This window comes from Meriones unguiculatus, chromosome 7 (assembly GCF_030254825.1).
Source record: "Meriones unguiculatus strain TT.TT164.6M chromosome 7, Bangor_MerUng_6.1, whole genome shotgun sequence".
Lineage (NCBI taxonomy): Eukaryota > Metazoa > Chordata > Mammalia > Rodentia > Muridae > Meriones > Meriones unguiculatus.
Window position 1 is genome coordinate 14,032,758 of NC_083355.1, and position 121,896 is coordinate 14,154,653.

Here is a 121,896-nt window from a genome sequence, read left to right on the forward strand (position 1 = left end):
ACACCTAAGTAACATGTAACAGAGGAGCAAGGGAGCTGTGGGATAGAAGGAGGGCTCCATGTTGCAGGACCCTTGATCCCATTGCGAACCCCCAAACTGTGAGCTGTAAAGCCCTGTTTATTGCTCGGTGTGGTTGAGCCCTAGCACACACCTTCAATCCAAGAACTTTCTGTTTACTGTAAACAGGTGCTTGTGGTGTGGTTCACCCAGCCCTAGCACACACCTTTAATCCAAGAGCTCTCTGTATACCAGACCTAATAAAGTTAACCCCAGGTCAAGAGGCAGAGCTAGAAACCAGCTGACAGGGACTAAAGAGTAGAAGGGACTTGGAGTTGAGGGGTATTTAAGACAGTGTGGAAAAGAAGGGCCTTCAGCTCAAGCTCTGACTTTAGCTTAGGCTTCAGCTCCTCAACTCCCTGGCTTTTGGAGCTTTGAATTAGCACGCCTTCAGCCTTGGGGTTTTTGGCCTTTTCTTCCTGGGCTGTCAGTTGTACTGTGAGCCTTTTGGCTTTTTCCATCCCGACCTGAGCTGAGAAGTAAGGTCAGGTGGGAGCTCTCTCTACCTCTCTGAACTAGCAGGTTTTCACCCCAGATTCTGGGTCCTGAGTCCTTATTGGTAAAATAGAATGGTTGGGATTTTTATCATTGATTATAATAACAGCTCTGTAACCTGGGAAGGCTGCCCCGAGGAAGAGGTGTTCAGAGGCGACCCTAAGGAATGAGTGAAAACTTCTCATGCTGAAAACTTACCGTGAGACATTTTATATGAAACAGTTTCCTTGAAGGGAACAAGTGTATGCAAAGGTGGGACAAGGCACGGGGAAATAACTGTTGCACACATTACTCAGAATTTTTTGTTTTGTTTTGTTTTAGTGATGAAAGGGGGAGTTTTAGGGAGTCATTTTTCCATGGAAGTGTTCAAGTCATAGCTTCTTCCTTATTCATACAGACAAATGCCCGTCCTGTTTCTGTCCAGTGTCCTAAGTCAATAGCCTACTTCTGGATACTCAGCAGAGCTCTCACGGGGGGCGGGAGGAGTTATTTATTTATTTATTCATTTATTTATTTATTTATTTAATGTGCGGGGTGCTTTGCCTACATGCGTGGCTGGTGCCCACAGAGGCAAGAAGGCAGCATCAGATCCCCTGGAGCTGTAGTTCAGGCAGTTATGAGCCACCATATAGGTGCTGGGAGTTGAACCCAGTTCCTCTGGAAGAGCAGCAGGTGCTCTGGACCACTGAGCCATCTCTCTAGCTCTAGGTCAAGTGTGTGTGTGTGTGTGTGTGTGTGTGTGTGTGTGTGTGTATGTGTGTGTGTGCATTCTGTGTTTGTTTCAACTTTTTCTCCAGAAAGGTTGGAAAGCCACTGGTGCTGAGTGAACTCCAGTTATGTGACAGGTAGTGGACTGGATCCTCCATGTGAGTATTCTCACAGTAGGCTCTCTGATGACCAGAGAGGAGGGGCTAGGGAGGCATCTCAGCTGGTAAACTGCAAGCCTTGCAAGCATGAGGACCTGAGTTCAAACCCCTCAGAACCCATAAAAAAGTAAAATAAAATAAAAAGCTGGCACAGTGGTGCACGCCTGCAACCCCAGTGCCAGAGGAGTAGGGACAAGCAGAAGCTCAGACGGTAGTCTGCCTGCCTGCCTGCCTGAACTGATGTGTGGGGGGGAGGTGAGACAAAGTGGGGACCAGGCAGATGAACTAAAGTGCTTGTCTCCACATGTGAGGGCTGGAGTTCCGACTCCCCAGCACCTCCATAAATGCCAGGTAGGCATGGTGGCCCACCTGCTATTCCAGTCTTTGGAAGGCAGAGACAAAAGAGACATGGCTCAGAGGTTAAGAGCACTGGCTGTTCCTCCAAAGGACCCAGGTTCAATTCCCAGCAACCACACGGTGGCTCACAACCATCTATAGCGAGATCTGGTGCCCTCTTCTGGTGCACAAGCATATATGCAGGCAGAATGGTGTATACAAAATAAATAAATCTAATATATATTATATATAATAAATCCCAGGAGCAAACTAATCGGCTAGACTGGTCATCTTAGTGAGCACTGAGTTCAATAATTGAGGGACCCCCACCTCAGTGAATAAGGTGGGACGTGAGCTATGAAACATCAGCTTCAGCCTTCCCCCACATGCACTGATACGCCCACAATTGTACCCACACAATTCTCTCATGTGCACACACACATACACACATTTATACACAATGTGCCCATGCACATTCTCTCATGCACACACACACACAAGCACACACACATGCATGCACACACACAGAGATGACCAGAAAAATAGCAACTATTTTTTCCCTATCACACATGTAAGAAGAGCATCTTGGATACTCCACATTACTCACTCCCGATGCTTGGAGTCAGCGCATCCTCCCCCTACCCTTCGTGTACACTGCCGCTGAAGGATCTTCCTGACCCCGCCACCAGTGCGTCCTTCCTGAGTTCCTGCTGTGAGCCAGGGCCTGGTGTGGGCAGTGTCCTTGATTGCCCAGTGCAGGAAGGGGGCCCTGAGCCACATCAGCACACGCCTGTCCCAGGTGCAGTGACAAAGGAGGAACAGGAGGAGGTGGAGGAGGACCAGAAAAAGTCCCTCAGAGGAGGTGACGTTTAGGTTGAGACCCGCATGTCGGGGAGCATTTATGGGACCTAGCAACAAGAAAGCTTTGCTTGAGTCCAGGAAAAGGTGACATGATGTGCGAAGCGCCGGGAGCCTGCTTGGAAGTAAAGGGAGACGCTCCATCTAGTGGCCGGATGTGGAACTGCGAGAGAGGTCTGGGTTCCTTTAGAGTAATGCACCCAGGGCTGGGTTCCTTTAGAGTAATGCACCCAGGGCTGGAGGTGCTCTTCTCTTTGGGAAGCTTTCACAGCGCCTGTGCTGAGGGATAATCCTCAGGCAGGAGTCCCCCAAGCCTGTTCCAGCACAGTCCTGTATCCAAAGTGGGTGGTGTCTTCGGCAACCTGGGCTCACGGGTCTGAATGGACCTGAAGCGTGCTGGGTAGGAAGGAATCCATGCCTGACGCAGTGAATACAAGCCAACGACTCATGGCTAACCAGGCCGAGGAACTTGGAGGGCATCCTACCGCCGCTTCCCTGAACCAGAGTGCCTCCTAGCCGCCTGCTAACCACGGTCCCACAGGTGGACGTGGCCCTCACTCTTCAACAAAAGCTTCTTTGTGGCTCGGGGACTCTCTTGGAGCAAGGACATCTCCGGCAAGGCTGTCTTCTACGCGTGCAGGGAGGCTGCATCCATGAAGCCTCCATGACACGTCTGCCTAAAACAAGACCTGAGTAATGACACCGGGTGACGTGCCAATGTCAGCTAGGAAAGTCTCACCAAGCCCCGCCCCTAGATGAAGATCAGGCAGTTGTGGCCGGTGGGAAAGGGAAGACCAGTCTTCTCCAGAGATGAGCCCCCAAATGGCTCCCTGATACCAAGCAGTCATCCCTAAAAACATGAACCCACAGCAAGACTAAAGGGACTCAGCGGGTTGTGTTGATTTATTTAAATGCATGTAACAATAACAATCAAAAAAGAATTAAAATAAAAGAACGAAAAGAGAAAAAAAAAGAACGTGAAGTTGGGGGCTGTTGGGAGATGGGCGAATGGGCCTAAGAGAAGTTAGGAGAAGCAGTAGGAGGTGAACATGATTAAACTGCATTGTATGCAATTCTCAAAGATTTAATAAAAATATTATTATTTCTCTATTTTTTTTCCAAGACCACCCTGTCGTTTAGACTAGAGTGGTGAGTAGCCCGAAGCTACAAAAAAATGAAGAGAAAAAAAAATCCCCCACATTGCTAATAAATAAAAAACTCCAACTGTACGTACAATGTTCCCTCGGTGTTGGATGGGAATTGATGGCAGCACTCTCCTGGGTACCAGAAGCCAGATGCTCAAATCCCTCGCATCTAATGGGGTCGTATTTGCATATGACCTGTGCGTCCTCTAACATTCTTCCTTCCTCAGTCAGTTACTCACCTCTAGTGCAATGCGAATACAATGCAAACGGTGGTTGCATTGTATTACTCAGGGGTCACGGGCAAGGAGAAACGCCTGCATGTTCAGTAAGGGAGTCTGCAGTTGGGTAATAGGGACCTGTGGCTCCGGAAGGTGAGCTGTATGGCCCCGGATGCAAGTAAATGCTATGTTTGCTCCCAGCATCTAAGGATCATTTTTCAATTAACATTTCTCTATAAACAAATTGCTTAAAAACATTTCGTTCCAAAGAAAAACCTGCTAATGACATGGCTCGTCAGGTCGAGACACTTGCTGCCAGGTCTGATGATCTGAGTTCGATTCCTTGATCTGATGGGTTGGAACGTGAGAATGCCTCCTGCAAGCTGGCTCCCGGTCTCTACAGGCATGGGGTGGCCCTCCCAGCCAACACACACTGCTACTAAAATCCCTTCCTTGGGGGAGACTGTAAAGTGCCTCTCCCGCCCCCTAAGGTCTTAATGACAAACCAAGGTATGAGGTACAATTCCACCAGAGTTCAGTCTGGGGAACCAATGGGATTACTAGGCACACTTACAGTTTGTGGGCAGGAGCACGGATGGGGTGGCCACAAAGCAGCCATTCTGCAAAATCTTCCCTTAGCAAGGGGGATGGTTCCCCTGTGGCTGTGTAAATGGAGCATTTCCTTTTGTAGTCTCCCCGCTCCTGTATGCTCTAGCCCTTCCCAAGACCCTGAGGCCAAACACAGTCAGGACAGACCTGCTTACAACTCGTCTGAATATTCGAATGAGAGTCCCATGACTCTCCCAGCCCTTTGCTCTGAGGAAATGTCAGCCACCCACAAACCTCACTGTGATGATGTTTTGGTCTGATAAAGATGGAGACGGTTTGGTTCCATTTTGTTGTAGAGAAGTCCTGTACAACACACACTTAACACATGTGGAATATATTTAAAAAAAAATCTTTTGTCGTCTCTGACAATGAAGAAAATCCAGCATTGTGCATTACTAAAAGTAGTTACTAGCCACTGAGACAAATGGGTGACAAGCCAAATCACAGGATGGCTCTCTCTGGACCCCAACCTTTCTCTGTCATTGTCACAAGTGGGGATCAGCGAGTAGGGCTGTGATGTTAGAGGTGGAGGAGCAGGATGGACCAAGGCTTGCCTTAGATAAAAGGAATGAAAGACTCCGAGAAAACAACAATCTCCTCATCAAGAGATGGGATACCATGAATGTCACGCCCTCCTAAGGTCAGAGGGGCAATTACCCGGGGACCCCAAAAACAGAAGGCTATGACTGTTTGCTTGACCAGGTGTAGAATCCACAGCCATGGGAGCCATCATCCAATCCCAGCCCCCAGGCCTAGAGGTTGACTGATTCTTGAAAGAGCACATTGGGGCTGGTGAGCTTGAACAGAAACCAAGTAAGCAGAGTCCCCTGTGTCCCCTCCCCCAATCCAAGAGGGTCAACCTGCGTTAACCTGAAAGTGCCTCAGAATCCTCCCCTCGTGCAATCCTGTCTCCTCCACTGCCGGCTCTGAAATCTGAAGTCTGGCTGTTCTCTGAGTGCGCATTGCTAAGCGTGTCCTGCTGTGATTCGGTGCTCAAGGCAAAAATAAAGGAAAGATCCGTATTTAATTTTTCCAGGGTAGAATTTTCAGAAAAGTTGTCACATGCAAACATTTCATCTCCCAATCTCTTTTCCGGTCCATTGTCAGAAACAGGTGATGGTCTCCCCTCCCCGCCCCCGCCCGAAAGGGGATGTGGGAGATGTCAGAGAAGATTGCAGCCTGGCTCAGGGGGCATTTCCCAGCAGGCAGCTGTGACTCACCAATGCCAAATGTCCCTAATCTGTCACTTTCCAGGTGCCATTCTTGGCTAGGACAATGCATTTGGGTCTGCTTAGAAAAAAAAATGTGGTCAAGAAAAAAGAAGAAGAAAAGGAAGAAGGAGGAGGAGGAGAAAAAAGGGCAGACATAGCATGAGAAAATGGAGTGGGGGTGTCACAAAGAAATCCTGGTCACCTGGATGACTCACCTGAGCATGCAAATGTGGTCTGTCTGGAGCAAGAAGACTCTTTCCCACCTTCCCTGGGGCCTCCTCTCTGAGAGACACTGGAACTCAGCGTGTTGGCACCCTGGATAATGAGATTTCCACATCTCCCTCATGCCGGCTGCTTCCCTGTCTGCCAAAACTCTGCCTTGGAAACACAGACTTGGGAGGGAAGGCAGCCTTGACCCCTTGCCCTAGAGGAAGGCAGGCCAGGCCAAACCAGTTGAAAATTGCTTCCCAAACTTGGAAGGTGCCAACCTCATTTCCACGACACCCTCATTCCAGGGACTGTGCATTTGGCAGGCGCTCCCTGAGAGCCACAGGACCCCCAGGGAAGTGCTCATGGCTGCAGAGTGCTGGGGTCCATCTGTGTTCGCTCACAACAGCATCTGCAAGGTCCCCAGGCACAGTCATCTGCTCAGCTGTTCCTCAGGACTCCTGGGGATCGGTTCCAGAAGCTTCTCTGGTACGCAGATCAAGGATGACAAGTCTCTTACGTGAAGAAACCACCTCATATAATGCCAATAGATAAGCAGCTGCTGAACCACCTAGATGATAGGTACAAGCTTGTAACTTGCAGGTGATCTTTCCTCCTCCTCCCCCTCTTCCTCCTCCTCCTCCTCCTCCTCCTCCTCCTCTTTTTCCTCCACCTCTTTCTCTTCCTCCTCCTTCTCCTCCATCTCCTTCTCTTCTTCCTTTTCTTCTTCCTCCTCCACCTCTTTCTCTTCCTCCACCACCTCCCCCTCTTCCTCCTCCTCCTCTCTTTGTCTTTGTTTTCTGGAAAGGCCCAGGCTTTGCCTGTCATGCTCAGGAAGATACTGCCATGTTTGTACCTTGTTTTATTAAGATTTATTTTCGTTTTTATCATGTGTGTTTGCAGAGGTGGGGTGTGCACATCAACACTGAGGCTAACAGAAGCCAGAAGACAGTGCCGGATCCCGTGAAGAAGCTGGAGTTACGGTGACTGTGTGTCATCCGACATTGGTGACTGCTGGAAACAGAACTCAGGACCTCTGGAAGAACAGTAAATGCTCTTGATGGGTAAGCCATCTCCCCAGACCTGTGCCGTGTTTGCTGGAAGTTGGTCTGATGCATGTTACTGGCCCTCAAGATCCGGTCACTGCCTGGGTATACCTAGCCTTGCTGTGTAAACCTACCTGATTGGCTGATTAAATGGCCTACCCCTGGGCAGGGCCAAATGGGGTAGGCGTGGCTAAGGTTCTCAGGCTTTTGAAGACAGGAGAATCACGAGAGAGGAACAGATGGGAAGAAAGGAGGAAGAAGGATGCTGTGATGGGTTAGTGTGGAGGAGGAACTACGTGGTCGGGGAGGAAGGAGTTCAGAAATGCCAGGAAAAGGCCCAGATGAAGAATACAAGCAAGTATTTATAAGATTATGGATGGAAGGTAGCCCAGATGAGGATGGTTAAGGCGGACGGCATTGGATGGGGGCTGGAAGGTGAATGGTAAGCTTATTGAGACAGTGTATGTAGAAATATCTGGCCAGTCCAAGGAAATAAGGCAAGGATAAAATATAGCAGGTGTCTGTGCCTTATTATTTGTGATAGTGGGTCAAATAATATCGCCATAATAATGATAGGGCTAATAATAATATTATATAGCCCAACATTCATTTTATTTACCACAACACATGTTTTCTCTTAATAGGGGAAATCACTCTCTCTCTCTCTCTCTCTCTCCTTCTCTCTCTCTCTTTCTCTCTGTATGTGTGTGTGTGCCATGAAAGTAGAAAAGAGACCATAGAACCGTGAAAGGAAAGGATGAGTTGAAGTACTGGGAGAGAGAGGAAAAGAGAAAGTGATGAAACGGAAGGGAAATAGGGGGATTATTAGAGAGAAATAAAGTGAGCTATTGGGTAGGTGAGAATAACAAGGAGGGAGATGGATTAGTGCAAAGCACAATGGCTTATTATGTATAAAACGCTATAACAGTTGGGTGTGATGGTGCACAGCTTTAATCCCAGCACTCAGGCTGCAGAGGCAGGTAGATCGCTGAGTTGGAGGCCAGCCTGGTCTATACAGTGACGTTTAGGCCAGCCAGGACTTTTTTTTAGTGAGACCCTGGTTTTTGTTTTGTTTTTAAGGTCATAATATCCATCATTTTGTATGCTAACTTAAAATTTTTTTTTCTAACTTAAAATTTTTAACAACAATGACAGAAAGCCTTGCTATGCAGCCTAAGCTGGCTTCAAGCTCGTGATCTTCCTGCCTCGGGCTCCTGAGTGCTGGGATCGCAGGTGTGTGCCACCCTGCTTGGCTTTTTGTCAAGCATGTTTTGCCTGTGGCTTGTAGAACGTGAGAATCTAGAGAGACCAGTGCAGATGCTATTACTCTGTTTGCAAAGTTGCTTTTCCCAGAGACTCTGGACCCTGGACAGTCAATTGGTGTCCATCCCCAGTCCGCTCTGTGCACACACACACACACACACACACACACACACACACACACTTTAGCTAACAAATGTGATGGTCAACCTTACTTGTCAACTTGGTGGGATTTAGAGCCACCGTGGAAGTGCCTGTACATGCCTGCAGGGGACTGTCCAGATTGTGTTAGCTGAACTGGGAAGATGGTCCCTAAACACAGGCAGCATCATTCTGTGGGCTGGGGTCCTGGACTGAATGGAAAAGAGAAGGTGAGCAGAGCGCATCACTCTGTGTGCTCTGACTTCTGAGCATGGCTGCCACACGACCCACGACCGTCTGCCTCTTGCTTGGCCGCCATTCTGTCTTCGGTGTGCCTGTATCCCCACGAACTGTAAACCAAAGGAAACCCTTCTTTCCTGTGCTGTCGGCCAGAGTTCTCTAAAGGAACAGAACCGATAGAATGAACACGTCCGTGTTAAAAGGAGAGTTATTAGTTTGGCGCTCACAGTATGGTCCAGGTAATGGAACCAAGCTGCCCAGCCCACGAGGCTGGATGTTCCAGCAGTTCCAATGTGGTGTTAGGCCTGAAGGATTCCTGGAGAGCTTCCGGTCTTCAGCCAATGGCGGAGGCCCGAAGAAGTCGGTTATGTAACAGCAAAGGAAAGCAAGCGGCCTTTACAGAGTAGATCGATTTGATAGCGGAGGCCAGCAGGCCCAAAGCAAAGTTCTCTTCCTCCGTGTTCTATGATCCAGGCTGCCACCAGAGGGCGCCACTCACACTGAGCGTGGGTTTCCCTGCTTCAAATCATCCGATCAAGAAAGTCTCTCGCAGCACTGCCCCAACAGCGGTTTGCATTTTAGCTCCTTCCAGATCCAGCCAAGTAGACAACCAAGATGAGCCACCACATTCCGGACAGGTGTTTCGTCGCGGTGAGGGACAAATAGCGAATAGGGAGTGTCTCTTGAACTAGTTGTAGGAGCCGGAGAGATGGCTTAGCGCTTGACAGCACAGACTGCCCTTGAAGAGAATCCAGGTTTAATTCCCAGCACCCACACCCACAACTGCAGTTCCAGGGGCTCCTGACCTCTGTGCGCACACACATGTAGGCAAAGCACTCATGAACGCAGAAGTAAATCTTAAAAGATTAAAACTGAAGCTAGGCAGTGGTGATGCCCACCTTTAATCCTTGCGCTTGGGAGACGGGGCAGATGAATCTCTGCATTCAAGGCCAGCCTGGTCCACCCAGAGAGTTCCAGGACGGCCAGGGCTACCCAGAGAAACCCCGTCTTGAAAAATAGCAAAAACAAACAAGCAATGAATAAATGAAATTGAGCTGGGAGTTTTTGCTCCTAGGCTTTAGCTTAAACCACACTTGGATTTATGAGACCTAAGAAGCCTCCAAGCAGTGACCAGAGGTCAATTGTCCAACCTCCCCCCCCCAACACACACATACCTGCCCTTACTGACCACATGATCAAGGTACATGGGCCTCCTGTCCAGCAGGGGCAGAGAAATGGTGAGCGGGCCTAGACACTGGAGAATGTTGCCTTCTAAAGCACACAAGGAGCTTTCTAGTTAGAGAATTTAGGTGGATTCCAACTCTTTGTCCTTTCATTGTATCAAAATCACCGCATCTTACTTTTCATAATGACATTTAATTGCATTACAGAACATGCTGAACACGCATATGGGGCCAAAGGCTTACACACACAGGATGGGAATTTTGCACTTCTCAGATACGGCCAGATATTTTCGAGGTCAGTCTTATCACAATACCTGTTCTCCTGTGGTGACTTTCAGATCCTGACTTCTAAGAAAGGGGCTCACAACGGCATGGGAGGGAACCCCTCAGCAGAGGGAGGCCTGAGCAAGGAGGAGGGTAAAGGCTTCCTTTTTTTTTTTTTTTCCTTTCTTGTCTTCTTAAGCCTACATACAGCACCATCTAGTCCTGGGTCATCTCCCATCCAAGTGCTAACCAGGTCTGACCCTGCTTAGCTCCAGGGACCAGACGCATCAGGCCTGTGTGACCATGAGGGAAGCAAAGAGTTTATCAAGCAAGAAATGGGGATCCAGGCAGACGCTGGTCAGAAGAGAGGTCACTGGTGGTGGAGGGCCTGCAAAGTGGTCAGATCTGCTGGATTTGGTCACAGAGGAAGGAGGAGAGGTTAGGGCTTTAAAGGTGAACGGGCTGGCAGCCATCGCTTCCTCTTGCCATAGGTAGGGTGGATATATAAGATGTGGACGAAGTGAGGGACACTCTAGGCCAGAGAGGCTCTGGCTAGGGTGGACCTGTGGGTGCTCATGGGGCTGACACACACAAAAGTTTGTCCCATAGCCCAGAGGCACCTGTTTAGAGAAGTCACAGCGAGTCACACCCCGAGAGCCTCTTTTCAACAAGAAGCGAGCACAGATGCTCAGGAGCATCCTTCCAGGCCGCCCATCACAGACCGGCTGACCACGAAGGAGACAGCCCTTGGCAGGAATGCCACAGAGAGATGCTTCAGTTGGCAAAGGGCTTGACATGCAAGCATCCAGAGCTTACAGGGTAAAAGGCAGGCACGGTGGCACACACGTGTAATTCTAGCACCGGGGAGGCAGAGACAGGAGAATTTCTGAGAGCTTTGCTGGCAAGCCAGACTAACCCATTTAGCCCACTCCATGCCAATGAGCAATCTTGACTCCAAACACAAGCTACACCATTCCTAAGGAGTGACAGTTTTGTTTGTTTGTTTGTTTGTTTACACAGAGACAGGGCTTCTCTGTGTAGCCTTGGCTGTCCTGGATTTGCTTTGTAAACCAAACTGGCCTCGAACTCACAGGCATTCACCTACCACTGCCTCCAAGAGTGCTGGGATTACAGGAGTATGCCATCGCACCAGCTTGAGAAGTTACAGTCAATGTCCCGGCACCCCCCCCCCCCCACACACACACACAGAAACACACACACTGGAAGGAAGCCACTTACAGGAACTGGCTGGGGCTGGACCATCCTGGTGGCATTCAGGTCTCCAAGTCCAGCTGACCCTGAGCCTGAGATTCCAGCCACCGCCCTATACTTCCACAGTATACTCTTCAACAGCTCCAACAAAGCAAAGAAATCCCTTCGACTTACGCTCAGTTTCACGCATCTGTCACTTAGAACTCTGACTCAAATCCACTCACCTGATTGTCACACTCCCCTGAGTGTCCCCAGGTCACACACACGGGTCCACCTTCACAGGAAGGAAGTACAGTGAGTTGCAGTTGGCATACAGCAAAAGCCTGTAGGACACCATGGCCCCTGGTTGTTTTCCTATAAGCAAACGTAATGATGAGTGATAACATTGGCTCTGTGTAGGTTACAGCAGGGAAACCAGGAGAATTTGAGCAAACCATCTTGCTTCAGAGCTACTGACCTTTGAACTATGTGTAATTTGCTCCTGAATCCAGATTTTTGTGGTGAAAAGTCTTTAGGGAGAGGAAAAGCCCCAAGGATACCAACATTTTATCTCAGAAAAGAAACGACAAGCCTTAGCTTGGAAGAAGCCAACTGGCTTAATTAAACTTGATTCCCCATCATGCCTGCTGCCCTGCCATGGCATTTAAAAGAGATAATGGCAAAAATAAAGCACGTCTGGGCACAGAGCCTGGGAATGAAGAATCCTCTGCTAAGTCCCTCACTGGTCTGTGGAGAATGCCCTGGTACTGTCAGCTCTTGCCTGTGACCTTCAGTCAAAGGTGAGAGGGTGGAGAGGGATCCCAGCATCATGGAGGAACCACGTGAGTGCGTGAGTGAGGCCTCCACAGCCAGTCACTGAGCGATCAGGTGAGGCCCACAGCCAGCCACTGACAGAACTGAGTGGGGCCTCCACAGCCAGTCACTGTGAAATTGACTGAGGCAAACAAAACCAATCACTGCGGACCTGACTGAGGCTTCCACAGCCAATCACTGAGGAAACGGAAGAAGCCTCCACACTTAGGTTTCAAGAAACAATAGCTCCTTCATCAGGGCATAACAAAAAGTGTATTCAGTCATTAGAAAAGGAAATCACAACACCGTTGGTCCTCATGTCCTTTAACTATGGCATCTTAATAGAAAATGTATGCATCTCTAGTGTGAATTCTTACAAAATGGCAGCCACTATCCAAAGGGAATGAATTTTCTATTGCAACCCCTCTTCAGGAGCTGGCCTTGGCTCACTTCATGTAGACGCCTGGCACCACTGTGAGTTCGAGGCCAGCCTGGTCTATAAATCAAGTCCAGGACAGCCAAGGCTACACAGAGAAACTCGAATCTCAAAAAACAAAATACAAAACAAAACAAAAGTTTGCCGTCCTTACTCTTAAAAAGACAATGTGATTGATGGCGACTATTGTCAATTTGCCAGGATTTAGAATCACTCTGGCAAATAACCTCTGAGCTTGCATGTGAGGACATTTCCAGACTTGATCAACTGAGGTAGGAAGAGCCACCTCGACTACAGCAGCACAGTTCCATGTGCTGACTGAAAAGAAGAAGAACATCAACTGAACCCCAGCATCCGTCTCTGCTTCCTGGCTGCAGATGCAAGATGACCAGCTGTGAAGCTCCTGCTGCCCCATCCCTTCCCTGCCATGGTGGACCACAGCCCTTCAAACCGTGAGCCACAATAAACCCGGCCCCTCTTAAGTCGCCTCTGTCAGGCATGTTGTCGGAGCAACGAGAAAAGAAACTAACACAGACAGTAACGGGCTCTACTTCTGTGAGTGGCATTTGGTGGAGGACTGAAGGCCAAGGAGGAGCATCCCACACCAAGGTCAACACCAGGGTAGAACCAGGTAAGGTTATGCGAGCTAACAAGTGAGGGGCAGGAGCCAACACCTGGTGTCAGGCTTGGAAAGCTGGGGTAGAGGCTCTCCCAGAGTCTACCTTGGTTTTCAGGAGCTAGGTGAGCCCAGCCGTCGGCTAGGGGTCAGTGGGACTAAGTAATCCGCAGGAGAGCCTGTGCTTCAAACGTTTCTGCGAGGGAAGGAGAGGTAAGCTGCCACGAGCCAGGCTGTGGTATGAAAGCATGCAGACAGCAGACCCAGCCTCGTGGGCTCAGCCGTCTGAGCATCTGCGTTTGCGTTTGGGAGTCGGTACTTCCTCAGGGGCTGAGAAAGAGAGAAAATGTCTGGGACGTTCAAACACTGACCTTGCACGGAGGAAGCGTACCTCCATTGGCAGCCGCTGCTTCCCAGCATGCTATGACCTGAAGACTCACTGGAGCTAAGAAAAACACCTGTCAGTAGAAATCACTCTCTGTGGCTCCTACGTTGCCTGTTGGGTCCACAAAACTGGGATTCATCTTCAATGTGTCCGGAGATCCTAACTACCACTTGAACGCCTTTTTTATCATACAGGAAAACAATGCTTTTTGCAGTTTTAAAACCAAAGCATGGGGTCGGGGGTGTGGCTTATTTGGTAGAGCGCTTACCTAGCGTGGGCAGGGCACTTGTTTCGATCCCCGGGACTATAAAAACTGGACGTGGCGATGCACGCCCGTAACACCAGTGTTCAGGAGTGGAAGCAGGAGGGTCAGGAGACATCTGATCTGGGAACATTTGGGCTGCATGAGGAGTTCAAGGCCAGCCTGAGCTAGAGACCCTGACTCAAGAAACTTCTCCAGGCCTGTTAGTAAGGTGGGCATCTCCAGACCTGGTTGCTAGTGAAAGATAAAGGCCTGAGAAACTCAGGGGTGAGACAAAGCCAGATGGAGACAGGGAAAGGACAAGCCAGACTGTAATCCGCTCTGAGCCAGCCACATGAACAGCGAACAGTGTTTACCTAACTCTGCTTCCAGAGCTCTCAAAGCCCTGGGCTATCCGCCCACCTGACCTCCTTCTCTAGATCCCTGCCAACTGACTCTGCTCAAACACAGAGCAGGGACAAGATTCCCATGACTACCGAGGGGAGTTAGTTATGCCCTGCTTAAAATGTGTCGCCTTCTACAGCGTCACTCTGTCCTCGGAGCTGGGGCCCCTACAGACATGGGGGGTGGGGGTGGAAGGGAGCGGGTGAGAGACCATCTAGGGTAAGAACCCAAGCAAAGGGGCTCTTGGGTTAGTGAGTGCTGACACTCTTCTCCTCGCCCTAACGCCTGGCGATGTCCTTAATAAGGTATGGCTACTGCTTATAGAGTAATTATCACCTGCTAAGCAGCTCACCAACCCTAGGAAACAGACACAGCTATTAGCCCCATTTTTTTCAGGTGTAGGTCAAGGTTTAGTGACTTGCCCGAAATTTATCCTCTTCACAGGTGGTATTGCAGCCAGACCCCAAAGGCCATGAACTCTTCCCTCATCCTGCCCCACTTCACAGGCTTGGACCCCTCCTCACCAGCCTCTTCCTCTTCTCCTTACAAGAACCTCTGTGCTCACTGACCACAAGAGGACCAGGACAGGACAAGGTCATCCCGGGGTGTCTCGGCAGTGGTGCCGAGTGGGAGACTGTGTGCTGCTCACAGGGAGAGGACAGCTGCATTCTGGGTGACACACACGGGCCAGACTTTCTGCCTCAACAAACGATGCCGTAGAAGATGCAGGGTCAGGAGACAGATGCTGCTGCCAGATTCCGACCCAAGCTGCTGCAGGCCGTTTCTCCCCAGAGAAGGGGGGCTCCCGGGACTAAGTCCTTGATGTAATCAACGGGAGGCAGAAAGTAAGCCAACATCTGTGTTCTCTACTCAGAGATGAAAAGATGTTATTTTTTCTCCTTCACACACACACACACACACTTTCAGACACTCACACACACACTCAGACACACACCCCTCATACACACACTCTCTCTCACACACACACACACCCCTCTCCTGCTCAGACACTCACAGCTCTCATATACACACATACACACTCACACACACACACTTCTCATACACACACATACCCCATCTACACACACTCACATACACACACCCATCATTCTCTCTCTCTCCCTCTCTCTCCCTCTCTCTCTTTCCCTCTCTCTCCCTCTCTCTCCCTCTCTCTCTCTCTCTCTCTCTCTCTCTCTCTCTCTCACACACACACACACACACACGCACACACACACACACACACACACACACACACACACACACACACAATGCATCCACACCTTCCCCAGCCTCCTCCTCTCTAGCTGGTTTGGGAAGCTGGGCCAGGCAAGGCTGTGTTCCAAAGCAGCCAGAATCAGCAATAACATCAAAGAAAGATTCTTCTCACACGCTTGTCTCCTTATGTGTAAGCCCAGAATAATGATTTATTTCTCTCTGAAATGACTAGATCTTTGCTTTCTCCCTTTCATGGGCGAATAAGGTGAAGCCTTGAGCAGTTTGCGTGTACCGATCAGAATGAGCCCCCTGACGACCCAGCAGGCTGTTCGCCCTGGATGACACCCTCCCTTTGCTCTCACGTGAGTTTGCACCTGAAAGCCTCACAGCGCTGTGTGGTGGGAGATAATAACAGAGCTTTTGTGTGTGTGTGTGTGTGTGTGTGTGTGTGTGTGTGTGTGTGTGTGTGTGTATGTGTGTGTGTGTGTGTTTAGTAGGAGGATGGTGGGGCCATCTCTCCCTCCACACATATCCCTCTAGCCCATGCTGTGTTTGGCACCTGAACCCAAGCGAGTTGTGTGCCCCCGCTCCCCCGTGAAGAGCAAAGGGCACTCCTGGAGCATCACGGAGTGTGGATATTAGCCAGTTGAGCGGTTCTTGGGGTTGATTGTAGAAAATGCTCTGATGGCGAGTGGAGGCAGGGGCACCACAAGTTCAAAGCCGTCTTGGATTACACAGGGAGTTTGAGGCCGCCCTGTGCTGCACAAGACAAACAAGCAGAGCCCCCGACCCTGTGGCTCTGCCTGTCGGAAGCGTGGATCTCACCCACTCTCCCTTAAATCAGGGCCTTCCTTGCTTGGACCAGTGGATTGGGCCAAAAGCGACACGTGACTTCTAAACTGAAAACCTCTCTGCTTTGGAAATCCTGGGCCACACATGAAGTGACGAGACGGGTTTAGCCCTGTCGCTCTAGCTATTGGGCTCAGGCTGCTCCCTGATCCAAGCTGCTCCCTACAGCAAAAATCAATACCTGCTTTGCTTCATTTTATAACATCATTGGACTCCATTCTGAGTGCAGACCTGGAGAGAGGGTGACCCTGCACCTTGGTGGCAGCTGAGAAACAATGTCTTCTGTCCAGCACCACCCATAGGCACAGACTGACAGACAGATTATTCCTAAAACTAAAAAGGGGGCAAAGAATAAAGGGTTGATGTGGACACACACATACGTATACCTACGAACTTAACAACCACACACAGCCAAGGGAAGAGCACAGCAGGCCAACCTGGCTCCCAGAAAGAGGGGGATTTGGACAGCATCAAAGCCCGCAGATGGAGAGCCCATTCCCACAGGCTGTCCTCCCTAGCTGATGCCAGTCACAAGCATCAAACTTCAGAGCATCCGGTGAGGGCCCACGGCCTCCTCTGCAGGCTTGATTCATTTGCTGGAGAAAGTTCACAGAACTCAGAGAAATGCTCGCTCCTTATTGTAAACAGATGTCACAAAGGCACAAATGAGCTGCCAGGTGGGAGGAGGGCACAGTGCAAGGCATGTCGGAAGAGAGGGCAGAACCTCTCTGGACAGTTGACCCCCAAGTCCCTCCATGGGTTCATCTCTTGAAAAGTCCCCAACCCGGTCCCTTTGGGCTTTTATGAAAGCTTCACCCCATAGGCCTGATTGATCGCAACAGCAGCCATCACTGATGATGTAGCTTGGGGCTGGAGCTGGAATTCCCAGCCCTCTCAGTGTGCCTTGGTCTCCTGGTGACCAGCTTTGAGACTCACCCCTAGCCACTGCGAATCTCATTAATACACAAAAGACATGGACATTTCAGAGCGTCTGTGGAGGACTGAAAACCGGCTCTGGTGAACAGATAAAAACCAAGTGTGGTTTTCACACTGCCCCAAGAGATATTCGTGTAAGGGTGAAAGGATCTTCCTGTGTAACCCCTCGTTCCTCAGGCCTGTGATCTCCACTGGAAGAAGGTGGAAGGGAGTCACAAAGAGTAATGTAGAAGACAGCCGGTTAGGGGCTGGAGAGATGGCCCAGTGGTTAAGAGCACTGCCTGCTCTTCCAAAGGACCTGGGTTCAGCTCCCAGCACCCACATGGTAGCTCACAACCTTCATACCAATGCACAAAGAATAGAAGACAGCCGGAGTTTATTATAGAGGACAGGACAGCATATTCTCAGGGGGTCAGAGTGGACAGTGGCCACGCAGAACTCTTCGATGGGGTGCAGATGGACAACCGGGTGTTGATCTGCCTGTAGGTATGATACTGTTTCTTAACGTCTCTAGAATAGACAGCCTCTCCTGAGGGGCATCATTCTTTCTAGATGATTGACAAGCCCATTTGGATTAATTCGTGGTCAGGGATAACGGTATATCTTCCAGCTAGACAGTAGTGTTAAAGCTTTCTGGACAATTTCAAATATCATGTCCCCACCTAGGACTGGTGATACAACTCAGACGCTATTTTTTTTTGACCAATAATCAGAGTCCTGAAGTGTTAATTCCTATTTTTACAGCTGTTGATCATAAGTGAGGGTCCCAGCCTCAGTGACCTTCAAGCTAATATCTAACTCACTCCTGAACAAGCCCTGACCAAGAGTTTCAATCCTAATATTATTTCAGAATAGACATGTCAACCTAGCTGCTTTGCACTGAAGTAGGGTCTCCACTCTCACAGACTTTCGGGCCTTGGAGGAAGATAAGGTGGGCCCAGATAGACAGAATGCCTCAGGGCTATCTGAAGGTAGATTCGGTGGGTAAGAAAAAGAAACGCAGTCAAGACATCACTTAAGCACACAACGTCCAAAGTTCGATAGGGTCGCTGCAACGTGCAGCCCATTTCCACCAGGAAGATCCAAGCTCCCGTTCTAAAGCAGCGCATCCAAGGGAATGGTGGTGCCTGGCATGGGCTTGGATTTGATGTTGTGGATCCTGTAAAGCAGACGTGACATCAGAGGCGTCATCAGGAATAGACACACAACATCTGTTATGGTTTGAACAAAAAATGTCCCTCATAAGCACATGAATACCTGTGTTTCCCTCTTTGGTGGTGTAGTTTTGAAAGCTTATGAAACCGTTAGGAGGCAGAGCCTTGCTGGAGACAATATATCACTGGGGCCATGGTTTGAGAGTAATAGTTTCACTCCACTTACACACACACACACACACACACACACACACACAAGCTTTCTGTATTGATGAGGATGTGGTGAGACCGTTCCTGGTCCTGCCTCTAGACTCTGCCTCCAAAGCTATACGCCAAAATAAACTTTCTGTTGCCTTTAGCTGTGGTATTTTATCACAGCAAGAGAAAAGTAACTGATACAGCATTTGTATTGGCTGGTTTTGTGTCAACTTGACACAAGTTAGAGTCATCAAAGAGGAAGAAGCCTCAGTTGAAGGAATGCCTCCATGAGATCCAGCTGTAAGGAATTTTCTTAATTAGTGATCATTGGGGAGGGCCCAGCCCATGGGGGCGGTGCTGTCCCCGGACTGGTGGCTCTAGGTTAGATAAGAGAGCAAGCCAGGGAGAGCAAGCCAGTAAGCAGCACTCCCCATGGCCTGTGCATCAGCCCCTGCCTCCAGGTTCCTGCCCTGTTGGAGTTCCTGTCCTGACCTCCTTAGATGATGATCAGCAATATGAAAGTGTAAACCAAATAAACCCTTTTCTGCCCAATTTGCTTTTTGGACATGCCATTTCATTGAAGCAGTAGAAACCCTAACTATGAGAGCACTTAACCATGATTAAATGGCATCTTCTAATCCTACGGATAGACTAAAAGTGGAAGCTAGATGACAACGTCAATAAAGAATAATTTGAGTCCAGTAACAAATAAACTAGCAGCGTGGCCTACAGGTTTTATCTTGGATGTACAGAAAGGCAAAAACAAAAGACTACCTAGAAACCAACACAGACAGCAAAGGGCGGCTTCCTAATGAGAGAGGAGAAAACAAAAATTTTGTCTGCTCATCTAAATAGGTTCTTAAGGTCACCTATGCCAACCTTCTCAAGGATCTGGAGGAGATGTTCCAATGGAAAGGTCTTCTTTCCCAGCTGTGACTGGGCTGTGATGAGCCACCCGACAAATCTCAAGACCTTAGTGGCTACCAGAGTTGATGAAGTATGGGGAAGAGAGCTTGCCAAAGAGAAAACACTTGTTGGCCCTGATAACTTGATGGAATTTATTGAATCTACAGACAAGCTGCCTTAAAGATTGGACTTCATTACAATGTAGGAACATATTTGAATACAGAAAAATATATATGTTCATAAGATACTTCAGAGGAGCTTGGGCCAAGAGCTCTAATTGAGGACCTATACAAACCCAAAGGTGGATTACTGCAATATTGCTCTCTCTCTCTCTCTCTCTCTCTCTCTCTCTGTGTGTGTGTGTGTGTGTGTGTGTGTGTGTGTGTGTGTGCATGCTGTTTACCTGTGTATGCTATTGTGTACATAGGTGAGTAGACCATGGAATACATATATGGAAGCTACAGGTCTCTGTTGGGTGCCGTATTCTCTGAGACACTCTCTCACTGACCTTGACACTGACTGATTTGCTAGACTGGCTGGTCGGTGAGTCTCTGGGATCCTCTTGTTCCTGCCTCCCAGAAGGGAAATCACAAGAATACATCACTGTGACTGGCTTTCTGTGTGGGTGTTGGGGATCCAAACTCAAGTCCCCACACTTGCACAGTAAACACTCTCCAGCCCCGATGTAGAGCTTTTCAGTGGATAACTTTGGGGTCCAATTACCTTGTTCCAGGACTGAGATCTACAAGTGACATGAAAATAATATCTAATTCCCAGAGATTTGGCAAGAGAATGAGCGGCCTGGGAAATTAAAGAAAGACCATTATCACTTGCAGTGATCTCAGGAGGACAGATCAAGAAATAGTTTTAATGGCCAGCATTGAGGTAATGTTAGGTGAGTGGCAGGGATTGAAAAGTCTGTACCAGAAGAATTCACTAACTAGGGGTTAAGTGTCACTCCAGCGTTAGGCCAGAGGAAATATCGTTTATGATTAGGAAAAACATGAGAGTCCTTTAACCCGACCCACCATCACCTGCTCTATCTGACAGACTAGGAGTCCGTACTTGGGGCTTAATGGAGAGACTTACAAAGAGAAAATCGCTGCGTGTCCCATCAGAAGAGGTGGTAGTGGCCAGATTTTGTGGAGGGTAAAGTAAGTACCTCAAAAACAAATGCCTGCCCTTGAAGGTCTGCTATTGCCTCTAAAGCTGATCTAGGATGTCTAGTAGAGACATCTAGAACACATGACATGAGTATAATTGTCTTTTATTTTTCTTTTGAAGGAAAATTAAAAAGCACCTGAGTTAGGTTAGCACGGATGCAGAAGGAAGCTGAAGTTCAAAAGGAACAAGAGTCACACAGTCCTGAAAAGTAAGGGAGATTCCCTAGAACCTCCCGGGCTCAGAAGTACCTACACAGAGGGAAATTATAAGTAGGAGAGAACAAAGAATTCCATGATCCCAATCCACGAGGGAAGAGCGTGTGTCTGACCACGATGAAGATGAAGAAAAACTACTGCAGAAAACATTCACGGGGTGTGGGTGGCCAGAAAGACATGTGCCAGTCTACTGCTTGGGCAGGCTTTGTTCTGTCTCTAAAATCTCCGAAACAGACAGCTTCCCCTGAGGAACAGTTGACTGGCAGGTCTATTTGGATTAACTCAAGGGAGGAAGTAACAGTGTATCTTTGTTCCACACCAAAAAGCCTAGAGCCACACGGTTACCTGGTGAGCTTTGGGGTGAGTTTAACATGTCGTGTTTTTTCCCAGGACCAAAATACAGCTCGGGTCCCTTGCTTCTGAGCAGAAATCAAAGCCCTGAAGCTTCAGTTTCTCATCCACAACCGCAGATAATAAGTGAGGGTCCACCTGATGATCTGAGAGCCTGCCAATATCTGACTGGATACCTGACAGTACCAGGAATGGGCTAACGAGAAAGAAAAATGGAGGTTTGTTAACATGTCCATTTACACGCGCGCGCGCACACACACACACACACACACACACACACACACGCCACCCAGGAACAAGAACTTCTCAAAGGAGTGGGTGCTTGTTGTTGTTTTTGTTGTTGTTGTCACGTGTGTGAGTGGATGGCGCAATAGGGAAGTAGGTCCCTGAAACTAGAGTGACAGGTGGTTGTGAGCCTCGTGATCTGTGTGCTGGGAACTGAACTCAGTTAGGTTCTCTGTAAGAATGGTTTGCATTTTTATCCCCGGGCCATCTGTCTCTCCAGCACTTCAGAGGGGTGGTTTTGAAGTTCACATTATATGGTCTATTCAAGAAAGAGCACTTATTGTTATCATCATCATCATCATCATCATCATCCACATCATCTCCCTCCTCCAGTTCCTCCTCTTCTGTTTGGTTTTGCTTTAGACAGCGCCTCAGGTAGCCTAGGATAGCCTGAGTCTCAAATAGCCTAGGATAGCCTGAAACTTGCTAGCTAGGCCAGACGGCCTCAGAACTGTGCTCTTCCTCCTCCACCTCCTGAGTGCTGGGACCACAGGTGTATCCTACCACGTGTGGAAAAACAGCACATCTTTAGAAAATGAGGAGACAAAGGAAAACGACGTCAAGTCTGTTGGCAGAAACTCGGCGGAAGGGAGGAGACACAGAGTGACTCGAGGCTGGCGGGAACTGAAGTTCCTGGAACTAACGACATCTACTTTGCAGACTCTATCAGGCTGACGGACTGGTGGGAACTACATACTGTAATGAGTTTGATCATTTCAGCTCCAGAGGCAAAACCATCTTGGGCTGTCTTTAGCCCTCCTAAGACACTTTTGCCTGCTTCAGCGTCTGACCTAACGTCTCTCTAATCTAGCTTCCACCAACACAAAAGCTAAGAACGCTGTCAGGAGCTCCTGAAGCCTGCCATGGCCTGTCACTGTAAGAACGGCAACCTCCTCTCCCACCCGGTGTATTTGCTAGATGCCATTGGCGTGTGGCTATCTTTGCTCTGCGGCTACGAAAGTTCATCTAACTACTTCCACCACGGAATGTGTCACTGAGGTTGCCTGTGTCCGTGTTCCTGGCCTGCGGTTACTTCTATTTGGCTCAGAATAAACCACTTCTCAGTCCCCTTAGGAAAGAGCTGTTTTTCATCAACATCGGGTAGAAAGGTCTGCTAATACAACGTCTCCTGGTGTGGGGTCCAAGCTAATGAAACTCTCAAGCTGTCTGTCACAGTTCTGTGACCTCTCTGGTATAGGAGAAAGGAAGTCTGTGTAAATCTCTGTCCCACATTCAGGCAAACAGAGCAGGGGAGGAAAGGGAGAAAGGGAGACAGAGAGATCTCCGGTAACGCTTCTCCATGGCCTTCGGCTCGCTAATCCTTCATACTCTGAGGCACTGTGCCCACTCTCCCTCACCCTGTAAGTTCTAAATACAGAATTATAATTCCTTGCATAGGGTGATCAGAAACAGGATAGCACTATTTACATTGGAACATGTTTTCATTCTTTAAAATGTAGCATCAATGCACTTTGAAAACTTTAAAACTTTTTATGTGGGTGAATCTGCCTTTGTGTGTTTGTGAGTGTGAGCATGCGTGCGCTTCTGCAGTGCCTGTGGAGGCCAGAAGGGAGCACTGGCTACCCCAGAACTGGAGTTGCAGGTCCTGGGCTGCCACATGGGTGCTGGGCTCCCTGAAAGAGCAATAACCAGTCCTAACTGCTGAGCCCCCTCTCTAGCCCCCTCCAATTTTTTCCCTTAGTGAACTGTGCACGTTTTTTGTGGTATTATTTTGTGTTAGTTATATGTGCTCTATAACACTACTGTAATTAATTGAACAGTCCCCCGTGGATGGACACTTACATTGTTTTCATATTTAATTATCTCAGATAATATGATAAACATGTTTATAGAGGTATCTTGAGGTGCCGCTCTGATTCTGTTTGTGGGATAAATTATATTGTTTTGTTTTATTTTTGAGACAGTATTACACTATGTAGACCGGGTTGGTGTCAAACTCACAACACACAGAGATCTGCCTGCCTCTGCCTCCCACGTGCTAAAATCAAAGGTGTGTGCCACCATGCCCAACAAAGTAAATTCTTTTTAAAAGGAAATGCTAGATTTTTAAAAAGCTGCAATTTAGTGTGATAGGGGCATGCTGATAATGTCAATAATCAGCTATCCAAGGTAAGTGGGTCACAAGTTTTAGGCCAGTTGGGATATATAGAGACTGTATGAAATAAGCACATAGTTTCTGTTCAGTTAAGAATGTTAACCTATGTGTGTCTTTCTGCTTCCGGGTTACCGCACTCAGGATGATCTTTTCTAGATCCCACCATTTGTCAGCAAATTTCATGATTTCCTTGCTTTTAATTGCTGAGTAATATTCCATTGTGTAAATGTACCACAATTTCTGTATCCATTCCCCAACTGAGGGGCATCTGGGTTGTTTCCAGGTTCTGGATATTACAAATAAAGCTGCTACAAACATGACTGAGCAAATGTACTTGAACATATTTTGGATATATGCCTAGGAGTGGTATAGCTGGACCTTGAGGTAGCGCTATTCCTAATTGTCTGAGAAAGCACCAGATTGATTTCCAAAGTGTCTCTGACATGAACTCAGTGGCTGGCTCTTTGATCACTTCCCCCTGAGAGGGGAGCAGCCTTACCAGGCCTCAGAGGAAGACAATGCAGACAGTCCTGATGAGTCCTGATAGGCTAGGATTAGAAGGAAGGAGAGGAGGACCTCTCCTATCAGTGGAATTGGAGAAGGACATGGGAGGAGAAGAGGGGGAGAGGGTGGGATTGGGAGGGAATGAGGGAAGAGGCCACAGCTGGGATACAAAGTGAATAAACTCTAATTAATATAAAAAATTTAAATTAAAATTAAAAAAAAAGACTGTTAACCCATTAAGTGCCATGATTACTGCTGTGTTTGTGCTAGGAGCCTTGATTGCTTTATACCCCACTCAGATTGCTCAACCACTTTTCTGTGGAGGTTTTATTGGCTCAGTTTTGGTCTCCACAGATTTTGAAGAAAACACTGTCTATCACAATAGTTCCAGAAATAAATGACCCCCTGAGAAGGCTCAAAGATGTACAGACGAGAAACAGTCAAAGAAACAAAGAACATCACCCATATGTCCCTTCAGTTACTTACTTAATGAATATTTTTACCGAGCATCAAAGGGCAGGAAAGACAGCTCAGCCATAAAAGGCTAGGCTCACAACCAAAAATTACCAAGTATCAAATTGCACAGGCTCCAAAGTAGACAGGGACCAAGGATGGATCCCCGCCTGCCTTGAAGTTGAGAGTCTGGTGGAAGTCTTGAGATCCGTCTCCGACTTTTTCAAAAGTATTGAATCACTCATGGCAGCACAAGAGGCACCCTGAGAAAATGAAGACAGATGAGGTCGGTATTGTAAACAAGTTCCTATCAGAGGAAGAAATCAGACACAGAACTGGGACACGGGAGGGGAGGCAGCATTTTAGGGAGCACAGAGAAGCAGAGACAATGATAATGAGCGCAAGAGGGGTAGTGTTGGAGGGGTGTGAGCCCCCACTCCCAGGAAGGACAGGAACGGCCAGATAAACTAGGCTCTAGATGGTTCAGTGGAATGGCCTGGAGACAGCAGAGACGGGGCACACCTGCTTCCGCTTCTTGCTCTGAACAGCAGGCGCCATTCATCAACCACCTCTGGCCGAACGAAGCTGGGTCTTTCTCAACCCAGTGCTCCAGGCAGCCACGGCAGAGCGGTCAGGGTCTGCGTACATTGTGAACCCAATATCCCATTTCTGGAACAGTCATTGTCTCTCCTGAGGACAACAGATAAAAATATTCAGCCGGCACCAGGGAAGATGGATTACAGAGCGCAAAGCAAAACTGTTCTGGTGCCAAACTCTCTGAGGCCGGGTCTTGCTTGGCTTCTCCACATATCAACTGCAGGATATTAGATCTGGCACAAGCTATTTGAGCTCTCTGGTCCTCGGTGTCTAGGCCTTAAAAAAAAAAAAAATATATATATATATATATATATATATATATGCACCTGCGAGGGGGCATTTCAAATTTGAACTGAAAAAGTAGCTCACCCCTATTTATTCCAGCACTCACAACCTCTTTAATATAATATTTTGTTAACTTTTATCATTTCATACAACATGTTCTTAACGTAACAAAACTAGCTGCCACTACAGTCTAACAGGATGGAAGAAACAATAAAACAGACTTCTTGGAGCTTGGCTGATAATCTATTCTATGGTTTTAAGACTGAAATAAAGGAAAGTCTAGAAATTGTGACTATGCTTACATTCATAGTCCTCAATTTAACTTTAATCATTGCATTAGCCTTTTATGTCTTCTCGAAGGCAAAGGCTTTAGAAAAGGTACTAGAACAATATAAAAGAAAAATGAAGGGTGGAAACAGGACCTAAAACAAGAAATACAAAAACATGCAGAACGGAATAAACAACAGGAAGGTAGGGCAGAGTTTTAGAAGAGATACTGGAACAGCACAAAGAACAACTAGAACAACATAAAGAAAAAATTAAAAGTGGGAAGAGAGGCATAAAGCAAGAGATTCAAGAGATTATTGAACAAAACAAACAACAGGGAGATAGGTATGAAATGTGGGTGCAGACCTTAAGAGTTTAGAATACTAAGTAAAGAAAATACTCAGGTAGAGGCAAAAGACAAAAATAAAGAAAGCCTACCAAAGGTGGTTAGAAAACAAACGTTGGCTTATCCAGTCACTATGCAGCAGAGACCAGCAAATGATGATCATCCACTGAATTATCATGAAGCTGAATGGCGCCCTGTGAAAGTGCTAGATCTGAGGAAATTTAAGGAAAGTGTTATTAATTTTGGAATGCATTCACCATTTGTAAAACAAATGTTGACTTCCTGGTCAATCAAAAGTAGAGTAATCCCCAAGGACTGGGAGGATATGGCAAAGGCAATATTAGAACCCGGGCCATATTTACAGTGGCTATCATGGTGGAGAGAAGAGGCTAGAGAGAGAGCACACAAAAATAGAGCCAGAGGTGCTGGTGTTTCTAAGGAACAGCTGCTTGGTGATAGCCAGTATGCTGACACAGAGATACAAGCTGTAAGTAACGAAGAAACCTTAGCATTATGTTGCTTAGCAGCCTTAAATGCTTGGGACAAGGTTGAGGAATCAGGAAAAAGGCTTGAGCCATTCTCCCAGGTCATTCAAGGTCCAAGTGAAACATTTACTAACTTTTTGCAAAGATTGACTTCAGCTGTGGATAGAAGTATATCGGATCCACTAGCTAGAAAAGCACTAATAGAATCTTTAGCTTTTGAAAATGCTAATACTGAATGCAAAGAGGCAATAAGGCCATTAAGAGCAAGATCTGCTCGAATAGACGAACGGATTAGAAATACGATTGACATTAGACTTCATTCACCCAATTTGACCTTGATAGGAGAAGCTACCCCAAAAGACCTTGGGAAATGTTGTAATTGTGATGGGCGAGATTACTACAGAAGAAATTACCAGGAAAACCAAAATAATTCCAGAAGGGAGCCTATGCTTCCTAGAATATGCAGAAGATGTGGCAAGGGTCGTCACTGGCCTAGTGAATGTAGAACAGTCGCAGATAAATGGGGTAATCCTTTATCAAAAAACGCCCAAGGGGGCCTCTCACAGGCCCCAGAACAGGACAGGGATACTCCTCCACAAGAAAATTAAACACCACTGCTCTGGGAATAAACATTAAAAAATCAGCCAGCGAGATCAGAGCAAGTTCTATAGATAAATCAAAACACCAGGAAGGAAACAAAAAAACAAACACGCTGGTAAACCTCTATAGGTGATCAACAGCCAAAGTTAAAGGTGATTTTTACTAATATTGAAATCGAAGGCATGGTAGATACTAGGGCTGATGTCACAATTGTTACTTTTAAATCCTGGCCCCCAAATTGGCCACTTCAAGAGGTGGATATTCATTTCCAAGGAGTTGGAACTTTATCTAAAGTGAAACAAAGTGTTAGATGGCTTAAATGTACAGAACCAGAAGATCGAATAGGAAAACTAAGACCATCCGTGGCTGAGATAGCCATAAATTTATGGGGAAGAGATCTGTTACAACAAATGGCACCCAACGTGGGGCACGAACCCACGACCCTGAGATTAAGATTCTAATGTATACACCTTACCCTTGTTCATTCAAATACTGATTTCTCCCCCACCCCACCCCCAACTCTCTGGTTTCAATCCGGATATTGCATTGTGATACTCATTCTAAGCATCCTGTCTCAACTCTTGTGTAAACAGGACAATATAAAGCAACTAGACACAATGTTGAGCAGGGAGGAGCCAGAGGACAAGAAAGAGGGGAGGAGCCAGAAGGCAGGAGATGAGTGGGAGGAGAAGGGGCCAGAGGAGAACAGAGCTGGAGGAGAGATCTTGGAGGATGTGGAGCATGAACCAGACCTAAGATTTCACAAAAAGCAAGTATAATGTGGAAAATCTAAATGTTAGGAAACTGAGGGCTTGGAGGTTTAGGAGGGAGTAAATATTGCCCAGCATTGTGTTCTAGGTTAACTAAAAACCCAATCTCTGTATGGTGATTTGGTTATAAAGCTGATTAGGATTAACAGCAGCATTACCAGAAGATAAACCAATAATAAATATTAATTGTCTCTTACAACAGGCCATACTCATTCCCTCATTTCCTCTCAGAGCTATTTCCTCTTCCCTTCCCCACCCCCACATTTTCTTATGTATTCCCTTCCATTAGTCAGCCGTTAAATCCAAATAAGTAGTTGTTAATTACCCCCAAAATATAAGTGCCACTGTCGTGCCTTTCAGAATATCATACTATGCCAGTCATTGGGGTTCACAGGCTTTATAGCTGGGTAGGGCTATTGGTTGCTTTTCTCCCTTGGCAGCTTTCATAATTCCTTCTAATACTATGAGAGCTTGTCCTCAGGCAGGAAACTTCCAAGTCAGATCCAGATTAGTTCTTGTAAGTCCTATGTCTAACGTGTCAGCACTCAAGGTCTTGATTTCTTCATCTTTCTCCTTTGCCACAAGTCAGCCAACTTCCAAGTGGATCAAGACGAGAAAACAGATTCAACAGAGGTCGGCAGAATGTAGGAACATCACAGCTTTTCTGTGTAGACAGAGACAGAGCCTGTGACTCCAGCTGACTTCTAGAAGAAATGGCACTCACCACGTGGACCTTCTTAGAAATATTCCCAAGTCTATGTTAGCAAAGAAGGGGTGTCCCAGATGACGTTCAGAGCATGGTTCATTTAGAGAGGGCTTTCTGCACAGGAAGGCAAAGTTGCCAGTTCTAACAGTTGGACAGAATCCTTTCTTCTCGAGCCAAGCAGAAATGAACAGTGAGATATTTGGTCAGTGACCAAAGAAAACCAATGTTTCCTGGTGACAGCAGCCTTGGGGACAGAATCAAATCTACATGCTCCCAAAAGAGAAGATAGTATGAGGAAAAGCTAGGTTGAAAAGAATAGCCAAGAGAATCTTCCACATGCCTTACGAGGAGCCAATATGGCTTCTGCTGCGGAGCCTGGTGACTTGAGTTTGATCCCCAGGCCCCATATGGTGGGAAGAAAGAACTGACTTCTGCAGTTTTCTCCAGGCTTGCATAACACACTATGTACCTGTGCCTACCCCCAACACACACACACACACACACACACACACAGACACACGCACGCACACACCACAAGTAGATAGGGGAGAGGGAAGATAATAATAGCTCCTCTGCTTGGTGTCTTGTTTCATTGTCTTGTTGGGAGTTTGTTGTTTGAGACAAGACCTTACTATGCAGTCCAAGTTAACCTCAAACTTTTGATCCTACTGGCTCAGACTCACAAATGCTTGTGATTAGAGGTGTGCCCCACCACACCTGGTGATTGCCTAAAATGGGAGTTTCGGCACCGAACGTATAAAGTGAAGACCTCACTGCTCCAAGATACGGTTGTGGGGAAGGTTTTTACTGTAGACATGGGGAAGAGAACAGCCAGAGGTATCTGGATGAGTCCAGAGAAGGAAGAGAAGGTAGTAAAATAAACATGGCCAGAAGACTGGACTGGGCCACTAGAGGAGAGAGTGGGGAGAGTGAGAGAGGAAAAGAAAAGAGAGACAGAGAGAGTGCTCTAGTGCAAAGAGGACAGAGGGCCAAAGGAGAGAGAAGACCAAGAGAGATGGGCAAGAGAAAGGGAGCCAAGAGGACCAAGAGAGTTTATGGCCAAACAGCAGGGTTCTGTAGGAATGAGAAGGGGTGGGGGAAGCCCATGAGACAGAGAAGTTTAGGGTTGGAGGTAGGGTGACCAGAGCCACAGTGCTAAGTGAGCCTGAAGTGTGTACTTTAGTTTATTAATAAGCACCACAGCCATTTGTCCTGAGTTTCTTTGGGACCTAACAGTGATAACTGTTTTTTACCAGTAAAACTGGAATTTCATGTGTGGGACATGACATATGTCTGAAATTATGTTTTCAGCATTATCTGAGTTGGCTATAGATTAGGCTATAGATTTTTTTTTTTAAACTATGAGATATATACCCAATGGAGTACTATGCAGCTACAGAAAAGGAAGAGCAAAGGTCATACATATAGAGATTGAATTATCTCTGAAATGTACTGGTTTGTCTGTCTACCTGTCTGTTTTGAGACACAGTCTCACGATATAGCCCTGGCTGGCCTGGAACTTGATATGTGAAGCGGGCTGGCCTCAAACACAGAGCTCTTCCTACCTCTGAGAAGATACATACAAAGGGAACAATTCTGGCTGATCCAACAAGGACATCTAGGTGGCTATGACTAGAAGGAGGAGGGTTACCTTTCATCTGTACACAGTCAAACGTTTTACGTTTTCTATCATGGGGAGAATATATTTACCAACTCAAAAAAATTAAATATGAAGACTAAAAAGCATAATTTTGAGTATGAGCAGCTGGCTTCTAATTTGCCCAATTTCCTTAATTTTGACTTCATATTCATGGTCTCAAGGGCTTTTCTTTGCAAAAGTCCAGTTTCTAGGAAGACCCTTTATTTCCCTCTTTGTTTTGCGTCCTGTCAGCTGCCCGTTTTTCTTGACTGTGCTTCTGTGGACAAAAGGACAGGAAAGAAACACAAAATTGTTGTGTGATTTTCACCACGCTCCCATGAGTACCCCTGCTCTGCTCTCATCATCTTGTGTGGATAGAATTGCGGCTGGTTTTAGTTGGCCAAGACCAGTGAAAGGCAGTGGAAATGAGCCACATCATTCCTACAAGTTCTGGGAAGTCTCTCTGTAGCTTCCGTTTTGCACTCTCTTCCTGCCCTCAGCTGCCTTGTCAAGTCCAGGAAGATACAGAGTGAGAAAGAGGTCCTGTGGGATACAAGACCAAGGAGAAAGATTGAAAGAAAGAGACCGGGGAAGGAAAGGAAGGGAGGGAAAGGGAAAAAGAAGGAAGGGGAAGAGATGAGAGAGCAGGGCAGTCTCCAACTGCTGAAGGCAGCTTAGCTGAGGAGCAGGCATGTGAGTAAGGGCTTCCTGGACCCAGCACCACTATGTGGCACTGAGGTGAGATGTCACCCCTGAGACCCCTGCAGTTGCTGGGTTAGAAGCAAGTAAATGATTGTCACTCTAAGCTATTAAGCGTAGGAACAGCTTTATGTTGGATACAGATGAACTTGGGAGAGCAGATTAAAATTACTGCCTTGACATACAAACATTTCATCAAACATCAAGAAATCATTGTCTCAGTTTTGCTTATTGAGAAACTAAGACTAAATAAAGTATGTGTCCAGAGCCATGAAGCCGCCATATAACCATGATGGGATTTGAACATGGGGCTTTCCCATTCCAAAGTCTGCTTTCAATGGCTCTGCTGCCCAGACAAAAGCTCTGATGTCTCTATTTGTAGAGAGGCAAAGTATAGCCCTGTCTCCAGTCATGTGTGATACTCAAGCAGAAATCTTTCATGGCACTGACCCTAGCCCTGAGTGACACATGAAGGTTAGCACCAGTGCCAGAGACATTTCCTCCAAATTAGTGAGATCTCTCAAAACTACAGCTTTCCAAGTTCTTGCAAATGACCGGGATCTGCATGCTAACCACTGTTGGCTAATGGAAAAAGCCTAACATAGCTGCAAATCAATAACAGATAATTGCTGCTCAGGCTCCACTTAAAAGTCTCATCTCAGAGAGCACTGGATGACCAGGTCAGCCTACAGGCCTCAGAGGCCAGTTCAGGGCAAAAGACAGGTTCTGAAGATCAGAGTATCGGACTCATAGAAGGCACCACATTCTGCTCACGGCTCTTCCTACCACCATGGAAGCAACTCAGCTCCTACCACAAATGTGCCTTATCCAGATGACATCACCAGGACTCCCTCACTGTTTGCCCGAAGGGCTTCACTCTTCTCTAACACAGTATAACCTGAAAGTGGTGTCTCTCTACTGCCTGACATCCCCTGCCTCTCACTGGTGGAATCCAGCTCACATGACCACATGATAGCTGCAAGGGAGCCTGGAAAGTGAGCTCTGCTTCCTACCTGGATGTGTGGAAGGGGAGTCATAATGTAGGAAGCACTCTGAATGTGAACCTTACAAGCTCGTTTGGAACACCACTACTCATATACCCTTGATGGAAGAAATGTCTTTATCTATCAAGGAGGAAGTGTGCAGTGTCAGGAGAAATGCACATGGAGTAATGATCAAAGAAGGGGATACCAGCCTAGCCAACAAAGTCACTCAAATCGACCCTCAGATATCAATTGATTACACCATCACAGCCAAAATTCCCTCACATCACACATATGGGAAGAGCAGGACATTGGTTGTGTTGTTATTGTTGATATAATAAAATACCCAGATAAAAAGCAACGTAGAGAAAAAAAAAGGGGGGTTTTTTGGTTGACAGTTCCAGAGCAATAGAGTCCATCCTGGAAGGAAAGGCATGACAACTGTCAGGGTGTGCTGGATAGTTTTGTGTCAACTTGACACAAGAAATTAAGAAAATGCCATCCTAAGATCTGGCACTAGGCAAGCCTATAGGACATTTTCTTAATGAGTGGTTGATGGAGAAGGACCCAGCCACTGTGGGTGGGGCCATCCCTGGGCTGGTGGTTTTGGGTTCTGTAAGAAATCAGGTTGATCAAGCCATGAGGAGCAAGACAGTAAGCAGCACCCCTCCATGGCCTCTGCATCAGCTCCTGCCTTCAGTTTCCTGCCCTACTTGAGTGCCTGGCCTGACTTTCCTCAGTGTTAGACTGTTACCTGGAAGTGTAAGCTAATTGAAGACCTGGCTATGATTAACAGGATACCAGAACCACTAAAGTAAAACCTCTGTTTTACTGGGACAATTGGTGCTGGTCAGATGGAGCCGAGAAATTAGTGGTGACTATGAAGACACCAGTATCACTGAGGTGGAATATTCTGGGAAATGTTTCCTGAGAGTCAGCACACAGAGCACACAGAGCACACAGCACACAGAGTCAGCTGTGTTCCGTAGCCAGCCAAGGTTGTACCTCAATCTGGCAGACAAACCAGGCAGTGTAAGAGTTACCCAAGTGGTACTGGTTTTGAAGGCATGAAGGAGTTAGTTATATAGAGCAGTTGAGGCTTGCCATTATGAGAGGCCAAAAGAGACCATTGGTGAAGGTGCAGCCTCCGGAGCTGTTGAAGCAGGAAGCTGGCTGGTCAAATTGTTGCCCACACACAAGAAGCAGAGAGAAAGAGCAGGATGTAGAGAAAGATACAAAAATCTCAAAGCCCAACTTCAATGATGTCCTTCCCTCAGCAAGGGTCTACATCCTGAAGGCTCTGTAACTTTCTCAAATAGGTACTAACAGGGGATCGAGTGTTCAATGGATGAGGGACACATCTCATCCAAACCGTCACTTAACCATCAGCAGGAATCCTAGAGACCACAGAGGAGGGATTGAAACCCAGGTAGAGGCCAGGATCTTCTCTTTCAGAGCAGTGATCTTGGTCATATCATGGTGTCTATTCTTTTAGCAAATATTCCATGCACACCACGTTAGCTAAGCCGGGTGCTTCTGATGAATGGTGTCAAATATGCTGTCATACCTGCCTTCAGGAAAGTTAGACATACACTAAATAACATCTCCGTGTCACTTGGACATGTCTTCTCATCACTGTCACCCAACTCCAAGCCTTCTTCCCTAGGGATCCATCTCTCTTGGGCTTGCCCTGCTTCTACTGAGTCATCTTCCCTAGCCAACATTTATGGACCACAAGGATACTTAGTCATGAGCCAAACACGGAAGCCATAGAGATGCTCCATGGATTTATAGGTTCAGTAGTAGCTCATAAAGGGACCAAGAAAGAACTGGAGGGAGGGTTGTACTCCAGTCAAGCTAGTCCAAAAACTTCCCAGGAGGAAAAGATGGCTTCTCTCCAAGTAGCAGGAGAGAGCATCTCAAGCAGAAAGTAAAGCAGAAAAAAAAGGGTGTGGCTGTGGGAGTGGCCTTTGACTCCACCAGCCACACAAGCCTGGCGCAGACACTCTCCTGGGTGGTGAGTGTCTTTCTCTGTCCCCTAGGAACCTGAGAACCCGACTGTATTTTTGTTCATATTCCAAAGGCTTTTGTAAAGAGATTGGCACACTGTTCCCAAGAGCCAAATAATACCCAGGGATTCTAGATGTTTCTCCAATCATCCCTCTGGATTTGACCTCGGGATATCTTGCTTATTACTCACTTGAGAGATGATCTGAGCCTCACAGGAGAGGCAGTTTCCTTTCTGTGTAAAGCACGCCCCATTTCTGCATCTCCGGTTGCTCTCTGGTGAAAATAAACAAGTAAATAAATAAATTTTCGCAAAAAAAAAAAAAAAACTAATTAGCAGACAGGAAGATGCTAATGTGTTTTGTCAACTGTATCTCTCCCCATCTCTCTCCCAGATGGCCTGAAGTTGGGGAGGGGATGCAGCTGTTTGGAGCTGGCACTGTGGGAGATGGACAGCACTCCCAAGTGCTGGGGTGTGCGGACTTCTCTCTGCCCACTGGCTGACCAGTCACCTGCTGGCCAACGGAACTCCGCTTGTGTAAGGAGCAGATGTGTGTGTTGATGGGAAGGCCTCCAGGGGGCATCACCCAGGGCTGGACTCAGGAAAATCAGGGCTGGGTTTGCACAGGTGCCTCTCTCAAAAAACAAACAAACAACAACAACAAAAAAGCAGGGTTTATGGACTGGGGGTGTAGCTCAGTGGTAAAGTGCTTGCCTGGCATGCACAAAGTCCTGGGTTTTATTCCTAGTATGGTAAAGAAAAAGGAGGGATAGGGAGTGTTGGGAGGGAGAGAAAAGGTAGAAAAGAAGGAAGAAAGGAAAAAATGACCTAGAAGGTGTATTTGCTCTCCTCCTGACATCTTTTGGGGCACTTTGTGTTACGTTCCTCATCAAGGTGGCAAAATACCTTGAGGAAGAAGGGGGTTCTTTGGCTCCCAGTTCAAGGATACAGTCCATCATGGCAGCCAGAGCTTGAGGGAGCTGTTCCTATCACAGGCAGCATCCAGGAAGCAGAGAGACATGCAGGCTGTGGGTCTGCTTTCTCATCGGTGCAAGACACCAGCCCAGGAAGTGGTGCCACCTGTGTTTAGGGCAAGTCTCCCCCCACTCAGTGGACGCAATCTAGAAATCCCCTTGCCCAGAGTTGTGTCTTCTAGGAGATTCTAGATCTTGTCGAGTTGACAGCATTAGCCATCACACATGAAAAACAAACATATTAGAAAATTTACAATCTTAACCAATGTTAGGGGTACACTAGGTTGGGAGGCCTCCACCTAATTCTCAAGCCCCCTCCCCCAAGTCTGGCCAGCCTCCAGCTCTTCCTTTTCCTGCACAGAGAGCACAGTGTCAGTCAATTACTGAATTACAGTCAGGTTCAGTACAGGTGGGTTCAGCCAATTGCAGATGGAAAATATTTGGGCAAAAAAAAAAAAAGTTCCATCTGTACACAGCACACACAGACTTTTTTCTTGTTATTATTCCCCAAACAATACACTGTAACAAGTATTTACATAGTATTAGGTATTATGCATAATCTAGAAGCAATTTAAAGTGCAGGGGAGGCTGTGCGTGGGCTCCATACAAATGCAACTGTATTTTATATAATGGGTCTGAGCATCCTGGGATTCTGGTATCTGCAGCTGATGCTGGAGCATCTCACACACACACAAGGGAGAAAGGGAGAGAGAGGGTGGGGGTAGAGAGAAAGGGAGAGGGAAAGAGAGGATCCGGAATACAAATGCCCTTTTTCTCTTTAACCCCTGTCTTCGCTATGGTTTGCTGAGTTGGCCCACATTTGCCCTGTGCAGTTCTCTCTGGCGTGCCCTGATTAACCTGAAACAACATTGATGTCTCCCAGAGTTCTCCCTCGTTAGGGCAGCCTTCCTTGCCCCAGGTCTGTCCAGCTGCTGCTATGTGGTACGATGCCTGTCACCTCTGCCTGTCACTGTGTGTTTAATGCCATCTGCTCTGCTTGGTGCCCACAGAGGTAAGCCCTGTCTCAAGCATTGTTACGCACCTTATCATCTCTCCCTCCGCACCAGCAAGCGGAGAGCTGTGTGGGAGAGGCACTGAAAGGCCCTCCTGAACCTCAGCAGAGGGAAGGGAAGACTGCCAGCCACTCTGCTCAGCCTTTGACTTCGGAAGGTACCAAAGAGTCTTTGCACAGATTAACAATGGACTGGATGTCCAATGCCAGGTTCAGGCCACATGTGAGGAGAGTTCACACCTATAACTCTAACACTGGAGAGGCGGAGGCAGGAGAATCCCTGGAGCATGTGGACTGGCCAACTTGGGGAGCTTCAGTGAAAGAGCCTGCCCCTAAGGTGAAGATCAACAGAAGAAGACACCTGATATCAACCTCTGGCCTCCACACACACACACACACACATACACACACACACACACACACACACACACACACACACACACACGGATAACACCCAATCCCTCCTTGAAGAAAGCTCCCTCCTATGTGAGGCTGCAGAACTGGGATCAGGAGGAACAGCAACTCATGCAAAAGGACTACCCATTTCTTGAGCCTTGTTGGGAACAAGGATATGCAGCCCCACAGAAAACCAGCCCCACAAGAGCCTGGGCAACCATACTACTTCCAGAGAGGGCAACGAGGCATCCAGTGAGGCCTGTGCTGCTGAGTCTAGGTAACAGTGAGGCAGTGTGGCGGGGAAAGAGGAAAAAGGACCCTGTGAAAGCACAGGCTGAGGATCTGTTGGAGGGACGTCCGGCCTCCATTAGCCGGGCAGAGGTATGGTGGAGGCAGATCTTCCCAGTGGGACCAAGTGGTCAGGATGCTTTGCCACCAGGCTTTGAGGTTTCATAGTTTGTGGCTGTGTTCCCAAGAAGGTCCCCACTGGTACACCCAGGAGGACATGGCGTTTTGGCCAGGGAGGCCCTCAAGAGGAATGTCGTAGCCATTATTTGAGTCAAAGATCTCCAATAATCTTGCAAGGTCTTCTCCTGGCCTGCCCTTCTAGACTTTCTGGTCTGCACTGTGACATAGGGAGATGTGCGTGACAGGCTTAGATCCTCAAGGTCCCCGACTGCCGAGGAGGAACAGCTTCCAAGTGACAGAAGTGAAGGTATGGGATGGGCCTTATAGCGACAGAGTTGACCTGGCAGGTGCAAGGCCTTGGGTTCCGTTGCCAGCTCCTCCCATAAAATACCACAAAAGTGGAAATATTGCCCGATACATGGAGAAAGGGACAAGAGAAAAGGCAGTATGGAAGGAACAGATGACCCGTTCACCACATAGCTGGGGATGTTGTGGCTAGACTCTGTAGAGGAACCCAGGAGCCTTAGGCTCTAATCTCCTCACTTAGCTGAGCCATGAGAGGAAAGACATCCTGGGGGCCACATGGCTCTGGAACCAGAGCCTGTGGTTTCCCAGAAATCTGAGCGAGTTGCAGCTCAGACCTTCTGTTGCTGGTCAGGAGTGCAGCCCTTTGTACTGAATGGTTAGGAAGTCAGAGATGACTGACTCAGCGTCCAGCTCCTGCTTCCTCTGTCCCCACCCCACTCCCCAGCTCTGATGGACTTATGGGCCACAGGTTGTTTAGCTATAGGAAGGACTAGAGCAGCAGTCTCTAAATTATTCTCAAGCTGCCATATTGGAAGCCTGCCTACATTGTTAGGTTATCTGGGATGCAAGAGGCGGGCTCGCCTAGTTACACAGACTGGAGATATGGAGGTGGGCAGGAGCACCCCACAAAGAAGCTGCGAACAGAGCAAAGACGCCATTGCACTCCTTTCTCAGGAAACCACAGGGGGTCCACATCCCTGTGTCAACATCAGAGCCCCAGACTTTGGCCAGCATTACGTGTGGAACCTGGACTGAGTTCCACCAGGCTATGACCAGGTATGGCAGGTCCTCTAAAGGCTGAATGTGTGACATTTCCCACAAGAAGGGAGGGCATGGATCGGGGCCAAGAAATCTTCCGCCACCTGGGGTGACATGACCAGAGCCCAGAAACACTCTCAGTCTCACGTAACCCAGGTTGGCTCTGAACTCACTGTGCACCTGAGGACGGCCTTCTGATCCTCCTGCCTCCACTTCCCAAGTGCTGGAATCACAAGCATAAGCCACCTCTAGTTTATGCAGTGTTTGGGATGGAACCCAGGGCTTTAAGCTAGGCAGGCGCTCTACCAACTAAGCCACATCTCTGGTCGGGACTGGTTTCACGGCAGCAGCCGCTGTCCGTAGTGCTGAATTTCCCTCCTCTCCAGGAGTCCGTTCCACTTGGCTGTGAGCTCTTTCCTCCAGGGTCAAAGCCAACACCAACCGGTGTCCACCACTGAGTGTGTTTTAAGAGATGCTGGCAGCTGGGCAGTGGTGGCACATACCTTGAATCCCAGCACTTGAGGCAGAAACAGGCGGATCACTGAGTTTGAGGCCAGCCAGGGCTACACACAGAGAAACCTTGTCTCTAAAAACCAAAAACAAAGAGAGAAAATAAGAGAGAGAGAGAGAGAGAGAGTCTGGCTGAATAGAGAAGGTGACATAATTCTTCTGAAGCTGACACGTGCAGAGAATAACAAGATGTGTAAAGCCTTACAAGCAGGTGGTGCTCTTCTCTGTCCCTATTTGCCTATAAGGCGGGGGTCGGCCTGACCAGGACTGCAGGCATGTTCACAGACTGGAGTGACCAGGGTGGGCACCTCCAATCACCACAGAAAGGAGAACATTATCTGATTGCTAGTCAGTGAACCCAGAATAGGTACCAAAAGATTGCTTCACCTCTGACTGTGAAGAGGCTTCCTCTATGGATTGGGAGAGAGCAGGAGAATGCCACCAAAATGGAAGAAGTGTGGGCAGGGGACAAGGGGAAAACTTTGGTAGGGCTGGGGAGATGAATTTGGATCTGTAGCAGCCATATAAAAAGCTGAGCATGGTAGCACACACCTTTCTCCCCAGCTCTAAGGAGGCGAAGATGGGGGGGAGGGGCTGTGTGTCATGGCCAGCCAGCCTAGCCAGTTGGTGAATTTTAGGTTCTAGCACACACACGCGTGCACACACACACACATACACACACACACACAAGAGCGTTGAACCAGATCTACAGAATACCACCTAATGCTGATGTCTGAGCCAGTGTCTTCAGCATTGGACAATTTCCTGTATGCCTCTGAACCATGGAGCTGTTACCATGATCTGGATGGTCCTGTATTCTATTCATTACAAACATATGCTTTCTTCTGCAGGTAGCAATGACTGCAGTAGCGTAACAAACCCACAGTTCCAGAACATTCATGTCAAGGCACATTCATTAGCTTTGTTCACAAAGATTTTTATTTCTTCTCTTTAAGAGTAGTTGTGGGGGCAGAAAGCCACGGTACTGGAGGAAGCTGGTCCGGAGCAAGAGTGGGATCGAGGTGTGTCCAAATCCCAGAAATCTTGTCCTGAGATTGGCGGGAATAGGATAGCTCCCCCACCCAACCACCCCATACCTGCATGTCCCATAGTCCTGCATCCCTGCTTTTGTCTCCCCACCCCGAAGGGAGGCCGTGTATCCCAGGAGCCAGGTTAATCTTCCTCTTCCCCTTACATGGTCAGGTCGAGCAGCACCTGGAATTCCTCCTTATACAAACGAGACACTCATCCCCAGCACCTGGGCCCCAGCCAATGGCATACACTCGCCCCAAAAGCCCTTACCCACCTCCCCAAACTTTAAGTAGCCTTTCTTCACCATCGTCCCCCATCCAAGGAGCTATCTCACTGAAGCTGTCTCCCAAGAGTCTGTTCCCTTCACGCTCACAGCCACCTGAGGTCTCTTCCATTCCCACCTTGCTTCTCCTCTCAGGATTCTCTGGTCACCATCATGGGGAGATAGCACCACAACAGGTGAGGAAGCTGAGCATGAATGGCAGGCAGTGCCGTGAGGAAGTGCTAGCGTGTGCCTGTTTTGGCCAAGGCGACAGAAGGAGACATGGCCTGTGTCCTAGATGAGAAGCTTTCAGAGCCATGTGCTGCTTTCCATGTCTCCTCCCCAACAGCTGTGGTACACAGGGATCCACTCCTGTCCCCAGGAATGTCCGTGAGTGGACTGACCCTTGCCCTGGGAGTGACCCGGGTGTTTGCAGCAATAAATCATGGGATTTGGGGGATGCTTACTACAGCAACATAACTGAGCGTCCACTGACAGAGACACTGACCTACCCAACGTGAGTTCTCTGTACTCCCGTCCCTGTGTTCTTAGCAGAATACAAAATCACTGTAAGCCTATCCATCTGTCCGTTAGTCCATCCAGTGCACCCAATAAATGTCATGCTGTGACTTCACTCCCTGTGAAAAGTGGCCATACAAGCACTTACTTTGGATATTAAATGTCCACAGATTCCAGGGCAACCTAGAGACAGCCACTGGATCTGTATCCAAAATCCCCCAACCCTCCAGCATCCTGCATCTTGTAGCCATGACTCCCGTCTGGCTCAGCCTCTTCTCACCTTGCCAACCCCAGGACCCCAGAGAGACGCTGTCCTGCCTTGGTCCTCTTGCTCAGTTTCTTCCACAGCTAGACACTCACTTGACACTCCTCATCGCACATCTCTGGCTAGCTCTGCTTCCTCAGGACTTCTGGGTGACTATTCGTTCTTAAAAGAAAGTTCACTACTGCAAGGGACAGTCAATCCAGCTTGATTGTCAACCTGTTGGGATCTAGAATCCACTAAGAGACACACCTCAACAGGGTGGGCCAGGAACGGTTAACTGAGGGGAGAAGACCATCCCCCGAAGTGGGTGGGACTTTGAACACCAGCCTAGATATACAGAGGTTTGAGGAAATGACAGGGTTCCTCACATGCCTGTCTGCCTTGACTTTCTGCTGGTGATTGCCTCCTCATTGCCACTGTCAATGCCTTCCTTTGTTGACATCAGAACTCAGCTGCTTTGGGCTTCCCACATGGACTGCAGACCAGTGGCTCTCCGGGAACCCTGTAGGTCTTCAGCACCCAATCAGAACCAGCCTCCGGGATGGGCAGTTACTGGGTTCTCAGTCTCTCCAGGAAGCAGACACCCATTGTTAAACTACCCTGCCCCTACTGTGTAAGCCAATCTAATAATTTCCCTTTGCAACACATATCCACGCTACGGGCTCTGCTTCTTTAGAGAACAAGAGTACCGTCTTACTCAAAGGCAATGGACCCATGAGGGTTCTGCCTAGGGAGCTGAAACCAGAGCGTTTCCAGCAGAGTTTAATCTAGGATCTTGGTCCACAATGAGGAAGTGGCAGATCAGGGAACCTGCAAGAAACCACATGCCTCCTTCTCTGAGAGGACAGAGAAGAAAGGGTCTAGCCAGGGAAAGCTGAAGCCCGTAAAGAGACATGGGCACTGAAGACAGATCAAGGCAAGAGGCACCCAGCCTGCATCCTTTCGGTAAGAGCCTCGCACCGGCTGCATCATCCAGAACCAGCTGACACAAAAAGCCAGGGGATCTGCTTGGCAAGACTGTGGAAGAGCTAATGCCAGTTTGGAGAGCAGCTCTGGCCCAAGCTTGGCTGCCCAGGCTTCCTCCATGCAGCACCCACTTCCCATGATCCTTTTGGGCAGGGCTTTGCCTTTGTCCCAGGGCTCAGAGAGGAGCTCTCCTTTTCCCCTTAGCTCTTACATCTTAGCTGATGAGTTTCTGTCTTGCTAGCCTCCCCTAGCCAGAACAGTTAAAGGTAAAAGACTCATTTCACATAGACAATGTAGCAGTGTATGCCCACAACTCTGGAGAGGCTGTGGCAACAGGAGTCTGAGTTCAAAGCCAGCCTGGGCTACAATAGTAAAATTTCATCTCAAAAGACAAACAAAAGCCCTTACTTCCTGAGCGTCTGTATAGATAGACTTAAGCAGTTCTTTTTTTTCCCCTTGATTAAAGGAAAGAGATACAAATGTGGCCACCTCTAACTCAATTTTCTTGCCTTGAATGCCACAAAAATGACTAGGGCTACAGCAGCCATTTTGCAACCATGAGGCCAGGACTCTTAAGTTTGGTTGAGCAAAATAAAAAACAGGTTCTAGTTCTTCAATGATGCTGTTGAGATATTAAGCCCCCTCTAGAGTTTCCAGTGTGTGACATAATCAAGTGTTTTCAGAGCTTATGTCCCTGTTGGTGCTGGGGCTGAAAGTGCCCGATTCAGACAAAGCAGCACACCCTGTCTAGTTTACACAGAAGGATCTGCCTTAGTTACTTTTCTACAGCTGTCATGAAACACCATGACCAAAGGCAACTTGAGGAGGAGAGGGTTTGTTCAGCTAACACTTCCACATCACTGTTCCTCACTGAAGGAAGTCAGGACAGGAACTCCAACAGGGCAAGAACCTGGAGGCAGGAGCTGATGCAGAGGCCGTGGAGGGCTGCTGCTTACTGGCTTGCTCCTCATTGCTCGCTCAGCCTGTTTTCTTATAGAACCCAGGACCACCAGCCCAGGGATGGCCCCGCCCACAATAGGCTGACCCCTCCCCCATCAACCACTAATTAAGAAAATGTGCTACAGGCTTCCCTGCAGCCAGACCTTACGGAGGCATTTTCAAAACTGAGGTCCCCTCCTCTCAAATGACTGTAACTGGGGTCAAGTTCACAAGAAACTAGCCAACCCAGGATCTGGGGAGCAAAAATCTCTCCTCAGACCCCTCAGCGTCCATCATTCAGTCACTGAAAGCCATAGTCATCCTTTTGCTCTTCCCCTCGGCACCCCATGATCACTGCCGGCTTGACAGATCAGTTTCTTACACAATCCCCCCTCACCTCTGGCACCCCTCACCATCGCAAGCAGGGAGGATCTTGCTAAAACACAAACATCACACATTAGCTGGTGTCTCTTTCGGGCTTCAGGCTTGCCTTGGCTCCCTAGTGCTTCCAAATAAAACCTAAATTGCTTAGCTAGGCTGCCAGCCTCATGAGCTGACTCACCAACACAGCCTTTCCTCCCCTTGATCTCCACTCCATCCATGCAAGCTGCTAGTGAGATGAGGCCCCAACCCTGCCTTCCCTGGCCCTCCTCACCCACCTCTAATCTACCTGCCTCTTCCAGAGCTGGCCCTGCGCTCTGCTGCTCTCTTCCGAGCTTGCCTCTCTCCTCCCTTCCCAGAGAGCCGGTTCCTTGACAACAGCGTCAGGAGCGTTATTCATCTCGATGTCCCCAGCGCCTGCCGTGCTGCTGCGAGGACGTGATAAATGCGTGTGGAGTAAGAGAGCGAATGAGTGAGTGAATGAATGAGGCCATGCATTTGGGAACTTGGGGAGGCAGCTGCCGGAGGCGCTGGCGTTCTGTTCTTGTATCTTCGCAGAGACGAGAGCAGTGGTGACCCAAGTCTTTGAAAAGCCGCCCGGCACCCTAGCTTTCTGGAACTCTGCCCAGCCAGCTTAGGGAAGAGAGCACCCTGCCCACATGGAGCCACAGCTGAGTCGCTTCTCCTGATATACATATAGATAGGTAGATTATATGGATATGTATATATATATATATTATGTATAGACATATATGTATATTACATACAGATATAATACATACATATTATATGTATATATACATTCATATAATATGAATATATATATGAAGATATGTATAAATATGTATATTCAAGCCACTGGCCACTGGGGAACCATCTTGAAGCATGGTTGCCCTCCCCAACCATTCCATCCGTTCTGGAACAGAAAAAAGGAAGGCGGCCTTGACTTTGGATCATCTCTGAGACTTCTTTGAGGCTCCTCTTCCTGTCTGTCTTCTCAGGGTAGGTGAGGGGACAGGCTAGCTACAACTCTGAGATTGACACACCTGTCTTGGATAGGGACAGAGGAGTGACAAGATGAGAGCCTGAACATTCCCTTCGTGACACAAGGCACCGTTCATCCTGCTGGCAAAGGAATGATTGTCGTGTGAATTACACGGCCTGCCTGTTACACAGCAGCTCAGAGCCAAAGCCTCCCGGGTCGTAAAGCAAGGGGTAATAAAGAATGATGAGGTCCAGTAAAATGAAAATTGAAGACAATCAGCTCCCTTCAGAGGAGCACTGCTCACAGAACGTCCATTACTGTCACCCCCACTGTAAGAGGGAGGGTGCGGGGAGGCAGAAATCCGTCCCCTTACAAGTGGATATGTTCCCCTTTTTAAAGACCCTCATACCAGCCCCCACTGAGGAGGTATATCAGAGGCACAGTGAGCTACTCCAGAGCCTGCCCCGCTCCGGCATAGCCATCTGCCTCGGGACGGCTGGAGAGGGCTCCTTCTCTAACACAGCTGGGAAGTTCATACGAGTTTAGCCCTCATTCTCGCAGCAGCAGCTCCTGGGCTGATGTGTTCAGTTAACTAGAGGCCGGCTTCCCGAGTGTCAGTCACAGGCACAGAGCGCCACACCAATGTCAGGAAGGTGGAACCGCTCACTTGGTTCCAAGGGACACAGCCGGAAAGGGCCATGGTTGATTGCGAAAGGCCTGCAGCCAACCCTGGGGTGTGAGCTGGTTCCTCTCTAGTTTGGCTCTCACGGAAGCCTATGTCATAGAAAAGCTCCCAAAGCCACCTTCCACTCTCTCCCCTCCCTCCCAGCAGGGGCTCTGGGCCCAGCAGAACTTTCTCCTGCCCCCAGTTCCAGATTCTCCTCAGGGACCCTTGGGGTATTAAGTGAAAGCTTGTTTCAGATTTCGGGTAAGGTATGCTTCAAATAAAATGTGATTGTCATTGTCACGACCCCAGGGAATCTGGATGGACTGAGGCAGGAGGGGCAGGGCAACACCCAGAACCGGTGAGGACAGTGGGCTTGCTTGTAAGGGCTGGGCAGGAACAGAAGGTCCCTGACTGTCCCAACAGGACCTCGACCTTCCAGAGCTCAGACTCTGGTCCTCTCCTACCCTCCCACTCAGGTACGGCCTAGTGGATAGAACCCAGCACAAGAAGCCAGGCCTCACAGAACTGGCAACAGCATGGCATGGCCTGAGGTGACGTTTGGTTTCACAGCAATAACTTTCTGCAGGCTCGTGAAATTAATTAATTGCCTCTCCTCACTCAGCCCCAGCAATCCATCACGCCTTTCACAGTCCTTTTACCCATTAGAAAATAATGGCAATTACCCCTTAAATAATCAATTTTTACAGTTTACATTTAATTTACAAAATGATCGTGGGCCACGCACTCCCATCTCTGACCACAACTCTGGTTTCCATTCGCCTTCTTTTCTTGGTGTCTATCTCTTAAGGAAGATGAAAGGACACAGGATGGAAGCAGCAGAGCTAGCCTGTGGGGTTCTGGCAATTTCTCTGAAACACGTCAGGCAACATCTAGGAGAACCAGACTGACATGAGGAGCCAGAGAGGAGGTGGAGCATGGACCCTCAAGAAAAAGGGCCAAATGTGTGGCTCCCCTCATCTCTCCCCAGCAAGCTGACCCCTCTCAGCCCAGGGCCTCAGTAAATCTCAATAAACCTTTATTTTGATCCACTGACCTCCATCATCTTTGACATGCTCAACTTCTGGCTGACATCTCCAGTCAAGCTGATCAAAACATGTCACTCCCCAGCTAGAAACCCTTCAGAGTTTCAGTGGCTCGGGGTGAGATTCAGAGTTTCACCCCTTCAGTGGCTCGGGGTGAGATTCCAGCAGGTCAGCCAAGCTGAAGTCAGCCTATGATGGCCTCCAGGCTGCTCCCCAGTGAGACTACCTTTCCAGCCCAACACCTCATGGCCACACACCAAGCCTCAGGGCACACACCCCGTGTCTCTTCCCAGACACTCTTTCAGTAAGCTAACGCTTTGTGTTTAGCCGAGAAAACACAAGGCCCAGTTTCTCCCAGATTCTCACAGCAGCATCAGGGAACCCTGAGACCTGTGGTCACCAAGAACTATGTGGACATTGCTCCTCCAGCAGTCCCGAAATTCTACACAGGATACCAGCTGGGCACCCCTAGTGCAATTCAGTTCTGGCCTTAGTTAACTGAAGGCAGCTTCAGATCCTACCCGGGAGGGGTCCATCTCCAAGAATGACCCCCACTGCCCATTGTCAGTCGAAAGTCCAAGGTTGATTGGCCTAGGGTATAATTTGTGGTTTACACATCTGGAATTATGAGGGTGTCTCATAAGACTCAGAGAAACACACCTATTAGGAAGCATATCATTGACGGAGCTAGAGAGATGGATCAGGGCTTAAGAGCACTTGCGAAGGGACCACATTTGCTTTCCAGTACCCACGTGATGGCACCCAACCGCCTGTAACTGTGGTTACACAGGATCTGGTGCCCTCTTCCAGCCTCCTCCGGTACTAGGTATGCCCAGAATACACACTCATGCATGCATGCACACACGCAAAACACTCATGCGCAAGGAGTTCGCCAAAGGTATCAGAACGAGGAGCAAGCTGATCTAATCAATCAACTTGCCCCTCACTTGAGCCACCCCAATCGGCTGAGCTGCGATCTCCATCCACCTCCCCCACGGCCCCTGACCTTGCGGCATAAATGACCTGAGCTCTGGGGATGAGGATGTGAGCGTCCTTGGAGGCCCATTATTCTGCCCACCGCAGAGTACACATGCATCCTGTGAAGGTGAAGGACCGAAGTGAACCCACGGAGGTTACGAACCTTTTTGACATTGTGAAAAGCAGCCTTCAACGGGTCAGGTGCTGGGGGAGGGAAGAGACTAGCTGGAGTGGGGGTAATAGTCGTGGTGTGCCTCAGGCCCAGGTGAGTCCTCCTCCCACATGCACCTGTCGCCTGGTGGCCGCGCCTCGTGAACTCTGATTGCACAACGGAAAGCCAGCTTGGAGAGTTAACTCCCCGCTCTGATACCTTCAGTGAACTCTCCTAGCACAGGTGGGTGGCTTCCCAGAAGGGAAGCCATCTACAGATTAAAATCCGCATTGCCTACAAATGTGTTAAGGGGCAATTCCTCCTTAGCCAAGGAGCCACCGTAGGGTGAAAGCCTTTATTGAGGAAGCTGGTGTACGACTTTAAAAAGATACTGGAGGCATCGTCCAGCAGCCTTGACCCTTCCACCACATACAGGAGCTAGCCCAAAGGCAGCAGAAGAGACTAATCGCTGCCCAGGCGAGCCAGCCAAGCACCATCTTACCCTGGGAAAGGGGACATTTCCCCGCCCCGTCCTACTGTTCTGTCTGAACGGCTCCTTCTCGAATGCTTAGGACAGAGTTAGCTGACTTTCTGCCCTCCTCCTCCTCCTTCTGTTTTTCTTCTGGGGGAGAACAACGGTGGTTGCTACAGCAACCCATTTCTTCCTGGGAGTGCATTTTAACTACTTTCCTCAGATGCTCCCTCTGACAGGAGCTCTTCCCTTCTGGGAACCTGCTCAACCTGTAGGAAGTCTGGCCCCTCCCCCTCTCCAGCCTTAAGGGTGACTATACACACTTACTGAAGGGAAGAGATCAACTTTAAAAAACAAGACTTTCAGAGGAGAGAGGAAAGCAAAGTAATTACATTCCTGAGCCTGCTGCCCGTCGCAATATTGAACTTGTAAGGTTTGAGGAGCCAGGATGCTCACCACACTTGGTTTTTCTTCTTTACTCTTCTGCCTTCAGGTGGCTCAGGAAATATCTTCTTTTTTTTTTTTTTTTTAAATAAATGTTTGTTGAGCATCTCTATATGTGAGGCCCTGTGCGTTGAGCGGGGGACAAGGAGTTTGTGTTGTGCCTACCTGCTGGCAGCAGAAAGGTGGACATCACTCATGTCAGTCGTGGGCTAGGGCTGAGTCACTGTGGTATGCACAGGCCCTGGGTTCCATCCCCAGCATTATAGACAGACAGAAGTCCTTATGTTAATTCTTGGGAAAAGGAAAGGAGCCAGGGATGGTGGTGCGTGCCTTCAATACCATCGTTGGGAAGACAGAGGCAGGCAGCTCTCTGTGAGATCAAGGCCAGCCTCATCTACATACTGAGTTCTGGGTCAACCGGAGCTATAAAAGATCCTGGCTCAAAAAGAAAGGAAAAGGGCCTGAAAACAGAACTAAAAAAAAAAAAAAGAAGAAGAAGAAGAACTCTGTAGAGGTATCCAGAGCTCTACTGGCAGGACAGGAGGGTGGCTTCTTAGAGAAGAGAATCCCGAGGATGGGGCACAGCAGGTAGCCGGGGTGGTCATTGGTGCTGATGCTGAGCCCACGGAAAACTCCAACGGCATCTCATCTCTGAGATTCAGGCATACCTCCGAGCTTTCGGATGGACAAGAACACCAACGAGGCCAGCAGGAACCAGGGAGAAGATTAGCAGGAACCAGGGGGAAGAGGGTCTTCTAGTCATCCACAGGGCAGATGATACTGGCCTAGCCAGGTGAGGCTTCAGATTGGGGTACACGGAGAGCTTCTAAATGTACCCCACGTGTGAGACGGTGGGAAGCAAAGTAGGCAGGAGGCTGGCAGGGGCAATGTGAGAGGTGACCGACAGTCTTGCGGCCTGTGCGATGGGCCGATGGTAGCGTAGCACTAAGATGGGAAAACTGAAGGAGAGGCAGGTTTAGAGAGGCTCTGCCTGGCCGGAGCTGCCCTTAGATGCACCTCTACAGTCACACAAGTCTATCCCCTTCTCAATGAAGAGAGCTGGGGATTACCAGTGCTCGGATCACTAGTTAGCAGAGCTAGGGCTGTGCTACCTCAGGACCCTGCGCTGCCACAAGAAACAACCACTGCCCTAAAGCGACCACCCAGACTAACGCTCTCCACACTCCAGAGGCCAAATGCCTGAGGTCAAGGTGTTCTTAGAGAAAGTGCACCCCATACCTCGTCCCTAGCACGACGAGCTGCTGGTGGTCCTCGGTGGCTTTCAGTTCATAACGGCAGTCTCTGTCTTCCCACAGCCCCTCTGCACCTCTTACCCTCTGCTTCTCCTTTTTTATTATTTGTTTACTCTTAATTTGTGTGTGTGTACATGTGTTGTATGTGCCCACATGGATGCAGAAACCAGAGCACAACACTGATGTTTCCTTCTATCAACCTCCTTTATTTTTTGAGCCAGGGTTTCATGGAACCTGGAGCCCACTGATTCTGCTAGACTGGCTAACCAATGCAGCTCCAAGATCTTCCTGTGTCTGACCTTCTCCCCCAGGGCTAAGATTACAATCCTGCCTCAAAACAACATATACACACTTTTTTTTTTTTTTAATGCAGATGCTGGGAGTCTGAACTTGGGTGCACAGGCTTGTGTGGTGTGGTGGTGCGAATAGGAATGGCCCCAATTTCGTTTGAATGTTTGGCCCTTAGGAAGTGGCACTATTGGGAGGTGTGGCCTCGTTGGAGGAGCTGTGTCACTGTGGGTGGACTTTGATGTCCTATGCACAAGCTACGCCCAGTGTGGCACAGTCTCCTGCTGCCTGCAGATCGGGATGTACAACTCGGAGCTCCTCCTAGCACCGTGTCTGCCTGCATGCCGCCATGCTTCTCTCCATGACGATAATGGACTAAACCTCCGAAGCTGTAAGCCAGCCCCAGTTAAATGCTTCCTTTGTAAGAGCTGCCATGGACATGCTGTATCTTCACAGCAATGAAAACCTTAACTAAAGCATATGGCAAGCACTTTATCCACTGAGCCATCTCCCCAGCCGCCATTTAGTATTTCTTTTGTATGTATGTTCTGGGGGGTGTGTGTATGTGATCTTTGGTGTCATTCCTCAGGAAGCATCCCCCACCCTTTTTTGTTTTTTTTGTTTTTTTGACACAGTCTCTCACTGAGACTTGTTGGTTAAGCTAGGCTGGCCAGTTGATTAAGACACACTTCCTCCAAAAAGGCCATACCTACTCCAACAGGACCCACCTGTCTCCACCTTCCCAGGTCCACCTGCCTCCACCTTCCCAATGCTAGAATTACACATGCCCCACCGTACACTCACTCGACCAACACTCCTTTTTATAGGGTACACTTGTCTTTGGACCTCAGTCCTCCCTTGATTCAGAATGACCTCAAAATAATAAGCATGTTTCTATGTAAAGACCTTTTTTCCCCCTAAATGAGCTCACATTTGCAGATCCTGAGGTTTAGAAATGGGTTTGTGTTTTGAGGAATTCAATCCATCGGATGAGAGGGTGATTGACTGAGCCCCCAAATCCCCTAATCACAGAGGACATGGCCCAGAGCCAGGAAAATGTAAGCTCCAGGCTGGCTCATTGGTCAAGAGAAGAACCAAGGGCAATTCAGAAATTTCACCCGATCTTCTGCAGGCTGTGTCTATCACCAGCGGTTTCTTATGCCAGCTCTAATTCCACAGTGAGGGGTTCCGGGCAGAACTCATGGTGGATACACCGGAGAAGAGAGGAGCCACACTTAAAAACAGGTGAAGCATTCCAGAGTTGAACAGGGATCAAGCCCCATGGCCGGAGCTGCTTCTGTGCCTCTGCCTCCTGAGATGGAGAAGATCAGAGGTACCATCTCCCAGCCGAGGCTCACGGACCGGCCTCTGGATCCTCCACTGCTCCTGTGTGACCATCCCTACATCTCCCAGAAGCAACGATGGCTTCCGACCTTCCGGAAGAGGAAATCCCATGAGAGATGATTAGAACACATTTTCGCCAAGGTTAATGTGACCTCCAACACCGGTACTGGAGACAGACACCTCACACACACCTGACTCTAGGTGGATTCCTCTCTACTCTGCCAGCCAGAGCTGAATTTCCCCTTCCATCTTGAGAGCATCAGTCCCAGACAGGATCTGCTATGAGCTGCTGAAGATGGGGAGGGAAGCCTGACTATCCACCTTCCCCCAAGGCAAAGGTTACTGTCTACTGAGCACACAGCTGCCTTTACCAGTTACACCTAGATTTAGGATTGCAGCTTCTCTCTGCCTGAGGCAGAGGTCCACAGGGGTATTCTCCCACACATGCTGCCCCAGTTCCTGCCTCTGACCACCGACTCTGTCCCACAAAGAGTCTGACCCTAAGGTGGGTAGGGACCAGGTAAGTGACATTACAGGAAGAACAGCAGGAAAGTGTGTGAAGGGCCAAAAGGCCAGATCTCAGGTGCAGGGACACCAGCTGGGTTCCCGGGGGTGTGACCAGAACCGCAATGTCATGGGTAAGGCAAAGCCACTCACTGCAGCTGTGCCATTTCTTGGGCAACTAGAGCTCCCTCTCATTTGGGATCCTGGTACCCCAGTATTATGGTTCCCCCATCTCCCTTTACTTTAGACAAGCCTTGAGTAAGAGCTGTTCTACCCCTCCCCAGCCATCTGACATGGGGCATACTGCTGTCTTTTGCTAGCCCTAACTTGCTAGCTCTTCAGTGCCCTGGAGCCTCTCTGCTCGTGCCCCATGGGCCCCCCAAAAGCCACTTTCCTCTATGCTCTACTTAGCATGATGTCCCAAGGCAGTTGAGTTAAAGAAACAATTTTATATTATGGATAAAGAAAGAAAAACCCCTCCCCCACATGCCAGGTCAGCATCCATGCTTGCTCCTGTGGCTCCTAACACTGGGCTCTGGCAGGCCCGTCCTCTCTTTTTGGGGTCCGCAGGAATCAAGCATGGAGTCTCAGGGCTCCCACTGAGGATCGAGAAAGGCACTCTTGCTGAAATCTCTCTATATAATGATGGACACTGCAACTGGCTTCCTCCATCTGTTCGAAGCAATCGCTTTGCAATTCCCCAACACTGGGACTGAGGGATTTTGTCCTTTTTTCCTCCATTTCCTTTTTTTTTTTGCCTTTTTCCCCCCCAAATATTTATGAAGCGATTTTCCATTTATCCTGGCACGTCTTCTCTACCGTGGGTGTCAGCGGGGAGGGCTCAGACAACAAACTCCAGAAGGTATTTTCCCCAAAGCAGCAGCTGTGTCTCTTGGCAAATGCAGTGAGTGGGGCCTTTCCCGAGGACTGGCCGAGGCAGAACCGGGGGAAGTGACAGGCTGGTAGCCCCATGGCCTCAGTCTGGGTTCCCTGGCTCTGGGATGCCCTGGTGGAAGGCAATGGTGGAAGACACTGGGACAACTCAAGAGAATAATATGCCTGGAACCTGATAGCCCACGGTCCTAGTGCCAGCCAGAACTCAGGACCCTTCCGAGCACCCCCACCTACCTCTCTCAACTTTGATGTGAAAGCCCCCAACTCTTTCAGGAAAGCCATCCAGGTTGTGACTGAGTTTCCGATGGCCCACAGGTCTGGATCCCCGGGCTCTCCTATGTCCCCGCAAGGCAGGAGACAGTCAAGCATGCTCCACAGTGGGGGCAGGAGTCAGCCGCGTAGCAGGAATAAAGGGTGGCAAGGAGAGCCCAGAAAAATCTCTCAGAGCTCTCTGCCACCCGCCTGACAGCTACCCCACCACCCCAAGCTCACCCGAAGACCCAGCTAGTCAAGTTAATTCTGGGAGCCCCCAGCCTTCTAGTTCTTGTCAATTACCCCGAGACCAAGACAGACTGTGTGTGTCCATGGTAGACTCAGTTGAAAACCAAACACTTTCAATGAGAACCTGGTCACAAAGGCATCATGCCCTGATTCTCACCCAGATTTCCATTATTAATCACATGGAAATGTTCAAATATATGATGCCAGGCCCTCTCCAGGCAGACAAAATGCCAGAGAGTGGACCATGTATTTCCAAAATCTCCCAAGCCATTGTCAAAGGCATCCAGGGTTAAAAATTATTGTACTCGAGGAAGAACGTGTTCCTTAAAGACTCCTCAGCTGGAACCCTAGCATTTTTATTTCCTAGCCTTGACCTAAAATAAGCTGCTTAATTGCCCTCTGGATGCCTCAGCAGCAGCATCTAAAAAATAGGGATAGCAGCATCTTTCATGTGATGAGGAGCCTGACCCACAGGAACACTCGCTGGGTGACAGCATCTTATCTTCTGGGATGAGGGATTATTTATGATGTCCTCAAAGGAGTCTGGAGGGGCTGGCCAGTTCGCCGGAAATAGTCACACCTGGTTCCTGTGACTCAGAAGCTGTTGTTACAGGAACCTCTCCAATCCGAAAAGCCACTACGGGGCCCCACCCAGGTCTGGGCACGGACACTGTAGGAGGACACTGCATTACTGGACAGCACTATCCACTAAGCGACAACTCTGTCTTCAGAAACAGCACCAGAGTACTCCTGGAATTTCAAATGGCCTGGAGCACCTAAACCATCAGTCTAGGTAGCCAGCTCTTTCCCAGGCTGGCATGGAATCCAGCAAGAGCAGAGATGGATTGTGGTGTCGAAGAACTCTGGCTGCTGTGCGCCACGGTGGGAATGAGGCTGAGCTGCACGGCAATGATGCCAGGGGTGCCAGAGATGACCCAGCGATATTGCCTGCTAGTTGAAGAATCTCCGGAAGGCCTTGAAGCCATGGCTCATCCACACAGGAATCTCTCTCTCTCTCTCTCTCTCTCTCTCTCTCTCTCTGAGATGGGGTCTCTCAATGAACCTGAAGCCCTGTGCTTTTGCTAGACTGGCTGGCCAGCATCTCCCTGAGAGCTTCTGTCTCTGCCCCCAAGTACTCGGGTCATGGATGCTCACCACCATGCTTGCCTTTCACGTGAGTTCTGAGGATCTAGACTCTGTACAGCAATGGCTTTACTCACGGAGCCATCCATCTCCCCCACTCTATTGTTCTGTGTTTTGTTTTGTTTTGTTTTGTTCTATTTTGTTTGAGAAGATCTCACTCTGTACACTACCAGGCTGGCGTAAACACCATTATGAAGCCTACATTGGCCTCAAGCTGGCAATGATCCTCCTGCCTCAGCTCCTGAGTTTTGAGCTTATACTGGAGTATTCCACTATGCCTAGCAGGAAACACTGATTTTCATTACAAGCATCTACGTATGGTGAGCTAATGTCAGGCCACTCTCTGACTGGGTCAGGCAGACACCTAACTGCTCAGCCTTGTTCTGGAGACTTCATAGCTCACCCCCAGGTCTCACAACAGCTGTCTGCAAACAGCTGCCACCATGCCACTCATGGCTGGGAGACAAGGTCCATGAGGTGGGATGCAACTCATGTTTCTCTTCTTCTACACCATGAACTGCCACAGCCTTCTGGAGTGGGGGGAAGAATTCTAAGAACATTTTAGTGACTGAAAGCAATGACTTTAAGGATGTCCCTGTTACTCAGGATATCCCCATTCATAGGTTCCCAGGAGACAATATGGAACACAGAGAGAGAGTCATTGATGACAACCAACATTTATGGGCTGGATAAATTAATGGGCTTGTATTGAAGAGGACGCTTGGGTCTGGCAATGCCCCTGCTTTTGGTAGAGGAGGAAGCTGAGTACTTGAGCCTAATTGTTAAGAGGTATTAGCAAACAAGATAATACCTGTTCGTTTATATATTTAATTCAAAATAAGCATGGGCTCTAAGGCCAGACTGCTGAGTTTCAAAATCACACCATCCTTGGCAAGTCATTTGCTTGCTTCAGGCCCTTGTTGTCACTTGGGTAAAATGAGGTTATATTAGTTCCTACCGTTAAGAATTGGGGCTGCGGTCAGTCAATATGAGGCAAGGCCTTTAGAATAGTGGCACTGCTTACTAAATACAAGCTATCGGCATTTCTGCTTCTCCTGGCCTCTGTTCTCCACAGCCTCCCAAGGCAGGTCCCATTTTACCAGAGCAGTCTTACTTGTCCCAGGGCCACACAGTACAGATGGCAAAGCATGACTAGAATCCCGGGTTGACATGAATTGGATGACTTGCCTTTCCCACTTCCTCAAAAGGTCTCAGAGAGGAAAGCATGAGAGACGCGGAGCTTCCCAATGACCAAGTGGGCAGGGACAGCAGATGGAGGGGAGAGAGTGATTCAGAAGGACTCCCTGGAGCATAAAGCAAGCCCTCCCACTCCACAGCAAGATGGCTCTGAGAGGGCCAAGAGCATCCCACCTCCAGCCCCGCAGCAGGCAGCTGAGAGCAGTAGGAGGCAGGAGATGAAAAGGAGGGCGTGGTCCAGGAGGCTAAGGGACCAGACCCTCCCCCGGAGCCAACCTTTTCATTGGCAGCTGGCACTTGGCAGCAGAGTCTTGCGCTGGCTGCCCTCTCTCCCAGCTCCTTCACAGGGCTGTTATATTTTGGGAATTAAAGCCGTGCTCTGTAAAAGCACCAACGACTCCCGTTAGCTGAAGAATGTGCCTTCACCGGCCGCTCCCCACCTGCCGCTCATGCCCGGTGTTCAAAGGCTTCCTGTCTCTCAGTGCCTACCCGTTGTTTCTTGGAGTTGTCTCCACCTTTAAGAGTCAGCTCAGTTTCAGAGGCTAGCTGAGGACAAAGGAACCTCTGGCCTGTTTGTCCTGTTGAGTGTTTTGAAAAGAATGTTCTCAGAATAACCATCTCGCTCTCCAGCGTGCTGGGCTGGGAGCTTTCGCCAAGCTGCCTCTTCATATCATTATGCTCATCAGCGGAGCTGCTACCAGAACAGTGTCTTGCTAGGGAGCTCGCCCAGCCCAGCACAGCCCCTGATGCAATTCCCTTTGAACGCACACTGGTCCTGTGGATGTCACTCATAGTTCATTGGCTCACTATTTAACACCAACGGCAATGTGCTGCCTTCTCCTCCCATGGACAATACCCAGGAGACAGCCACAGCCAGAGGCCAGCATCGTCTGGCAGGGAAGCCACTGGAGCTCTTACAATACAGAGGCGATCTTTCTGCTCTGGCTAGCACCTAGGAAAGCTCCCCTGGGAGAGACAGGAAAGTGAGCTCCCAGGTCCCATTTCACCCCACCTTCTCTGAAGCAAGGAAACCAACAGAAGTCCTAGACTTCCACCCCCATGTGACTCTGACAGGAATTTGAACTTGATCTCCTCTAAATGTAGAGGAGTGGCCCCTTCTCCACTCCCATAAGCAGAGAAGCCTCGGCGAGCTCTGAGAAGCGAGGTGCAATGTAGTAATTATCAGAGCCCGACGACGATCTAGAAGCGGTTATGTTTAAATCCTACCTCCAGGTTTACTGTTTACCCAACATGCACTGTCTACAAAATGTAAATAAGGACCCCCCCACACACACACACTTTGGGATTGATTCCATGAGGAACTTATATGATGCCGTAAAGTGGCCCTCACCCACTAAATGCCACTGTACTTTCCCCTGCACTGCAAGGGACTGCCTCTCTGAGACTCCTGCCTTACTGTGATGGAGCTGAAAAAGAAAGCCACATAACCCAGCTCAAACGGGATCTCAGAGATAAGCAAATGAAATGGAATAAACTCGAATCCGCAAAGCCAAGTGGGAGTTTTCTGATCTGCGCTCTCCCTCGGAGGAACCTTCTGAAATGAGGAAGAATAGAAAGTCATTTTTGCGACTTTGCATAATCTGACGGAGGGGCATTCTTCTGGATGCTGAGCGGCCTCCAAGCAGATAAGCCTCCTCCACCCCCACCCCCACCCCGGTCAGGCCGTGGAACATTCTGAGACTCATCCCCAACCTCTGCCTATACAAACTCAAGATCTTTCTGTTTGGGTGCCTGAGATGCTGCCCGGGCTCCCTCGACCCCACCCCCAACCCCAGCTAAGCCTCCTGAAATCACCACAACCATCTGCTTTGAGCTCAGGAATGAGATATCACAAAATGTTGCCACATAAAGGTCATTTTTTTTTTCAGGTGGACAAAGGGAAACAAAGCTCTTCACAAAGGCTTCTAGAGATACTACCCACTGTGGTTGCTTCCCTGGGTGGGTGGGTGGGGGCTCTCCTCCTTCAGCTGCAGAGGTAGCCTGGCTTTGCTAGGCCAGCCACCGTGGCATGCATGCTCTGACATGCATGTTACGCAGCACGGTCGGCCTAGGACTGTATTGCTCTCTCTCTCCCCGCTAACTGCCTGGTGTGGCTGCCGAGCCTTACATCTGAGACTGTGAAAATTTCACTCGCGATGGCTCCGTCTTCGCAGCTTGTGTAAAGCGAAGATTGGAGGCAATTATCAGAAAGAACCAATGAGGGAGGAACCCCTGAAAATTTGGGGGAAAGATTTTTCTGGAGAGCCACTTTAACTAATGGTCTCGTGCCCCACCTTTTTGACCATACAAAGTGGGGGGAGGGGACAAAAAATATGTGGTCACTTAATACAATTTGTCCTAGGTGTCTCCCTACAACAAACACCAAGTGTCATGTCTCTCTGGAAAAAGACTGGTCCAGAATCTTCTCCCAAGCAAGAGGTGGATACATCCTTCTCTTGGATCTGGAAGCAACCCAAGAGACACTGAAAACTCTAGGGTCCCCAGGCAGCAAAACTCTGCCACTTAGAAGTCTTGAATCTTAGCTGAGCAGAAATTTCCAGACTTCAGTTGTGCTCACTCAGGCATGATGAATCGCCTGAGACAGCCTTGAGTTTGCTCCAGCTTCGCCGGCGGTCAAGTCCTTATTTGACTCCACGGTCTACACCCACATAAGCTCGGGTCCGAGTGTGGCTGCAGGTTGGATGTTCACCGACAGACAGGCAAACAGTCAAGCCCCCCATTGGGGTCCTCTCAAAATAACAAGAAAGAACAACAGTCTACAGGGGCTGAGCTAGGATCTGGACCACTGCCTTCTGGTGTGAGAGCTTAAAGCAAGTTTCTCCACTTTGACTTGACTGTCCAGGTGTCCTAAGGTATGGGAGGAGAGAGTGAGAACACACAGAATGCCCTCTATGTTCCCATAGCAAGTCCTGATCCCTGCCTCAAAGAGAGGCGGAAGAAATGGCACTTGCCACTCATCCACAAATGGCTGCCTAGTGCCTGTTTCTGAGACCATCAAAGCAAATCTGAGAGGCAGACTGGAGTAGTATCTTTCCTCCAGGTGGGCATGGCTTGTCCAGACCAGTCTGCTCACTACTCAGAATGGCAAATATCTCAAGCCCAGGTCCACTCCCAAATCTCTCCAACACTCCCCATGCTCTGCTGTGGGTCTAGTGCATAAGCTAGTCCACCTTGCATCCTAGAACTGAAGACCTCTGTCCCACCTCCTGTGAGATTTCAGAGTCACCTCACAGCTACCTAAGAAGGAATAAGGAGGCTTCTACTCCCCACCCAGCTGCTGGAAAAATCAATGAGGCCACTGCATTGGCTTCTTCCAAGGTCCCAGAAAGCTCTACGTAGAACGGGCCAGAGGACGCCTCTGTGTAACCCAGCAGCTAGCTAACTCAGATGTGGGTTCTCACGCCTTGTTTCATAGAACTCTAGGACCACAGAGGTGCTTCCAGCTGCGGGGGGTGGTGTGGGGTGTGGGCACAGGTACTCTCCGTACCTCACCTGCTCAGAGGGCTGCAGTCCCTTGGTACAAGGCAGGAGACCAGGGCAGCGATTGGGCAACCGTCGAGGATGAGCTCTGAAAGGCACCCCAAAGGAAAGATTGAAAATTGCCTCTGTCAGAGCATGGGACCTTGAGTTCATCTTGGAGGCTACTGGAGTCTGAGGGGAGCAACCTTGTCCTGAGCCAGGAGGAACTATGCCATTCCTTCCAGGCCGTTCAGACATGTATCAGGCACCTGCTGTGTACGGAATACCAGACAAGATGGCAGTAAAAAAAATGTTAAGGGGAAGAAAAAGCCATGAATGACTCTTGTCCTTTGAAACTTTGAAAGGCAGAACAGGTACCCTCTCCCCCGACCCCAGCAATTATGAGTGGGGTGACCAGCCTGGTTCTCACTATTTTGTAATTTTTATCTATCTATCTATCTATCTATCTATCTATCTATCTATCTATCTATCTATCTTCCCCTCCCCCAACAAAAGGTAATTTTTTTTCCAAGGGCAAACATTAGCACATTGCTACATACATGTTAGACAAGGAGAGCGCTCATACTCTCCAGGGAGGAAGGATGGAGCTTCCAGCCTGGGGTCATTCATTTTCTCCGAGGAGAGCTGGGAAAGTGCCAGCGGGAAGTAAAATTGCAAGGCCAGCAGCTTTCCAGATACCTCTTTCCGTTCCCAGGGGCTCAGGACAGCAGCCCACAGGACACCCCTCACCGATGCACCAGGAACCCAGGGGGAGAAACGCCTGCCCTCCCAGCGTGGCTTTCAGGCCTCCGCTTGTGTTGCGGAGGAGGGGATCTAGGTGTTGAGGAAGGAGCCTAGCGTGGCCGCGAGGGAAAGGAGTGTATCGACCCGGGGACCCTGCCGGAGCCAAAGGTAATTAAGTGAAGAGGCCAGCGGGCCTGGAGCAGAGCCTGATACTGTTAGAGGAGGGAAAGCCGGTTAAGCTGAGGTTGAGCCAACCAAAGAAAAAGTAAAGGTTCGGAGAAGGAGCGAGCTGGGGGAAGAGGGAAACAGCCGGAGGCTGCAATGCTCAACTCTACAATTGCGGCGATCCTGCCTCTACCAGCAATGGACCAGCAGGAGCGGGACCGGTGAGTCACATCCCCGGTCCCTCTCCAAAGAAGTCCAGAGCTTCCGAGCTCCTGCCAGAACCCCTTGGCCGCTCGGGTCGGGGTGAAGGTGGTCTCCGTCCGCCTTGGCTCATAAAGAATGCCTCCGCTCTGTGACCCACATCTGGGGCTTTTGGAAAGCCAATGAGTCTTCGTCTCCATCCATGCCTAGACCTCCACAGCCAGGTACAGGCCCACGCTGTGAAGGAAAGGAGGGGAGGAGGGTCACACTCCCCATTCCACAGACGGCGGAACCCCCGGGGACTAAAGGGATCCCGACTGTCCGGGGTTGGGAAGAGGGTGACTTGGAGACCTGGCCTCCCCGGGGTCCTTTCAGGGAACCAATCTTTCCCTCGGCTTCCCTTGGCTCCGATGTGAATGAAGCCCGGGAGAGAAAGAGAGCGCGCGTGAGCGCGGGGAGGGGAGCGAGGGGAGGGAAAATCCCAGCCCGGGGAGAGCGAGCGAGCGAGCGAGCGAGCGCGGGGCCCGAGGCGGAGGGGCGGCGCCGGGAGAGCGCGCCGGGCGGTGGGTGGAGGCGCGGAGGGCGCGGGCCGAGCGCGGAGGGGAGGGCGGGCCGAGAGGGAGGAGCCCCCGGCCGCCGCCGCCGCCGCCGCCGCCACCGCCAGCGCGCCCCGGCGACCCGCGGAGCCCGCGCGCCTCTCCCTCGCCGCCGCGCCTCGGAGTTTGAGCCCCGCGCAGCCCGAGCGCAGGCACGCCCGGGGCGCGGGGTCGGAGCGCGCAGCGCGGCGCCGCCCCCCGGCCCTCGGCCCCCCGGCCCCCGGCGCCCCCGGAGCCGCGCGCCGAGGGAGGAGGGCGGGCGGGCGCGGCGGGCCGGGCCGGCGGGCGGCGGACTATGAGGCGCCCACCATGGTGCGATGCGACCGCGGGCTGCAGATGCTGCTGACCACGGCCGGAGCCTTCGCCGCCTTCTCGCTCATGGCCATCGCCATCGGCACCGACTACTGGCTGTACTCCAGCGCGCACATCTGCAACGGCACCAACCTGACCATGGACGACGGGCCCCCGCCCCGCCGCGCCCGCGGCGACCTCACCCACTCGGGACTGTGGCGGGTGTGTTGCATCGAAGGTACGACCCCTGCCCCAGCGCACGCACCTACACGCATGCATCACCCCGGGGGAGTGGGCCGGGGGAGGGGTGGGCGCGGCGCAGGCTCCACGCGAGACACAAAGAACCTGAAACCGGGAGGGTGGGTCCCCGAGTGGACACAGGCGCAGCAGCCTCGGGTTCCTCCAGGCTGGGGACCTCCCCAACACACGGATCCCACAAACTCTGGACTCGCACGCGCACACCCCCTCGCGCACAGACACAATGAAACACACAGAAACTCACGCACGCGCGCGCCACCCCAGAGCAGAGCGATCCCCAGGGGCCTCGCCGGCGCCCCTGGGGGAGGTGGAGGCTGGCGTGGGGGCGGGAGGAGTCTAGGGTTGGAGGGGGGGAGCGGACGCGGGAGGAGGGGGAGGGGTTGCTTGGCAACCGGTGTCTGTGCGATTGCTATGGGAACTGGCCATCCTGGGGCGGGGCCGACCGGGGGCAGGGAGCCCCGGGGCAGCTAGGAGCTCCCTCCAAGCCCCCAACTGAGGGTGTGAGGGCGGGCTACAGGTTGGGCTCCAAGCGGGTCTGGGGGCGCCAGGTAGCTCCAACCGCACGCCCTTCTGGTATTCCGTGAGGCCACAGGCTCACTCCTCCCTGCGCGATGGGGACGGAGAGGGGCGTCACACCGCATCTCCCCTAACTAAAGCAGCGAGCCCTGGACATCACTGCCCCTCAGCAAGAAGGCTGCGAGATACCCTCATGGGAACCACGCTGGGGAGCGTGGGCCAACCGTGAGCCCAGAGTGGGCTGAGAGGGGCGTGGCCGCTGTCAGGGCAGGGCGGGGCCCAACGACCCCCTAGGATGCAGAGACCTGAGAGGTGGGCTAAGGATGAAAGGTGTCGAGGTCGGGATTGGGTCCCCTGGATTCTGGGGACAGCTCCAGGAGCGCGGTGCAGTAGGCTTCTTAGCCCTCCTGGCGCCGGTATGCCCAACTGTGAAACTCGAACTAACAGGTGTCTACAGAGGGGCGGTTTGGATCTGCCAGGTTGTAGTCACGTTGGCTACTTGGTCCTGGCTCTGAGACTGGGGACAGAACGGGGGTGGGGGGTTGGCGATCGTTGCTTGAATTTTCCAAAAACCCTTGGATAGTGTTTAATCTTTCTTTTCCCCATTACCTTTTCTCTTGTGTTCGCTCTACCCTTGGGGAAATTCTTCCATCCTCTCCTCCCCCCTGCTGCTACAACCCCTTCCAACACTTAAGTGCGGTGGCATGTGATAGGAGGTTGGGGACTGGCTCTTAGAAAGAGAGCCCTTCCTGCTTTGGAGTCATCTGAAAGGAGGCTCTGTGAGGCTTTCCTTAGTGACACCCCCTGTGTCCCCACCAGACCCTGGACTCCTGTCCACTTCTGTCCCTGGGCTCGGGCTCCAGATCAGGGCTGCTTGTGCACTTTGGAGCTTCGTGTCAGGGCTCTGAGCAGTCTGTAGATGACAGGAGTGCGAGATCAACAGTTAAGAGCGAGAGCACGCCTCACAAAGGAACTGGTGGGCCCACGGTGACACCCCCCTCTTTTCTCCTGAAAAACATCATTTTGGGCATGCAGTTGCTCAGATCGTGAACACCTACACTTCTCATCTGGAGAATGCACCCACGTCACTACCTGCCACAGCACCTGAGTTAGAGAGGCAGAGCAAGGGCTGCAGGGCTGTGCTCTACCTCTCAGGCTCCACTGGAGGCCATGTGTGGCAGAGGGCATCATGCCACCATCACCCCCACCCCACCCCAAGAAACCCATGGAGCCGGGACCTTCCCCGTTTCCCAGGGGAAACTTGATCGCCAGCGAGCCTGGCTGCATGGTGACTCCAATGCCTTCTTTATTAATTCCTCATCCTAATTAGGATTGATGCTGCACTTAGCATCTTGCCAGCTGCCTGGAGCCGTTTGAACTCGCTGTTCATCACGAGAGCCCCGAGCCGATCAGGGCAGCTGGCTCGCCCGGCGGAGGGAGCCATCTGGGGGACTTCATGGAAAGAACTGGGCTGCCTCTGTTACTCCCCACAGCTCAGGGGCTTTCTGAGGGACCAGCAGGCTGTACCTACCTCCCAGGGCCAGAGCATCCTCCTGAGACCCAGGGCTGTGAGAGTTGGTTCAAGATTCCTTGTCCGATGCTCAAATCCATCACCGGTAGGAACTGCCAGCTTTTCTCACAACACAGCAAGGAGGCTGACACCTCCTGGAGCCACTGAAAGCCTGCTGTGACGCCAGCCAGCACGTGGACAAGGGCTGAGACCAAGACAGCTCAGTTAACCTCGGGCCATCCCCCCCCGAAACAGCAAGAGGTGTTTTGGGGGGAGGGGGTTCTACTTCTTTACTAGCCTTTATGGGTAAAATGCACTATTTCTTCCTGTTTTCTAGCAACTCCCCCAACACATAAGCCTCCCATCCACCCACCCCTCCCCACACAAGCATGACATCTAAATTAAGAGGTGGAGGAGATGAAAAGACGAAACCTTTGGGCTAAAATGGACTGCCGCAGTGGGCAGTGGATAAATAGCTCAAGTGCAGCTCGAGAATCTGATGGGTTTGCTGGCAACTCACGAACGGCCGATTCCATTTTCTGCGAGTTTCCCGTGTGCCCCTTCGAGCTGAAGAGCCCAACCCTCTGTGCTGAGGTGTACACAGAGACACCTGACAGGAACCTTGGCTGTGCCCTGCTCCAGCGGAGCTGACCTTGCCCCAGCCTCCCTCGGCCCACCTGACTCCCCACTAGACAAATGTCAGAAGACTCGGGGTGCACAGTGCTCCCTGGCGGCTCACACAGCCCTGTGAGGTACCGCCCTCACCCCCATGTGCAAGCAAGAGAGTTCCGGGACTTGCCCAGAGGCACCAGGCCGGAGGCGGCTGGGCTAGATTTGAGCCTCGAACACTACAAAGCTCTTCCCGCCATGTCACCTGCCCTTCCCCCCAGCAGTTTCTGGGTGGCCATTAAAAACAGAACCAAGTGTTTGGCTACTCAGTAGAGCCCAGCTCTAAGGTTGGGTAGTTGGCAGGAAGGCGTTGGGAAGCGAGAATGTGTGACGGGTGCATGAATTGCATAACACACTCTTGGTGCGGGTCTCTTTCAGTCTCTCTAACTTCCGTCTCCATCTCTCTCCTTCCATGGTGCTCTGGACTAACTCGTCCCGCCAGTCATTCAGATGCCCGCTCCACCCAACCTTGACCCCACCATGCATGTCTTTGTCTATCTCTGGCCAAGGCCAGGGACAGAGGGAAGGGGAAACAAACTCATTTCTGCCAGAGACGTTGGCTTAATCTCTTGCCATTTGGGAATACGGAGGGTGCAGATCGTGTCCTCCTCAGAGACTGAAGTACCGTTTGGAAATGGAGGGGAAAGACCCTGGGCGGGAGCACAGAACCATCTGCCGAGGCTCCAAGCCCACCGTGAACCCCAAAGCTCACACAGGCTGCTGAGGCCCAGAGCCCTGAGAGACCCAGGGCTACCATCAGAGCGAAGCTGAGCCTTTATCAGCACACGGCCCTCCCCCTACCATGTCACCCATAGATGAAGCCGCCTCCAGCACGCTCACGACTCTGTCAGAACCTTAACAAGACAGTCTTGACATGGGGGTTGGGCCCAAAGGCTTCCTCTGTGGCAGCTCAATGCTGGGCACTGGAAGGAGAAGGTATAGAGAAGGTTCTAGAACCTAAGGATAGGCAAGTCCTTTGCCCTGATCACATTCACCTCCCTCAGCTGGCCAGAATCATTCGCGCTAGCTTCCCCCAGCCTTCATTCCCACAATGGCACACAGATGAATATTATGTATTTCTTAGCGCTGTGCCCTGAGTGTGGGAAAGGAGGGGCCAGCTAGGGGATCCAGCTATGCCAAGCCCTGTCCGCCTGCCCACAGGTGGGAGGGGCGTTACACCTTGGAGTTCCTTCACGCCAGGTGAGCTGAGAAGTGGGTCTTCACACCACACGCTGGGATGAACCAGCTCACTCAGAGAGCCTGGGTACAGGCGAGAGCTTTTCCACAGCAGCTGCAAGGACATCGCCTTCTGTGTTTGTGTTTCTTAATCTTGCACTGCCCCACAGACAGCCCATCCAGTCTTGTCTAAGGTGGATGGTAGTGGCCAGAGCAGGCTCTCCATCCCTACTGCTTTAAGGTGCCACCTTCCGGTCCCATGATCCCTCCGTGCACCACTTACCGAAGACTTAGCTAGGTGTGTGTAATCGTCAACAACGCTTTCAGGTAAATACTCATTCTCTGCCTTTCAGAGGCAGAGAAGCTGAGGTTCAAGGTGGGTGGAGCTCCTGTGTCAGGGCTGCCTTTCCCAGCCCACATCAGCTTCCATGTAGGCACATGCTTTCCAGCAGCTATAGGATCCTTCATCTAAACCACTCGGGCTTGGGAAAGGGCGGCGAAGGGGCTGTTTTATATCAGCCAACCTAAAAGAATGTATTAAAAATGTGAGAGGTGTTTAAACAATAGGCATTTTCTTCCCATCATTCTGGAAGTCAGGAAGATCTGGCTCCTGTCAGGAGAGGCTGGCTCCTGGGCTCCTGATGGCATGTTCTTCCTGACCTGCTGATGGTGGCTTGCCCAAGGAGGAGGCTGTTTGTGCAGTCCCTTCTATGGGAACTGATGCTACCATGAGGACCCCTTCCTTATGGTCTCGTCTGTGTGTACTGCTGTCCACATTGACAATTTGGAGACCACCATATGAATTTAGTCCATGGTAGGGGTGCTTTTCTTTCTATATCCTGCCCAGCAGCTGGCGTTCACGCCCCAATCATTCGGAGATTCCCCTCTCTCGTCTACATATTTACAGACAACGCCAGATGGCCTCCACCTCATCTCTCTCTGTCTCTCACCAGGATCTTAAGTAGCCCAGGCTGGCCTTGACCTCAATATCGTAATGTGATCTTGAACCCCTGATGGTCTAGCCTCTGTTTCTGAGTGCCAGGATTGCAGACCTGCCCCATTTATGCAGGTCCTGGGGACTGAACCCAGGGCTCGGTACGTGTTGGACAGCACTCACCCAACTGAGCTACCACCCCAAAACCCCTCATTTTTCTCTTCTTGAAGGAAATACCAGCCTTTTCCTCCCGTTGGAAACCAGCTGACTTAATAAGGAAAAGCTGGGCTCTCCTGGACCCAGGTCTGAGGGATGCCCTAAGGGTCCCGCCACAGAGCTGGCTCTGAGGAAGCTGTGTGTCACAGGCTTTCAGCTAGGCTCAGGAGTGCAGCCCACAGGTCTTCACGGCAGATCACTGTGTCCGTCTCCTCAGGCAGCTCGGATTCTGGGGACTTCCAGCATGCAAGAGGTCACAGAAGGGCAGAGCGGGAAAGGGCCTCTGGTCAGGGGACCCAGAGTCTCAGAAATGTGGGAAGCAATGACCAGTCAGCCAGGCTGGGGTAATCTCTGTGGGGAAGACAGACCGCTAGGCTCTGTCTCTTGATCTGACACATGTGGGGGTCTACCTGATCTGGAACCTTCTCACCTCCCAGAGCCCCAACGTTTGCTTACAAGTTGAGAGAGGCTTTCTGAGTGCTTCCGTGGGAGACACGGGGGCTTTGAGCTTCTTCAGAATACTTCAGCTGTGCTGCACGAACGTGATCTAAGCCGCCTGCCTGTCGGCAAAGTCATCCATCCATCCATCCATCCATCCATCCATCCATCCATCCATCCGGTACAAGCTCACTAAGCACCTGGTCTCCTCAGACCTGGGAGGTCCTGGATCCTTGCTGCAAGCAGGACACATTTTCTAACCGAGCAGCTGACACTGACGATTTGTTCTCTGATGGAATCAGAGAAGGAGTGTCCTGGGAGAGACTGCAGGCCAGCCTTAGTCAGCTGAACCAAACTGTGGATGGAAGAAGATCAGCAAGGTGGGCCAAGGGAAGCCCAGGGAGGGTGACCCAAGGAGTCTCAAGGTTAGGGTTAGGGGCTGCTAGTGGGGCTGAGGCAGGGGTGAAAAGGGGATGCAATGGCTTTTTGTTGTTATTTTTCTGAGACCAAGTCTCATGTAGATCAGGCTAGCCTGAAACTCGAACTGTAGTCAGGGTTGACCTTGAACCCTGATCCTCTCTAGTACTGGGACTACAGGTCTGCACCACCACAAACATACTTGGCTGAGACTCTCTGTGTTTGTAGATCCTCTAGCTTTATGTAAAGGGTTCCGGAAGGCTAAGAGGCCCATTGGAGGCCCAGCTGGACCCTGTGGTAGGTGACCACACCAGAGTCCTGGGACCAAAAGGCAGCTGCAGAGATGGGAGGTCTGGAGGAAGGAGAAGATGATGAGGAGTGAAGGCTGCTGCCCAGATGTGATGCGTCACTGCCAGCTGGGTGATGGTACCATGTCCGAAAGGGGGAAGACGGAGGAAACTAGGAAATCAGATCCAGGGCTCCCTCGGATTTTTGACATAGCGAACCTCCATGCTCATAATAAGCGGTAGCGCTGGAAGGCTCCGTGGGACCTCACAGGAGGCCATGATGACGCACCAGCCACAAGGGTCATTGCCAATGGACGCTCTCTACGGGGCAGGGTTTCTGGCGTTTGGGGCTCAGCAGTCCCTTCTATGCGTGTTGTGTCACTGCTCCGTGCTGAAGAACTTTAAAGCGCATTCCAGCCTTGAACCACTGGAAGCCAGGGCACGCCTCCTGCTGTGACCACTCAGAGTGCCACTGGTGCCACTGGTCTGGGGGAAGCATCGTTTAGTGAGATGGCTGTAGGGGTGGAGGCAGTCAGGCCCGATTCCAGCTAGAAGTTCTGCTCAGTTCTCTCACCCTCAGAGACACACAGGGAGCTGTAAGCAAGGGGTGGGTCAGGTGGCATCTGCTTTCAGTGTCCAACTCCTTCCTTTATTAATAGCAAGGCTCACCTGCCTGTGCCGCCCCAGCACGAGGCCTCAGGCAGGCTGGGAAGTGCTGATGGAGCCTAATCCTCCCTCACAGCAGGAGAAGGAAACTCAAGACCAGCAAAGCAGAGTGACTTGCCCAAGGTCACAAGGCCTTGATAAGAGTCATTAACAATGGAGCTTGAGTAACTCCCGCTAGGGTCTGTCCCCAACACAGCCACCACAGCCCATGCAGCACGGTAACAGCCGGAACGCAGAGCCCTTTAGCTGACAGCCTCTAGCATACACAGCGGACCCTCCCTGTGCAGTGCCAGGGTCTGTGCCACTCAGAGACAATGCTGTCCCTCCCAGCCCCTCCCTCTGTTCTGGCTTCCAGGCAGCAGTGTGGACTCTCAGTCATACCCAGTCGGCCCCTTCCTTCCTTGGGATTTTTCAGTCACCTGGGTGTCCCCGGTTTCCCCCCAGACACCGGTGGCCCCATGGGTGCATGGGTTTGGATCTAGACAGCAGCCACAAATCCCCCCTCCAACCCCCAGTCCCTCAGGCAGGGGCACACACATATAAAAAGTACCTACAGACCAAAGCCACGGTCTGTGTGGAAACTCAAGATTTCATTTGTTCATTGGTTTTGGATTTCATTTTTGGATGTTTGAAACAGGGTCTCATGTAGTCCAGGCTGAACTCACTTTGTAGCTAAGGCTGCCTTTGAACTCCTGATGCTCCTGCCTCTGGCTCTGCCTCTGCCGCCCAAGTGCTAGATTACAGATGTGTGCACCATCGTGCCCAGCTTGCTTTTGTTTTGTTTTTGACATTCTGAGACTTGAACTCGGGGATCTTGAACATGCTAGGCAAGCGCTCTGCCACTGAGCTACATCCCCAGCCATGCTGTGGTTCACTGAAGATGGTCTTAAGACAGCTCACTGCATGGCCAGGCACTCTCAAAGCCTTCCTCCTCAGCCTCCCTGGTGCTGGGATTACAGACGCTCACCTCCACACTGGCTGTTTGTCAGTCCCTGCCGCCCTGCCCTCTTCATGGCTGCCTCATCTCTGAGAAGGACCAAAGGCCCTAAGCAGTTTCTCGACTCAACAGAGTTCCACACAGCCTAGGAAAGAAATGATGGGTGAAAATCATCAGTCTGCCCGTCTCACCTGCCACCAGCCTTTTACTTCCTGGCTCTCAGGGACAGAGGCAAGACCCGAATGGCTTACCACGGAGAACCCGTTCTCCCCGAGTCAGTCCATACAGAAGCAGCAACAGCACTGTGGTCACACAGATCAGGGTTCGAGTCTCTCAGTATGTTGTGCGACCCGCTTCCTGACGTTATTTTAATGTTATGTTACTAAACGGGCAAAAGGCCCTTCCTCGTGCCCGACACCTTGTACCCATTTGAAGCATGTCATCACTTTTTTCTTCCCCCACTCTCGTGATTCCTCAACTTTGGGAGTTCACGTAAGAATTTTATCTCCCGGTTGGTGCAGCCGACCTGGGAAGTTACCTGCTCAGCTTCCTGGCCATCAGGGTCTGGGGATAGATGAGGCTGAGCTTCCCTTAATGGAGCTCATAGGTGCTAGCTCATCACTCGGGGAGGCAGAGCTCCAGATGGCTTCTGAGAACCCCAAAATTGATGGCTGAGGCAGAAACTGAGTGTCCATTGATACCTGGCAACAGAAAAACAACATCTGGCATGAACCTGGGGATGGTTGAATCCATCCTTCCTCCTGCCTAGAGTCAAACTCAGCTCAGGCCCCAAAGCTATGGCTGTGATTCCCAGTGTCTGGGATGGGGGCAGATGAAGAAGGGCTGGGTCCTAGGGCATGGAGACAACTGCAGAGGCTCAGCAGAGCTGGGGACTGGGCCCCATTTTGCCACTAACCTAATCTGGACGCTTCAGCTGACCCCTTAACCACTTGAACCTCCTTGACTTGCTCAGTCATCAGATTGGAAAATGATGCCCATCCTAGCCTCCATGCTTCCTCCCTCCTCTCCTTGTCTCCCTCCTCCCTATAGCTTCCTGCCCTCCTCCAGCTTGTCTCCTTCTAGCTCCCCTTCATCCTCCTCTCTGTATCCCTGCCCCTTCCCCAGGGCTGTCAAACATGAAGTGTGAAGAGACTTTAAGAAGGCCTGTGACGGTGGTCATAGTCTCCTAGAGGCACCGTGGCGGGAAGTGGGACCTCAGAATCCTTTTCTTGGAAACGCTCCGGGCCTGGCTGTCCCGCCCCCAACAGCCTTTGAAGGGAAAGGCTTGCACACGGAGAGCCTCACACATGAGGTGTGGGGCAAGCTGTCTGCCAGCCGGAGGAGTCTCCCTTCCCTCCCCCACGGCTTGTCATCTGCCTCCATCAAAAATCCAGGGGCTCTGCCTTGCTCCCAGCATGGCTCTGGCCTCTGCAGAGTCGGCGTGGAGCCTGTTTGCTGACACTTGCTGGTCGCCTAGGCTCCCACTAGAACCAGCTTCTATCCCCTTCCTCAGCCTGTTCTCCTCTGCTGCTCAGCCCATTCCTGCACCCCCACCTGGATGCCCTGGTGTCCTCTTCCCCTCCGCTGGGTCTCTGCATGCAGCCACCAAGGTCCAATGGGATTGTACCCAAGGAGCCCTGCTCTGCCCATGCATGGTGTCACTGTCTCATGGAGAGCATGCTGCGTGGAAGGTTCAGCCCAAAAGGCTGGGAGCAGCACAAGGTGATGTCCGGGAAAGGAGTGGGACCAGTTCATTAAAAGTCACTGAGTCACGGGCCGGTTGGATGACTCAGTGGGTGCAAGTGCCCGCTGCCGAGCCTGATGACCTGAGTCTCTTACCTGGGTCTCACGTGGTGAGAGGACAGAATAAAATCCTGTGATTTGTCTTCGGACCTCTGTAATAGGGATGGGATGCACAGCACCACACACACACAAATAAAGAAATATATATTTTAAAAAAATATAGTGACTGTGTAACCTGCCAAGCTTGAGAAGTAACTTCGAGTTACATAGTTGGCAGCCATCCGTTGGGTTTTGTGGGTGCACCCCTTCTGTGGAGAAGATAGATTGAAGCTGGGAGGCCACCAAGGTTGATCCTGAGTGGAAATGATGAGAGTCGAAGCAAAGATGGTGGTCCGAGGGAGGCCATAGCTGTTGGTTGTCCAAGGAGAAGGGTGTTTTCCAAAGACTGAAGGAGGTCCCCCTGACCAGCTGGGTGTGCTGTATGGGAGTTGGGGGACGGGTACAGAAGTAGGAAGTCAGGAGGAACTTTGCAGTGGCTCGGCCCAGGAAAGCCACAGGAGAGCCATTTCCCAGGGCTGAGTGGCCAGCTGTGGGGAGAGGAGAGCTCAGCTTTTCCATGTACCTAGCTAAAGACCGCTCCTGTCCTGGGCCTGAGGCAGCCATGGCCCTGGGGCTACATATATAGAAGCCCTGATGGATGACTGGAAATAGCTCCCCTTGGTGATGTGAAGTGAGCCCCGTACTTTTGCTTAAGGCGGCAATTACACCTCTGGTAGAAAACTCTGGCTGAGAGACTTGGCCACAGTTTTTTGTTGTTGTGGGTACTAAGTTGTTATACAGAGGGTGCTGTGATGATCCTGAAAAGTTGGCTTTCCTAGTTTGGGCAAGAGAGAGACATCTAGGAAATTTGAAATCAAGATGGCTTGGAAAAAACAAAACAAAACAAAACCAGATTCCAGGGGCTGAAGATAACGTAAACCTTACGTATACTTGGTAAAGTATACGTAAACCTTAGCATCTCGATTCCTAGCACCCCATAAACCAGGTGTAGGGGTGCACATGTGTAATTCCAGCCCTTGGGAGAGATGGAGGCAGAATCAGGACCTGTTCAAGGTCATCCTCAGCTACATTGGGAGTTCAAGCACTGCCTTGACTACAAAAGATGAGAGGGGCATGGAGCCATTTCTCACGGTGGGGTGGGGAGGAATGTCCATGCACACACTATGTGAAGGCCCGAAGTTTGACTTGGGGGATCATTCTCAATCAGGCTTCCACTGTATTCACGGAGGCAGGGTCCCTCACTCGAACTCAGGGCCCCTCACTCGAACTCTGGGCCTGTTCACATGGCTAGTCTCATCAGCCAGGTTGCTCTGGGGAATCTTCACATCTCTCTGCCTTTCAAGGCTGGAATTGTAGCTGTGCCCAACCTAGCCTATGGGACGGGATCTGGGGATCCAGGCTCAGTCCTTAGCCTTGCATAGCAAGCACTACCGAGCCATCCCCCCAGCCCCTTAACCACTTGTGAACCAGAGGACTCTGCAAATGCTGTCAGTGTTCTGCTCCAAGAAGACTTTGGGGACAGAAAAGCTGGTGCTAGGGCCAAGAGGGTCACAGAGACGGCAGTAGGGTGGAAACGGAGGTCGGTGTGGAAGCTTAGAAGCTAGAACTCACTTCTCATGCGTTTCCTGAGAGCTGCCACCAGCATGCCCCCCCTGCCCCCGTCAGGATGAGAGGCTGCCTTGAAGGATGGCCTACTAAAGGAATGAGTACCTGTCTTTGAGCTAGGCACTGTGGACCCCAAAAGCCTGCAAACACTTCCCCTCTGATTCGGGAGAACGCCATTTCACAGGGTGGGGTGTGGAGAGAGCATGTCTTCTAAGGGGCCTGAATTAAACAGTACCCTTGTATTTGGCCTTGTAGGGAGCAGGCAGGGCACTGAGGTGGAGCCAGACTTGGGTAAGTCGGGATTTGAATCCTGACTGACTGCCTCCTCCTAGCTGGGGAACCCTAAGTCAGTCAATTACTCTACCTTCTCTGAGACTTGGTTGCTTTGTCTGTGAAATGGGTCGGTAGCTCATTTTCTGGCAGGAGTGAAAGGGAGACAAGGCAAGTGCTTGGCTTGGGGCTGGGATTGTGGCCATTGTACCGTCCGAATCTCATTTGCTATCGTAAAGGATGCCCAGTACCTGGAGGTGTTGGAAGAGCCCAGAGTGAGCATGGGTCTTGGGAATGGAATTCCTTGGTGTTTAACCCCAGGGCCTCTGCACAGCTCATTCCTAATCCATACCCCAAACCATGGGCAAGGCGAAAAACTGCCCTACCTCCACCACCACCACCACCACCATCACCACCACCACCACCACCACCACCACCACCACCACCACCACCATCACCACCACCACCACCACCACCATCACCACCACCACCACCACCACCATCACCACCACCAAGACTCTCCTAGGACATCTCAGGACACTCAGGCTCCCATCCAGGGGCTGCACAGCCCAGCCAAGGCCATGCCACCAGCTCATCATTAAGATGCTGTGGGTGTGGGGTGAAGCTGCCCGGCGCTGCTTCCGGGCCTCGCTCTGAAAAGCTCCGATAACAAGTGCACATTGACAGCAAGGGTTCCCCAGGCGAGCACGCTGTCCCCGGCTCGCATCTGAGCCCTCGCCCGAGACATTTTCTCGCTTCAGCAGTTTGGCTTGTCATACAAAAGGGGCTCTGATTCCTCCTGATGGCTGACTCCTCTTGCATGAAAAATGGCTTTTGTTGTCTTTTGAGTCTGAGGAGCCCAAGGATTCCTGACCGTGAGTCCACGCCAGATGCCTGGTGGCTGGGAGTCCCACTGGCTTAACCGTTTAGAAGGGCTCTCTTCTTCCACCTTGACAATCGCTTGTAACCTGTAGTCTGCGGTTCCAAGGCGGTTGCCCTCAGGCCTCCTAGTTCCTGTCTTCTAGTTTCATATTAGTCAGCTCCTTTTACTTTGGGATGACTGTTTTTGATGTGTCCCAAATAGTCTTTTTTGGGGGTGGCCACCATGCCAACGTAGCCACCATCCCCATCATTTTCATACTTCTTTGTGTGTGTGTGTGTGTGTGTGTGTGTGTGTGTGTGTGTCTCCTCTCTGTGTATTTGTATGCGGCCTTTCTCTGTCTCTGTCTCTTTGTCTGTGTGTGTGTGTGTGTGTGTGTGTGTGTGTGTGTGTGTGTGTGTGCACGTGAGCGTGTGTTTGTAAAGAGAGACTAGAGTTCAGTGTCAGGTGTCTCTAGGTCTCACTCCACCTTGTTTTTTGAGACAGGGTCTGTCACTGAATCTAGAGCTTACCAGTTCATCAAGACAAGCTGGCCAGAGAACCCCAGGCGTCACCTGTCTCTTACTCCCCAGTGTGGGATGTCAGGCACACGCTACTTCTCCCAGCCTTTGTGTGAGTGTGCTGCAGATCCAGCCCAGGTCCTGGGGATTGCGTGGGAAGTACTTTACCCACCGGGCCATCACCCCAGCCCAGGTCCTGCTTTCATAAACATCAGCTTCTCCACCCTTTCCCTGTCTTATCTTCCCTCTTTCTTTTTCCGTCCTTCTTCATTTCTCTTTCTAATAATTTCCCCCTCCCCCTTCCCCTTCTGGCCGGCCATATTTAAATCACGAGAGCTTCCTGGGCGAGACAGCCTTTTTAAAGTTCTTGAAGCCGTTCCTAGATTTAAAAAAAAAAAAAAAAAAAAAAGTATTATTTTTACTCTGCCATGATGCATGATGGGGAGGGGGCTTCTTAAACCCAGAGAGAATTCTATTATATGGCAACTTGAATAAGTGAAAAACCCACAGTTGTGGGACCTTGAGACATCACCTAGTACAAAGTAGATGTGACTGTGCCGACGGCTGTTTTATTAGGCTGGGGAAAATATTGGAAGGAAATTCACCAAAATGTTAATGCGGTAGTCATGGCAACCAGGAGTGATTTATCTTATCTCCTATGGTTTCCAAATCTTCTATTATGTTAGAGATGGCCGTATAAACCTCATGCTTAAATGGAAGGAAACCACAGGGCCGGGCTCCAGACGGATGAATGGGTGCGTGTGTTCCTTCCCCACTGATGAGGTTTCATCTCTGTATTCTTAAATGCGTCTGGGCACCACGCCCATGGCTCCTGGCCAGGGTTCCACGACTGGCCACCCCTGACTTATAACCAAATTGATTCCTGGATCAAAGCTTTCAAGAGCCGTCCATCGTTGAATCTTTTATTTCCCGCACGTTGCCGTTTATACACTGGGTTTTCATCCTAGAGAGCTGTCTCTTCCAATAAAAAGTGCCACAGAGTAATCGAGGAGACAATGAAATGCAGATGTGGGCTCTGAGGAACTTTTATCACGTATGTAAAGCTGAGTGCCTCATGGAGAGCACTGGGGCCCTGAGAGCCGGCCAGGCTGTCCAAGTTCCCTAACCCCAGCCCCTGGAATTCTTCCCCGTGACGAGTTCAAACAACACTCGATTGCACCAAAAATCCTCATGCTCTTTGTGATAAGCCAATTCCATTTGTGCAAAGTCTGGAAAAATCTTCATAGTGAGCACACGGCAGGAAAAGTAGCTTCCGTGGTGCCCGTTGTGGTAGTGGTGTGACCTCTTTAAATGCCACTTGATGCGGAAGTATCAGCGCCCTGTCCATCCGGAAGGCCAGGTCACCACACTGCTTCCTGCTGGCAGGGGTCTCCGTTAGGACAAAGGTGTGAAGGCACACAACAGGAAGGGCAGCGCTGTGACGGCACAGCGTTCTCCAGCTCTGATTTCTAGCACTTGACCTGGAAAAGTTATTCCTGATTCTGATCAAATTTGTTGTCCCTCCGGCAGTTACATCACCCCTTTCTTCTTCAGTCTTTCCTGGAACCTGAAAACAAAGCACTCATCTGGCTCTCCAAGCCCCTTCAGATTCTTGGAAGTGGATATTCTTCCGGAGTCCGCCCATCTGTGGAAGAAGGAAAAGAAAGTTTACTTGGACTTTTATTATTGGGTTATATATGTGTGCGTGCGTGTGTGTGTGTGTGTGTAAAATGTGTGTATTATAGATTATATATGGTTGCACTGTATATATTTCATATAGTTGCAGTACGTGTGTGTATGTATATATATATATATATATGTATGTACACATGTATACATATATAAACACACACCCATATATGTATACATATATACAGTCGCTTGCCCGTTTCTGGCTTAAGATCAACACATCATTGTAAAATGTAAGCTGGCAAGCGCTGGCGACATGCTGGGTCCAGACCCCTTAGGAGACCCTCTCCCCTTTTAGAAGTAAGCCTGAGCTGGGAGAAGCCCAGGCTAGCCCTGTCCACTCCCCACTGTACAAGCCTTCTCCACCGTGGCAGCTTATCCAGCACACACACATACACGCACACACACACACACCCTCTCTGCTGATCACCTTTCTCTTTATCATAATTACAAATCCTTTAGCAGCTATCAAGTGCTCTCTGCGGAGCAAGCACAGCATCTATTATCTTCTGTTCTGTGAACTTCCCTTATGTTATTTTGCTTTCTCCTCCTAGCAGCTAGGATTTAACTGTGTTTAAATTAATTACCGAATTAACGACCAGGTAATCAGGTAGGTTGTGGACAGAGGGAGAGCCGGTCGCTGCAGCCATCCTTACCGTGCGCTAGCTGCCGTCCCAAGTGCCTTGTACACGTTAGTACACTTCAGCCTGGTTAATCCTCGGCTTCCCTCAGAGCCGGCAGCTATCCCTACTTCCCATGGGTGGGGAAACTGAGGGACAGAGGAGTCAGGTCACTTGCCTGAGGCTCCAGAAGCAGCAGGCAGTGGACTCAGGGTTCAAATCAAAACTAAGTGCCGCCGGCTTTCCTCCTCCTCTTCAGCTGTGCCACAGTCTAGCCTATGACCCACTGAACCCGCTGCCCAGACATTCACACACATAGTAAGCCTGTCTTGGCAATGCGGCATGCGTGACATCTCTCTGTGACTGCCTGGGATAGAGTGGGTACCGACACCCAGGTCCCTGGCTCCAAAGCCTGGTCCGGACTCTTTCGCAGCCCTCTGCAAAAAGCTATCATGCGCCCGATGCACTGTGCGGAAAAGAAGTGGATTGCATTGTCACTGGGCCTTGTAAATATCCCAGAGAGCCCACAGTGATCCCAGGAGATGAGGAGGTGGGGGTGGGGGGAAGGGGTCATACTGCAAACAACGCTACAGGGAAAGGCTGGCTGTAATGAGAGAGCAGGACTCACCCGGGCGGGGGCATCCCAGTGGTGGCCACATGCTGGCATTGGGCCAGGCTGGCATGGCAAGCTTCAAGGAGGAGATAGGTAGAACTCAGTGGCCACAGCCCTGAATGGTGCTGGGTCCACATCTGACCCACACAGCCCACGGAGGACGGAGGCTGCTGTGAGATGGGGCATCCCTGAGGATGCTGTGTGCTCTCAACGAGACAAGGGGAACGCTGCCAAGACAGCTCCTTGAGAAGACATTCCCCACAAACATCCAACCCCCCCCCCAGCAGGTTTCACAGGGGATGCCACCAAAGCCACACTTACACACCCAGGTCCCAAAAACGGCGTTCGCCCACTGACTTCCGGCTAGCACAAAACAGGTGGGAAAACAGTGTAATCAGGGCAGATCAAAGGCAGCCAGACTATCTAGGGTCTTACCAACTTCGACCCTGGGCCAGGGCGAGTCTCTGGGAAGGTGTAGCAAAATGGCTTCTCCGGGGTCAATGATGCAGAGGGGCAGAGGGAGCTCGCCAGGCTGTGGACATGTTCTGTCTCTGCCTGCGTGGTGGTTCCATGGGGATGGAAACATGTCTATCTAGCATTTCTCTCAGAAATGTGTTCTGTGTGTTAGCCTCAATAAAAGTTACCCACAAAAAATCTGGGGTTACAAAGGCCCCCAGGTGCCTGCCCCAGCCCTCAGAAGTCACCCCCTCCCACAATTCCTTCTGGTTGTTGTTATTTGAATCAGATACACCAGCACATGCTCATTGGAGATACATGGACCTAGCCCTTACTAATTTCTGGGGACTCATGGGCTTGTTTGCGCATTCATTCATTCACTCACTCATTCAGTCAGTCAGCAGTTGTTTTACAAGTGCCTTTTGGGGATGCTGGGACCTGGAAGAAAAGGTTCGTATCAGCAAGGTCTGTTTAAGAAAGCTGTTTAGAAATGCCACAGCCACCCAGGGGTTCATGCCTCGGGATCGGTAGCCCCAGTGACTTCTCACTAACTCCATGGGAGGTTATCAGGCCACAGGGTAATGTGGCAGGCACCATATTGAACGCAGTCAGGCAGTGCACCAGCCTGAGTTCCAGCAGGATCCTTCCAGCCACTACAGTACGCTACAGTATGGTACATAAAGCCCACCTTGGGTGGTTCCTAAGTGGGAGAGGATCTGCTGGACTCCTTGCTTAGGAGACATTCCTTTCTCGAGGTCTCAAGGTCCCAAGAGGTCTCAAGACCTCTTTTCATTCATTCCCACTGTTATCCACTCCATATTTATTTAGCTGACTCTTAGTGGCGTTCCTGGTGACACATACAACGCTAGTTTGCTCTCAAACTGTCTGAGCATCCAGTGTGGAGACAGCGACAGGTTCACGCGCACACACGCGCACACACACACACACACACGTGACCAGGCACACACAAGGAGCTTCAGTACCAGGACAGGGAGAGGGAGGCCCTCTGGGGAATGGGAGTGTTGTAGGAGTTTCTGTAGATGACACCCACGTGAGCCAGATTGGGGAGTTAACCATAGGTTTGTTGGGGCAACAGGGAAAAGAGGACTTAGGACAGATGGGGGTTGAGGAAGCACTGAGGATGCTCTAGGCATCTGCAGCAGACCAGCACCCACTGCCACCTGGGCCTGGGTGAGTCTCTGGGACGGTGTGGCCACGAGCCATGGATTGCCTGAGAATGAAGCCGTGTCGAAGCAGACAGCAGAGGAGGTGCGGGAGTCGGGCCGGGCAGAGGCAGAAGCTAACGGACGCTGGCCTCTCGTCCTGTGAGAAGCCCGGGCCCGCCCTCCTGGCTGAAGGGTGCTGAGTAAAAGAGTGTGTGCTCACCGCCTCTGGGCAGTGCAGAATGGGATGAAGGGAACAAGGCCTGAGGGCAGGCAGGACATCTTTAGGAACACATGAGAAGAACCCAGAGCAGGGATTCAGAGTCGGGACAGAGAGGTGAGGGAGGAAGTATGGCCTTTCATCTGTTTTGCATCCTGGAAACAGACTAGATGCAGGAATTTAGGGAACCTGCTAGGGGTGACAGAGTGGATGGTGTGCCGTAGTGTGGGTAAGCAGGCTTGACTGCCCCGGTCTAGTTGGGCCAGACTGTACAAGGCTCTCATGCCTTAAATCGTTTCTTAACTACTATTCCTCATTTCACAGATGGGGAAACGGAAACACAAGGAGTGGCAGAGCTAAGGCTGGGATTTGAACCCAGGGAGTCCGGTTCCAGAGTCGTGTCTGTAACCACTGTCCAGGGAGGACAGTTATCCTCTAGAACCAGGATGAGGGAGCTAGGGGACTCTGGGATGGTGATGGAGACGTGCAGTCCTTCAGGAGGACACAGGGCTGGTGGCTGTGCTGCAGGAGACCGCAGCTGGGACATGGGAAGGCTTGGAGCTTCTCGGGAGAGCTCGGCAAGCTGCTATGTTGTTGTAAATTAAAAAATGAGTGCCAGGCTAGAAAATGTTTATTATTAGCCCTAGGATTATCACAGCGGGATTATCACAAATAAGAAGACACGGACACCTGTTAGATTTTTTAATTGCCTTATTTACCTTGAGCTGGGCAGATATTTTTACCTCTGCTGGCTGTCTCAGCAACCTCACCGTTCACCTCCCAGCCCCCATCCAATGCCATCCTCCTTAACCATCGTCATCTGAACTATCTTCCATCCATAATCCCATGGTACTTGCTTGTGTTCCTCATCTGGGCCTTCTTACGCCATTGTTGGAGTCCTTCCTCCAGGCCCACGTGATTTCTTCCCCAGGCTAACCCATCGTGGCATCCTCCTCTCTTCCAGTCTGTCTGATTCCCATGATTCTCTCTTGAACCCAAAAGCCCAGGAACCTCAGCCACGCCTACCCCATTCTGCCCTGTCCAGGTATAGGCCGTTCAGTCAGTGAATCAGGTATGTCTCAGGCAGGTTTACAAAACAAGGATGGGTGTAACCGGATCTTGAGGGCCAGCATCAGACCAACCCCCAATACTGCTGTTCCTCCCCACCCTGCTCCTGCTTCCTTCCCACAATGCTGCTTGGGCCCCCACTAACTGTCTAGAGACCTCTGTCCATCAGAACTCTGGTCCCTGGAGAAACCAAAGCACAATAAAGGAGACAGGCCACTCTTTGGGTAAGTTCAAAGCCGTGATGCCAGGTAGAGAGGACAGAACAGAGCCCACTGCACTCCCCAGCCGGTACTGCTATAACAAAGAACCAAAGGCTGGGCGGCCTCCTGTTACCGACTCCCGATATAGCCTCCCTTTGGCCAAGCCTGCCGAGAAACCATAGGCAGGGAAAGCTGGGAAGTGAAGCATCTTGGGGTACAGGGACTTTCAATGGACAGGTAGAGAGTGTTTCCTATTAGTCTTGGTGCCAGTTTGTGCCTGATGGCATACCTCAGCTCTCACAAGCTCCTGGTGTGTGCGGGCCGCAGAGCTCCACCAAGGAGAGAAATAGTTGCAGTGTGTGTGTGTGTGTGTGTGTGTGTGTGTGTGTGTGTGTGTGCATCTCACAGCTGCACGCCTCACATCCTTTTTCCACACATACGACACAGGAGACTACATGGCCACAAAGCCACCCAGCCTGGCTAGATGATTCCCTGTTTGTGCACACCGGGGAGTCCCTCACGTGGCACCTGAAGCCCTGTCCGCCTGGACCCTGTCACCCACACTCAGGTGGGATGGCAGGAGAGCCCAGGCGGGGGCATTGAGCCCAGGCGGGACGGCACTGAGACACTGCTGTGTCCCCCCAGGCTGCCCTGCGACCTGGGCAGCCTGCAGCTGCATCTTCCTCCTCCACACTGCTGCTAATGGGAGGGAAACCCGAGGACCCGGGAAAGAGGAGGTGGCCCTGGTTATCTGCAGTGCCAGCATTTCTTTAAAGCCACGAAGCAGCTCTCCAGTTTTCCTTAGAAATCTAACCCGGGCACTTAATGGTGTCATCTACCATAGCCCTAACCCTGTCTCCCCCCACACTCACACCTCTACCCTGCCTCACCTGCCGAATTTCGCCCATCTCTTACCTTGATCATTCATTTATCCCTTATGTCCCATGGTATCCACTGTTCTCCAGGAGCCAGTGACGAATGTGAGACATCAGGAGCCAGAATATTCCAGAAATCGTTGGCAGAGGTGGCCAATGTCATATCTGGAAGGGGCAGGAGGGGTCAGGTGGTAAAAGGGGGCTGCAGGAGCTTTTTAGTAACATCCAATGTAGTATTTGGGGGGAGGAGTAGCTGTATTGTGCCTCCTAAAGATATATTAGCAAAGCCAGGTGTGCTGGTACACACCTGTAATCCCAGCACCCTAGAGGCAGAAGCAGGCAGATCTCTGTGAGTTCAAGGCCAGCCTGGTCTACAAAGTGAATCCAAGACAGCCAGGGCTACACAGAGAAACCCTGTCACGAAAACAAACAAATAAACAAAAACCAGACAAAAGAAACAGAAAGCAAGACAAACAAAAGAATGAATAAAGATCTATTAGCATTCTAACTTCCGGTAGTTTAGCATCAAATGTCATCAAGCTAAGCTGAGGTCATGCTCTGTTAGAAGAGCCAGAATCCAATATTCTGGGTGCCTGTGAGAACAGAGGAGACAGGGGAAGAGGAGATGGGATAGGACAGGCTCTTCCTTGAGCCAGAGAGCACGGCCCTGTGCATTCCTCAAGCTTCCCAGGTCCAAGAGAGAAGGAAGTCAGCTGTTTGAAGCTACCCACCCAATGTGTGGTAGTTAGTGAGAGCAGCTGCCAGGAAGTGAACTCAAGACAAATGCAGCCTCACGCATGACTGCCAGAATCAGCACTCTCTAAGAGAAACACACACACACACACACACACACACACACACACACACACACACACTTGTTAGGCAGTGCGTTGCTAGTTCACTGTGGAGGGCCTGGGAAAATAGCTCAGTAAAGTGCCCAGAACCCATCTTTAAAAAAACTAAACAAAACACAGCCAGGCAGAGTGACTCATGTTTATAATCCCAGGAGTGGGAGAGTGGAGGTAGATAAAGCCCTGAAGTTCACGAGCTAGTCTACTTGGGAAGTTCTAAGCCGGCAAGAGTTCCTGTCTCAAAAAAGAAGTAAGTGGACATCAACTGAAGAACCACGCCCAAGGTTGTTCTCTGGCCTGTATATATGAGTACACTCATACACACTAGAGCATGGACACACGTGCGCCTGGACACACGCACACAGTTCGCTGTGGAGTCTGAGAATGCACTCCCGTGATCGACTCACTGGCTCCTACGACCAACCTGATGATAGAAGCCTTGACTGTAAGCCCATTTCAGTTGTAGAAACTTGAGTCATTGGTGAAACAGTTTCCCAAAGGTGACGTGAATTTCCTCCTGCGGCCACCGTTCTTTCCAAAAAAGAAGTAAGTGGACATTTTTCTTTGGGAGCTGGATTGAGCTCCCAAAGGCAAGATGAACTTTTTTTTTATGAAACATATATTCATTTTCTTAAAGGCTTCCTAACACGTCACCAAAATCTCAGTGGCTTCGAAGAGCATAGACGTTACCTCACAGTTTCCATGGCTTGGGAATGGGCACGTGTTCCGTAGGCCTTCTACTCAAGTGTCCTGAAGGATCTGAAGGATTCAGGACACTTGAATCAGGATGTGGGGGGTGGGATACATTCCTTCCTGGAGCACAGAGTCCTGTAGATGTTTTCTGGTGGCTGGCAGAAAGTAGTTAGTTGTGGCTGTCTGTCGGAGGCCTGCTGACCTGCTAGCCCTCAGCCAGGGGCCTTGAAGCCACCCATGGTGCCTTGCCACACAGACGGTTCACAAGCAAGGCCCTTTGTTTGCTCAGGCTGGGAACTGAGGGGGTCACATATCCATGGCTGCTGCTTCTCTAGCTTGCACAGGAAATTTACCTTACGTAACCCCATTAGCACATTGCCAGGTTCCACCCACCCTCTGGGAGATACCTTGAGGCCACGTTAGGATCTGCTCGCCACAGGTGGAGGGGTTTTGTTACCGAAGGGTGACTTCCAGTCAGGTGATCCTGACTTTGAGTTCTGCCTTTGTTCCTGATTGGGAGCACGATCTTGGGGACTTTGCTTCCGCAGCTCCTTAAATCTGAGCATCCGTGTTTATGAAAGGAAAGTGATAATGCCAGACTTAAAGGGCTATTGTGAGGATCAGAGCAGCTCAACCGAAAACCCGGGCAGTTGCTAGATGCTCAGTAAATGACAGCTCCCTCCCTCCCCCGTGCAAACAGACCTCACCAAACATTGGCTTGATGGTACTCGAAAGACACCAGGTCCTGCAGCCGGAAGGCCTGTGAGACACTAGCCTGGTCTTGGGTGGGATTCACCTAAAAAAAAATCATAAAATTTTCAACACCCCTGTTTCTTCCAATGGTGGGAACCACAGTAGCTTTGCTTGGAGAAGAAGATGGCTTGAGAACTTCAGCACAGAAGCACCCGTGCCCGTGTGGTGGCCTGGCACTCCCCTTTTCAAAATCCAGAGCCCAGAGGAGGTGACCCTCTCTTCTGCTCACCAACTGGTGCTGAATCGAGAGGCGCAGGATGCTAGCTAGTGACTGGCTTCTTCGAGCCTTTGTGATCAGTGTGCTGGTCCATTATACAGCTCAGGCCCTCAGGAGAGGCTTCTGTTAGACTGTCTATGTCCTCTGATCACACGGGTCAGGGTACCAGCATACGGGGGTATCCCCTGCCTGGTGAAAACCGATCCAGAGAGGAAATAATTTCCCCCACTCATCCCCCAAATATGAGCCCCGGATATGAACAGGTAACTGCCAACTACACACTTAAGGAGTCTTGCTTGTAATCAACAAAGTCATCTCTAGCTGATGGCCAGAGACCGTGTGCATCTCGGAGCATGTGTGACGTGCTGTCCAAGTGTGCAGGATCCAGAAGCACAAAGTAAAAGATGTGAGGGCTGAGCTTGCTCTCCCATTTAAAAGTAGAACTGCAGTTCAAAATCCCTCTGTCTGCTCTCTTTTTCCAGCCGTGCCGCCATCTTGCCTGCTGGTATGGACTCTTTCTAGGGAGTGAATGCCCATTCTGTATATCCACCAAGATGGACCTTACAGATGACCCTCATCACAGGCCATAGCCATCCCTAGTCATGGGGACACTTCCTTTCTCTGCTCTCAGAATTCCAAGTCTGTGCCTAGATTTGGGCACAATGTGTCTGCTGTGTCGCCAGATATCTGCTGAAGTAAGGTTCCTGGAGGCCAGGGACAGTAGCATTCACTCATGATTTCATAGCATCCAAGCCAGTGGCCAAGCCAGTGGCCAACGTGAATGGTCGCTGCATGAATGAATGTGCTGTGTGGACCTGGAAAGGAAATAAGACCATGGAGTCTTATGGTCATTGTTCTCTCTTGTGCAGTAGGGATGTGATTCCAGGCCCTCCAGACACCTGACAGTATCCAAACCCTTTGTATAAAATTGCCATATAACCTTTGACCATCCTCCTAAGTACTTCAGATCATCTCTAGATGATTTACGGTACTGAAAACTATATAAATGCCATGTAAATCATTGTTATGCTGTAATGTTTGGGGAGTAATAAGAAAACCATCTGTATACGCACATATAATAATATGTAATATAATAAACACAAATGTATTTTTCAGTTGTTAGTCCACAGGCCAAGTACCCTCAGCTACAAAGGGCTATCTGTGCTTGTCTCCTAGAACCCCACACTGGGTTAAGCAGAGTTTTTATGGGAAGCTGTAAAATTTGAGACAAGCAGAGCCTCCATCTACCATCCATCCGTCGGTCTAACCCAGGGTACTCCCAGGTACCCAGCATGTAGCAAACCAAACAAACAAACAAACAAACACTGCTCCAGGGGGCTGAAGATATGATATGGCTCAGGGATGAACAGAGACCCTGAGTTCTGTGCCCAACACCGGCATTGGGCTGCTCGTGACTGCCTGTAACTCCAGCTCCTGAGGAATCTGATCTGTCAGACCTCCCGGGGCACCAGCATTCACTTTCACACACACACACACACACACACACACACACACAATTAAAAAAACCAAACAAACAAACCTTTAAAAATGGTCCCCACAGCATTCAGAGTGGCTCACTCTGCCCCAACACCACACCATTTCCCAGCTGAGAAAGCTGCATTTACGATGTTTACATAGCTTGAAGCAGGCTTGCCTGGGTTGGATTGGGTGTTTGGGGGGTGTGAGGGTATAGGAAGTGTCAGGTAGGGAGCTGTAAGTCTCTCAAGTGCCCGATCCTGATTCAGGGCCGGCCTACCCTGATCCAGAGCGGATCGCAGCCACCAGGCGAGGGTCTTCCTGAGCCTGAGGGAGGGCTTTTGTGTTCATCCTGCTTCTGCATACAGCAATCGGTCCTGTGGCCAGGGGCTGGCCCAACCTCAAAAGCTGCAAGGCAGCCCCAGAAACACGGAGTGAGGCCTAGTCCAGCTCAGCATTTATTGAGTGTTCTTTTGATAAAAGGACTGGAGGGCACGTAACTTCCATCTGCCCTTGGCTGGACTGTAGATAAGCTCATCACCCAGAGAGGCCTTCCCATGAGAGTAGGTTTGCTCTGTGGGGCACTTCAGAAAAAGGGGGTACAGAGGCCCACTGTGGAAATGACCACCTCTGGGTGTGGCTACCTTCCCCCTTTTGAATGTCCCTCTGAGGATGGGGAGAGTAGGTATCTAGAATTTAAGCGTAGTGGTTTCCCAGCTGAGAATAGGGTTGGGGACTCCTGGATGGAGCTGGCTTGAATCCCAATAAGGGCTGTTTGTCCTGTGTGTGTGTTTCCTTGCCTTCCTCCGGTCTCTACCTCCCCAGAATATCAGAGAACATGTTCCTCTGGCTGCCCTTTCCAACGCCAGCTGTCATGAGCCCTGTCAGCAAACAGAAACCTCCAAAGCTTGCTGTTCTAAAGTCCTGGAGGGAAATCCAGAGTGTGCCCATCCCTGTCTCCAACAATCGAATGTCAGCAGTCAGCGCTGCTCACTTGTCCAGGGAGGCACTGGCTGGAGTGGACCTCAGAGTTCACACAGGGTAGGGTACTCACCAACCCCAGAGCGCCTGGGACTCAATCTGCTCAGTGTTCAGGTCCCCAGCAGGGGCCTTGGGGCCCGATGCAAAGCTCGGCATTTGCTGAGAGCTTCTTCATCATTTATGAATGAGTGCTGGCAGCAGCCTTGCAAATTAGGACCCAGCTGGAGGCCTGGCCTCTGAGAGGCTGGGCAGGCAAGACCCAGCTTCCAGCTTCAGCCCTGCCAGCACTGTCCCTGCTGCTGCAGCTGCCACTGTGGGCCATACCTCCAAAGCACTGAACTTTCCCAAAGCCAAAATCAGGCATTTGGGGCGGGGGCTAGGGGAAAGGCAGCTCCTCACCTGTGGCTAGTCATCTGCCTAAGCCCCCACTGCTATGCCAGCCAGAGCCCACTGGGCACCTCCTCACCCCAAGAATGAGACATCAGCCCACCCCTGCCCCTCAAGAACGGAAGTGTTAGAGTGGCAGGGCTACATGTGACCAAGTGCTCGATCCTCCTTAGTCTGCAGACCCAGGAGGCACATCAGAGCTATGCATCAGAAACCCCTACCCTCAAGGATTATCCTGTTATCCTGGCTGCTCAAAACAGGAAAGTGAAGGATGGGGCATGGGCAGGAGGTTACCCAGTTGCCAGGAGAGTCTCAGCCAGACTGTGAATCGGTCTGCAAATAGCCTTCTTCTGGCCATCAGTGACCACAAGCTGGGTGTCTTGTGAGAAAGCAACGTGAACTTTGGGGCCTGGTATAAGCAGGTTGAAACCCAGCTCTCTGAACCTGCTCATTCTGTCACTTCCTGGAGCCTCAGCTGCCTCCTATGTGAAACAGAACCAGTGGCATTCATCTCCCGGACTTCTTCGATTCGTTGGTATACATCATTAGATTATTGTGATGGTACAAAGTTGGCATTTGTGGTGGGGAGCTTAGGGAGGTGGCTCAGAGGCTAAAGTACTTGCTGTGCAAGCAAATGCCAGGTGGGCATGGCATCTCATCTATAATTGCAGTCTCTGAAGGCTGAGCTGGAACCCCTGGAGCTAGCTAGCTCTCTAGTCTTTTTGGTGAGGTCTGGGTTTGATTGAGAGACCCTGACTCAATAAGATGAAAGGGAAGTTGAAAAGGGGGGATATCTTCATATTGACCTCTGACCTCCAAATGCATACATTTACCCACACCCATGCAAACAGGCAGGCACACTATACACAGACACATAAAAAGAAGTGTGGGTTGGGGGTAGCTGCCAGCATCTCCAGGTACTTCTGCAGAGGCTGGCGGTGGAGAGGGGAGATGGGGAGAGGATGGGTTAGATTTCCAGGGTTAAGAGTAAAGCAGGGAAGGCAGGAACCGGCACCTGGATATTTTCAGAAGTGCACAGCCTTACACTGTGGGAAGACAGCCAGCTTGCAGAGGGCATTAGACTCCATCTAGCATCTTTATTTTTCTATAACAAATGTCCTCCAGGGCCAGTTTCAAATCAAGTTTAATCTGGTGTCTGAAAACTCTAAAGCCTATAACTCGGAGTCACTAGGTGTAAAATATTCAGGCCTCTGTGGACACGGTGCTGGCTCCCGGCCACGGCACTCAGGCCGCTGACCTGCTTTACAGCACCTTGGCAAACTGCATTTTTGCAGCTGACGTCTGAAGCGCTGCCTTCTGTCTGCGACTCGGAGAGGGCTGCCGGAGAACTGAAGATGTGTGGTCCATGCGGCTGAACCCAGATTTCAAGTGGGAGGAAAAATGGCTTAATGAATAATGAAAGCTTTGCGGTCACAAGGTGGCTTCTCGCCATGCCTGAGGAGTCTGGCTTTTGAGCTCCAGCCAAGCAAAAGGAGGCAGGAAAAGGGCAGACGAGAACCTGGCAGGGGTTGAGTCTTGGCATCCACCATCTTGGAATGACCTGCATCACCTCAGAATCAGCCAGACAGCAGGAACTGGGGACAAGATATGTCGAAAACAGGATGCAGGCAGATTTGTGGATTTCTCTGCTTTTTTTTTCATGAAGCATCTATTTAGCCTGCATACTGGTGCTTCCTTCATTTTGACATTAAAATCAGTTCAAATGAAGGCTAGCAAAATAGCTCAGTCAACAAAGTGTACAAGCATACAGACCTGAGTTCGATGCCCAAGCCCATGATAAAAGCCAGGCATGGTGACCTGCGCCTGTAGTCCCAGAGCTGGGGAGATGGAAATAGGCATGTGTGTCCCTGGAGCTCACTGGCCCATTAGCCTAGCCAAATCAGCGAGTCCAGGCAAAAGCAAGGTGGACAGTTCTTAAGGAAGGAAACCCAAAGTTGACCTCTGACCTCCACATGCATGTATACACCTGTGCACCCATGCACAATGCACACACATACACAAGTCAGTTAAAACTGTACTCTTCTGATCACACTGCCTCCTGCACCGTGGTTCTTGGGGGTACCGTCCACGGATTCACCTCTAGAACATTTGTATTTATCGTGTTACAGTGGACTTGGGCTTCCAGTACTGAATAGTGGGCTCAGGAAGGCCAATGACAGGCATCTTTTGGTCAGAGACATTGATGTCCTTTCTGTGGCTTTCTCTGTCCAGGCTTGGCATTCTTGGTCCTGGGGTATTTTGCTCACTGCAGGGCGAAAGGGAGAGGAATGTTCAGTGAGCCTTTCTTTCTGCCTTTTGTTCATGGGCACAGAAGCAGGGGCTCAGGAGCGGCCAGTGCTCCCTACATCCCCAGCCTCACAGGGAGGGGCCCTCTGGTTCTTACTGACATGAATCAAGCAGAGACTCAAAGTCAAATTATGTCAGACCAAGGCTCGGGCTTAGGGGTTGCAGCTCAGTTTAAATGTATGTAGTTCAGGAGACTAAGGACGGTAGAGATGGCTTTCCCCGCACCCAACCAACCATGGATACCAAAGTCCAGCGTGCTCATGCAGAATGGGTGGGCATTTGCATATCACTTACACAAAGCCTTCTGTATGTGCTGAGTGATCTTCAGCTTATAATTCCTGATGCAATATACAGACATTGTATTATTTAGGCAGTGGTGGTGAAGGTCTGTGTGTACATGGCAGGCACAGATGCACTTTCTCCCTGAACATTTTTGATCTGCCGTTGACTGACTCTGTGAATGCAGAGCTTGTCGATGCAGAGGGCTGGATATAGGTAAAAGGGAGAAGGGGCGGAACCCAGGAGGCTTCTTAGAAGGCGTGGCACCCTCCCTGATGACCTTTGAAAGTTTGCAGGATGTGATGGCAGGGGTCATGCTTGGGAACAGTTTGGTGTGATAAGAGCCGAACCTCATGTGGTGCGGTTGGCGGGCAGTGCCCACAACAGGACTGGAGAGCGGGAGGAAGCCTGGCATACCTGTATCTCTGCTTCTGCATTGAAGCCCTGTGTCATCAGATCACCCCGGCAGGTGGAGTTTTAGTGAGGACCTCAGCTAAAAGTCACGAAGATCCAAAATATGGCGGGGCAGTGAGGACAGAAGAGGAGCGGGAAGGAGGCAACATCAGGATGTAAAATTGCAAAGTTGGCTGGTGGAGAGACAGCGCCAAGTGAAGAACAGGGAGTCCTCCAGGAAGTTGGGAGAGAGGTGTGCACGAAATGCTTGTTATCACGGTGCTTGAGAGGGAGAGAGAGAGTATGAATGTTGAGTGAATACAGGTTCATGGTTATTTTTAACTAGATAGAAAATATGGGTCCAGCCTAGACTACATGAAACCCTGACACAAAAAAAAAAAAAGAAAAGAAATGGAGAAAGAGAGTGAAAGAAAGAAAAGAAAGAGGAAGGAAGGAAGGAAGGAAGGAAGGAAGGAAGGAAGGAAGGGAAAAACAGGGCTAGCAAGATGGCTCAGTGGGTTTTTCCCATGGCAACCTGAATTCCATCCCTGGAGCCCTTGCAAAAATATCTGAGAATGGATTCTACAGAGCTATTCTCTCTGACCTCCACATGGGTCCTTTAACACATGTGTACCATCTCCATGTCATACACACTCACACAACAACATCGATGATGATAATAATATAATTTTAAGAAACAGGCACATTTCCAAAGAGAGCCAGGGTTCCTCCTTGGTTCTTGGGTACCTTGTGTGGTTCAGAATATCACTCCCGGGGTGATGTGGAACATTCCATCTTACATGCAGCATAAATGTAACTTTTATTCACCAGATGTAATTGTCATCTTGGAAGCTTACTTATTGAATAATTGGCCCCTTTCTAGTTCTTTCTGAACTCTGGCTGGCTGGTTCAACTCAGCCATTGTGGCACAGACTCCTCTCCAAGCTGACTGATTCAATCTGGCTTCTCTCTCCTGGCCTCTGGCTGAATTGCTGTGCTTGGCCTCAGTCTAACTCTGGCAGTGTGTTCTAATCAATCCTCTGGCTTCTTCTCATCCTCTGGCTCGTTCTCTCTGTAAAACTGCTCACCACCCAGAAGGTGCGATACCCTTCCTGATGACCTCACTCAGTACTACTCCACTACTCCTCTCCCGTGTTACCTCTTTTTCTGTCCTGTTCTTGTGCCAGCTGGGCATATCCTATCTCTGACTTACTCTGTCAGATCTTTCTCTGATTCGCCACTTTGTGTGCCCCTCAATTAGACATCACTTTCAGCCATTCCTTCGTTCTTCTGTAACCTAACCTCACATTCATTGTTAGGGACTCAAGGTACGTACTAAGGGCATGAATGCATACGTTCCAGCCAGATCACATAGACTTAGAGGGTCTTTGGGTGTGATCCCTTGCCAGAGCAGCCATATTTCTGGGTTGAAATTCCTCTACAGTGCTGGGCATCGTCAGCCTTTTTAACTACCAACTGGTGCTTGTGTGCAGGTGTGTACATTTGGCTCCCATCCCTAGAGGGTAGAGCAGTGTGGTCTAAGCACTTTGGTCCTGAAGAAGACTGTCTGGGCTCTAAACACAGCTGTACACTTACTGAACCTCTGGGGACCTCAGTTTCCCTTTTTGTAACACAAGGGTCACACCAAGGGCCAAAAGATTTAGGGCAGTGCACTCAGAACTGACATCTCCATGAGACACTGGTTTTGTCATTACCAATGTCACCAGAGCAACACTTGATGCCCACACCGCCCCAGGCTTTGGTTCCGTGCCTCTTTCTCAGCTCAAAGGCTGTGAGAAGCCTGGGCTAGTGCAAACTGCTAGGACAGCCAAGGCTTCGAGTTTGCATTGTCTCCAACTGGACAACATCTAGAGATCAAACAAAGCTTTATCTAGATTGCTGGTTCAACCTCCCTAATACTAGGACCCTTTAATATAGTTCCTCATGTCGTGGTGACCCGCAAACATAAAATTATTTTCATTACCACTTCATAACTGTAATTTTGCTCCTGTTATGAATTGTAATGTAAATATCTGATCTATGGGATATCTGGAGTGCCACCCCCAAAGGGGTGGAGATTTCCAGGCTGAGAACCACTAATCTAGGTAAACTAGCAAAGAGCCCTCACCCCCTTCCCAGACCAGTTCTCACTGCCCCTAGGAAGGGGACACTGTATAATAGATTAAGAAGCCACCTGAAGAATTAAGGTGACATTGTCGACCTCTAGACCTTGCCTACCTTCCTAATCTAGTGATGGATGTGGAGCCCAACCCACCCCTTCCAGCAGGCTGCCATCCCATTGCCCTCTGCTGAACAGGCTGCTACTTGGAATCCACCTCTTTGTGTGGTTTATTTGCCAGCTTTGCTCTCTCTTAATGGTGGGGGCTGAAGTAGAGCTTCTCATTAACTTTTATCCTCCCCATAAATGGCCTGCTTAACTCACAATGGCGATTGTTCTGCTCTGTTCCCAGGGGTTTCTCCGCAGCCTGGCTCCCAGCCAGCCTGTCTTCTCTGCCTCCGGCCCCACCAGAGCCTGCAGCTCATTGGCCTGCTGTGCCTGTGTGTGGAGGGAGGGAAGCTGGCTTTTACATTCTCTGTCCTTTTTTTTCCCCCTTCAGGCAAGCAAAATCCCCAGGCCTTAGCGCCAAACCCACTAGAAGCTGAGGCAGAAGGAGCAGAGACTGGGGGTGAAAGGATGAGGAAAAAGGCCACAAACCTTGACTCCTGGTCCGGAACTGCCAGCAGGGAGCCCGGGGTTTGACCTTGAGGACAAACTATGGAAGAGCAGGGCATTGGAGGCTTGATCATGGCTACAACCTGGAAGAGTTAGCCCAGGAAAGCTACTGAGTCTTTAAACCAGGAGTACTTGGAAGTGGAGGGGTGGGTAGTTAGATGATGGACAGAGCTGGAGAGACACTTACTCTTAGGGAATCCTCTCACTGCCTTGAATCAGCAAGTGAGCTTCCATGAAGACACCATCCCAGAGTCTAGATTCTGACCGGCCCCTCGGCTTCCCTGTCCCTGCCTCTGGAGGACAAAAAGCAAATCTGATCTCCATTGCTTTGTTAGTTTAATACCTGTCATGGCTACCAGGTTTGCAAGCCCCCAGGCTATGGCGCTTCTGTCTCCTCCCCACATCTTTCTGTGCCCATAGCCATCTTTTCCCTGCTCAGGCATACTGGCCTCTGGCCCTGAGCTCTACCATGTGTTTCCTTTTTGGCTTGCTTATTCTTCTGGAGGCTTAGTTCTGATGTCAGTTTCTCGCAGTGGCTTCCTCAGCCTGGTCTCTCACTGTCCCAAGTCACTGCCAAGCTAAAGGCAGGGATGGAATGGCTATGACAGTCTCTCTCTCTCTCTTTCTCTCTCTCTCTCTCTCTCTCTCTCTCTCTCTCTCTCTCTCACACACACACACACACACACACACACACACACAACGGCCAGGCACCTGGTACATGACAGGCTGTGGCCACGTAGGTATTGACTTGGATTCAAGGCTGAGTTCATGACTGGACACCTGCTCTTCAGTGCCCGGGGACTCATCCTGGGCAAGATAAGGGGACATTTGTCTCTGCTGCTGTAGGGAGTAGACCGTGTAAGGGCCAAAAATAGTGACAATGGACCGACACAGGCAGGACTTTGAGTTCCCAGGAGGCTGAGATGGAAGACATGGGCATCAGGTGTGGTTGATGAGCCCAGAGCTCTGAGGCCTCATCCAAGCCTATGAGCTGGTGGCTCTCCACCAAAGGACACGTAAGCACCAGGGCTCCAGCTGATAACAGTGTGTTTACTTGGCACTCTGGACCACAGGTGTGGGGGCAGGGAGCATTGAAAATCATGTTTGAATCGGTTTCTATTTGGCTGGAATTGCTACCCCAGTACCAGGTGTACTCAGCAAGCTGATCTGAGCTATCTCAGCCTTGACTGGCTGCCGGTAGGCACCAGTGACTTGGCAGGTGTGCCCCCTGCCCCCATGCTGCCCTGCTCACCCCTTGCCTCTTTTCTCTCCTGGAGAATTCTCCAGGAGAGAGGTAGGAAAATGTGGTTCTGGAGAACTCTGGTGTGGCTCCTTGGGACTATGCTATAGAATTATTTGCTCTTTCTGTGCCTTCTTTGTATGTGACAGGTTTTATAGGAGCGCCTAGTCCATACGTCCTTCCTTCCTTCCTTTCTTTCTTCCTTCCTTCCTTCCTTCCTTCCTTCTTTCCTTCCTTCCTTCCCTGTCATATTAGGAATCGAACACAGGGCTTTGTGCATGCCAGGCAAGCCCTTTACCACCAAGCTACATCGCCAGCTATGGGAACTTTCAAGGCTCAAATGAGAAACTGGGAAGAGCTTAGCAAAGGGCTTCGCAGGGTTTAGTGCTCAGCTGCAGCCTGCTCTGATTACTCCATTAACGCACGGCTGAAGGAAAACAGTCATTGTGAGGGGTTCTTAAGAGCTAGGCAAACTGCTCATTTTGACAGTCACAAGGTCATGGCCATACGAGGACAAAGAGGACTCTGGCAGTCCTGGGGAGGAGACAAGTCAACCTGGCTCTCTCTGGTAAAACCGCTGCCTCCTGGTCTCCTGGTTGTAACAGCAGGTAACACATTTGATGTATGTGCTATATGGCAGACTTCGTGACCTTTCAAAGCCCTGTTGTGTCACCATCAGAGGTTACCTCTTTTCCTAGGTGGGGAGGTTAATTAGGACCTACGTCACAGCTGATGGGTGACAGCAGAGCCAGGATAACAACCCCCAGAGAATGGCCTACAGCCACCACCTCTCTGATGTTCAGCCATGGCAGAGCAGCTAGCATCTCCACTAGCCACCGGATGGAGTGCTGTGTTGAGAAGGATTCACGGCACAGCAACTGGTTAGCGATGTCTGTCGAGGGAGTGGTTCCTTAACTCGCCGACTCACCACCAACAAAGACACTTAATGACTTTTAGAATGAAGTTGGAGTTTGTTGGAGTGTCAGGGCAGCGTCTGCAGACTGTTTACCAATGTCACTCCTTGCCCATTGGATATCAGCAACGGCGGGGAGATAGAATCATGTGTTGAGAGCCCTTACATGGGGCAGGCAGCAGTGGGTGAGCAAGAGAATGCTGGACTTGGGAGTCCAGAGATAAGTGGCCTAGACTTGGCTGTTCCGCTAGCTGGCCTGTCACCATGGAAATGGCCTTTCACCTCTCCAGGACTCAGGTTCCTAATGTGTGAAGTGAACGAGATGAAAGCGCACATCCCTAGGGCTCCTTTGAAAGTTTATATGTCTCCGCTGTGATTCTCCCACCCCTGTGCAGGCCCTCCAATTAAAACTCTCAGGTTATTGGGGCGTAACTTTTCAGAGATCTGCAGAAGCGAAGCCACAGAGAAGTCTGGAATCTGCAGAGAGCCGTTTTGCCCCCTTACAGCACCGTACTTGTTCCTCATTAAAAAGAAAGAGGGAGGCAAAGAGGAAAGAAAACAAAGCCGACCGTTAGTAACCGAGCTTTCATCCAAGCGGTAGTTACGGAGAAGATACAAGGAGAGAAATCACGGAGAACGCCGTTCTCCAGCGCTGGGGGAGAAGGCAGCTATTGGTTGGGGAAATCTCTCTGGCTCTGTTCAATTATGAATCTCGGCAGGAAGCCTGGAAAATCCCGGCAGTGCTGCAGCCCGGCACTGGAGGAGGCAAGGCTGAAGCTGTGCTGCCCTTGAAGGACTCACTGAGCCCAGAAGGGATGGAGAAAGCGGGAGGCCCAGTGTCGGGCCACGGGCCACGAACAGCATGCCCAGAGTCACCTCTGAGGCCCCTGCGATGGCTAGTTTTAATTGTCACCTTGGCACAACCAGAACCAGAATGAGCTGCAGAGTCACAATGAGGAATTTTCTAAGTTAGACTGTCTTATGGGTATGCCAGGGAGGGATTTGTTAATTGGGTTAATTGAAGTGGGAAAACCCACTCCGAGTGGGGGAGGTACCGGTTTTTTCTTGGGCTGGACCGCATGAAAAGGAGACAGGCAACTGAGCACTAGCCAGCATGTGCGCATTCCTGGCTCTCTGCTCTGGACTGTGGATGTCATGTGACCAGTTCTCCCAAGCTCCTGCTGGGGTAACTTTCTAGCAATGACTGGCTGTAACCGCAATTGTGAGCTCAACTTTCTCCCCTAAGTTGCTTTTGCTGAGGTGTTTTTCTCACAGGAAACGAAACTAAGGCCATCCTCCTGTAGGCTGGTGTTTCCCGAAAAGGCAGCCCTGAGAAAGGAAACAAGGGGCTTGCACTGTAGGTTGTGAGCAAGCAAACAAGCTTTTTTTTTTTTAATGCTAGAAGAGAACTCGCCATTTATGAGGCTCCTCTCCTTGGTCACGTGTGGTCTCAGTATGGAAACTATGGGGTCCGTGGATAGCCCTGTTTCAGAGATGGCACCTCAGAGGTGCTTGTGGGAAGATGGCTGGCTGGGCTGGTTAACGTGCAGGTAACTGAGACCTAAAGAGCCTGGGAGACACATGCCACAAGCGTCTCCGTGCTGGCGTACAACTTTGATGTTTCCCGATGCAGTGTCCTTCCTGTCTCCTGAGGTTTGCCATCTCTTGGGAGGCCACGCTTATTTTCACACCTCAGAACGGTGTTGCCCGCCTTCCCCGTGGGGTAAAGTAGAACCCAGGCTTCTGAGCGGGCCAGGACCAGATTGGCGTGTCCTTCCCGTAACCAAAGGTGCAGCTGGCAGGGAGCTAGGGTCCTCTTGATTACAAGTGTAGACTGTGACTTTAGCGGAAGGATGTGGAAGTGTCCTTAAGGGTGTAGGGAAGAGTTCAGCCAAGCCCAAGGAAGAGAAAAGCCAGGGAGCTCCATCATGAACCAAGTCCACCCCACTTGGGAATCCCCGCCATCTCCTCTGACTGAACTCAGATCTCTGTTGATGAAGGAGTGTCTGATTGGTTGGCTGGCTGGGGACAAGGCTGTGCAATATGGCCACTATAGGTGGTTCTGTGTGAGGACCTTATTCCCAGAGAAAAAGTCACATCACATAGGGACAACATGCCTTCAGGATGGCAGAGCGCTCACCTCCTTCTTCGCCCAGGATCCACTGTCCATAGCTGAAGACCCTAAAGTGATGCCTTGGTTTGGAGGTGAGCATTGACTCAAGGAATCCTACTTCTGAAGGAAGGGGGAGCTAGCGGGCCCCTGCATTCATTATTTTCTTGTCACTGTGCCAAAATACCCGACAAACACAACTTCAGGGAGCGAAGGTTTGTCTCGGCTCAGGCTTTGAAGATGTAGACCGTCACAGCAAAGAAGAGGCAGCAGGACCAGGAGGCGGCTGGTCGTGTTGCATCTAGAGTCATGGAGCCGGGCGTGGTGGCACTCCCTGTAATCCCAGCACTCGGGGAGGCAGAGGCAAGTGGATCTCTGTAAGTTTGAGGCCAGCTTGGTCTACAAAGCGAGTCCAGGACAGCCAAGGCTACATAGAGAAACCCTGTGTCCGGAGGAAAAAAAAAAAAAAGCAGAAGATGATGATGCTGTGCTCATTCTCTATTTCTCTTTCTTCTTTTTATTCAGTCTAGAGCTCCAGCCCACGGGTTGATGCTCAGCATGGGTCTTCCCACCACCTCACTTAAACCTCTCTCATGACCTCACAGACATGGTAGAAGGGTTATCGCTTAGGTGGTTCTAAATCCCATCGGGGTGCCAATCAAGGTGAACTGTTACACCGTCACTCCCTGCCAGCTTGACACCCCAACATCCTCTTACATTCATTACACTCTACCCCTGGCCCCAACAGGTGTGTGGTCATCTCGAAACGCAGAATTGCATTCATTGCAACTTCAAAACTTCCCGTGATCGCAACAATTCCGGCGCTCTTCCTTCACCCTAAGTCCCTGAAAAAGTGATAAACAAGTTGCGTTCTTGCAACATTTGAAGAATGTTGGAATGTCCCATTCCAGAAGGAGAGATGGGGAGAATAGCAGGGAAAGACTGGGCCAAAGCAAGACATACCCAGCAGGGAAAACACTGAGTACTACCGTAGCTCTGTGTCCGACATCTGGAGCTTGAGATGTCATCGAGGCGCCAAGGATTCTGTTTTGAGCAGCACACATAGCCTTAGGCTGTCCCATGCCGCCATCTTGCCTCAACAGATGACCTTCGGTCCTGGCATCTCCAACATCCTGGAGTTGCAGCTACGGCCGATGCCTTCTGCTCGCCTCGTGAAATTGTCCCTTGGGACTTCCTTGCAGGAAATCTGACCTCAGCAGCTTTCGGCGACATTGATGCAAGCCTGTAAGACGTGGTAACGCTTGTCTTTTGCATTCCTGCGAGACCGGCCCCCGTATGAATAACACTCCAGGTTCTGGGGCCAGCTGACAAAGCTGAGTGGTCGCCTGTACCACAGCTGTAGTGATCTCTGTGTGGTGTGCCTTGAGAAACCACTTCCCCAGGCTGTTTGGGAGCAGGCAACCTCTTTAGTGGCAGTCTCAGCTCAGGTTCTCTTCCTTTGAACGGATGAATTTTTTTCCAAGTTGGCTGTGACCTTCCTGCCTCTCTGTCCTGAGTGCCGAGATGGCTCATCCCATGGCGTCTGGCTATCCCATCACCTTTTTACGTCGCCATACTAGGAACCAGTGCTCCCAGCACATGACTGTGGGGACCAAACCATAGCAGATGCCTTTGTGCGAGGCCCGAGGCCCTGTAGCCCCTCTTCTTTTCTGTCGAGCTTGCAGATAATGTGGTCTGTGGTCCATCCCTTCTCATGGTGGTGCTCTTCTGCAACTGGCAGCCTGTAAGGGGAGAGATGGCTGATTCTGAAGCACCCACACCTACCCATCCGCATGCCTGCCCGTTTTCTTCCTGCCCCTTAGTCTGACGGAAGCCAGCAAGAGGCTGCCCAGCATCCTCGGCAGCTGCAGGAAGCCGTGGACTTAGAGCCAGAATTAAATGTGTCCTTAGAAGGGGTTCCAGTGTGAGAAGACATGATAAAGAGAGGGCTTGTGTGTCCCGGGCAAGCAGAGCCTGACGACTCCCAGGCAGCTGAGCTCCTCTGGGACTAGAGGCAGTCACCCAAGAGCCCTAGGGTAGGGCAAACCCTAACAGGCCAAACGATGCCCATCCAGGCTGAGAATAGCATCAGAGACACCCAGAGCCTCTGGAGAGCAGCGCCCCTGAGCATGAGTCACGAGGGGTTTTTCTAGCTGCCAGTCACTCTCCGGTTTCACAATATACTCCCCTGCCCCCATTGTGGTGCCTTGGAGCAGGTAGTGTTAAATACAGCCTCCCCCTCCCCCAAGAGAGAACCTCAGGCTGCCTTTGTAACTGAATCTCACCTGCCTACTTCTTCGGCCTCAACTCCCCTATTTTTTTTTTCTCTTCCAAAAGCCCAAGTCTCGGAGTCCACTGGGCTGCCATCTGCCCAGCAGTGCTTAAGGGCTCAGCTCCCTGTGGCCCTCATATCCCCACCCAGCACTGAATTTCTTTGAACCCCCATATACCTGCCCCCTCCCCGCCTCATTATTTCAGGTAACATGTCCACTCACCTCTCCATCCGAGGTGTTTGTCCTCCCAGACAGGATCTGTGTCCTTTCACTCCCAAGGGGGCCTGGCATCAATAAGGGGATGGTGATTTAAAGAAAAGAATGAGTCAAGGGTCGAATGAGTAAAGGGTGAATCACATCTAAGAGGAAATCCCTAAATGTCACAGAAGGACGTGATAAGGCCATGAAAATAGGAGGGAGAGGGAGAGAGAGAGTTGGGAATGTAGTCTCTTTAGTAGAACACTTGCTGAGTGTGCACAAAGCCTCAGCCCTCGGCCCTGTATGGCATGAGGGTGGCAGAGCACAGTTGGAATCCCAGCACTCCAGAGGTAGGCATAGGAGAATCAATCAGGAAGGCAAACTCAGACGGCCACGGGAGTTTGAGGTCAACCTAGGCTACAGAGACCCCGTCTTAGATGTTCTTCTCTAAGTTAAAAGTTAAACGGAAGGAGGGATTGCTGTGGCTTTCTGCAGGCGTGGGTGACAGGGTCGCCGTTTGGTTGAAGAAACTGTCCAGACACTCAACCCCACACAGCTGCCTCTGGAGAGGTCATGGACGCCTCTTCACCGAACTCCAGTCAAACAACAGAGTCGGGGTGGGGTGGGGGGCACCCCTGAGAAGTAAGGAGGTGAAAATGCTGTCCTCTTTCTCCTCATGACGCTGGGATCGGAAATAGCTTTTCTGACCTCAGTGCCAAAGCCTCGGCCATGTTCCTCAGTCGTGTGTTGTCTGTGGCCCTGGACTCCCCTGTAGAGCCCTTTCGCTTAGCACCACTGAGAGCCTGTCAATAGAAATCTCCAAAAGAGCAGAGGCCATGTACGTCTTCATCTCTCTCATCATTGATTTTTTTTTTTGCTACAGCGGAAATACTCCGGGATGTGGAAAGTAGCCAGCACAGTCGCTGGTCACCTGCTGGAGTTAACAGGAGTGAGTGGTCCTGTTCCAGGACAGCCAGCCTCCACACTGTGACTCTGGCATTTGTCGCTCTTCCATTGCTTGGGGATAGTGAGGGTGTGGGGGGATGGAGAAGAGTGGGGGTACACTTCTAGCTCCAGAGCCTGTCTCAGACATGGCATCTCTATCAGTTTCTGCTCACAGTCCAAAGGACGGCAGGGTCGCCTACCGCAGGACCATATCCATGGGGAAATGTGAAGTAGTCACGTGCTGGATGGAAGGAAGGAAGTGTATGTAATGAGAGCCTGTTCCACTGCATCTCCAAGACTCCATCGCCTAGAAAATAGCGAGTGCTCGGGAAATATAAATTGCGTGAAGAAAATCTTTGATTATTTAAACAGGGTCTCAGAGTGCCGCTTGAGGCCAGGCATCTAGGGAGAGTGCAGCACAGCCCTGCCGCTTCTCAGAGCCTGGTGTTCCTCTGTAGGAACCCAGGGGAAGGTTTTCCAGCAGCCCGCCTTGCTGACTGTGCTGGAGAGCGGCCAGCCCGCGGGAGACCAGAACGCGCCAATTGGGAAATCACAGTCATTAGGAAGTTTTCTTTGGAGATGGGCGTGGAAGCGGAGGGAACATGGAGAGGACCCCCCTGTGTGGGGAGCAGGGCAGGATAAAGAGCCTAAAGGGAGATCGGTCTGGGGCTGCAGGTTTGTTGACCAGCACTCCTGGCCAGTCACCCACTCCGCTCTTAAACGTTCCAGGTTGGACGACTCCCTTGCTCCCAAATCTTGCATTGACATCATCACTCCAGTACCTTGGATTGTGACCCTGGTTAGAGTTAGGGTCTTTAGAAACGTTACCCGTGGTCTGAGGGGCTGGCGAGATGGCTCAGCGGGTAAAGGTGCTTGGTGCCAACCCCGATGACCTCGGACACACGCACGATGGAAAGAGAGAACTGATTCCCAAAAGCTGTCCCTTGACCTCTACCAGTACAATGTAGCTTGTGCTCAGAAGAGAACCACAGTGAGCCACAATGAAGAGAACCACAGTGCTGAGGATGTGCTGCTTCCGTACAGGAAGTATAAAGGCCTGGTCTCTGAGGCCTAGTGGTCTGGGATCAAATCCCAGGTGGATGCCTAGCAGCAGAGGGTGGTGGTCCTCCTGTCTGCCCCGTGGAATCAGGATGAAGGCTCTATTGATAAAGCAGGGATGCTTTAAACGGTGCCTAGCGTGCAAAAGGTGCTAAGTAGTGATACCAGGGGTTTCACTCCTGTGAAGCCTGTCATGAGCCCACCACCTTCAGCTCTGCTGAAACCCTGCTGCGCTCTCAGATCTCTGTCTGGCCCACAGAGTCCCAGGTTGCTCCTGGCTCAGGTGTTTTAAGGCGTGGAAACCTTTGCCTGAGGCTGCCGGGCCGTTCCTTCTCTTCCCGCTGAGAATGGGACGGAAGCTCACCTGTGGGTGAATGGCTCTAGGAAGGTGTGGCAGTGGAGTGGCGTGGGAGCAAGAAACCCAGAATGCCCTGCTCTGAGTTCAAGACTTGGGCCACTTGACCTGTGTGATGGCGCCGTGAACCACACACTGCCACCCCATCTCTGTGCTCCACCAGTGAACTCTCTCTCATTTGGACTGATTTGGAGATTGCCCAAGTTGGAAATGTTCGCAAAATTCATAAGCTCTAAAGTTTGCAGTTGATACAGTGACTCGGACAGATGCAGGGTGTTGAGCCAGGTGTGGTCTTTGCCCTTGCATCATCTGGTCTGGGCATTTTCTGCCCGTGCTTCTTCTTAGCACTGGGCCATGCCTGTGTCTCCTTTCCTCCTCTCCTTCCTTCCTGACTGTTTTTTGACTCTCTGTCTTTATATCTCTGTCTTTCCAGTCTCTCTCTGTTTCTGTGTGCCCCCCACCCCCGTGTGTGTGTAACAGAAGATAGCCTTGCATCATTCTGTAGGCACCACCCATCTTCCTCCTCCCTCCTTTTTACATACCTGTGGGTGGTATGGGGTCTGTTTGTGTGTTCCCACATGTGTGAGTCCATGTGTATGCAGGTACATGTACATGTTGGGACTCACCTCTGATCACTTTCCACCCTGTTCACCCAAGCAGGCCTCTCTGTCAGACCCAGGGCTCGCAGATAGGGCTGGTCCTGTCTCTGCCTTCCCGTGCTGGGCTTGCAGACCCACCCAGCACAGATGTGGGTTCTTCGAGTCCAAACTCAGGCCCTCATGCTTGCACAGGAAGCACTTTAACCATGGAGCCCTCTCCCTGGCCTGCATGCACAGGGCTCAGAAATTCGGGTGGAATGGCTGTCCAGCAAGCTCCAGAGCCCTGCATCTCACCTTCCGGGTGCTGGGATTATAATCATGTACCACCGTGCCCAGCTTCTGTGTTCGTGCTGGGAACCAAACTCAGGTCTTCCGGCTTACAAGACATCATCCGCATAATCGCAACTTTGAAACGGTGTCCCCTGTGTAACCAGGCTGGCCTTGAACTCACGACCCTCATGCCTCAGCCTCCAGAATCCTGGACTCAGGGGCCATGGCACTGTACATGACTGTTTTCTCCGGTGTGTGATGGCACATCTGTACAGATTTATGGAGCGCAGTGTGGTGTTCTGATGCGTACACACAGTGATTACGTTTGCATGATTGGAATCTCCATCCCCTCACTTAGCATTTCTTTGGGATGACATCTGTGGCTCTTTTCCACTCTTCCTGGCTTGACTGGGAAGGTGGGGAGCCTCCGCAGGAATCTGTCCCTGGATTTGGCCTCTGTGCCTTCACCGCCACCCGCCCTGAATTCAGCCTCAATTTCTCGACAGCGGTCCACAGCTAAAACCCTCCTTTGTCTGCGACTCCCTGCCAGTCTCCTTGTCCATGTCACATGTAAAACGATATAGGTAGCCATTTATTTTATCTCCTTGGGTTTCAATTCATCCTCACAGCAGGGGGTCTGTGAGAGCACCTGCTCTCCCGCACCTAGCATTATGCTTAGCAATCTTTACACACTCAGCACAAAATACAGCTGAGAAGGCCCAGCATAGCTCAGCGGAGCAAAGCACTTGCCACACAAGCATGACAGCTGTGTTTGGATGCCAGCATCCGCATCAAACTCCAAGGGCGGCCACATAGTACCTATAACCCCAGAACTGTTGGAGGAAGGAGACGGGAGGGTCTGGGGTGTGCTGGCTCTGGGCCTAGCTCCAAGTTCAGTAAGAGACCTGTCTCAAGGGAGCAAGGCAAAGAGCCATAGAGCAGGGCACCAAATGTCATCTCTGGTTTGTGTGCACCCGTAAGGGTGGGGTGGGTACACACACACACACACACACACACACACACACTTTTGAATATACAATATATATATACACTGCATATACACACACACACCCCTCTGACCCCCTTTAATATACAACATATATACCCTGTGCACACACACACCTACCACACCATACAGCTGTGGAGTGAAAGATTGAATGAATGAATGAATGAATGAATGAATGAGTAGGTGATGGCCAGGGGAATGAAAATACCATCGAGGAATGAAGCGAAGGAATGTGTGCATGTTGAGGAGGGATGAACGATTGGGTTGTGAATGACTAGACACATCCCACAGAGCACCCTCCTCCGCTTGCCTTTCTGCTCTCCATATACATGGAGTCTTCAGTGCTCCTCCGCCCTGCCCCGCCCACCTTTGCAGATAACGAAGCTGACTTTCATCCCAGGGTTTAGACACTGCTCTTGTCTCCAGCTCTACAGTCAGGAAGCCATTTCTCCTGAGCTCACCTGGTACCCACGCTGCCAACCTTCCCTGAAGATGGAGGCAACTTCAGGGTTTGCGGAGAAGCACTAGTCAAAGAGCGAAGAGTCAGCAAAGAGCTGCTCTGCCAGGCATGCAGCAGGCCTCACTCTCCTCTCCAGCTCTCCATCATGGGGGAAAATGCCTAGAGGCTTCATCCTTGGGCCTGTGTAGTGACCCAAGATGAAGGCACCTCCCTTCAGCTCCAAAGGAGCCTTGTTATAGAGATGGAACAGGCTGATGGCACAGAACACACACAGCACAGCAGCCTTGACCTGAGCCAAAGCCCAGGTTTGTCTGCGAACAGTGTCTATCCTTTAGGTGGCCATCCTGGAGGACCAGACCTGAGAAGAAGGAAGCCCTGGCCCCAGCTTCCCAGAAGTAATTTAGAATGGACCACAGAACCTGTGCCCAAGGGACAGAGACTTGGAGAGGTTCCTCCACCTGCCCCGATCTTATCCTCCCCCGCACAAAGCGTACTGGGGGGGTAGGGATGGTGACAGAGCTCTTCCCCCAGGCAACTCCCCATTGCTTCGAGCAGAAAGCAAGAACTAATTGGTGCGGCTGAGTTGAGGAATGGACAGGGGACATATGCATGAGGCTGATGGCTGCAGCAGATGTGAAGTGGGCAGTGGAGTGTCTGTATTGCTCCTGGTAGGTGCTTCCAGCTTCTGTTAATGCTTCTGGGTCTTGAGTGATGTGCTACTCTGGAAAGGCTATGTAGGACATAAAGGATTATGTGAATGATCACTTTTATTAAGACAGCAGCTGGCATCCTTTTCCCTGGGATTCCCTTAATTAGAATGAGCTGCTAAGGTGCCTCTCACCAAGGCTGGTGTCAGATGCCAGCATCCTTGAAATGACTCAGAAGAGTGACTAACCACCCCAGCTTTCATACTGAAAGTCTTGTGTCTGGAATCCCTTGCATCTGTGGGCTTGGTCACCCAGGCTGTCTATGTTGGCATAGGTAACCTTCTGAGGTATGACCTTCAGAAGGATCATAGAAGGACAGGCTACCCCATTTCACTACACACATACACACACACACACACACACACACACACACACACACAAACTCCTGCCACCATAGTTCTTACCTGCTTCACCAGCTTCCACAGCTAAGGACATCTGTGGCCATTTCAGATATGCCTCTATGGCCATGTTTTCTCTTAAAATGAAAGGATCTAGCTTCTTTTAACAAGCCTCTGTATTCGTGTGGTGGGGTCAGTCCAGGGACTCCAAGAGAATCCCTTAACCAAAATGAACCTAGATATCGCTTGACAACACAGCAGTGCTCCGTCTTCCAGAGAGAGAACTCCAGCGAAGTGAGTTGGAAATGGCTTTCTCGCCTACGTCTCTCGTCAGCCATTAATTTCCTCCCTGTTAAATGCCTCAAGCCAATGCTAACAAAATTAAACTTGACGGAGATAAATGTGAAGTTCCCGGGCCCTGAAAGTGTTGCACGCTATGTAAACAGGCTGAGGGAGGTGAGGTGACCCTTGTGGAAGACACTCCCAGGAAAATGAGGCAGCGGGGATGCTAGGTCCCATCAACAGAAGCAAGGGGTCCAGAGAAGGAGGATGCAGCCTGGATGCTGGGTTTGCTGCTAGATCCTATGCTTTGGACTTTCCTAGCTGTCCCTAGGGGGAGTGGGAATGAGGAAGGTTCTTGGAGCCACCATGAAAAAAAAAAAAAAATAACTAAAGCTGTCCAACCAAACAGGACATTTAGGGGAAATATCTCAAATTCTTAGCTTCGGGGTCAGGGAGTAATCTCTTCCTTTTTTTAGTCAATGGGGACAAAAACAATGGGTGACCACCTGTCCCATCGCCCATTCCCTCCTTGGACTGTGATGGGGTACAATTGATTGTAGTGGATCCAGCTCCCCACCTGTGAATTTGGGGAGGCCCATGGAAACCCTGAACAACCTTCTCATAACTTGATTTCATCTGCAAGACCCCCTTTTCAAAATAAGGATCTGCTAGACGGAGAATCCAGAATGTCCCTCCCCCAGAGGCCAAGCTTTGATCCTCAGCCTGTGGCTCTATTGGGAGGCAGTGTGGTCTTTAAGAGGTGGGGACCTTAGCTCCTTTCCTTTTTCTTTGCCCCCCAGCCATCTTGAAGTGAGTGGGGCTTCACAGCCCCCTGCTCTCATCACTGTATACTGTCCCACAGACTCAAAGAACCACAGCCTGGAGCCTCAGAAACCGTGAGCCAAATCAGCCTTTCCATGGTTTGTCTCTTGCCATGGTTTGTCTCGAGTGTTGAGTCACCATGATGGAAAGCTGACTGGCCTGGGTGCCCACACAGCTACTGCAGGTTACACTGTAGGATGCCTTTAGGGGCAGCATAGCTTAACTAAGTTTATGCCGATCTCTCTACTTTTTCTCTATGTGAGACAGCAGGAGGAAGAAGGAAAGAAAGGGAGGGAAGGGAGAGGGAGCAAAGGGGAGGAGAGGGCAGGACCAGAAAAGCTACTGCAGAGTATGTGCGTTCAGACTCCCTTTGGCCATTATCCCACAAAGTATGGACCCACCGTGTAAGGACAAAGTCCCCAAGAAAGAGAAGAGACATATCTAGAACCGTAGACATTCATGCAGCCACGGAGAAGTCCATGCTTAAGAATGAGGTGCTGGGAGATAATTCAGCCAGAAAAATGCTACACAAGCGTAAAGTCCTGAGTTCAATCCCCAACACCCAAGTAAAAAGCCAAGAGTGTTGACATGTATTGCATTTTTCAGCCTTGGAGAAGCAGAGATCTCTGGATGACAGCCAACCTAGCCTACTTGGCAAGTTCCAGGTTAGTGAGAGACCCTGCCTCAAAAAATAAGATCAATAGTCCTTGAGGAGGGATGCCCAAAGCTGACCTCTGGCCTCCACACATGTACCCAGTACTTTCAAAACAAAGCCACAGGCCTGGCCTGGTAGTATTAACCCCAGCACTTAGGAGACAGACACAGGCAGAGATCATGCAGTCAAGATCAACATAGTCTATGTAGCATGTTCAGGCCAGCCAAGGCTACACAGTGAGACCCTGTCTCAAAGCAAACCAACAAGAAGCTATGAAAGCTGATAAGTGTGCTACAGGATCTTGTTTACAAGTCTGTATTAAATAGATAGATGGATAGATAGATAGATAGATAGATAGATAGATAGATAAAGGACCTGGGGCATAGTTCAGTGACAAAGTACCTGCTAAGCATGCTCAAGGCCCCAGGCTCAATCCCCAGTGCCATAAACATCAACTCATGGGTATAGTTAGCTAATGCTCAAACTGTAGCATGGAGAACAGTAAATATACCAAAAGGATGCTTGGAGCAGATGTATCTGTATGTTTGCAAGCTAGCGTTCCAGAAGCTGGGCTTTATCTTCAGGTTGAACAGACAAACACACGCTACCCTTACATAGGCTAAAGCCCTTTTCCTCAGTGCTGGGCAGGGAGGGAGCTCTTACTTCCCTCTCATTCCTGTGGTTTTCCTTTCGGACTTTTCTAGCATCATTTGGATTGATACGGGCCTACCATTTGCCTGAGTAAAAAATAAAATTTTGCTGGGCGGTGGCACCATGCACCTTTAATCCCAGCACTCGGGAGGCAGAGGCAGGCAGATCTCTGAGTTCAAAGCCAACGTGGTCTACAGATTGAGTCCAGGACAACCAAGGCTACTCAGAGAAACCCCGTTTCAAAATATATATATATATATATATAAATAAATAAATAAACCAACCTAAAGGAAAAAAAAGAAAAGAAAAAGAAAAATTTTCTGAAGACTGAAATTTTTCATTGGCGAGATGTTTGCAATTACGGGTCAGTGGCAAGCGAAGGCTATAGATTAATGCATATGATATTCTATTTTTAAAGTAGAGCTTGGCAGCCGTTCCAAAGCCCTGCTTGTCAGTCTCTCTTGAAACTAAGAATGTTTCTGTCACATGACCCAACAATTGCACCCCTGGGCATTTGTCCCAGAATGGTAATAAACATTTTTCCCCAAGACCTGAACACCAACACCCATAGCAGCATTGCTGGGAACAGCTGGGAACCGCAGCATCCTTCAGTGGGTCACGATCTAGCAGAGGATGCATGTTCCCGTGCTGTGGAACACTGCCCAGCCGTGGAAGGCAAAGCCACCAACACGCAAATGGGAGCTGAAACTCAGGAGACTTGTGCTGAGTGCAAAACACCACCCCACAAAAGTGACTGCGCCTCATAAGTCCATGTGTCAGACAGTTTTTTAAAGGGCAAACTACCACAATTGAGAACCTTGAGAACCGCGTGGTGGCTGCTGTGGGCTCAGGGGAGACTGGGGTAAACAAGAAAGTGGGTGTGGCTAAAGCAGGTGGGCAGCTAGAGGGATCCTTGTGATGGAAGGTTCTGAATCACAGGAAGTCGGTGTCACCATCCCGCATGTGACATTGTGCTGGTCTTGTCAGGTGTATTACCACCGAGGAAACGGAGTAAAGGTCATTCCGTGTCTTATTTCTTCCTCTTTATCTATGTGCGTGTGTGTGGATGTACATGTGTGTGCTCAACAGCATGGGCCTGGGTGGAGGCCAGAAGTTGACCTTGAGATGTTTCTCAGTTGTTTTATTATCATGCTTATTTTGGGGGGTGTGTGTATGGACATGCCTGTGTGTGTGTGCCTGAGCTACTGTTGGGTCTTCCGTCGTTGTTCTTCGCCTTGTATATTGAGGCAAGTCTCTAGCTGAAACCAGATCTCACCATTTGAGCTGTCTGGCTAGCCAGCTTGCTCAGAATTCCTGGTATCTGCTCCACCCCTGGCACTCCGGGGGAGTCACGGGCAGGCCTCCTTGAGGGTCAGAATTCTATAGCCTTTCTAGGGATCTGAACTGCAGATCTCAGACTTGCATGCTGAGTCATCACCCCACCCTATTTCTTTTGAGGCAGGGTCTTTCACTGAACCTGGAGCTTTCTGATTGGCTAGACTTTGCTGGTTGGCTGGTGTGCCCAGGACCCTCCTATTTCCGCACACCTTCCCATCCTGGACCTTGAGGTCATAGAGTTCCACCACATTCACATGGGGCCTGGGGACTCGGCTTCAGGTCCTAATGCTTGAGTGGTGGGCACTTTACCCACTGGGCATCCCCTAAGCCTCTCCCATCATTTCTTCCATGGGCATATGAATCTACAGTAATTTAAAATAAGATATAATTTTTTTTAAAGTGGAGACTGCAGGGTCCAGGAGTAGATTATGTACTTAGTATGAGCAAGGACTTGGGATCAAATCCCGGTACCCCTTAAGGCAGGAAGAGACCCCTAGCTGTGTGCATGTGTCTGGGAGGATGTGGGAAGACAGTCCACAAGGCTGGCAAGTCAGCTGCAGGACTGTCACTCTGAAGAGATTGTCTTCTTTTCCGATCTCTTATTTGACTTGTTCCAACAAGCAAGTGTGAGTTGGTGATTTTTTTAGACCCATGAAATAGCAAAAAAAGGGGGGGGAAAAAGAAGTGTTGGGGTTGGGCGGTGGCAGAGAAGTCTGCTCATCCCATCCCCCCCTTTTTTTTCAGAAAGGGCTGGTTCTGGGTCTACAGGTACATTTTTTAATCTGGGGTGGCATGTCTCAGGAGTGAGGTGGGGGCTTCGGCTGGCCCACTCGAACCTCTGCCAGCCTATCTGCCCCCAGCTATCCTGAGACCAACCCATTCTGGTAGTCTATCCCCGCCTTCACCCGCTCTTGCCTTTGTCCACTGATTCAAGCACTCAGGGACACACAAAGTAGAAGATGTGGCGGGAGGGGGGAGATGGGGGCTCTGGGACCAGCAGCAGCGAACCTCTCTAAGTCATCGCCAAAGGCCGAGAACCACCTCCGTGTCTCGCCCGTCTCATCTCACCTGGGTCTAAGAAGGGACCTGAGAGGTGAGGGCTGAGAATAGAGATGAGAGCTGTGCAAGTGAGGACCCCTATTCCCACAGAAAATTCTGTCAGAGTACACCCCGCCCAAGATACCGCCTCTGAAACCCTCCGTCTGTCTCTGGCCTCTCTAACCTGGGGTCCAAGGAAGCATGGCTGCCGCCGTCTGTTGGAGCAGCAGCTGAAGGAGAGCTTGGAGTGGGGCCGATGGTCAGCAGCTCGTTTGTAGCCAGGTAGGAAAGCAGCCTGCTCCTGGCTCGGCGGGGAGCCCTTAGTTGGACCCACAGGAAGACAGATGTGGCCCTGGCACACTGCCAGCCTCCAGTACTACTCCCACCCTCCGGGAGGCCAGGCTGTGGTTGCTGGAGGCCAGCGGGGTGCTTGGCAGCAGCGGCGAGAAAATCACTGGCTACAGCTGGGAATAGACCGGGCTCTGACCAGTTAGCAGGTGGGAAGGAAGAGCTTTGGCCATAGGCTGCGGGAATCAAGTGGCTGGGTAAGCATGAGGAGTTGTCAGGCATGGGCACAGAGTGTCATGCCACCTCCCCCCTGTGTGACTTCCTCTCTGCTGGTTAGTGGTGGGCATCCCCAGGCTGCAGGGCATCAGAGGGTTGGGAGGAAAGGGATGGAAGACCGGAATAGAGAGTTGTCCTGTCCGTTTTGAGTTTACTTAACAAACCAGGAATCCTGCCCTTCTACTTTCTCTTTTGGAGAGAGGAGAAGGCCAGGCAGGAGATCGCTGTGGCCCTTCTGGAAGTTTCTTGGCTCCCTGCCTTCGATCAGATTGAGGGGGCTGGAATCTGCGGCCATTCTAGCATTCATTCATTCGGTGTGAGGGGTTCATCCTTTACTGTTTACACTGACCTTCGCCTCGCTGAGTCCTGCTCTACCTGGAAGGCCTTCTGCCCATTCTTCAAGAACAAATTCCTGGTCATTTATCAAGCAGCAACTCTAAGAGTCCCCTATGGTCTGGGGATCCCACCTGCTGCTTGGGGCCTTTCGTCCCTACAGTGACTATTTCATTCTTGAGGATGTCAAGGCTTAGCCATCGGTGATGTGGTTCTGGTTGAGGCTCACCTCAGTGTGCTAGTGTTCTGTGGTATGTGTGTGTGTCTGTCCATGTCTGTGTGTCTATGTGTGTCTCTCCGTCTGTGTCCCCATGCGACACTAAGCAATGGACATTCCCTTCTCTCTCCCCCATGACCTGCCCACAGCTTCCACATCTGGAATGAATGGTTGCCTGAACCCACGGGACACTCACAAACTGTGTTTCCTTTTGTTTCCTTCAGGCATCTATAAAGGGCACTGCTTCCGGATCAACCACTTCCCAGAGGACAATGACTACGACCATGACAGCTCAGAGTACCTCCTCCGTGAGTGACAAGTACCCCAGCTGCTTTGTGTGAGGAGGGGAAAGGAAGGGAGGGGCTAGAGAGGTGAGCCCTGTGGACTTGGCCCCAGTTCTTGGCCCTGGGGACTTCAAGCATTTTCATTCAGAAGTCCCGAGCTCAGGGGGCAGGAACCCAGTTATCGCAGCAGAGGCCTGACGTGCTGTGTCTCTGAGTGTGGGTCAAGGGCCCAGGCCCACAAACACCGAGGCCCAAGCAGGAAGCTACAGCTTCAAGGGCCCGCTGGTGGGACAAGCGAAGTGGGGATGTAGTTCAGTTGGTAGAGTGCTCGCCGAGCGTGTATGAAGTTGTGGGTTCTGTCCCCAGCACTGCTTCAGCACAGGTTAGTGGCAAAGGCTGTAATCTCAGTACTCCAGAGTGGTGGAGGATCAGGAATTCAAGGTCGTCCCCTGCTGTATAGGAAGTGTGAGGCCAGGCTGGGTCACAAGAGACCCCAATTTTTAAAAGATCCGAGCCCCGTACAATTGTTCAAACCAATAATATCAGCACCCAAGACTAGAGGGAGGAGGACCAAGAAACCAAGTGCCTCCTCTGTTGTGTAGTGAATTTGAGGCTGACCTGAGCTCTGTGAAGCCCAGTTTGGGGGGAAAAATGCTTAAAAGGGGCTGGAGAGATGGCTTAGAGGGTAAGAACACTGACTGCTCTTTCAGAGGACCCGAATTCAAATCCCAGCACCCACATGGCAGCTCACAACTATCTGTAACTCCAGTTCCAGGGGATATGACACCCTCACACAGACATGCATGCAGTCAAAACACCCATGTGTATCAAATAAAAATAAACTTTAAAAAAAAAAGAAAGAAAGAAAAAAGTTCTGGCCAGGCCACACCTACCTGAGGGACGGAGCATCAGAAACACTCTATGTAGGGGTTACCTCTACAGCCAAGACAGCTTCCTGAGGTGCTAGGGATCCCACCGTTGCTGATGGACGTGGCAGGGCCTCCTCTGACAGGAGACCCTAAGTCCATTCAACCCCACCTAACGCAGCTACTGCCTCTGCCTGTGGGGCTGCTCGTAAGCCTCTGCTCCCATCTGATCTTGTGACTGAGTGATACCTCCCAATCGGTACCCACAACACGTGCTGAACCCCCAAATGATAAGCTACGTAGAGTTCATCCGTGGGCCTCTGAACACCTCTCCTCCAGAAAGGAGGAAACCGCAGCCGGAAAGGGCCTAGAAATGGATGCTAAAATTTCCATATCATTCCCTCTTCCCCGTCAGCCAAAAGGCACAAAGAGCTGCTTCTCACAGCACTCCCTGGGGCCAGGCCCATCCTCACACATAGAGCACCGATACCAGTGTGTCCTTAGAGGAAGCATAATTCACTGTGCACCTGATTATGGGTCTTTTTTCCCCCTACAAGAAAAGATTTGGATTATGAGTCATCTGATGAAATAGAACAGTGCGGTTCCCATGGAGCCGAGGCCAGGGAGGCTGCTCCAGCCAGGCCCAGAACGTGAAATAATATGACCAGAGCCCTGCCTCCAACCCACTTCCCTTCTCCTCTTTCATTTTCCTGTCCTCTGATTCTACATACTAGGAGCCCACACTCTACCAGGTACATGAGATCCCATTAGGGCGGTCATAGGTCATGGAGGTTGTACGCTGTCTAGCTCAAGGAACGCCACTTGCATAAATTATGGTGTGAGTGACATCCTTTTGGTTCTGCGATGCAGGGCGTGTGAAAGGGGGCTGGGAGGACAGAGCTGGCTTGGCAAGAGCTGTGACCCCTAGGGAAGAACGCAGCAGCGTCTTCATTTTGCAGCTTGGTAGAGAGAAGCCTTGGGAATTAACTGCGTCAGGGGCGTTGTCCCCCAAAAGCCAGAGGTGGGAGCCTTGATGGTTTGGTCCACACAGTCAACCTCCTGGGGTCCAGGACAGGATAGTGAAGGACAGAGTAAAGGCCCTGAGTCACACAATTCATGTGAGCAGAAGTGTGGGCCCTACAGGTCCTCAGCAGTGTCCCCTGAGTACCTTGAGAGTGCCTCGGAGTGATAGTGTCAGTGTGACAGCTGTCTCTCTCACAAAGGACATGTTCTCAAATGTACAAGATCCCCAGAGAGACCTGCTGGTCTGTAACAAGCTAGTGTGTGTCCGTTTGGTGCCTGTAGAGATGGGACCCTGAAAACTGATTTCCACATCCCCCCAGAACGCAGGGAAACCCAAGCCGGCTGGATACCAACTTTTAGGCCTGTGAAGGTCATAGTCCCTGTGGCCACAAGTCCTGTGTCTCTCATGATTCCCAGTATTCGGCCCTCTGGTCTCTGTCCAGACCGTTATCTCCAGGAGCACGGTCCCTGGGGGCTCATGAGATGAGTTCGTCCATTTCTTCCTTCACTTAACTGAAGCTTACCGTGACTCTGTCACATGCCCGTCACCATCCTGAGCAAGTGGCACGGAAACAGCTCTGCCCTCCATGTGGTGTCAGAGTGCAGGCGTTTGGAGAGCACAGAAGGGAAGGCCTGGGAGCCAGCATCCCAGCAGGCCCAAGGCTGGGCAGCTCCTCACCCCATTTTAAAAAGTTCAAGAAACAAGCCAGCCCTGAGCCGCACATCCCCAGGCCTCCCAGAGAAGCCGGACTTGCGTTTTCAGTTACACCATTGTCACTGGGTTCCTGGAGGCCTCTGAGCATTGCACACTCACAGCTGGGATTTGAGGGAGTCACCACGTCACTCCCTGACAAGAGTTTCTTCCTCAGGTGTGTCTTGTCCCCTATCATCCCTGCCTGTCTTGTCCCAGGCCTGGCACCTCCCTCCTAGGTTCAGGATTTCCGGTTAGATGGCTGATGTCTGTGCCAAGCCACAGTGCTGGTTGTCAAGGCAACTGTGAGCCCACAGTGGGGCTTAGAGTAAATTTCAAGATAGTGTCCATTCTCCAGAGAGCTATATATAACCTCCCGTGGCTTGATACGGTCATGGAAGCGTGGCTGTCTCCAGCCGCTCAGACACTATGCTCATGTTTGGCAACATGCTCAAACATCTGAGTCCATGTGGCAAGGGACAGGTGCTTGCAGGACTCCCCTGGATGGCTGTACCACTGAGCCTCAGGCCTCCAGTGTCCTTCTGTCTGGACCACCTGACTGGTCTGCAGAAGGCAGGGCAGGGGCCTGACCCGGGTCTGGCTATCTCTGCTCAGAGCTATGTTTGAGAAGCACACAGGAAGCCTCCTCCCAGAGCCTGCGACGACAAGAAAGCTAAGAGGAGTCGGGGAGGAAGCGCCGGAGAGAGGAGTTCCATTTACTGCCCCCACACAATCCCGTCTCTGTGGAGCTGGGGCTCACACTGTGGGCGTACAGAAAGGAGACAAACGCCGCCTTCAGAGGCTGCAAGGCCCCAAGCCAGTCAGCTGGCTCAGGAGGGGCGCTTGCCCGCACTTCCTGACTCACTGTCCTCCCCTGGCGCCACCAAGGCCCACGCAACCAGAGTTCTCTAGGGCCGTGAGGACCCGGAGGAGGCCAAGCTGTGACCATCTCTCGTGCCTTGTTCTCTTCCTCTGACCTCCACCCTCCTGGGTGGGTGTCAGAAGCCTACTGTGTGCTTCAGTGACCATCCATTTCCTGAGGGGTTACTGTGAACCACATGACTGAAAGCAATGGACACTGACCCCTGGGGAGGCTGAAAGTCAGAAAGAGGAAGCATTGTCAAGACTCTGGCCCCTCTGCGTGCTCAGGGGAGCACCAGAATTTCCCGACCATGTCCTGCCCTCTGACTCCATCTCCATAACGTTCTCCCCTATCTTAGGAAGATGCTATCGCTAGACTCAGGAACCACTTGGTTTGTTCAGGATGGTCTCAGCTCAAGGCCCCTAAGGTCCCTGAACACATATGTGATACCTTTTCCCAATGGAAGCCATATCCAAAGGGAAAGGGCACAGTCAACCTTGCGAGCATGGTATCACTACCGTGGCTACCATGAACTCAGTGAACTCAGGTGGTCACTGAAGTTCCCCGGCCCCACGCCTCCCCTCCCCGCTGGTCAGGGGCTAAACGAGGATTCAGACATGGTTCTGCTGGCCAGTGTGCCCCCGCTGCCTCTTCCGTGACTCATGCATGCTGCGAGCTTGCACATCTGTCACCAGGCCCAGCGGTGACTTGCTGAACACACCTAGTCACTTAGGAAGTGCATCCTGCAGCCAGCCCTGTGCTGATCACCTCATGAAGACAAAGCCTACCACAGCACAGTGGCCCCCCACCCCACCACTAATTCACACTTTTACTTTGTGAGATTCTAGTCAACAGCAAGTCAAACTCAAGAAATGGAAAATGCCAGAAATACAAAACCCGTAGCTTTAAGGGTTTTTTGTTGTTGTTGTTGTTTTTTAGCTAATTTTTAATTTTTATTATAGTACATTGTTACAGCGATCCTATTTTATTATTAGCTGCCGTCGTCACTTTCTATTGAATTTGTCAATTAAGTTTTATCATGGTGGACTGGCAAGGAAAGGTGCTTGCCAGGTGTGCAAAGCATGGTCATCTGAGCTCAATCACGGAACCCACATCAAGCTGGAAGGACTAATTTCACAGAGCTGTCCTCCGACCTCCACATTGAGGCTGTGGCGTGCGCGCCCACACAATGATAACAACGAATGTGAATTTTAAATGTTCCATTTATCATAAGTATGTATGTATGTATGAGGGAACAGAGGGTCCTCGTCCGACTCAGGACTTGGCCAATGAGGAGGACACTGAGTTAAGCCGTGTCCTCGAGTGAGGAAAGTGAGTCTTTAATGAGTGACGTGGCTAAGAACACACAGCATGTGACAGAGCAGGGCTGACTCCCAGTCCCACTGACAGTGCCCAGGCCTGTTCCCCCAGCCGTTGAGCAGACCCGGCTTTAGGGTACACCACTTGCCAGCCTTCTGATGGCCCTATGGGACCAGGAGAGAGCTCAGCGGGCAGTGAGGTGTTGTGTCAATATCATGCCATCCAGAACACTAGTTACCGTTACTGTGGCCTCCCTGTGCCACAGAGGCACTCCACTTCCTGTCATCTGAAAGAACTGTGACCCACACCCAGTGACCTGCTTGCGGGTATGATTATCGGTCACCTGGCTTCTTAAGAGAGTAAACAGTCAACCTATAGCCATCATTTGCCCGGGTCCAGCAGCGGGACTCCTGGGAGAGTGCCCCTGGCCGTGGCAGGGGGAGGCGGCTGGACTCACTGCCCTCTTCGCTTTGTTCCCACCCTGGCCCAGGCATCGTGCGAGCCTCCAGCGTCTTTCCCATCCTCAGCACCATCCTGCTCCTGCTCGGAGGGCTGTGCATCGGCGCCGGGAGGATCTACAGCCGCAAGAACAATATCGTCCTCAGCGCGGGAATCCTCTTTGTGGCTGCAGGTGAGCAGGGCTGCCGCTCTGGGACGGGACCGGGCAGCACCTGAGCACGTGGCCTTCAATGCCAGAAGCGCACTGAATGCACTGGTGGGCGAGCAGTCCGAAATGACAGCACACGGTTAGCTTTAAAAGGCCGGTTAGCTTTAAGAGGCTGGGTTTGTAGGACTGGGTCAGGGCTGGGGGGGGAGGGTGGCAGCTTAATGGGGTTTTCGTTTGAGGTGATGTCAGTGTCACAAATGGGATTTCACACGTTGTAAAGGGTCACACGCGTCCTAAGTGCACTGAACACCGGTGGAGTGCGTCCTTTAGGGAGGTTAATTGGATGGTGTGAGAATTTCAGAAAGTCGGGCACTCAAAATACAGCCAAGGCAACAGGCTGCCGGGTGCTTCCCAAACCTGTCATGGGGTCGGGAGCTGGCTGAGTTGGATATTAGGAAAGAACCAGAAGATGCCTGGGATGACAGGAACCAAAAGAGTTTGCCCTGTAAAGGCGGGGTAAAGGACTGGGATAGGAAGGACAGAGTGACACCTTCTTGCTTAGCATAGATTTGTGTTGGCTGTCATGAGCTACCTAGAGTTGAACGAAGCTATATTGGAGGGTTATAGGCAAAGGCTGCACTCTTCTAAGGGGCGTGGTCATCACAGATGGTGTGTTCTTCTGGGAATGGTAGATTTGATCTCTCACAAGCACCCAACGGTGACTGGACTCAGAGGGGGAAGCTAGCTACCAAGATGGCCGAGATGGTGGGTTCTGATCCCAGCACCTGGGAGGTGGAGGCAAAAGAATCAGGAGTGCCAGACTGGGAGGGATGGCTCAGTGATTAAGAGCACTGGCTGCTCTTACAAAGGGCTGGGGTTCAATTCCCGGTACACGCTTGGTGACTCACAGCCATCTGTAATTACAGTTCTAGGAGATCAGATGCCCTCTTCTTGCCTTTTAGGAAGACAAGTGTTGTACAGACATACAGGCAAAGCACCAATACACATACACATAAAATCATTGTCTTAAAAAAAAAATCAAGAGTTCAAAGCCAGCCTCAGCTATGTAGGGAGGTCCAAGACAGCCTCGGCTACATGAGATCCTATCAGAAGGAGAGGAAGGAAGGAAGAAGAAAAGAGGGATAGAAGGATGAAAAGAGGGTAGAAAGAAGAAAAAAACGAATCATCAAGTCAGCTGTGGCAGTGCAAGCCTGTAATCCCAGTACTTGGGTGGTGAAAGAGTAATTGGAAGTTCAAGGTCATCCTTGGTCACACAGATTCAGGGCAAGCCTAGGCTACATGAGACCATCTCAAAAATAAACAAATAAACTACCATAATAAATGAATATTCATCGAGGAGAAGATGGGTCACCATCCCACGTTTGGTGGCCTGCCCTGCTGTCTTGTCGTTCCTGCTGTGAGTCTAACCCCTAGCTCTCTCCCCGGCTCCCTCTCTCACTTCTTTCCAGGCCTCAGTAATATCATCGGCATCATCGTCTACATTTCCAGCAACACGGGCGACCCCAGCGACAAACGTGACGAGGACAAAAAGAACCATTACAACTACGGCTGGTCTTTTTACTTCGGAGCCCTGTCGTTCATTGTGGCGGAGACCGTGGGCGTCCTGGCTGTGAACATTTACATTGAGAAAAATAAAGAGTTGAGGTTTAAGACCAAGCGCGAATTCCTTAAGGCCTCTTCCTCCTCTCCTTATGCCAGGATGCCCAGCTACAGGTACCGGCGACGGCGGTCCAGGTCCAGTTCAAGGTCCACCGAGGCTTCGCCCTCCAGGGATGCATCTCCCGTGGGCCTGAAGATCACCGGGGCCATCCCCATGGGGGAGCTGTCCATGTACACGCTATCCAGAGAGCCCCTCAAGGTAACCACAGCCGCCAGCTACAGCCCAGACCAGGACGCTGGCTTCCTGCAGATGCACGACTTCTTCCAGCAGGACCTGAAGGAAGGTTTCCACGTCAGCATGCTGAACCGGCGGACAACTCCCGTGTGACCTGCCCACCCACCCCTCAGCACCAGCCTCCCCCGGAGAGGCTGTTTTGGGTGACGCACAACAGGGTGACCCTTAAGATTATAGATAGTGAACTGGAGCCAAGCGCAACCCCCACCCCTGGCCTCCAGAAGATGCTGGTTTAGAGTGAAGGAAGCCAGGGGGGCCGGAGTTAGGGCTAGGGTAGGAAATGAAGGCTGACTTTCTCCCAAGGCAGGGTGTTTTGGCTGCCCTCTGGGTGTTTGGAACTTCTCGGGAAGCCCAGCTGTTAGCCAGAAGCTGCATCAGCCTGCCACTTGGGAATCAGGAAAGTAGTCATGCCAGAAGAAGATGATGTCAACCCCTTTCCCCTTCCCTGGGCGCTGGGCCACAGGAAGGCCTTCTTCCAGACACTGGGAGCCCTGAACTCCAATCAGCTCTTTCCCACCCAGAAGTTCCTGTGTCCTGGAGCCTGCAATGAGCCGAAGCTCACTCCTGTCCCCTCTGTGTCTCCCTCTCCCGGCCTCTGGCACCCTGGTGGAACCAGTGGTTGTATATATCTGTCCTGAAGAGAAAGCTCGCGATGGCTAACTGGTGCTTCCGCCTTGAGCTGTGCTGAGGCTGGCTGCTCTCCACCTCAGGAGACCAGGAATCCAAGGCAAATGCAGAGGCTCTGCCGGCTTTCCTACCTGCTTCTGGAAGTTTCTGCTCCCCTCAGAATGGTCAGGACAGGCTGACTAGACTTGGAGGTCTGGAGGATTCCATGGATCTGAGAAAACGTGGGCCTGTGGCCTCTTGCTGTGTCCCTCCACACTGGCCTGAGGAACCACTCTGTCCCCTGAGCAGCAGAGGGTCCCGCTGTGAGGTAGAGCTCCAAACCTCCAAACTGATGTTCCGCAACAGATGTACAAGCTTAAGTACAAGAAAGGGAAACCGGAGGGTGAGCAGAGACCAAAAAGAAGAAAGGAAGAGCGTCCGTTTGCAAGTGGTTATGAATCATTCGTTCTGAAGAGCAACAGCAGGAGAGCAAGCTGCACTCACCTCTTCATCCTAAAAAATAGCAACAGCATCTCCCCAGCAACCATCATTATAATTTATTCTGCCGACATCAGGGCTCAGTGGACGTTTGACTCAAGGGGCCATGCTGGGCTTTCTAACTTTGCCCGAATCTAAGGATGAATTCTGTGTCTTACAGTTTGTCCAACCGTCCACCCCCTCCACCCCCACCTCCCTCTTGAGGTGAGCAAGAACCGCTTGAGAGTGTCCAGGTTAGAAGGTGAAACTTACCCTCTTTTCTATAACACGTGTGCTTTCTAAGGATCAATTGTTTCTTACTTTTTGAGACTTCTTAATCCAATCTTTGAACAGTCATCTGTGACCCCGGTAACTGTCTCACTTAGAAGTGACAAGCCAATTCTTACCTCAGTCACCTGCTCATGGAGCCCCCTAGGCTAACTCGGAGTTCAGACCCAGATCCGTTTATCCTTCCCTGCCTGCCTTTCACTGCCCCCACCACTGCCAGAGGAAGGCATCTCATGTCGTTGCTCCAGCCAAAACCCCGGGAGCTGCTGAGCTGAGATGTGAGCATGCCAAGGCTCCTCTGTGCTCGCTCAAAACCATTCCCCGCCCCGCCTCCACCCCACCGCTGGCCAGGTTGGCTCCTCAGTGTGTGTGAAGCATGTACAGCAGTAAGCACCAGTGTCGAGACATGTGTGGTCTGTCCCTGCTGCAGGCCCTCTCCCCGCCCGCCTCCCCACCCTCACCTCTCCTCCGCCACCATTGTAACATCTAAGGAGGCTGAAGGGAGCCCCAGCCCCCAGGGGAGACTGTCTTGTCTCTCCTAGAGAGCTGGTGGGACTTCCGCACCAGCCACCATCCCGACCGTGGTCCCAGAGGTTCCCATGATTCCACATAAGAAAGCTGTGTTCCCATGACTCCTACCTCTTGTCCAGTTCCAGGCAGAGTACACGGGCCCCGCTCCAGGGACCAAGACAGAGAAAGAGAAGACACAGAGGGGTAGAACACAGGGAGAAAACCTCAGCTGCTCCAGCCCTGACAACCTTCCTCCCACTGACTGCTGGCCTCGTTCTGGGGACCCTGGTCTCCAGCTTGCCCTCCCTTTTGGACAAAGGGAGTAGAGCCGGACCCTACTGCTGACAGGCTCGGATCTGGCTCCCTCTCTGAAGGGAGATAGGCCTGAGCCTACCGTCCTACCCTTCCTCTGTCCCACCCCCTCCCCCCTGTGTGGTCCACCAGGTAAGCCCCTGTGATCCTGTACCCACCAATGGTTTGGGATTGTTAGTTCTGTCTCTCTCTCTCTCTCTTTTTTAATTAAATAAAAACATTTTTAAAATGTCCTGTTTTTAATATGGGGAGGCGGAGAAAGCGCTTCTCTGGAGGACACCCAAGAGAAAAAGAGTGAGGCGGGGAGGGCAGACAGCGTATGACCAAGACTGGCTTTTCCAGCTTGACTCTGAGGACCAGGCCAGGCTTAGTCTGGGGTTACCACTGAGCTCCTTCGCCATGGAGAAGCTGGGAGCAACTAAGCAAGTCATTGGGTGGGACTTGGTAAAAGCCTGAGCTCTGGGGGCATGGGAACTGGTAGCTCAGGATACCAGAACACATTTTCCTAGGTACCCTTCTGGGGTGGAAAGAAAGAGGCCTGGATAACCGGGACACAGAACTTAAACAGGCTGGGGCAGAGGTGTGAGGACAACAGGGCTCAGCCTCCTAATTTGGTGCTCTCCCCTGGGTCCAAGGTGCGAGACGCCTTCTTGAAGGAGACGCTAGCTGAGACGGGTGGCCAGCAGGCTTCCCTTTGCTGATACAGGGCTCAGCCTCCCACAAGCCAGTCAGGGCAGCCAGCTGTCACTGCCCCTGGCACAGGGAGGGACGGGATAGGACAGGGAGAGGAGGGCCAGGATGACCCATCCACACAAGCTATACTTGGCTGATTGCGTAGGCCCCAGCAACAACTGCTGTGAGTCACCAGCTTCTCCCTTGCCTGGCCTTCGCTGGATATCAGAGGCCTGAAGAGAGATCATCAATTATTTCCTTTAATTCTGCCCACCTGCAGCCCAGGGACCTTCCCAACCCCTGTCACCATTCCTATCTTGTACGACTGTGATTTGGAATATTCTTCCCAAGAGAGGTGAGCTCTATTGGTCTCTCTGAAGCCATACTCTTTTTCCTTCTTCAAGGGCTTCTTGCATCCTGATCCCAGGGAAGGGCACCAGGCTAGGGACTGAGATCCGTTGTCCCCATTCCTCTGCCCTCTCCCAGCCTGTCTGAACTCTCTGTTCTGGCTTCTTATCCCTCTTTCAAAAAACCATGTCCCTAAGGATGCTGAGCCATCAGCTCCAACAGCCTGAGGAGTTCAGGCTTCTGCCAGGTCCCACCAGTGACCGCGGTGTAGACTGGCTGTGCCGCTAGCCTGGAGCCAGTTCTGCCTGGAGTTAGCACCTTGTGCCAGAGTGCTCGTGTCCACTGTTTATTCTTAGCCTGGAGGAAACCCTGGCTCAGCAGAAGCTGTCCAGCCACCCTGGCCTGACTCTCGTGCCAGGCTGCACTTAGGGACTTGCCCCCCCCTGCAGTCACGTGGTCACGTGTTGAGTTCAGCTGAAGTTGCTGCCTCCAGAATCTGTAGAGCTAGGTCTGTTAGCACCAACACAGAAATCAATGTTGTAGTCCCTTAATGTGAATAACCTCTAGGGCCGGGGGTCTAGGGAGTGGGGGGGCCAGGGAGGTGCCTCAGTCAGTAAAGTGCCTGCCTTGGAAGCATGAGCACCTGAGTTCAGTTTCCAGAGCCCATTTAAAGATCTCAAGCCTCTGGTGGTGGTTGCTGGCAATCCCAGTATTGGGGAGGCAGAGACAAGAGTATCTCTGGTGCTCTCTCTGGCCAATCACATGAGCTCCAAGGCAACGAGAGACCCTGCCTCAAATGATGAGGACAGGATTATACGTGCATACATGTGAACCCACACACACCCAAACACACATGTATGTATGTATGTATGTTGGCTTTTTTGAGACAGGGTTTCTCTGCGTAACAATCCTGGCTGCCCTTGAACTCACAGAGATCTGCATTCCTCTGCCTCCCAAGTGCTGCCATTGAAGGCATGTGCCGCCATTTCTAAAATAAGAAAAAGTAAACATTCGCAGCCCATCCCTGGGCCAGCTCAGCAGCCACCACTCTAGCCTTAGCTGTGTTACTTAAGAGTAAGCCAAATACACGCTCCACAGCCCCAAGTGTAAAGGCTGAAAATAAAAGAACTATGTTTCTTGTGTTAGGTCCACCACCCAGAGGAGTGTGGAGGCAGGCCCTGACCCACGCTGTCAGGCAGAGACTCAGTCCCAGGCTGTGGAGCCTCTCCTGTGGCAGGCGGGAGTTGAGAGTAAATGATTCTGGTTTTAATGGAGCAGGAAGTTGTGACCTGCTTTTCACACACCGTCAGCCAGAACTCAATCCCATCAGTACATTCAAGAGCAAGGGAGAGTAGGAATGTAATCTCTACAAGGAGAAAAGAGTTTGGGGGAAGGCTGGCCCGTCTGCCTGTGGCGGACAACTTTTGGTACCTCTCTCTCCTGCGTTTCTACCCCCCAACCTTTTGAGGCACGCTCACTTTAAAGTCTCTGCCTGTGACATTATCAGCCTCCACGTGTCCTGAGCCCCTCCTTGGATCCCACATGGTGGTGACTGGCCTCATCTTTGCTCCAAATATAAGAGCAGAGGACACTGCTCCAGTCCTTTGTATAAACTGAGCCTGTGTCACCCTCTTCCCGAGTAAGGAACAGGTTTGAGCCT

The 121,896-nt window shown here is 50.8% G+C and overlaps 1 protein-coding gene across 1 annotated transcript; it reads left to right on the forward strand.

The window, feature by feature from the left end:
• Positions 1 to 59,901: 59,901 nt before the first annotated feature.
• On the forward strand, positions 59,902 to 119,445 carry Cacng4 (calcium voltage-gated channel auxiliary subunit gamma 4). The gene is made up of 4 exons (XM_021640654.2): positions 59,902 to 60,263; positions 109,680 to 109,763; positions 114,992 to 115,132; positions 116,578 to 119,445. The coding sequence occupies exons 1-4, from the start codon at positions 60,044 to 60,046 to the stop codon at positions 117,114 to 117,116; spliced, it is 984 nt and encodes a 327-aa protein (XP_021496329.1). The 5' UTR covers positions 59,902 to 60,043; the 3' UTR covers positions 117,117 to 119,445.
• Positions 119,446 to 121,896: the final 2,451 nt, after the last annotated feature.

Bases quoted from the DNA above. Each gene is read 5' to 3' on its own strand.
- Cacng4 (XM_021640654.2), top strand. From the start codon at position 60,044: ATGGTGCGATGCGACCGCGGGCTGCAGATGCTGCTGACCACGGCCGGA. The intron at 109,764-114,991 runs GTGAGTGACAAG...ACCCTGGCCCAG, and splicing joins CAGCTCAGAGTACCTCCTCC to GCATCGTGCGAGCCTCCAGC. The intron at 115,133-116,577 runs GTGAGCAGGGCT...ACTTCTTTCCAG, and splicing joins AATCCTCTTTGTGGCTGCAG to GCCTCAGTAATATCATCGGC.